This window comes from Uranotaenia lowii, chromosome 1, assembly GCF_029784155.1.
Source record: "Uranotaenia lowii strain MFRU-FL chromosome 1, ASM2978415v1, whole genome shotgun sequence".
Lineage (NCBI taxonomy): Eukaryota > Metazoa > Arthropoda > Insecta > Diptera > Culicidae > Uranotaenia > Uranotaenia lowii.
Genome location: NC_073691.1, coordinates 11,002,749 through 11,115,889, shown reverse-complemented (window position 1 = coordinate 11,115,889; position 113,141 = coordinate 11,002,749). Strand labels below are relative to the sequence as shown.

Genomic DNA, 113,141 nt, shown 5'->3' with positions numbered 1-113,141 from the left:
GTCAAAATTGTCAAAATTGTCAAAATTGTCAAAATTGTCAAAAAATTTTCAAAATTGTCAAAATTGTCAAAATTGTCAAAATTGTCAAAATTGTCAAAATTGTCAAAAAATTTTAAAAATTGTTAAAATTGTCAAAATTGTCAAAATTGTCAAAATTGTCAAAATTGTCAAAATTGTCAAAATTGTCAAAATTGTCAAAATTGTCAAAATTGTCAAAATTGTCAAAATTGTCAAAATTGTCAAAATTGTCAAAATTGTCAAAATAGTCAAAATTGTCAAAATTGTCAAAATTGTCAAAATTGTCAAAATTGTCAAAATTGTCAAAATTGTCAAAATTGTCAAAATTGTCAAAATTGTCAAAATTGTCAAAATTGTCAAAATTGTCAAAATTGTCAAAATTGTCAAAATTGTCAAAATTGTCAAAATTGTCAAAATTGTCAAAATTGTCAAAATTGTCAAAATTGTCAAAATTGTCAAAATTGTCAAAATTGTCAAAATTGTCAAAATTGTCAAAATTGTCAAAATTGTCAAAATTGTCAAAATTGTCAAAATTGTCAAAATTGTCAAAATTGTCAAAATTGTCAAAATTATCAAAATTGTCAAAATTGTCAAAATTGTCAAAATTGTCAAAATTGTCAAAATTGTCAAAATTGTCAAAATTGTCAAAATTGTCAAAATTGTCAAAATTGTCAAAATTGTCAAAATTGTCAAAATTGTCAAAATTGTCAAAATTGTCAAAATTGTCAAAATTGTCAAAATTGACAAAATTGTCAAAATTGACAAAATTGTCAAAATTGTCAAAATTGTCAAAATTGTCAAAATTGTCAAAATTGTCAAAATTGTCAAAATTGTCAAAATTGTCAAAATTGTCAAAATTGTCAAAATTGTCAAAATTGTCAAAATTGTCAAAATTGTCAGAATTGTCAAAATTGTCAAAATTGTCAAAATTGTCAAAATTGTCAAAATTGTCAAAATTGTCAAAATTGTCGAAATTGTCGAAATTGTCAAAATTGTCGAAATTGTCAAAATTGTCAAAATTGTCAAAATTGTCAAAATTGTCAAAATTGTCAAAATTGTCAAAATTGTCAAAATTGTCAAAATTGTCAAAATTGTCAAAATTGTCAAAATTGTCAAAATTGTCAAATTGTCAAAATTGTCAAAATTGTCAAAATTGTCAAAATTGTCAAAATTGTCAAAATTGTCAAAATTGTCAAAATTGTCAAAATTGTCAAAATTGTCAAAATTGTCAAAATTGTCAAAATTGTCAAAATTGTCAAAATTGTCAAAATTGTCAAAATTGTCAAAATTGTCAAAATAGTCAAAATTGTCAAAATTGTCAAAATTGTCAAAATTGTCAAAATTGTCAAAATTGTCAAAATTGTCAAAATTGTCAAAATTGTCAAAATTGTCAAAATTGTCAAAATTGTCAAAATTGTCAAAATTGTCAAAATTGTCAAAATTGTCAAAATTGTCAAATTGTCAAAATTGTCAAATTGTCAAAATTGTCAAAATTGTCAAAATTGTCAAAATTGTCAAAATTGTCAAAATTGTCAAAATTGTCAAAATTGTCAAAATTGTCAAAATTGTCAAAATTGTCAAAATTGTCAAAATTGTCAAAATTGTCAAAATTGTCAAAATTGTCAAAATTGTCAAAATTGCCAAAATTGTCAAAATTGTCAAAATTGTCAAAATTGTCAAAATTGTCAAAATTGTCAAAATTGTCAAAATTGTCAAAATTGTCAAAATTGTCAAAATTGTCAAAATTGTCAAAATTGTCAAAATTGGTCAAAATTGTCAAAATGTCAAAATTGTCAAATTGTCAAAATTGTCAAAATTGTCAAAATTGTCAAAATTGTCAAAATTGTCAAAATTGTCAAAATTGTCAAAATTGTCAAAATTGTCAAAATTGTCAAAATTGTCAAAATTGTCAAAATTGTCAAAATTGTCAAAATTGTCAAAATTGTCAAAATTGTCAAAATTGTCAAAATTGTCAAAATTGTCAAAATTGTCAAAATTGTCAAAATTGTCAAAATTGTCAAAATTGTCAAAATTGTCAAAATTGTCAAAATTGTCAAAATTGTCAAAATTGTCCAAAATTGTCAAAATTGTCAAAATTGTCAAAATTGTCAAAATTGTCAAAATTGTCAAAATTGTCAAAATTGTCAAAATTGTCAAAATTCAAAATTGTCAAAATTGTCAAAATTGTCAAAATTGTCAAAATTGTCAAAATTGTCAAAATTGTCAAAATTGTCAAAATTGTCAAAATTGTCAAAATTGTCAAAATTGTCAAAATTGTCAAAATTGTCAAAATTGTCAAAAATGTCAAAATTGTCAAAATTGTCAAAATTTTCAAAATTGTCAAAATTGTCAAAATTGTCAAAATTGTCAAAATTGTCAAAATTGTCAAAATTGTCAAAATTGTCAAAATTGTCAAAATTGTCAAAATTGTCAAAATTGTCAAAATTGTCAAAATTGTCAAAATTGTCAAAATTGTCAAAATTGTCAAAATTGTCAAAATTGTCAAAATTGTCAAAATTGTCAAAATTGTCAAAATTGTCAAAATTGTCAAAATTGTCAAAATTGTCAAAATTGTCAAAATTGTCAAAATTGTCAAAATTGTCAAAATTGTCAAAATTGTCAAAATTGTCAAAATTGTCAAAATTGTCAAAATTGTCAAAATTGTCAAAATTGTCAAAATTGTCAAAATTGTCCAAAATTGTCAAAATTGTCAAAATTGTCAAAATTGTCAAAATTGTCAAAATTGTCAAAATTGTCAAAATTGTCAAAATTGTCAAAATTGTCAAAATTGTCAAAATTGTCAAAATTGTCAAAATTGTCAAAATTGTCAAAATTGTCAAAATTGTCAAAATTGTCAAAATTGTCAAAATTGTCAAAATTGTCAAAATTGTCAAAATTGTCAAAATTGTCAAAATTGTCAAAATTGTCAAAATTGTCAAAAATTGTCAAAATTGTCAAAATTGTCAAAATTGTCAAAATTGTCAAAATTGTCAAAATTGTCAAAATTGTCAAAATTGTCAAAATTGTCAAAATTGTCAAAATTGTCAAAATTGTCAAAATTGTCAAAATTGTCAAAATTGTCAAAATTGTCAAAATTGTCAAAATTGTCAAAATTGTCAAAATTGTCAAAATTGTCAAAATTGTCAAAATTGTCAAAATTGTCAAAATTGTCAAATTGTCAAAATTGTCAAAATTGTCAAAATTGTCAAAATTGTCAAAATTGACAAAATTGTCAAAATTGACAAAATTGTCAAAATTGTCAAAATTGTCAAAATTGTCAAAATTGTCAAAATTGTCAAAATTGTCAGAATTGTCAAAAATTGTCAAAATTGTCAAAATTGTCAAAATTGTCAAAATTGTCAAAATTGTCAAAATTGTCAAAATTGTCAAAATTGTCAACATTGTCAAAATTGTCAAAATTGTCAAAATTGTCAAAATTGTCAAAATTGTCAAAATTGTCAAAATAGTCAAAAGTGTCAAAATTGTCAAAATTGTCAAAATTGTCAAAATTGTCAAAATTGTCAAAATTGTCAAAAGTGTCAAAATTGTCAAAAATTGTCAAAATTGTCAAAATTGTCAAAATTGTCAAATTTGTCAAATTTGTCAAAATTGTCAAAATTGTCAAAATTGTCAAAATTGTCAAAATTGTCAAAATTGTCAACACTGTCAACACTGTCAAAATTGTCAAAATTATCAAAATTGTCAAAATTGTCTAAATTGTCAAATTGTCAAAATTGTCAAAATTGTCTAAATTGTCAAAATTGTCAAAATTGTCAAAATTGTCAAAATTGTCAAAATTGTCAAAATTGTCAAAATTGTAAAAATTGTCAAAATTGTCAAAAGTGTCAAAATTGTCAAAATTGTCAAAATTGTCAAAATTGTCAAATTGTCAAAATTGTCAAAATTGTCAAAATTGTCAAATTTTTCAAATTTGTCAAAATTGTCCAAATTGTCAAAATTTACAAAATTGTCAAAATCGTGAGAATTTTCAAAATTGTTGAAATTGTTGAAATTGTCAAAATTGTCAAAATTGTCAAAATTGTCAAAATTGTCAAAATTATCAAAATTATCAAAAATCGTAATGCCCTGAATAGTAAAAAAAAAAGTTAATTTATGGGTTTCGTTTTAAAATTTGAAAAAGATTTTAGGCTTGCGCTGAGTCAAGTTTTAAACCAACCATCAGTTATGCGCAAACGACATCGGGATCGTGAAGTTGAGGAAAACAGAAAATTTAAATATGTCACCATGTAAGCTTATGCGTAGCTTGGCTGAGTGAGTAAATAAGGGTGAAGTAAATACAACTTTATCAAGTGCTTTTGCTTTCACGCTATAGTGGGTTTCTGTGTGCTGTTGTTTTTTATTCGTTGCTTTTTGCATACGCAGAGAGCTAACTGTTAGTCGTGTATTTCGTACTTAAGCTAATGTTTACCTTTCATCGAAGATGGTTGTTGATAGTAAGTCAGATTCATAATATCTGTCGATTAGGGGCACAAAGCGTGACCTAATGGATTCGTTTCACCTACTTTACTGCTAGGACAAATTATAATTCAGTTTATGAATATTTTTAAGTTTGTAGTCAAAGTTTCCACAGTATTGCAATTATAAACATAAAAAATCCAAACCTCAAATTAACACTCCTGTAATTCCATAAACATTAATGCACATTTGTAGAATTAGTTAAACATGGTTTAATGAGTTTTTATTAGCCGATGGGTTTTTCTCTTATATTTCCCTTTTACAAAGTTGTCTCTTGGGAAGATTTTTTATTAAGGAGTAAAGTGTGAAATAGAAGAGAATCTCTTCTATGATCTTTTTATTTCAATAATCTTTTCAAAGACTACAGATAATACGATTTTTTTTAAAATTCAACATTGTTGTTGCAATTTACAATCTTATTTGTTTTTAGTTTTATAGTTAATTCTCAAAAGAAAACATAAATGAATGACTTCTATCAACAACGATAACAACATTTGAAACTCTTAGGGTGAATCTAGCCGTTCAGTGCTCGCTTACCCTATCTATATAAGTTCAACTTTTAGCGGCCCACCATGATCTTAGCCTACTTGAAGGCGCTTTTCTTTTCATCAATAGCAGCTTGATGCAAAAAAAAAATATGTCGTGGTACCTACACTGCTATGAACTGGCTCTTTTTAAATTAAATTTTAAATTTTTAGATACTGATAGACCATTCGCTTTAGAATTTTACTCGTTAATGAAATGTTTTGGGCGAAGAAACGAAAAAAAACCCTATAGATTCAGTGCCGTTTGGCTATAGTTTTGACTTAGAACATTTTAATTTATTTTCATATTATTCATAATTCATATTATTCATTCATTTTTATATCTTTACTAGCTGACCCGGTGTGCTTTGCTACACCTTCCAGAAATTACTGAAATTTGTGGTACTTAGCTTTAAACTTTTCATTAATTTGCTCAAAATTTTAAAATTCAATTGCAAAATCATTAAAATGTATTTTTAATTGCATTTTTTTATTTTGAAATGTTCATTAATTTTATTTTGAAGCCGTGTTTTTATCCTTTTTATGACTCTGGATTACTTTGCTTCATAAGTTTATAGCTTATGCCAAAATTTTTTTGTTCTATGTGAATTCTGAATGTGCAAAAGGTTTCAAACTATCATAGAAACCTTTTTTGTCACAAAACAACGTCAAGGGGCACTTATTTTTCCTATTCGTTCTCGAATTATTATACAAATTGTGAGAGTGACCACTACCCCCATTCCTTAATCCCTAATGGAATGAAGAAGGGTCTTATAAATCCTAAAAACACTTCTTGTATACAAATACAATCCTATGTCATATACGGCTCCATTTTCGATAAGTTCTCGAGTTATTCAAAAAATCTGTGACCCTCTCCCTGCTTTATATCTCCCCTTTGGCAAGAGAAGGGTGTCTCAAACCATCGAAGAAACATTTCCCGTTCACAAATATGCTCCCATACAAATTTGATTCCATTTTTTCGATTAGCTATCGAAATATTAAAAATAAACTGTATGAGTGACCCTCTTCCCACTTTTTATCGTTCCACAGAATGGAGGGAAGAGTTGCTAAACCATTGTCGAGTTATCCTATACAATTTTTATCGGAGCCCCTCTTCCTACGTAACCCCTACCTGGAAGGAAGGGATCAAGATTTAACATTCCGTTTATTAAAATACACTCTCATACCCAATTCTGTTCCATTTGCTCGATGGTATGATTGTTCCCTATGTCATATTTCGTTCCATTTGTCAGATAAGTTTGTAGTTTATGTAAACCAATCGTATATGAGCTCTTGTTTTTCCTAACTGTATCCCCAATTGAAGGAGAAAGAAGTCTGAAATCAGCAAATAACCATTGAACGTATCCAAATGCTTTCCTATGCCAAAATTAATTCCATTTGCTCTATTAGTTTTTGAATAATGCGAAAATTTGTATAGGAGCCCCCCTTTCTGCTTCCAAATTTCGTTCCATTTGGTAGGTAATTTCCCGAGTGATGTAAAAAATTGTAAGAAAGCACCCTCCTCCCTTAAGATTTTCCGACTGGAAGAACGGAGGGTTCTCAAAATATCATAGAATCATTTCTGGTAATCAAATACCCTTCAATGCCAAATTTGGTTTAACTTGCTTGATTAGTTTTCCAGTAATTCTGAAAATTGTAAACCCCCTCCCCTCTTTCTATCTCCACACTAAAAGGAGGGAGGGGTACCAAATATTCATAGAACTATTTATCGTTCCCAAATACCTTTCCAAGCCAAATTTGGTTTCATTTGTTCGAATAGTATTCAAGTTATGTAATACAAAATGGGATAAAGACCCCTCCTCTCCTTCCTGAATCTCCACTGGAAGAAGTGAGGGGTCTAAAATAATCATAGAACGATTTCTCGTATTCTACTTCCCTTCCATGCCAAATTTGGTTCCATTTGCTTGATTAGTTCTCCAGATATGTAAAAAATTGTAAGGTAGGCCCCTCCCCCTTATTATCTCCCCACTGGAAGGAGGGAGGGGTACCAAACCATCATAGACACATTCCTCGTACCAAAATACACTCCCATGCCAAATTTGGTTCCATTTGCATGATCAGTTCTCGAGTTATGAAGACTTATCAATTTTATTTATATGACCCCCTCCCCCCTTCCTCGAAGAGGGAGGGGTCCCAAACTATTATAGGAACCTTCCCCGGCCTCTAATACACCCATCTGCCAAGTTTCACGCAAATCGGTTCGGTAGTTTCCAAGTCTATAGGGAACAGACAGACAGACAGACAGACAGAAAGACAGACAGACAGACAGAAATTCATTTTTATATATATAGATTTGCGTAATTTAAAAAAAATCTTTTGTTATCAATCCTATCCGCCAACTAGGGTTTACTATAAACATGAACTACCCTTCTCTAACCTGTATGAACAGCATTTTTATATGTAGAGCCGTAAGTATGAATTTTCTGCACCTGAAAAGTCAATTTCGCTGTTTCAGATCCCTATTTGATTACATTGACTTGACACGATGTGCATTAAGATACCATACTAATGCTCAATAGCAAAACTTTGGATGAGTATCGAATCCAGGTACTAATTTTGGCAGCTTGTTTTGGGCTTGACCATTAGTTGTACCAAATTTGTCTTGACGAATGAATGAATATTAAAATTTATTAAAAAAAAATTAATAGTTTGTGCCTCAAATCAAAATTTGGATTCATGGAAAATCACAACATTTAATCAGATTTAACATACAGATTCATAAATCATAATTTCATTTCAAAACTTTTATTCAGAAACACAACATTTCAATTAAATGTTCATATATGTAGGTGATGAAATTTATAAAACTGAAAAATGAAAGTTGAAATTTTTTGAATAAAACTGTTTCAATAAGTCATCTCTTTCTTTTGAACTACTTATGGAAATCAGTCATCTATTAAAAAACCAAGATTCTGAATCGATTTGCGATTAAAATCCTTAATTCGACTTTAGATGTTTGTATTATTAATTAGTTAAATCTTTGATTTCAGGGAATTCGTCAGTTAAAACTGGAACTTCGATGCAGTTTTGAAAAATTCGAAACTTCTATGTCACTTTTGATCAACTGCTGCGCTTTTTAAATACTTTTGGGACAATTTTATGACCGTTTTCTACAGTTTGAGTTACATTTGAGTTATAAATTTTGACACTTTAGCAACACAATAAAAATTTGTTCCATCTTGTCATTTTTGTGACATTTAAGCATTTAAGGTCTCTTTTTTGTGTCAATCTTGTGTCATTTTTTTGGTCAATTTTGACAATTTTGACAATTTTGACAATTTTGACAATTTTGACAATTTTAACAATTTTGACAATTTTGACAATTTTGACAATTTTGACAATTTTGACAATTTTGACAATTTTGACAATTTTAAAAATTCTGACATTTTGACAATTTTGACAATTTTGACAATTTTGACAATTTTGACAATTTTGACAATTTTGACAATTTTGACAATTTTGACAATTTTGACAATTTTGACAATTTTGACAATTTTGACAATTTTGACAATTTTGACAATTTTGACAATTTTGACAATTTTGACAATTTTGACAATTTTGACAATTTTGACAATTTTGACAATTTTGACAATTTTGACAATTTTAACAATTTTGACAATTTTGACAATTTTGACAATTTTGACAATTTTAACAATTCTGACATTTTGACAATTTTGACAATTTTGACAATTTTGACAATTTTGACAATTTTGACAATTTTGACAATTTTGACAATTTTGACAATTTTGACAATTTTGACAATTTTGATAATTCTGACATTTTGACAATTTTGACAATTTTGACAATTTTGAGAATTTTGACAATGTTGACAATTTTGACAATTTTGACAATTTTGACAATTTTGACAATTTTGACAATTTTGACAATTTTAACAATTCTGACATTTTGACAATTTTGACAATTTTGACAATTTTGACAATTTTGACAATTTTGACAATTTTGACAATTTTGACAATTTTGACAATTTTAACAATTTTGACAATTTTGACAATTTTGACAATTTTGACAATTTTGACAATTTTGACAATTTTGACAATTTTGACAATTTTGACAATTTTGACAATTTTGACAATTTTGACAATTTTGACAATTTTGACAATTTTGACAATTTTGACAATTTTGACAATTTTGACAATTTTGACAATTTTGACAATTTTGACAATTTTGACAATTTTGACAATTTTGACAATTTTGACAATTTTGACAATTTTGACAATTTTGACAATTTTGACAATTTTGACAATTTTGACAATGTTGAAAATTTTTACAATTTTGACAATTTTGAAAATTTTGACAATTTTGACAATTTTGACAATTTTAACAATTTTGGCAATTTTGACAATTTTGACAATTTCGACAATTTTGACAATTTTGACAATTTTGACAATTTTGACAATTTTGACAATTTTGACAATTTTGACAATTTTGACAATTTTGACAATTTTGACAATTTTGACAATTTCGACAATTTTGACAATTTTGACAATTTTGACAATTTTGACAATTTTGACAATTTTGACAATTTTGACAATTTTGACAATTTTGACAATTTTGACAATTTTGACAATTTTGACAATTTTGACAATTTTGACAATTTTGACAATTTTGACAATTTTGACAATTTTGACAATTTTGACAATTTTGACAATTTTGACAATTTTGACTATTTTGACAATTTTGACAATTTTGACAATTTTGACAATTTTGACAATTTTGACAATTTTGACAATTTGGACAATTTTGACAATTTCGACAATTTTGACAATTTTGACAATTTGGACAATTTTGACAATTTCGACAATTTTGACAATTTTGACAATTTTGACAATTTTGACAATTTTGACAATTTTGACAATTTTGACAATTTTGACAATTTTGACAATTTTGACAATTTTGACAATTTTGACAATTTTGACAATTTTGACAATTTTGACAATTTTGACAATTTTGACAATTTTGACAATTTTGACAATTTTGACAATTTTGACAATGTTGAAAATTTTTACAATTTTGACAATTTTGAAAATTTTGACAATTTTGACAATTTTGACAATTTTAACAATTTTGGCAATTTTGACAATTTTGACAATTTCGACAATTTTGACAATTTTGACAATTTTGACAATTTTGACAATTTTGACAATTTTGACAATTTTGACAATTTTGACAATTTTGACAATTTTGACAATTTTGACAATTTTGACAATTTTGACAATTTCGACAATTTTGACAATTTTGACAATTTTGACAATTTTGACAATTTTGACAATTTTGACAATTTTGACAATTTTGACAATTTTGACAATTTTGACAATTTTGACAATTTTGACAATTTTGACAATTTTGACAATTTTGACAATTTTGACAATTTTGACAATTTTGACAATTTTGACAATTTTGACAATTTTGACAATTTTGACAATTTTGACAATTTTGACAATTTTGACAATTTTGACTATTTTGACAATTTTGACAATTTTGACAATTTTGACAATTTTGACAATTTTGACAATTTGGACAATTTTGACAATTTCGACAATTTTGACAATTTTGACAATTTGGACAATTTTGACAATTTCGACAATTTTGACAATTTTGACAATTTTGACAATTTTGACAATTTTGACAATTTTGACAATTTTGACAATTTTGACAATATTGACAATTTTGACAACATTGACAATATTGACAATTTTGACAATTTTGACAATTTTGACAGTTTTGACAAATTTGACAAATTTGACAATTTTGACAATTTTGACAATTTTGACAATTTTGACAATTTTGACAATTTTGACAATTTTGACAATATTGACAATTTTGACAACATTGACAATATTGACAATTTTGACAATTTTGACAATTTTGACAATATTGACAATTTTGACAACATTGACAATATTGACAATTTTGACAATTTTGACAATTTTGACAGTTTTGACAAATTTGACAATTTTGACAAATTTGACAATTTTGACAAATTTGAAAATTTAGACAATTTTGACAATTTTGACAATTTTGACAATTTTGACATTTGCGCTCAAGCTGTCCTCTCAACTTTGAATTATAAGCTGTCGTCTCAACGCGCTTGAAATCTTTTTCGATGCGCTCAAGCTGTCCTCTCAACTCGCCTTTGAATTTCAAGCTATCCTCTGAACTAGCTTAAAATGTTTATCAATATGTTCAGGCTGTCCTCTCAACTCGCCATGGAATTTTATGCTGTCCTCTCAAACACGAAATTATGAACATCATAATCGAACTTTTCATATTTATTAGTTCATTATATTAGCAATTTTAAAGTTTTCCTTTTCAAAACCCTTTAATAAAAAAAATATGGAAAATACTTTGCATATGGCACTATGACTTCCTTTTTTATTCACTTTAATGGAAATAGCTTCTGAAAAGCGTTGCTGCTCCTTGAAACCGCTGATTGAGTGCTTGAAAAAAATTTTCTTTTCAATTCATTTTTTTCTATGCTGTCTCGTACAGGTTAATCAGGTATTTCCTGAGACAGATGATGGATTAAATTTGTTCTATGATTTTCCGGAAGAGAAATCTTTTTTTCTTCAAATTAATATTCGATTTCTGTAGAAAATTAAACTTTTTTGTCAATTTCAAATACAATGAATCTCGAAATCGTTTGACTTCCATTCGTTTTTGGCATCAATCACATTGAGATACTGCGTGGTCATGGAACATGCTGTGTTATTCAAAGGACTATCATATGTAAAAAATTTAGTAAACAATGAAAAATTGTCAAACGAACAACAAGCAAGGAAATTGTTGATAACTTATCAATGACAATTGAAAAATGAAAAAGAGTTTGCACGCTCGTGTCGGACGACGAAGTGTCGAGCCCACAGAAAGTGTACTAATATATGCCGTGACCGAGACTCGATCTCATGACCTCTGGCTTAGAAGACTGAAACGCTATCCTCTAGGCCACGGTCGACCTGCGCACAAATGTTGCTGGTTAGATCCGTTTGTTTAGCGATTTTAGGCTTTATTCTTCTAAGAAATTCTTAGCACATCCTTACTCATCACTTGATTCTAGCCTTCTCTTCAATATTTACAAAAAAAAACGCATTCAACATTTTTTGATTTTATTTCGTTAAACCAAAAATAATAACTTAGAATCTAGTAACGATCTTTCTACTCATAATATTACAATAATCAATATAAATTCACATTTGATAGTTTAAAAAACAAGGTTGTTCGTTTGAGCTGATGAAATGAAACAATAGGGTGAAGATTTTTTTTTCAAACAAAATGCTTATTGTACTTTGAGTGATATTTTCTGGCTGCCACCACCACCTCCCTTCCGAATCTGCAGCTTATCCAGTCCAATATTGGCCAGCTGCATCAAATTGAGGGAACAAAATTCCAGCAAATTCCGCCGGCCACTGACATGGGTAAATGTCCTTCCCGACTCGATAACCTTCAGAATACGTTCCGCTATTTCCTGCTCCGGCAGCGTTAGACTAGGCGTCGGGAGTGCTAGTCCCATTGAAGGGGAGCCAGTGCTGCCATCTTGATTGCTCTTGGCTCGGTGTATTGTTCCATTTATGAAATCGCAAATGATGGTTGAAAATTCTATCACCGGTTTTTGGCTGCTGTTGGATAGATTTTGCGAACTAACAATACTTTGTACGAGATCGTTATACTGATTTGAGCTGTCAGCAAATGCCCGAGCACTGTTTGAGTCCGATTTGATGGCAACAATCCGGCTGAGATTGTTTCGAGGACTTCTTTCCGAGGGTGGTCGAATCATCAGAGGAACGACACCTGTCAGAAGCTGAAAATCAATAGATAAGAGAGAAGATTTGTTAAAAAAAAAATTTATTTATTTTTTTTTTAAGTTGCGGTCATAATTGATGACTCTGTAACCTATATTAAACTGTTTACTTCCGTTTGACCCAGTGCCTTCTTCCTCAAATAACATATTTCTGACATAGTGTCCTCCTAATTAAAAGAACAACTTATAAAGATGCTGACATCAGTACAATGTTATCTCCTTCAACGAATGTCATAAAACCAAATTCATCCTTCGCGCGTAAATGCGCACATCTTACATTCACGAAACCTAAAATGTCAGCTGAAGATCGCTCGATGAAGTCATCCGTCGGATGATCTCGATGCAGATGGATAACCAAATCGAGGCCAGGCGTTCCTAACGTCCGAGCTATTGCTCCATCTGGGCACCCGAACAGGTCGATGACCTGTCGACGATTCGACAGATCACACACGAAAACACCCGACGAGACATTCTTCGCTTCCAGTCGTTCAGTGGAGTTAACGATCGTAATCACCCGACAGAGGCGTGTCTCGGTTAGCCGATCGAGCAAGGCCTTCGAAAGGGGAACCGAGCCTTCGTGGCCTTCCTCTCGGAATCCATCGGTTATGATCTAGAATAAAGAAGGTTGGGTTTATTACAGAAAAGATGAAAAAAGGTTAACATGAAAGCTGAATTCAAGGGAAAAAAATCCAAAGATACCAAAACATTCCGGCGATGCAGAGGCTGGGCGACGTTGGACATTTCTCAGACCTTCTCGGTGACAGTTCGGGTGATAGATTGCTGACGCTCTAAATCTTAACTGTCGTATTCGGCCTCATAAAGGGGAAGAAAAGTTTACCGTTGCTCCAGTTTTCTTTCTGAAATGAAGAAAAAAAAATTGGTTTAAATCAAATTTTGTTCTAATAAATTAAATAAATTTTAAAATTCATTGAATGTTTACTTTCAACACCTCACACTCAAATCTGAGTATTACCAGTAATAACAAACTATATTTAGATTCCAATTAAACCTTAAGACCTCAATCCTCTGAAATAGACTCTGTGGGCGTCCGGAATGGGTCGTAAAAAGTCATCTTCAGAGGACCGTGCTGGGGTCACTGACAGTTCCAGTGTCCCACGAAATAAACACCAATCCTAGGTAGTAGGAGAATCGCAAAAAGTGATGCATTGAGATTCATTGCCTGCTAGGGGCTAGCACGATATGCCCTCTTCAATGGCAGCTTGGCTGGCTCAATTCACTTTATATCTCGCTCAATTCTGTCAGCGGACTTCCTGAAAACAACTATCACAGTTTCTGCCGTTTAATGTCGCTCGAGATTGCCGAAGGTTGAGACCTTCACTGGCTTTTTTTATGTACTGGTCGAAAAGTACAAACCAAATGTAGGTTGAGATCAATTACCGTCATGATCGCGAACGAAATGCATCCCACTTTGTGCCAAAGTTTGTTTTTTAGTGTCCAAAAATTTAAAAAAAAAATAATTTGGATTTATAAAAACCCCAATAAAACCTCAGAAAAAACCTTCGTAGCTCATAAGATTTCTTTTAAGGGACTTTAGATCCAAAATGTATTTTTACCCACTGTGGGTGATGCAGCAGAATGCACTTTTCCGGACGAACTTCTCAAACGATTTGCCGCTAAGAAAGCACTAAAGTGAGCACCCCGGCAATGAATTAAAACTTACTGTAGGTTCCTATTGGGTGTTAGCTGTATAAAAGCTAGCGGAGATTTGCTTCGATAATTTGCTTGTAATAAACCCATTAGGTAGTACGATGAGGTGACCCTAGGGGACAATCGTTATTAACTTAAAAAAGCGCGGGTGTTAAACTCTAAAATAATCCTATGCAATCTCCTTTTCTATGGTTTGGCCGACATGGGTCAAATGTGTACCAACGCTATGAATAATGTAGAGCAACTTAAATCATTACATTTTTACATGCTTTTAACGCTTTGACTTACAGCTGGAAGCATTTTGATAGCTTTTTGGAAACTAACTTTAACATAGTCATTCTTCAATTGAAAATTCACAATTATTGCAAATAAACACGAATTTTTAGCAAAAGATAATTAATTTTTTACCCTTAAATTATCCTTTAAACTAATCCTGCCAGATCACCCGAGTTTATCCGAACTTGCGCGGATATTTGATACCAAATTTGGGAAAAGTGTAAGAATCAGAGATAATCAGTAGGCCACGAGTTTGTTTTGATAATCCGATCAAATACTTTCCAGATGTCAAACATAAACTCGTTAAACTTGCCTCGGTCTTTTGAGATAATTACGGTGTCCTGCAAAAGTCTGGTCCCAGGTCCCGGATTTCATTGAAAAAAGCTCGGATTTTTTCCGGATTTACAGTTCCCCCACAATCATGGGTCACACACAATTATTAGTCAACGATCATTAGAACTGCTGATATCTACTAAATCAAAAGAAATTATATCAAATTATTAGTTTTAGTTAATCGACAATACCATCAAAATGCATTAAAAATATTATTTGTGCGTTTGATAACAGTAAAATTGCTGTTTGAATACTTTTTATCAAAGGTGGACTATAAGCTGTGGAACTATCGCATAAAATTCCAATGTTATAAGGTTGACATCTTCAACCGTTAAGCCCCTTATGCGGGTATTTCAAAGATTCCAACCAAATGAATTGGTCCCATATAAGCACAAAAGAAGAGTTTACATTTTTCAAATAAAACTGAGCGAATGAAATGCGAAAATTCAAAAATATTTAGCAAAATAAAAGTGACCCATAATTGTTACAGAATCCACCAAGTTCCACACAATCATGGGTCACTTTTTCGCAAGCAAAACAAAACATTTCTTGGTTGCTAGCTCAACCCAATGGGCGATGGAAGCGAAAAGTTATTCTTTCTCTCCTTGAGAAAAACCCCTTTAGAACTGTCAAAAGTTGGGTGAAATTATATCTGCATCCCACTTGCACTAATGCAAAACCATCACCCAAATTCGTCAGCGCTTCCATCGCCTATTGCCCCTTGAACGTCTACTAGCGAAGAATGCCCCTGAATGTTTGCCAGAAACTTGTTGATTTTCATGTTGATATTCGGGTGTTGCCATGGACTTCTATGTGACTAATAATTGTGGGCAAGGCAATATGACTAATAATTGTTACAAGCTTCAATTTTGACCCATAATTGTGGCTTTGAAAAACGTTGATTGTTTCAGTAAATTATTTTATTTTTCAACAAAATTGCAAACAAAATCTTGTTTGAAATCAAAGAGGGAATATTTAATGACAGAAATTCATGCAAAGCTTGATGTTTGGTCCACTAACACCCGAATGAACGAACATTTTGTGGTGAAATGATACGTTGAGTGACTAATGATTGTGGGGGGACTGTATTCACTTTATTTGCAAGCGTAAACAAAAAACTCAAATTTATTTATAATAAAGGGTGATACGGTCAAAATTTGGTCAAGAGAAAACGCGTGTAAATCGGTGAAATCGTTTATTTGATAAATAAAATTAAATTTCTTTTTCAAGTTTAATTAGTATGAAATTCAGGAAAAATATTCAGTTAGGCATCCGTTTTTTCAATTCCGAATTGCCGGGCCTTACGCTTAACTCCTGCCATCAGATTTTGTACAGCCACCTTTTCCACCTTCTTCGCCGCAGAAAGCCACTTTGCCTTGAACTGTTGCTCGTCCTTAGCAGTTTTTTTTGGTCTTCTTTAGGTTCCGCTTGACAATAGCCCAGTATTTATCAATTGGGCGGAGCTCTGGCGTGTTGGGAGGGTTCTTGTCCTTGGGAACCACCTGCACGTTGTTGTCGGGGCACCACTCCATGGCTTTTTAACCGTAATGGCAAGATGCCAAATCCGGCCAAAACAGTACGGAACAACCGTGTTTCTTCAGGAAAGGCAGCAGACGTTTATTCAAACACTCTTTCACGTAAATTTCTTGGTTGACAGTCCCGGAAGCCATGAAAATGCTGGTTTTCAAGCCACAGGTACAGATGGCTGATATTTCTTTGCGAACTTTGACAGTTTCATGTGCTTGAAAATATCTGCTACCTTTCCCTTCCTTTTGCCGTATAAAACTCCTGTCCCGGAAGCTGCTTGTAGTCGGCTTTGACGTAGGTTTCGTCGTCCATTACCACGCAGTCAAACTTCGTCAGCATCGTCGTGTACAGCCTCCGGGATCGCGCTTTGGCCGTCGTATTTTGTTTATCATCGCGATTTGGAGTAACTACTACCTTTTTGTGAGTCGATAGTCCGGCTCGTTTTTTGGCTCGATGCACGGTTGTAGACGATACACCCAGCTTATTTGCGGCATCTCGGAGAGAGAGGTTAGGGTTTTACTTGAAACTACCGGCAACTCTCTTTGTCGTCTCAGCGGCTTCCGGTTTTCGATTTCCCCCCGATCCAGACTTCCTGGCTGTCGATAAACGTTCCCCAAACACTTTAATTACATTTGTAACGGTTGATTTGGCAACTTTTAGCGATTTTGCCAGCTTTGCGTGCGAGTAGCTCGGATTTTTGCGAAGCGCGAGCAAAATTTTGATACGCTGCTCTTCTTCCTTGAACGGCATTTTGACAACTGAAGAGTGAATTCCAAAATCAAAATAGGAGCAACACTCTACACACACACCTTCAAAATGAGGAAGGTTCAGGTTTTTTAAATGCAAAATTGAAAGAAATACGTCCAGTTGATATTGACCAAATTTTGACCGTATCACCCTTTAGTATCTCTCACTTTTTTCACTATTCTTTATGTATGCATTTTTCAAAAAAAAATGTTCTAGGAAAAATTTTGTCACCAAAACCCCCATATGAGGCAGTTCTTCCTACGGCCCTGCCGGGTATTAATATAACTTTTCACTTTTCAATTATTATTATTGAGATTTCCGTTGGTTTATAAATTCTAAACCATTTATCTTTCCTATTTTTAAAACAAAATCTTTAAAAAAAACTGTAGTTGCTTAAATTGAACCAATTGACAGTTCTGAGTTTCCTCATTGAATTTCCATCCCAATTTCTGTCTTGACTTGAAATTCATATTGAAACATTTTCAATTGATGTAACCAAAATTTTATCACTGAAGTAAATACCCTGAATTCAGCATATCATTTTCCAAATGATCATTCTTAAATTATAATCAAAACGATCTCATGGTTGAGTTCTTTCTTGAATTACTGAAGTTCAGTTTCATCGTTTTTCTGAATTTTGAGAACTCAGGATTTTTGTTTGAGATACCAAACTCATTTGGAATCCTTATCTGATTTTTTCAATGAGAACTGGATGTGTGTTTGAAACATTTAGGTAATCTCAATTTTGAATTATTTTTCAATCGATCATTTTTTCACTTATAACCCTTTGGCTTTGAGGCATCGAATGAATCTCTCTTTTTTTATTTAATTCATATTTTGTTTCTTAAAACTTGATTTGAAATTATGATTAAGATTTGAGACACTAAACTATGGTTCTGAATGTAACCTGATTTTAAGTTTTGAATTCTTAAACTCTTACAGTGTCGGACAATAGAATAGGATCGCTCTAATGCAAAATATTCAAATCACCTTTAAACTGCCAATTCAAATATAATAATATGCGACACCTAGCGGCAAGCACTTATTGTAGTATGCCAACTTTGTATACTGCACGTTTGTTGCAATCAAAGCAATCCGTTTGTTCTACTCAGCGGTGTCATATATACAGATTTTTCTGTATTATACAGATTTTTCAACCTCAATACAGATAAGATACAGATACAGATTTTTATACAGATTTTTTAACATTAATACAGATTTATACAGATTTTTTAGAAAATTTAATTTAATTGTTGATGAAACGGTTTCCACGGGCTAACTGAGCTAAATCTTTTTAAACCTTTATCTTTCGAACTGCAGTATACCGCAAATGCTTTCAACAGCACATATAATTTATCCTATGTGTTTCTTAGACGAAACTTTTCATAGTTAGTCCTAAATGTGCTAAGGATTTAAAAAATAGATTTACAATTTTTATCGATAACACATGGAAGAAAATTTCAAGCAATATAATAGTAATATAAGCTCTTATTTTAGATATAAATACTAAAATTGGTTGAAAATGCATTCAATAAATTTATGCGCTGGCAAAACTACATGACAAAGATATAAAAAAAATTGTTTCAATTTAGTTATCGACTTTCTCGAGAACCGCGAGTAATTTTGACTTTGGGGGAAAAAGTGATGAAAGTTTCCATTCTGTCATTTTTGTTCCAATTCAACAAAAAATGGAAATTTTGAGCTAAATTTAATGAACAAAATAAATCTTTCATATTTCTTGAGGCACCAGTCAAAACGTTTTGTAGACGTCGGCAAGGTTGGGAAATAAGTTAAAATCCTAAATATCAAATTCTCAAAAACTTTTTTGAATGATGCCAGATTTATTATTTAGATATTATTTAAAATAACTAAATAAATAAATAAATAAATTGATTGATTTGAATTTAGGAACCCAAAATCTTCCAAAATCAATTAAGTATTAAAACATAGGAAACATAAATGCCTTTCCCTTGTGTAACTTTCAATCATAACATGAATTTGAGGATTTTAGAAATAAGGTTGGGAAAATTTAGAAAACAGAAATGAAATTCTGAATTCAGAATAACATTCATAATTATATGGTTAATTATTTAGAATTTTAACTCAAAATCATTGAGCTAAATCTTAAGCATTTTGCCTTCCGATTAAGACAATTAAAAACATAGTTTAAAAGTTTTCTGTTTTAAAATGAAAAAAAAACTCAACAAAATGCTGTTCAAATGTGACAAACTTTTAAAATTTGTCCTAAGGTTGTTAGGTTGCGGCCAACAAAATTGCATGTTTTCATCTGGCGGAAGTTAATTAGCCTTTAATAATAATTTTATATCTAACAAAAAAAAAAACTTAGCAATCTAGATCAGAGATTCGCGTCCCTCGAGACCACAATGTGCGGCCCGCTAATCCTTTGCGAATTGAATTATTTTCGCAATTTTTGCCTGCGGTAGTACGTTAGATATCATAAAATACCAGCCAATAAACCAGAAATAGTTGATACGGCGATGACTTGTTTAAATATGTAATTTACGTGTTCCTGTTTGCATTTATCCCTCAATCATTCATATTGGGGACTTTTTTCCAGAATTGTAACATTCAATGTGTTTTTCAAAGGGTCCTAATTTTTCTTGAGCGTTTTTAAATTCAAAATCTGTAACTAAATGAAAGTCGGCAAACGCAATTTAAAAAAAAACGAAAGAATATTTATGAGCACATAATGATGATTTTCATATTTTTGTCAAAGATAAAGTTGCATGATAAATCAACTCAGCAGAAATTTTTTTTGAAAACGTTATTATTTTATCAAATTGGAAAAAAATGCTAATTTCGTAAGTAATTGAATTAAAACTCAGCATGAAAAGTGCCTGAAAAAAAATTTACATTCATGATAAAACCCTGCATTGTAATTTTGTATTTGATTCAAAAAATCTGTGGAAATGTTCTCTGATGTTATACCAAACGTTGACAAATTCAGTCTTTTCACTTGGTAAATAACAATTCATATTCAAAACGTTAAGATATTTTCTTAAACAGGCCTTCGAAATCTTTTCCCAGTAGCACTAAAGTTTAATTAATAAAATCTATTAAAAAATGCTAAAAAACAATAAAGAATGTAGACTCTCCTAAAATTTGCTTGGGAATCTGTGAAATTTTTGTTATTCCCAGGATTTCAGCAAATTTGGTTGACACGTTATATTAAAAATGTTTTTCGCGAATTTCAGGAAAAAAAATCAGGGCTTCGTAGGGCCAATTTAAACTGTGGTTTTTTTTTTGGAAATACGTACAGAAAACCGAAATTTAGATAAGTGAATTTGAACCACAAAAATAAAAAAATATATACCTCTAGTTTTTAAGTTATTGCTGTGATATAGATACATAGCTCCAGAAGACTTCAAGAAAGTAATGAGTATACAGTAAACGAAAATTACCGAGTTCGGTAATTTTTTTACCGAAATCCTAACATGTGTAAATCGTTAAACTGTTCGGTAATTTTTTCGGTAAAAAATAAACGAACATCGGTAAATGAACAATCGATTTACCGATGTTCGTTTATTTTTTACCGAAAAAATTACCGAGCAGTTTAACGATTTACACATGTTAGGATTTCGGTAAAAAAATTACCGAACTCGGTAATTTTCGTTTACTGTGTAGATACCGCCAGTTAAGATAAAAATGATTATTATATGGAAAGGCGTTAAACGCGTTTGTGCATCGTACGTTTTTAAGGAAAAATGTGATGCAAATGATGTCTACACACTTAGAAAAATCCACGTAGATTTACATGAAACAGCATGGGTAGAAGGGAATCGGGTATTTACCTGTGATAAAACTGTTTACTTCATGTAAACTTCCTTCACATAAGCAGTGTTATCACACTAAAACTCAATGTCTTTTACCCATGCTATTTCATGTAAATTTCAGTTCCGGATACAATATTATTGTTTATAGTAGATTTACTTGTACAGCACCATTTGAGAAATGTCGGTGGGCAATAGTTGTTTTGTTTTGAATGGAGAATACTGATATTTTTAATCAAAATCCTTTATTAAATATGAAATGCACTGATAGATATAACGTAAACACAAAATACACTGTCACGGGTCTTGATTTTGTCGCTCCAGGATCCTTTGTTTTGAAAACCAGCTCAAAATCGATATCGTTTCCGCGATCATGAAATTTCTTTGCATCCATGCTAACTGCTACCATCGAACTCTTCAACATCGAGATGGGAACGGAAACCAACTCCTGGCCAAATTTATTGTCAGCTATGGGACCAATACAGCCGGCAGCAATCGGGGCACCATATAGCCAGAACCAACTACGTCTCGCCGAAATCCGATATCATTTCCACTTCTTTCAGGCGTCAAAGTGATACCTTCTCCGAGCTCGATCGTCCTCGTAAAGTGAAGTTGAGTATCTTAGTTCAATTTTAAAGACGGTCTAAAAGTGAAAAAAATTATTAGGAAACACGATCGTTTTTTTGACAAATTTGTTATCTTACCGGAGTTCAAATATCGTCATTGGTGTGTTGTGATTTGGCGGTCAGTTCTATAGCCAGTAAATCGTTCACAATTTATTGCATCTATGAAATAAAGTTCAATTAAAAATTGATTACTCATAATTCACAATTTTGATTTTTGCGGATTTAAGCGGCAGTATAAAAAAACAAATGCTAAAACTGGAAATTAACTTTCAAAGGCAAAAGCTCGACAGAAAAAAAAATTTCTACGAAATCATACAAAAATATTTTTATTTAAAATATAACATCTTAATTGAGGTTCTCTTTGAATCTTTTTACCATTCTATGCTAAAGATGAGAAATTCGATTGATCTAGATCGACTGCAAAACGCTAATTGATCACTCACCTTCTCGAATAGCATCATTCAATCAAGGTATATATAACATCGTTCTCCCTCTTTTTCAGCTGTTTGTAAAAAATTTGATAGCGATTCCCGTTCGGATCTAAAAATAATAAGCAAAAAGGTTCATAAAGATACCTGTACATAAAGGTTTAAAATTGCTTTTAAGACGTTTTTAGGTATCACATATAATAAATTGCAAATTTTTTGAATCATATGATGAACAATTTTGAATGATAAGTTATTGGTCATCCTTTTCTGAATAAATAAAATTACTCTAATTTTAAAATATAAAATTTGAGGTACCTTGGAGCTCACTTCTAACTAACATACGATCCTTAAACTTCCGAAATTACAGAAGCATTAAACAGCCATACAATTTTTTCCATTTTTTTCAGTAGGTAATGTTGATTAAAACAATTAAATTTAAAAATGTATTGATAGTTACAATGCCAAAAACTTACCTGGTCAATGTTTCAATCAATGCAGCATAATTTTGATTGGTATGCAAATTCACGATCATGATTAATGTGTTGTCTCTATATATTTAAATCCTTTCAATGCAATGACCATGCTTAATGTTGTCGAACCGCGTACAAACCTGATAATAAAAAAAGTGATATTCAGATTTTGATGCCTTTACATTTGTTCTAAGTACGTGGATGCACAGAAAAATACATTATATAGGTATTTATATAAGCTTCAATTCAACATATTATCATCGATCATCATACTTCCAAGAACAATTTTACCTCAATACTTTCAAGAATTTTGTAAATAATTTGCACTTCAAGATCTCAATAATTTGTAGTCTTAAAAACTTACACTTGACAAAGATAAACCACTTCAAATTTGTACATAGATAACCATTTTAAAATATGAGTACAGCTGAGTTCATTAGAAAACTTTGTACAAAAACTGGAAAATACTGAATCTGTTAACTTTATTTACAGAATAATCACTTGCAAAAGGTTTACTTTTTCAAAAGTTCTCAATAATAATTATCTTATGAAAAATTATTAATCTCAAAAGGGTGTAAGTTAAAATATTTTGCTAAATTATAATTTTTTTTAAAAAAAAGACGTCAGTTGAGCAAAAATTTCTAAAATAGTTTCTGTTTTGAATTACGGTATAATACAATACAAAAGTAAAACATGTCTTGCATTTAAAAAAAACAAACAATCAAATCTCAAATCATCCAATATGTACAAAAGCTTTGTTCTATTTTTTTCGGATATTTGTGTAACGCCACATGAACAGTGCAATAAATTATAATCGCTCCCGATGGCATCCCTGAACGAACTTTCTTTAAAAGCCTTTTGGGTTTGTGACATTTTACTTCCTGGTGGGTTTATCATGATTTTGCTTTGCAGTTGATTTTGATACCAGATTCTCAAACGCTATTACCAAAATTAATACATAATTTCCAGATTATCTCCTGTTTTCGCTTTGCTATCGAGATCATCATACCCTCAATTACATCGTATTATTGTGTCATCGGCTGGTATATTTTGTGTAATTTTAGTGTGCTGTTTAGATACTGCTAAATTCAATTCCATTTGTTCCAGAAACTATTTTTTTACCGATAACACCAGCTGGAAAGCTAAGCGGATTTGAAATCTCGACGATGTTCTACAACGACGGTAATGGCATTCCGGTGGCCAATAACATTGCTTCCCAGGGCAGAAGAAGAGAAAGATCTAGAGAACCAAAAAACGTCGTAAAGTGTGTAGTGAACTTACTAACTTACGAATCCCAACGACCGACGCAAGTGTGTAGTGAATAGTACTTAGCTGTATATCATGTTGAAAAAAAACTTGTCTAAGAAGCAAGAATTTTATGTTGAAACTCCTATTGCATGACAAACCTAACATGATATACCGCTTAGTTCTATTCACTACAAAGTGATGATCGAAACAGTACAAAACTCAACTGACTTCAATTTTAATCGTAACCCTAGAATCCAAATATGGTTTAGTCTTCTTTTATTATCTTGAGTTTTTCTCAATAGGAACAAATCGATACTTTATGGGCCAAGCAATTCTACATCAGTGAAAGAAATAACATGTAAAAGCTGGAAATATAAGACAATATTTTTGAAAAATTTCTTTTAAGCTATTTCTCAAGATCGAAATTCTCACTATCACAAAACTTCAATCAGTGGATTGGGTAGATGAATTAAAAAAAAAAAAGTTGTTCTACAATCACAACCTCAGAAATAGATTTTGATCTGAACCATGATTTGGTTTGCTATGATATGATAAGGTACAGAATTGGAAAAAGTTAGATTCTGAAGATATTAAAAACTCTTTATTTTATAAGGGTAAGTGTTCCTCCCATTTCCATTGTTTCTTCTTCTTTGTATGCATTTATATTGCACTTATCACAACTAGTCTAAGTATTATGTAATAATTTTGTTTGTGACTAATCCTAAAAACCAGTTCAACGTTCTACTAGGAGCACTTACCCTTATTTAGGGCTGATAAAAGCAAAACATACGCCAAATTTAAAGCGTAATTTTTCAAAAGGAGTAAATTTTGCACTTATGTTGACCTCTTTTATTGAAATGTGGATATATTTTTAAAAACAGGATTTGATTTGAAGTGATTTTAAATGTGTTTATCCCGTTTTGAGTAAACTGCTTGTTCGCCCTTTTGAAATGCTACGCGAGAATTATCAAAGCGAAACAAAACAACCAAAAGGCCTTATAAATTAAAGGCGTTACTGCCGTTACTATTATGTGACAAAAAGATGGGGTACAGAAAACTTGGAAAATGTTTTTACATGGCATGAAAATTAAAGACCAAATTAGTTATCATAATCAACCATACTACTGTGCATAAACTCATACTTTCATTGATATACATAAAAAAATTGTGTTAAAAGAACCTCTAAATATTGACAGTGTCGTACAGAGGATTTTTTCTTATATCCTTTTGTAATTTTTATCCATAACTTTGATTCCCCTATACACGCAAACGCGTTGGAGTGCTTTAACTGTGAAACTCTTGTTAATTACATGCATAACGCCTGTTAGTTATGTTTATTCAAGTAATAATCATTAAACGATTTGTGTTGATTGTATAGAGAAATCATATATTCGGCTATCCAAGTAACGAGGTAAAGAATTTTTTTTCGTAGTGATCTATTTTTATATGTTTTATTTACCGTGGTGCACAATACTCTTGTTATCATAAAAACTACTGTGATACTAACTTTGCATTACTTTCAAATGAAAAGAAAAGAACACAAGGCGTTTAACGAACACCTACCTTATGGTTGTTGATGTGTTGAGGAACGGAATTTTTCGGATGTTCGGATACTTAGATACTCCGTAGCAAAATAAGCCTGTATCCAAGAGCTATAAGTGTGACGATACTAATTTTGTTCTATCTAAATTCTTTGTGGCAATAAAAATTCCCACTGTTTCTAAATCAGTTCCTGAAAATTGAAAAGAATTGAATGTAGTCATTTGGTAAGTTTTTGTTAAGTTATTGATCTTACTTTTTTATACTGCTTAGATTGGTGCAACTGATATACGCCACATTTTTTGAAAATTCCGTTTTATTGGTTGACTATTTAGCTGGGAAATAACATGATGAATTATTTTTTAACAGTGTGAATAATCGCCAAGATGCAAAAAGTTAAGTCTTCACATACGAGTGATGTACGGTACATCAATTTTTGCGACTGAGTCAAATTACAAATCGCAAAATGTTGACGTTAGAATGCTTTAGTTACAATCACAATTGAATGGGTTTACATTTCATGAAATGTAAAACTTCTTGCCACAAAATGTTCCTAATCAAAATGTCGTCATATGCGGAAGGTCGCTCGTTGTCCACTATCCATTTCTTGAATGACATCGAAGGTATTATTTTTTCAAAACTGCATCTGTGAGAAAACGAGAATGAAGCATTGAAATGAAATCCACCATTTATGTTTTTTACTTCATTTCACCACAAATTAGAAGATGATCTATATGGTAGAGGTAATGTTAATTAAAACACAATTCACTATTTATAGGCTCACATCATATCCGCCTGCGCAAGGTATGTTTGGTAACATGAAGTTTGATACAGATTTTTGCTCAAGACACATAGTTTACAAGATAAATTCATCGACAAAAACTTTTTGCCACTTGCCACAACAACTGATGCAAGAACTTTATGTAGACACGTGAGATTACATGCAATTAATTACGGGTAAATTACATGTCATGACACGATATTTGATTCAGAAGTTATGACAAGTAAATTTCATGAGAAAAAGTTGGTTCACTGAAAATTACGTGTAAATGAATTAACACGAATACCATACGAAATTTACATGAACAAACTTTAGAATTACATGGAAACACCCGATCCCTTTCTACCCATGTTCTTACATGTAATGTTACATCGATTTTCTAAACTGTGAATATTTGTTCGTGTTTTTTACATGTCTTTTCAAGCGATGTTTGTTTTCGATTTCAAAAACGCAAAATTCCGTGCAACGTAACATTACATTTTTTTTTCTGTGTACACAGAAAAAAAAATGTAATGTTACGTTGCACGGAATTTTGCATTTTTGAACTCGAGAATGAAAATTTCTCGCAAAAACATGTAAAAAAACATAAACAAATATTTCCAGTTTCGACAATCCATGTAACCTCACGTGTATGAACATGGGTAGAAAGAAATCGAGTGTTTTCATGTAATTCTTAAGCTTGTTGCATGTAAACCTCCGTTAACATTTTATTTTGTTGTGTATTGTAAATTTCACAGTTAAAAAAATGTAACATTACGTACACGTGAGTTTACTTTTTTTTGTCAGGAATTTATCATATCTTGAAAAATCATGTAAATTTCATGTAGCACAATGGATATATGTGTAAACAAACATACTCACATTCAATAACAAGACATTTTTCATCTATTTTACATGTAAGCTGATTTACATGAAAAATCATTTACACGTCAGCCACAATGCCGCTCATAATTTGACGGTCAGCCATTTTTAGAATCCAAAAGAGTTTGTCACGGCTAAAATAAGTGATTTTAAGTGCAATATAAGTCTTCCATCTTGTTTAAACTTACATGCTATTGAATTTTGATGGAAACTAAATCAATTTTTGATATTGAAGCTGCTGGATCGAACGCATTGAATCTGTGTAAAAAAATATTTGAGAAAATTGTGAAAATTTGCATCAATAGTGAAAAAAACTGTTATTTAAAACAAAAAAAGGTTGAACGTCTATCAAAAATGTAAGTATACTAAAACTTAATTTTTCATTCCCGTAGAATAGTTTGCGTATTTTTTTCCAACAAAACCAATTTAAAAATTCCCGTAGAAATAGAAGCATCTATTAGATTGGATATCCGCAATGCAAGTCCAGATAACCGAAAAGGCGTGTAATTGTTGTATATAGTATGGTAATAAATCATTGTACTATTTAACATTATTTACGTTTAGTAATACTAAAGATTCTTTTTAAATTCCAGTTTTATAACGTTATGAAAAAAGCAATTATTTCGATAGCCATCCATGATGATAGGTACTGGATAACGAACGATATAAACCTGGAATCGTTTTAAAACTTATGGAACAGAAAACTATGTCAGTTCATCAAAAAGTAAGTTATAAATAATGTTCCCTAATATCTATTCATTTATTTTCCGTCCTCCTGGTAACGAGAAACTTTGAGATTAAATCCATTGATGCTTTTGAAAAAAATAGTATTTTGAACTCTTAAGTCTAACATCGCATTAAAATGATTTTGCATGTAAATTATTTCAAACAATTACCTTCGAACACGCTGGGCCACATGCCATTTTTTATGCATCATCTGTTCCGTACAGATTGTATGAAGATTTCCTTTAATATCTTATTGTTTTTTGTTCTAATATATCTCAAGTTCGTTATGGGTAATTGATGATCTGAGATGTAGTTCTGAAACCAAATACATATAGAAATGCCTTTTAACTTCAATTAAATACTTGATATCTATAGGAATAGTCATTTTAAGATATTGATTCTTACCTTTAATACTGCGTTTTGGTAGTTTAATGTGGATATATTTATCTGCCAATTAGAATTGCCTAATAAGTTCATTAAAAAAAAACTAAACCAGAAAATTCCGAATCATTTCTAAATAAACTCTTCTAATCAAAATAAATGGTACATATGAATAGGTAAACCATTCCGCTGCTTTTTTGTGTGGTGGTAAGGAACTCGAAATAAGTTTATTACGGATTACAATAATTTTAACTATTAAAACATTTTATTTGTAAATCATTAATGAGATTCTGCAAGAAATCGTTGTTAAAATCAGCTATTCACAGATTACTCAGATACAATCATTTGAAAATAAATGTTAAAGTCATTAGCCGTTAATATTGATCAGCATTTCTAGGAAACTCCAACTAACACATTTGCAGGTAACAGAATTATATACCTGATAATACCACTGTTTGTGGTTTGTCTATTCTGTCAAAGCTGTACACGCTCTCAATGTCGTTCTCATTTTTACCCATTTTTTACCTATTTTTACTTATATCAGTTTTCAAATGGTCACAAGCAATACTCGCTCAACATTTCAAAAGGGCGAAACTAGCAGTTGACTCGAAACGTTTGAAATTTCACCATATCCAATCAAATACTAATAAAAAACTTTTTTGGAGTTTGGAAATGTCCACGCTTGTCCACGTCGAGTAATATCCATGTGGACATATTTATATTACGAAAATTTATTAAACTTATTAATAATCATGTTTTATTTATTTCTAGGTATCAAGTCGAAGTGATTGCTTGAGAACGAGCTATTTCAATTTTCGTATATTTATATTTTAGCATTAATTTTCTTTAAATGACATGGAAGACTCATTGGAAAATCTACTTTTTTAAGCAAACAATGCTTTAAGAAAATATTTTTCAATCATAGCACAAAGTACATTAAAAAATTCATACGTGGACAAGAACCGTGGATTCAACCAATTGACTACGCATGTCAACGGAGGAAGTGGAAAGGGTGAAAAATCTTTCTTTTCTCTTCAATTGGTATCTAAACGGCCTCAAAGTCCAAAAGCGTACATCCAAAATGACTTTATAGAACGATTTTTTACACCCTTTTGAAATTTAACGCTAAGAATTAATCGCAACTTCATGCCAAACTCTATTTTTTTTTACACTTCTGAGTTTTTCGTGTAGTGAATGTTATGAACGCGTTCCATTTTATTTACCTCTTTTAGATTAAATTTTTCGCGGTCGAAGTAGTAAAACCGGTCGAGATTCTGGAATTCCGTGTGGTTCAAATCAAATTCGTGAAGGTGCATCCTGCTGTCTGGAGCTGCAACAGGACTAAAGCTGTTTAAGCCGCAATTTGTCAGCAGCCACCGTATGAGGTCGATTACTACATCTCAAGACGATGGCCGATGTAGTTGACGATCCGGAAGAGGAACGTCAGCTTAAATTCTACTATCAACCGTTAACCCACGAAGCAGTTTCACGCTATCTCTTAGCCGGAAACGGTACAAGTAATACCTAGAAAAGAGATATTGATCCGATTGACGGGCTTTCCTTCCTAATAGGTGAGCTAAAATGTTATTTTACATTTTCTGATTTCCTTCTATCTATCAACTATCAATAATCAAAATTCGCGCTAGTAACTATCCAGTAGAAGAGTAGATTTTTTTACTTTTACTCCCTTCAATTTGACAGAAAAGCTGAATATTGTATTGAATTTTTCGATGTCGTAATAAATTGTGATAACATCGAATTCTCAATTTTTCGTGTCTTAACAGCGCCCAACGGAGCTTTCAAAGAAAAATCTGGCAACTGTGTGCCGCTTCTGGATTGACAATCATGACGGTCACGAATCCGCAACATGCAGCGTGTCCAACACCAACTACGAGTAGGAAACTTTGTTCAAATTTCTGAACGTTTCGGCAATGTGATGAGGCCCACGGCAAGACTGTTGTTCATTAGATGGGCCTACAAGGAAGAAACCCATCGCCCGCTGTTCCAGGAAGGCGGAGTTAATTGATGCAATTAACGGGGCTTCCACCAACAAGCGGTATGTTTGCAATTGATTAAAACAGCAATCATATTTTGATATTTGTTTTTTTTTGTCATTTTCTAGGCCACCATCAAATTTGTCAACAGAGGTCGAAGCCATCGGAAATCCGGATCCGGATTTCATACAAAACGGGCGCGTCCCACTTCTGGGCCGTGGCTGGTTTATTTTCCAAGACGGCCACGAACGCAACATCAGGCGCAAATTGCAGCTTGTTGCTGTATCGAGGACTGCCTGTGAAACTATCTCCTACACCGTGAACTACCGAACATGAGGTGAAATCCGGACCAAGTTCCTGAAAGCCACTACCATTGGAAAGGTGTCGCCATGGGCACGTTTACCGAATACTAAAGTGGGAACGGCCCGCTTCGAAGTAGCTGAGTGAATATTTGTGTAACTCAATACACTAAACTATCCCGATTCTTCGAATGAAATTTTCCGGAGGATTTGAAAAATTAGCTATAAGATCCGACCGGATCTTTGCTGGCGTTCCTGTTCCGGAGGTGGTTCAACTTGATGAAAGCGATGGTGGATATTATTTATGTGCGTGTATCTGTGAGTGTGATCCGACTCAAATGACTTTTTTGCACAATTTAGTGCATATTTTGGTAAATAAAGCAATTGAATTTAATGTATGCCGGTTTCTTCAGTTACTTTTATAAAAGATCCGATGTCCTTGAAACTTCATCAAATGGAGTTGAAAATGAAAATCTCCCGTAAACAATAATATTGAACGCGCTCAGAAAATTACATGTAACAGCATGGGTAGAAAGACAGCAGGTTTTTAAATGTGAAGAAGCTGCTTATTTCATGGAAGTTTACATGAATCAAGCAGCTTTATCGCTCGTAAATGCCCGATTCCTTTCTACCCATGCCATGACACGTAAATGTACGTGAGTTTTACTAAGTGTGTGTAATGGAAAATGTAAATCTACTGTAAACAGTAATCATGAAGGCGGCCAGAAAATTACATGTAACAACATGGGTAGAAAGGCATCGGGTTTTACTCGGGTTTGAGCTGCTTATTTCATGGATGTTTACATGAAATAAACAGTTATATCGCACGTATATGCCCGATTCCTTTCTACCCATGCTATAACACGTAAATATACGTGGATTTTTCTAAGTGTGTATGTTTGGAAGAACGAATGTTTGCGAAGAAGTTAAAGTTAATTGAAAAACTATATTTTCAAACATTTAAAATAAATGATTTGCAATAAGAAAATCGCTAAAATTTGTAATTATTACGATTTAACTTTTTATTATCTAGAAAATCTTTTTGTTATTATCTATAGAGTTCGATAAATGATTGACGAGTTTTATTTCATATTAGCGCGGCCCGCCGAGAATATTTTGAAATAAAACTGGCCCGTTGGTTCAAAAGGTTTCTCGCCCCTGCTCTAGATAAAGTTCAATTAATGAAATAAATTGTCAATTTGTGAATAATGAATACGTTAAAACTATCAAAACTGATTTCCAAAAAGCATATTAGGCGATAAGCTTACATAGAAAACAATAATATAAGTTTTTGGTCGTTAAAGTTCAAATACAGATAAATACAGATTTTTTCATGAGGCCGATACAGATTTTTTTAAAAACCATCTGACAACCCTGGTTCTACTCGACCAGAAAGCTGTCAGAGGGTGAAAAAAGTCGCGTCATAAAATAAGACCAGCTCATCGGTTCGGCTGTTCCGCCATTTTCAGCGCTCTAGATTTGAAGAAAGGTGTTGTTTTCGGTGTTGTTTGTCCATTTTCGTGTCCTGGTAAGTATTTCCCATAAAATTAATCATGTAAATCATGAAAACAAACAAAAAATAAAGATTTTTTTCAGCGAAAAAGTGATGGGTCGGCCACAGCACTGCACGGAGGTCCAGCGAGCGATCATCCGGAATCTGTACAAGGCTGGCAAAAGCCAACGCGAGATTGCCTACTACTTAGGAAGGTCGAAAACTTTCGTTTTCAACGCGCTTCACAGCACCGGCAAACGGGAACTGACCGGCCGCCCCCGCAAAACGATGCCGAAGGACGATTCGGTAATCAAACGGGCCTCGCAAAAGGACCCTTTCAAAGCGTCCTAGCAGATCAGAGACGAGCTGAACTTATCTATGAGTTCCCGGACGGTTCAGCGATGGTTGGCGGAGAAGGGACTAGGAGGAAAAAGTCCCCGGAAGGTGCCGATGCTGACGCCGAAGCACTTGAAGACGCGGCTGAAGTATGCGAAGGACCACTTCGATTGGGTCGGTCCAGAAAAGGAGAAACTATGCAGAAATGTGCTGTGGTCGGATGAAACCAAAGTGAACCTCATCGGCTCGGACGGAAAGAGTTGGGTCCATCGTCCACTCGGCTGTGCGTATATGCCCCAGTACACAAATAAAACATTCAAACATGGAGGAGGTAGCATCATGGTGTGGGGGTGCTTTTCTTGGTACGGGGTGGGTCCCTTGTACTGGATCGACCGGATTATGGACCAGCATCTTTACGCCCAGATACTTCGGGAAGTAATGCTGCCACACGCCGAGTGGGATGCCCTAAAGTGGCAGTTCCAGCAGGAAAAGGACCCCAAACATACCGCTAAAACGGTTAAAAAGTGGTTCCAGGATAATAAGGTAGACGTTATGGAGTGGCCAGCACAGTCTCCTGATCTCTATCCCATAGAGAACCTATGGGAAATAGTTAAACGTAAGGTGTACACCGAAAAATCAAAAAACAAGCAGCAGCTGTGGGAGAGAATCCAGGCGGTGTGGTACGCTATCCCGGTGAGAACGTGCCAAAAGCTGGTGGAGTCGATGCCGAACCGGGTGCGAGAAGTGATGCGTAATAAGGGTTATACCACCAAGTACTAACCCTGCAAATCGATCACGGTATTAATTTCCTTTTTTTTTTTTTTGCCATGAATTCTAAAGCGGTCCTATTTCATGTCGCGTTATTTTAGTCAGTAAGTATGCTTAAAACGCATTTTTAAATAAAGGACAATTGATTTAACTACGGATGATTTTAATTTCTTCGAAGAATGGAATTTACAATTTGTAAATGGTTTGATGCACTTAAATGGAATTTTTTTTCTCAAAGTTTTGTCACTTTCTGTTTCAGATTAAGCTGTGGTCCTATTCTATTGTCCGACACTGTATATCTGTATCTCTATGGAATTTGAATTAAATTATTTAGTTTATATTTTTAATATTGTATTCTATGTTTCAAATCTTCATGATGCATCCCAACTGTCATTAGGTAAATATTTCTCAATGAGGCACTAACTAGACGATCAATGATGAAATTAAAAACATTTTAAATATCTATCCGGTCATAATTCTAAATCAGAGAATTTTAGTTGGTAATAAAGAGTATTTAAAAAAAATTGCGAATTTAATTTTGCATTTTGCAGCTCAAATCAGACATTTCATTTTCGATAAATTTCTAAACTCTTTCACAATGTTTGCCTGTGATTAACAATTTTTATTTGAAGATATCACAAACCATCTTCTACGCAGACAACATGGCTATTTGAAGACAGTATACTGAACCCAACTCCAGTTCTTTTACACGTTTCAAATGTTTTGTTTTGTATTTTCTGGGACAGTATTTGAAAAAAAATCGAATCAAAGGGGACCCCAGAGAAAAAATGCCCCGCCCCCCCCCAATGGCTTAATCCAGCCCTGGGAGTATCATAAGTTTTCTAATTCCAAAACTATTACCAGTTGAATATTTTGTGGATTCACGTCATTCTTCCACTCATTCAAAAGGCTTTTATTAACGTTACAGAAATTATCAATACTTTGATTATCTCCACCGTTTTTTTTTTATTTCAATATTTCAATTGCAACCCCTCCGCGATCAAGATTGTTGTTGGCATGTAACAATCGTTCTGAATCGATTTTTTAGGGAAAAATATCTCAAAGTTAAAAAGAAGAGATGGAACATCAAACTCGTCTAAAGGCGTATAAGTATGCACGATAATGACTTTTCGTATAAGTTGAATTATCTCATTTATTTAAGAAACAATTTTAACCAGATTTATAATATTGCTTCGAGTAAGTTATAAATGTTTCCAAATTTAAGGCAAAAATGATTGAAGTGTAAAGTGCTGAAAGTCATGTTCCTTAGCCTTTGTGATTTCGCAATTATTAAAATTTGTCAAAAGTTGTTTCTCTACGATAAAGAATTTCGTTCAACAATAGTTGTTTCAAATGTTTTAATTAAGCTTCTGTGAATTTTTCTAGCGTTATTTTTTTAAGGGGGGTGGGGGGGGGGGGTTAAAAAACGGTTCATTTTTCCTAAAGATATGATGAACATATGAAAAGGGTATCATGAAATCAAACTGTCCCCTACAGTTTCACCTGAACTACTCTCTGAACTATAATCCACAACCGAATATTGGCAATATCTAAAGATTTTACAATCTGAAGAATCAAAAATGGTTTAAATCGTCCATTTTTTGACGATGCATGCATTATAAATTGAAGGAATATTACCATATAAAAAGTAAGCCAATTTTGAAAGCCTAATAACTTTTTTATCTTAACTCTAATTGAAATGCAGTTTTCGGAGAAAAAAATTGACGTAATCTAGGCTTTCATGAAAATTGTACTCAAAAGAAATCGACTAAAGAGGATCAAAGATATTGATGAAAAAGTGGATTTTCATGATCCTCCCGAACAAAATGTCTCAAAATCCCATACAAACTTCAGGCTCGTTGAGCGACCCCTTCCCGTGATTTGATCTGGCCCAAATTTGGCAGAAAATCTTTTAGTAAGCCTAGGATAAATTTTAGCCTGCAGTGCATAACTTTTTCAAAAGTAGGGTCATTTGAAACACTCTACTGCTCATGCTTTTACATATTGCAAACCTTCCAAATTCTGTCAGGATCTTTCAGACTGTAAAAAATACCTGTTTTAACGTTTTCAGACTTTCAGATTATTGCTTTGAAGATTGGATTCAGATTTCAAAATTGTTATAAAATTGGTAAAGAATCGTTATTTGTATGGAAAACATTGATTTGCACGAATTTCGTTAAAGTTTGGAAATACTTTCATAATTTCCGTAATACTCATAAAAACTTACTCAGTTCGTTTCTAGCGTTTTACTTGGACAAAATTATAAAATAAGTCTAAGTCTCCCCAGTAACAATTTTAGCTTTATTACGATCAGCGCAACTTCGTTATAACTATGCATTATTCTTTATAAATGCTACACAGCAAAAAATTTTGACTATTACGTGTCACTGAAACTGCAACCTTTAAAATAAATCAACCTGTAATTAACAAAACCTGTTTTAAAATCACAGGTTACCTTGAAAGTTAACGAAGATTCATTTATAATTACAGCAAATGTCCTGTAAAAAAGTTGTACACTGAAAATTAAATGTCACGTAATCTGTTTTTCGACCTGTAAAATTACGGTAAATGTCCTGCTCCTTTTTGTTACAGGACATTTGCGTAATTTTACAGGCAATAATTTTTGCTGTGTAAAGCGCAGCTAGAAATAAAGCTTAATAATTCTAATAAAGCTAAAATTTGGCCATTAGACCATGTTCATAAACGTCATTATGACCATTTTTTCAAGCTTCAATAAAATCAATATTGATCACCAAATCTTCAATAAAGCTTTGTTGAACTTATAGTTTTCGGATCCTCCAGAGGGAAACGTTCTTCCGGATTAGCTGAAAAAATCTGCTACTGCGTCGACGAAACCAAAAACATTGTTTGTTTTGGTTCACCGCATGCTTTGGGCAATTCGCAACTGATGAACAATCAGCCATGGTTTTTTGAAACACGAGGTTCTCCGACTTTCACAGTAAGTAGGCGAGAAGTGAGCGGGACTCTCAATAAGTTTGTTTACAAACATAAGACACATTCCACGCGCTTGTACCGCTCAAAAGTGATTTTTATCCGTTCGCGTATCAAAAAATCTCAAAATTGTCTATAATTTTGATAATTCAAATCACACAAAACCAACGGAAAAAAGAGAACACACATGTTTTAGATGATTTTGAAAATCAGTTTTTTTGTTGAAAAAAGTGGTGTTTTTGACAACTTTTACAAAATCATTAATTTTAATATATGGATGATTTTTTTTTGGAAATATTTTAGTATGTTCAGAAGCCAAAAAACACGGCTTCATTTTGTAGAAAAAAGAATTTGTTAATATCCAATGTAGTTGGTTTGAAAAGCGAACAAAAACAGTCGCAAATGAGTGAATTCACGTCACAAAAAAAGGGAAGTTTTTAATTTTACGAGAAAACTCTGAGTTTTAAAAAAAAAGAGATTTTCTTTGAAAATGATAAGACGATTCTAAAACTCAAAAATTTATAGAAATCGGTTGGAATTTAGCTGAGTTGCAACAGCGCGAATGAGTGAATTCACGTCACAAAATTTGATTTGTTGTTAAATTTTATATGAAAAATGTGCTCTGAAAGCTGTTTTGACCCTCCAGATGGTCGCATTTTTACAAATTGAGCATAATTTAGATGATGTTTTTAATAAGTTCATTATTTTCAAGTAAAAATACAAAAAGATTGAAAAAAAAATATAAATATTTTTTGGTGAATCTTTAAATGAAGACAGTAGTGATTTTAACATATGATCCCTCAATATGTTGCTATTCAAGTGCCAATCAAAATAAGGAAAAAGTTAGGTGCAAATACTGAAAATTTATGATTGTAAAAGTCGGAACAACAAAATATCGTTTTTGAAAGGTACATAAAATTTGAAGGCTCCAAAGAATGATTCAGTATAACCACAGTATAACTTTATATTTCGTGACGTGAATTCAGTCATCTATCCTGTTCTGTTTGAACTGAGTGAATTCACGTCACAACTTCAAATAAGCATAACTTCGTTCGTTGTTGTTCAATCGAGAAGCTACGCACATCAAACTGTGGGTAATTGTTTTCTTTACAACTCATTTGAAGACACCGGTATTCTATTTCCACAGAGAGAACAGAAAATCAAAGATGTATGTACTAAAGTCCGAAATGGTTAATTCTAGCGTGAATTCACGTCACTAAAGTAATTAATCACAACAAAAACAACTTAAATTTTAAAACAGTGGTTTTCAAAGTGGTCCCTGTGAAACATCGGTTTGTATCGACGGGAGAATCACCCAGCGCTAGCGGGAGACACCGACCCGATTGCTATCACTGTTACACACCGAATGCGCGCCGAACGTGAGCGCGCCTAAACGCGAGAGTCTTTGTCAACTGACAGTTATTGGAGGTGTTGCCAAATACCCATTTATATCGACCGTGAGATGCTTTGTTAACTGACAGTCTCCTGCAGTGTTGCTCAATATACATTTGTGTCGGCCGCGGCTGCGTCCGACCCCACATCTCACTTCTTCTCCGAAAAAGATAGGTTTATCGACAAAAATCTTGAATAATGAACAGACCTTTTAATAATAATCTTTTTTTCGATTTCAACGCATCCCACAACAATTAAATATAAGCAAGACCAATATTATCGATGCTTATTGAGCTTACTAAAGCACGCAAGAGCTCTCTGGTGATTTGACAAACCCTGAAAAATTCTTATTACAGGAATTCGATCACTCGACACATAACACAGTGGAGGTAAATTCTCTGAAGCTATGGAACCATGGAACATTTGACCGTTGTATCACGACGCAATAATATTCTAGATTAAACTTTCTAATACAGGTGTTTTGACCACCTCTGAACATATACTTATGGGACAAATTATGTTGCATTTCTTCAAGCGTTAGTCAGTTCACGATAAATCTAAGAAGATCTTAAGCATTTTTAGTATCAGACACAAAATAACCCTTGCCAGTTTGAATAAATTAATTTGCTGACACACACAAATTCAGGCTTCAACATAATACGACCACGAATACGACAACCAAAATCCAGCTTTACCCAGAAACTCGGCTAAATCGATTGGTCTTTCCTTTATTCACTAGAACTTAATATGGGTAGCTTTTAGATGTTGGAGTTCAATTGTTAATAGTCAACCCATCTCAATTTTTCTTAAAAAATATTTTTCTGTCTCTGCCCAACTCCATTATACATATAGCTAAAAGATAAATTCAATAATGATTTATCGTACATCACTACTCAGTAGTTCGTCTCATATGATGCCTCTCTTGGAAATCTATTTTGACCCTCTCTGACTGACCAAAATCTTTAAAATTCAACTTGATCAAATTGGTTAGCGAGCTCCAGTTTACACAATAATACTCTATGGATACATACATAACTATTACGTGGTGGCGCATGATGCCCTACCTGAATCAGCAATGAATTAACTTAGGCCTTTTCAGTACCACCAATGATAATTAGGTATACATTGGACGTCCAGTGAAACTTAGCAACATTACCTTAAACTGCAATTATATAAAAACGTATTGGTCATCTTGACTATATAAAGGCTCTATTGATCAGATCAGTTCAACAAAAGAAGCTACGTTACAAGTAAATTCGATGTGTGCATATTTGTCATCCTAGCTCAACATTGCAAGTCAAATGAGGCTCAAATACAACATCATCTGCTACATCATTATCTGATACAACGTAATCTGATACAGCTCCGCCTGGCACAACAAGCTCAGATGCAACATCCTCTGACACAATAAGCTTAGATAAACAACATATGACTCTATCTGATACAACATCATCTGATGTAACATTAATATTTATAAACAACATTTTTTCATATTACAAAGTTTATTAATTAAAATGCTATTTCTGACACAACCTCATCAAATGTAACGATCTCAGATACAACTTCGTCAGAAACAACGAGTACTGATACCATTCATCGGTTGCAACTTACTCAGGTATAAAATCATCTAATACAAGTTCATGTAACACAACTTCAACAATTATCATTATTTGAAACAGGTTGCTCTCACATAACAAGCTCAGATACGACTTCATCTGATATAATATCAACTGATACAACTTAATCTGATACAACTGTGTATGGTACACGCACAACACAGATACAACTTCATCTGACCCAACAAAATTAAATACAACATCATCTGATACATCGTCATCTGGTACAACAATTTCTGCCACAAGATCATCAGATACCCTGAGATCTTTTACATCATCTATTACCACACGATTCAATAAAACTCCATTAGATAAATCATTGTCTAATACTTCCTCATCAGATACAAAGGTTTTTGTACAACATCATCTGAAACGACTGACATATCTTTATCGAATACAACTACATCTTACAAAAAAATCTTATATACTAAAAACTTTCACACCCAATGTTATAAATATAGATTTTCTTTCACAACTGAGCTATATCATTCTTAGAAGGTGTCTAAGCTCTACCAATCTGATGTCTAAAACTTCAAGGCTCGAAATAAGTTTTCGCAGTCCTAGTTCAACTAACTTTACTTGTCGGACTATCCATTTCAACTTTTCCGAACAAACCGGTCGATAATATTAAATCTTTCACCCCTCAATCTTTTTTGCCATTCCTCCCCAAAACCTGTCTGAAGGTTCTTACTCATATGCGTTGTATTTTTAAATCTTATATGTATCAGCTCAATTAATCGAACCATACTGGTTATCCTAGCTCAACTCTACTGAAAGACTGTTAGCTGTCCCAGCTCAACACAACAACGTATCAACTTTACTTGTTGGCCGTCCCAGCTCAACACAACAACGTATCAACTTAACTTGTTGGCCGTCCCAGCTCAACAGAACAACGTATCAACTTAACTTGTTGGCCGTCCCAGCTCAACAGAACAACGTAACAGCTTTACTTGTTGGCCGTCCCAGCTCAACACAACAACGAATCAACTTTACTTGTTGGCCGTCCCAGCTCAACAGAACAACGTATCAACTTTACTTGTTGGCCGTCCCAGCTCAACACAACAACGTATCATCTTTACTTGTTGGCCGTCCCAGCTCAACAGAACAACGTAACAACTTTACTTGTTGGCCGTCCCAGCTCAACAGAACAACTTTACTTGTTGGCCGTCCCAGCTCAACACAACAACGTATCAACTTTACTTGTTGGCCGTCCCAGCTCAACACAACAACGTAACAGCTTTACTTGTTGGCCGTCCCAGCTCAACACAACAACGAATCAACTTTACTTGTTGGCCGTCCCAGCTCAACACAACAACGTATCAACTTTACTTGTTGGCCGTCCCAGCTCAACAGAACAACGTAACAACTTTACTTGTTGGCCGTCCCAGCTCAACACAACAACGTATCAACTTTACTTGTTGGCCGTCCCAGCTCAACAGAACAACGTTACAGCTTTACTTGTTAGCCGTCCCAGCTCAACAGAACAACGTATCAACTTTACTTGTTGGGCGTCCCAGCTCAACACAACAACGAATCAACTTTACTTGTTGGCCGTCCCAGCTCAACAGAACAACGTATCAACTTTACTTGTTGGCCGTCCCAGCTCAACAGAACAACGTAACAGCTGTACTTGTTGGCCGTCCCAGCTCAACACAACAACGAATCAACTTTACTTGTTGGCCGTCCCAGCTCAACAGAACAACGTATCAACTTAACTTGTTGGCCGTCCCAGCTCAACAGAACAACGTAACAGCTTTACTTGTTGGCCGTCCCAGCTCAACAAAACAACGTATCAACTTTACTTGTTGGGCGTCCCAGCTCAACACAACAACGAATCAACTTTACTTGTTGGCCGTCCCAGCTCAACAGAACAACGTATCAACTTTACTTGTTGGCCGTCCCAGCTCAACAGAACAACGTAACAGCTTTACTTGTTGGCCGTCCCAGCTCAACACAACAACGAATCAACTTTACTTGTTGGCCGTCCCAGCTCAACAGAACAACGTATCAACTTTACTTGTTGGCCGTCCCAGCTCAACACAACAACGTATCATCTTTACTTGTTGGCCGTCCCAGCTCAACAGAACAACGTAACAACTTTACTTGTTGGCCGTCCCAGCTTAACAGAACAACTTTACTTGTTGGCCGTCCCAGCTCAACACAACAACGTATCAACTTTACTTGTTGGCCGTCCCAGCTCAACAGAACAACGTAACAGCTTTACTTGTTGGCCGTCCCAGCTCAACACAACAACGAATCAACTTTTCTTGTTGGCCGTCCCAGCTCAACACAACAACGTATCAACTTTACTTGTTGGCCGTCCCAGCTCAACAGAACAACGTAACAACTTTACTTGTTGGCCGTCCCAGCTCAACAGAACAACGTAACAACTTTACTTGTTGGCCGTCCCAGCTCAACAGAACAACTTTACTTGTTGGCCGTCCCAGCTCAACAGAACAACTTTACTTGTTGGCCGTCCCAGCTCAACACAACAACGTATCAACTTTACTTGTTGGCCGTCCCAGCTCAACAGAACAACGTTACAGCTTTACTTGTTAGCCGTCCCAGCTCAACAGAACAACGTATCAACTTTACTTGTTGGGCGTCCCAGCTCAACAGAACAATATTTTACAATACGCTAGAGTTGGAAACAATGTACGTTAATTTCCTTTACGTATGTTGGCCGTCCCAACTCAGCGTAACATCAACTCTGCGATAGCCATCCCGGCTACAATAGGCCTTTCTTGACGATAGGCGTCTTTCACCAACCCGTCATGCTGTTAATTTGAACCATCGCCAATGCTGACACGTAAATCTGAAATAAATTCAAAATTATAAGTAGTTTTTTTTTCCGAGTTTTTTTTTTTTAATTTCAAGTGTTTAATTGTTTTCATCACCTAGTGCTTTAATAAATTAATCGGAATTTAGCACACGTTTAATCAATGTCACAGCACACTTATTTCTGTTACGAAAACTTTAGCTTCTCCACACAGTGATTGTTGGCCGTCCCAGCTCAACTCAACATCAACACTTGTTATATTATATGTTGGCCGTCCCAGCTCAACTGAACACAATGACTCTCAACTCAACACGAACTGTCAACTTTTTCAACACGTCGTTTAACTGTGCGCATACTGGCCATCCAAACTCTACAAATCGACAACTGTATGATGGACGTCCTGGCTAAACTGGGAGTATTCGACAACTTTTCAATCTGGCAATAGTGTTTGAGCATCCCGACTGTACTAACTAAATATTCATTAGCAGCACCGCTTTTCAAGAGAATTGAAAACTGTAAGCATTGCCCCCAAATCTCAATTATACCAGATGTTTTCATTGACCAATTTTTAGAAAAACGCTTTTTGTTTAATAAGAAATGATATCTGTAGAGAAATGTTCGATATTGTAGTACTGTTAAGTTAAGTCAAACTCCATTGCGTAAGTTGACATTTTCATGAAAAACTTTCAGCTCAATTAATAACCAAAATTCTATTTTTTTAACAATTAAGGGTTCGATTGAAAAGCATGTTTTGATGATTAATTTATGATAAACTTGCTGCTGAAAGAGAGAAATTCAGCACTGTCTCTGCCACTACAACCAATTTCGTTGAAAATGTTTTTTTTAGGAATTGAAAACAATTTACTTTTAAAACCAGAAGGAAATCACAAATACAATCGTCTGATGCGAACGCCACCGCTACCGTACCATGCCCATCACAAGAACAGTGCCTTTGCTCATCAACATTTTACCTTTTCGAAGGGGAATACTTTTTGCATCCGATGCAGGGAGACAGAATAACAATAAAAACTTACCAGTTACTCAGCAAACGACATCTTTTCCGTTCTTTTTATTTCCATTAAAACTTTCTAAGTGGGGATCGATAAATTGGCAAACTGGAAAGAAAATTCTACTCATCTTTTCACCGATCACACAAAGTCAAGTGAAAAAAAAAAATGTGGGCCCCCGGGCTGAGCTCCACAATCGTGTCTAGTTCAAGAAAACGATTGCCATTTTCCCGATAATTTCCTCGCATCATGCACTTTAACACATAACACCACGATCACTGATGCACAACAAACTTACTGCGCTGGGTGATTCTCATAAATGTGATTTTAGAAATTTAAGCCAAGAGGCATTTCTGTCGACGGTCGCCACTGTGAAACATCGGTTTGTATCGACGGGAGAATCACCCAGCGCTAGCGGGAGACACCGACCCGATTGCTATCACTGTTACACACCGAATGCGCGCCGAACGTGAGCGCGCCTAAACGCGAGAGTCTTTGTCAACTGACAGTTATTGGAGGTGTTGCCAAATACCCATTTATATCGACCGTGAGATGCTTTGTTAACTGACAGTCTCCTGCAGTGTTGCTCAATATACATTTGTGTCGGCCGCGGCTGCGTCCGACCCCACAGTCCCTACCGTCCCCTTGGGGGCCTTTAGAGCTTCTAGGGGGGCGGTGTGCTCTACTTTGAAATTTGGGGGGCGGTGGAAGAGCTCAGGGGGGAGGTTGGGTCATTTTCAAATTTACATTTTCACAAATTATGGAACAACTTAGGAATGATATGACAACGAATACGTTCAATGCTCAACAATGAAACGACATTTCAGAGCTCTGAACACCAAGTTATAGCCAGGTTAGAGAGACAATATTTGTAAACTCACAGAGTTGTTAAGCAAGTTTTTGTCTCTGAAAATCGCAATCAAAGGCAGTTTTTTTTAAATTGTGACAGATTTCATATACGATATTGTTGATCTGATCTGGTTTATTTTTTTAAATTTATTTTGGGTAGCACCAAGGGCAAAAATTCGGGACGGCAAAGCTTGAACATCTTAAAAATGTATTGTCTTAAAAATTGCCAAAACAATCTTTTTTTTTTTTTTTATTTCTTAACGTTTATTAGGCCTTAAACTTATAAAAAGTAATTATGTGCCGAGGATCATTTTTTATTAAACGATTTGGAAAGTGGTAAGAAAGGAAATAGGAAGTGGAAGGATATGAGGGGAAGGGGTTATTTGGGTATCTCTGGTGGTCGCACCTGCTGCATGCTCCGTGTCACGATTGATCGAGAAGATGTATTTTTTTTAACCATATCTTCAGCGACAACTTCTCCTGTCGAAGTTGTTGGAAGAGAGGTTGGAAGGGGGGTCCGTTTCCGAGGCGGGTGCATCCAAACTGATGCCATCAGTTTGAAAAGATTGTGGTGTTGCTGGAGTGTGCGTTCTTTTCTGGTTCAAGCTCGTCTGTTGGTTTGGTGCTTCTTTTTGTTGGAGTTGTTGCTGTTGTGTTGTGTTCTGGGTAGTCTGTTGGTTCTGGCTCGTTTTTACTACATGTGCGTAGCTGGTTGAGTTGCTGCTCGTGTGTACTATTCTTCGGGCTTCGTTGATTGGAACGTTTTTATCTGTGCTGAGTTTGAGTGCTGCAGATTCTGCTGTCCAAATGGGGCACTTTCTGTCCAAGGGGGAATGACCTAGTGATTTGCAATTTCCACAAAAGGGTTCGACACGGCAGTTAGCACTTTCGTGAGTTTCAGAACAATTTTTGCAAGCCAACTGATTCTTGCAACGGCTTTTAGGGTGGCCGTACTGCAAGCATTGTCGGCATAACAGAGGCTGCGAATAGTAAATGCGCGTGCGAACTCGAAGCAGACCGAAATTTATAAATTCCGGAATGATGGTGCTGTTGATTGTAAGAATTAGCGTTGATGTACCTATGATTCCTGCTGGGGTTTTTTTGGTTATGCGGCGAACATCGATTATTTTTTGAGGCGCTAGTTCTTCCAACAAAAGTTTGTCATCCATTCCATCAGCTTCTCGACAGATGACCACTAATTTCCGCTGGTTTAAACTAGGATGACGACCTATGACAATCGGTGTACCATCCAGTAGAGTTGATAATGTTGTCAGCTTTCTTCCTTGGTCCTTGTTCCTTATCTTGAGCACGTACCATTTTCGAGATTTTTCGTAAAAGGCGCCCTCAATTTTACCGGCAAAGTTCTCGATGGAACGTCCAATCAAGAACGGGTTTTTTGGAAGTTCTTTAGCTTTACCTTGAAGCGTTAGGTAATATAACCGACCATGCAAATTTTGGGGATCCATCCATTCCGGAATGGTCCGGTTTGGATGGTCACCCGGTGATGGGCTCATCACCGCGCGCTGCACAACACTTTATCGAAAAAAAAAATTCGCTGCCTTTTGATCGATGATCGAGAGTGGAACACGTCCGACACCGACGAAGGCGTGTCGAAGAGGCCTTCATCATCATCACATTGTTTACATCCACATCGTCGAAGGAAGGTAAAACAAGAACAAATAGATTACCCCTCTATTACTCGCTGTCGATATCCCACACTCCTTGGTTCTCTCAAGCGATACTAGTGCCACCTGTTGACCAGCACTTCAGACTCTACATTCCTCGAGTAACTTTTTAAAATGCCTTATGTGTGCGAAAAATGTGCTGAAACCTTTGAGGGCGATTTCGTTTCGTGCGAGGGTTTCTGCTCTATGAAAGTTTGCATGAGGTGTTCTGGTTTATCGTCAAATCTCATTGAGGGAAAAGCTAAAAATTTCCATTTAATCTGGATTTGTACGGGTTGCAAAAACATTCTATCGAATGCCCGTTTTAAGAACGCCATGGTTTCGATTTCTTCGGTCAATGACGATTTTATCGACTCATTTAAAACGTCGTTGAAAAATGAAATTCATGAGAGCATCCTACAGCTTATTCGTAGCGAAATGCGCTCTGGTTTCAAAGATCTTCCGTCATCGACAGATACTCCACGCTCCAACCAACTCACTGTACCTGTTCCTAGCACTAAGCGACGTCGATTTGAAGAAAACCGCAACTCCACACCACTTCGCCCACCTCCACCACGCATTTGCGCTCAGGGTACCAACTCCGATTATGCCGATATATCCTCCCAACGTGCTGATTCAGTTCCTATATTTTCGTTGTATCTTGCTGGAATTCATCCGAGCGTATCCGATGAAAGGGTACTTGAAATGGTTCACAGTCATCTCGGAGACAACAATGTTAAAATAAGGAAACTCGTTCCCAGGGGAAGAGATATCAATACACTCTCTTTCGTGTCTTTTAAAGTCGATATGCACGCTGAGCTGAGAGGTAAAGCTTTAACCACTGAGACGTGGCCTGTTGGAATCCGCTTTAGGGAATTCACCGGAAATGGATCTAGTGAGGTTTTTTGGGCACCGAAACAGCAGTCGCTTCCTCTGAATACCACTGTGCAAACAACTCCATACATAACTCCGAATCAATAACTGCGGCTCTCACGGAGGTTCCGAGCAATGATCCCGTCAATTTTAGTACAAACGTCCCTTCACCGAATGAAACTTCTCGCCGGAAACTTACTTTGTACTACCAAAACGCAGGTGGTATCCGCACTAAAACAACCGCTTTCAACAGCGCGCTTTCTGCTAGCGATTATGATTGTGTCCTCATCACAGAAACATGGTTGAATGATAAATTTCATGACAGCGAACTATCATCTAATTACAACATCTATCGCTGCGATCGTAGTTCTGAGACTAGTTCGGCTCAACGAGGAGGTGGTGTCTTGATTGGCGTGAAGAAGGAACTGAATGCGATTCCGATAACTTTAAACAACTGCGAAAATCTTGAGCAAACAGTTGTGAAAATAAAAACCGGCCCGTGCTCTCTGTTCATTTGCTGTATTTATCTTCGGCCTAACAGCTGCCTAAGGAACTATGAATCGCACTTTGCTGCTGTTCAACAAATTATGAAGTTGATCACCATACGGGACTCTGTCATCGTTGTTGGCGATTACAACCTTCCACACCTACAATGGTCCTTTGATCAAGACGTTAACAGTTACTTGCCGACAAACGCCTCGTCTGAAGCTGAGATTTTAATGACTGAAATGCTTCTTTCTGCCGGTTTGTATCAACAATGCTATATACCTAACGATAATATGCGCATTTTGGATCTCGTCTTCTCGAATATTCCTGATAATCTGGTAATGTTCGAATCTCCCATCGCGATCACTCCTACTGATCGTCATCATAAACCGTTCATCTTATGTATCGAAACTTACCTGGATCTAACGCCGGACGAATACATAGGTGATCTCGATTTCGACTTCAGTAAATGTAATTTTGATCAAGTTGCAGCCGCTTTAGACTCAACAAGCTGGGAACCGATCGGTGATGCGGACAACGTAAACACTGCCGTTAATGCGTTTTATGAAAATGTTTATTCCATTTTAAAACGAATCGTGCCCCTAAAGCGTCCACAGAGATACCAGCCATTCAAACATGAGTGGTGGAACTCTGAGCTTAGACGACTGCGTAATCAGCTACGAAAAGCCCGCAAGCATTACATCAAAAACCGAACCGAAAACCAAAGACATCGTTTGAGAAGCTTAGAACGAGATTTTAAAGCTATGAATGAGCAGCTCTACCGACAGCATATCTTGCGTCTGCAAGAGAACCTGAAACATGACCCCGCATCATTTTGGAAGCACTTTAAAAACAAAAAACGAAGCGCAAAGATTCCTGTCGATGTTAGTTTCAATGACGTTACTTCCCGTAACTTGACGGAATCCACGAACATGTTCGCCGATTTTTTTCAAAGTGTCTTCAGTTCCTCCGACATTGTAGCAGACAGCAACTACCTCGCATCCATACAATCTCACAACGTAAATTTACCTTTACCTTGCCTCACTGAACAGGAAGTATACGAACAATTGTCCGCAGTCGATCCATCTAAAGGTCCCGGTCCTGACAACATTCCTCCGACGGTTTTAAAACATTGCGCAGCATCACTAGCTGCCCCCGTTTGTTGCCTTTTTAATCGCTCACTGAGAGAAAGAATATTTCCTAGCGTCTGGCGGATTGCAGCTATCACCCCAATCTACAAATCTGGAAATGCACACTGCGTCGAAAACTACCGACCAATCTCGATTTTGAATTCGATCTCCAAAGTATTTGAAGTTCTGATACATGGACGACTGTACGCTGTCGCCAGGCCTTTGATTTCCGATTCTCAACATGGTTTCGTGAAAAAAAGGTCAACAGTCTCCAACTTAATGTGTTATGTTAGCTCGTTAACTAATAGTCTGGAGAAAGGTTGTCAAGTTGATTCTATTTACATCGACTTTGCGAAAGCGTTCGACCGTGTACCGCACAAGATATTAATTGCAAAGATGGATCAACTTGGCTTTCCAACCTGGTTGCTCGAGTGGATTACCTCATATCTATCGCACCGCCACGCTTACACGAAAATAAAAAATACATGCTCGAAGATTTTTTCCACACCGTCAGGAGTACCTCAAGGTAGTCACCTGGGACCATTGCTGTTCATCATTTTCGTGAATGACTTGTGTGCCACGCTCCAATCTGATACGCTCCTTTACGCCGACGATCTGAAGCTTTTCAGAAAGGTCGTCAGTGAAATTGACTGCCTCGCTTTGCAAGCTGATATCGCAAGACTTGATAACTGGTGTCATTTTAACGGAATGCTAACAAATGCTAAAAAATGTAAGATTGTTAATTTTTCCCGTGCTCGTCGTGTCATCAGTTTCGAATACCAACTTTCCGGAGAAAGCCTTGAAAATGTGACGTCTATTCTCGACTTAGGTGTAAAAATTGATAACAAACTTACATTTTCCGAGCACATTGCACTTACTGCAGCTAAAGGGTTCGCTACTCTCGGATTTCTGCGTCGAAACACTTACGAATTCGATGATATTTATGCTCTGAAAGCTGTCTACTGCTCTTCAGTACGTAGCATCTTAGAGTATGCTGCCCAGGTGTGGGCTCCCTCTCAGAGCACACAATGCTACCGCCTCGAACGTGTTCAGCGAAGTTTCGTTAGGTACGCTTTACGACGCCTCCCTTGGAATGAACCACTTCAGCTTCCTCCTTATGAGCAAAGATGTGCATTGATAAACTTAACCACACTCGAAAAACGCCGCACCGAACTTCAGCAAACCTTCATCTGCGATGTATTGACCTACCGCGTTGACTCAGCGTACATTCTACAACGGGTCAACATGTATGCATCCACTAGGACACTTCGGCAACGTGAATTTCTCTGGATACCTTACCACCGTACTACTTATGGAAGAAATCATCCGATAGATAAATGTTGTGAACGTTTCAATTTAGTGTACCATCTGTTTGATTTTAACATGAGTAAGCGTAGTTTTAAATTAGCTGTAAGCAGATTCCCTTAGTTTTAAAGATACTAGTCTGTACGGTTATTTTCAACCAAAGACAAATCAATAAAAGGCTAAGAGGGAACTGCCCAAAACAATCTTTCGAATAGAATCTGCGATTTATCGTCACAGGCGTCACAGATTTGATCACAGATTTTTGGAATGAAAAAAATAAAGAATGCTAACAAGCCAAAGGAGCTTTCATTTTTAGTTCTGATTTTTAGTTCAATCGATAAAAAATGAAATTCGTTAATTTTTCATGATTTTCTGTGGGAATTAAGTTGATGAAATCTATGTAGAATTTTTAGACCTCTGAAAACACCGCGAACAAATTTATTCTACAAATGTCAAACATAAAAATTTAGAATTTATTTTACCAAGAAATAATAATATGTATTAAACGTTTTATGCTTTTTTACCAAATTAACAGTAATTTTTTTTTGAATAATAAAAGGCTAATTTAATGGGAAAAGAATTTTATTTACTAAAATTAAGATAGGCGATTTGTTTAGTTATTTTTTTGTTTTCAAGTTTAAGTATTTGTCTTGAAAAAATTGTGATTTGCAGATTTCTGTCTTAGGGCTTGTAGTAATATGATTTTAAATGAACTTTGAGTTTTGTTTTGCTACAATTCATGGTTATGCGTTGGCTTTTCGGTCTTTTCAAGTCAAGTTTAACAATTTTTAAATAAGCTTAATTGAACATTTCAAATTTTACTACACTTAAATTTCATAAGCTTATGGTTATGCGACGATGCCAATAAACATTCTTTCTCGATATTTTTTAAAATTCGCTCAAGGGGGCGTTGAGCTTGAAAATATAGCAAAAGGGGGCGGTGAAGGAAAATAGTTTGAAAATCACTGTTTTAAAATGACCAAATTATATTCATTTTGAAGGAAATTCAATTTGCGACCGTTTGCTACAATTTTTTTCATTTTCAAGTAAATTGGTTGACTTCTAGAATGATAACAGTGCAGAGAAGTCCGGAAAAGCGATTTCACGTCACGGTGGAATGTGTCATAAGATTTTTTGCTCAGCTTTGCGGTGGTTTGTTGGTAAACAAACTCCATGAGTTCCGCAGTTGCATAGCCTAAATAGCCAAAATGGTTGAATCGGGAATTTAATATGCGGTAACACCTCCTATATATACACACCTTGCAATCAGCCAATTCCCTGCTTGCCAAACGAACAGCTGATGTCTCATTGTTTACAAGTTTTTTGGTAACCTATTATTCGCTGAATAACAACATTAAGCATGTTCAGTGACCGCGCAGCATCTAAATGTGTTTAACGCCAAAATCAAATGCAAGTTAAACGATATGTGCAACAATAACGTTTTTTTAGATAGATATAAATTTCTATAGATTTATCAAATTTGAAATTGATAAAAATGTGAAATCGCTACTAAAAATGAATATTTAATTTGATCAAAAACAGAGTTCTACTTCGAAAATCATTGAACAAATCTAATCTTCACAGTTTTTTTTTTTTTTTTTTGTTTCGATTATAGTCGTTTTACCATCTTTATGGCATTCGCGACTTTATCAACGTTACAGTTGGCGGATCGTTATTGAAAAACTTATCCGGTACAACTGTGTTCGATGTTTACTCTTGGGCTCGAACTCGTGGACATCGGCTCAGGAGACAACAGACTTGCCAACTGAGCTATATCACAAGCCCAATCTTCACAGTTGAAAATAAAATCTACTGTGATGTTATGATTTTCAAAACATCAAAGCGGACCAACGTCTCTCTCAGGAAATATCTGATAGAATAGTGATGATGATGGCAGTATAAATGTTTACATCATCCCACGGTTAAGCGAGACTCCTCAAATAAGATTTGTGGTAACAAAACAGTGTTGCCAGAAATTCTGGGTAAAAGTATTATTTTACTCATTCCGAAATGAGTAATTTCCCGAATATGCGAAGTGAAAAGTGACAAATAGCTATTGCTAATGTAATGAGTAGTTGATTAAGGACTTGACGAACAAACCTGATAAAGATAACTCTATTCGGAAGTCGCCATCTTGGATTCATGATGGCGTCGATCAACAAATTTTTACTCCTACTAGTTGGGCCTTTTTACTCAACACTCATATTGTAGTAGATGTGTTCTATTTTAACTCTTGGGCTTGAACTCGCGGACATCGGCTCAGGAAGCAACACACTTGCCAACTGAGCTATATCACAAGCCCAAGAGATATTTATATTTTTTTTTATTTAACTTAAAAGCAGCACACATAACTTATCAAACATTTGTAAAAATTTGAATTCCAATTAAGATATTGCAATCTAACCTGAGCGTGTCCTGTTTCACATCTTGATCGAGAACTGTCACTTAATTTTATTGAGGTTGTTAAAATCAAGCTCTGCGTGCTTCTGAAAGCCATGCAAAAAAAGCTTGAAGCAAACTGCTAAGAAACTGTTTTATTGAAGTTTTAATAGAGCATTCAGAACTCTTTGTAAACAACGTTAACAGAATATTCAGTAAAAGCTTCATTATCGTTTTCAAAACCACCTGAAAGCAAACGGTTGAATTGAGAATCCAAGCATTTCTCATGACTAGAATAAAACAGTTATAAAACGAACTGCACAACAAAAAAAAAACTAAATAAATCTTTCAAATGCTAGTTGGCTTAATCTGGGTTACTTGGATCTATTTCTGGGTTTTATTAAAAAAAATCAAGATTACCGTCCACTTTGTGCTCATACATACATTTACTACAATCTGAATATCTCTGTAACTTAATTCAACTTTCAAGTTCACCTTCACGATGACCATTAGCGTAGGCAAACAAAGATGATCAAATCCTCTGTCAGATTGACAGTAAATTGTCTGATGAATCGAAAAAATGACCGTTAGACCAACTGGGTAACATCAAGGTAGTAGTGTAATCCGCTTAAATGTGCTACCTTCAAGTATTGAAAGTGTACTGAGAAATGTCACCGGTATGTCATTGAATGACAATTGAAGTAATTGTGCAAATGAGATGCGACAAACTTAAATTCATCTGATTTGAACTAACAACCTTGTTAATAAGGTGCATTTTTAGATACTGGATGATTGCCTTGATTTATTCAAAATTGGAAACAAAAAACGAAAAAGATATACATAAAAACAAATTCATTGAATCCGAAAATTAAGCTGCATTTGGTCTCATAAATTGCCAATCGGAATTGGAGACCTGCAAAAAAACTGTCTTCCCTTCCACTCGAGGAGATGCCCTTCAAAATCGAGCTTCCTTTCACGAGGAGGTAAAAAAACAGTCAATGTCAATGGTACTTGACCAATTGCGACGGATTTCATTCCAAGCCCAAAATGGGCTGCTTGAGCCGCTGAAGTGAAAGTATTGCAATTGCAATGCAATTTTTTGGCCCAAGCTTAAAAATAACACCAGCTCGCCTTGGGGTGACTTACTGGTTGTCAAAAAAAAAGTTGAAATTTCATCGCTTTATTCATTACGAGCAAATAATTTATGAGTTAAAACTCATAAATATACAAAATATTGTTTTTTTTCTGAGAATATGTTTTGAAAAACGTAAACACAGCTGACCGACCAAGGGAAATTGCGAAAGATCAGATCCGAACGAAACGACTTCAGGTTTTTAACCTGTAAATTTTTCACTTCCATCTGTACCGTTGAGCCGTCAACACGTACGCCGGAGCATCGTATCGTTGCTGTGTACCTGCAGGAACATTTTACATTATTTATTTTTTCCTTACCTGTATTTCAATCAGCACTTTTCAGTGCTAACATTATTTTCATTTTCTTTTATTCATATTTTCTCTTTTCTTTCCAGCATGGGGAAGTCTTCGGCCGGCTCAAGGGCCGGAAGAAAACGGATTGCTGAACCTAATCCAGGTCCATCTGCCAAAAAAGTTGAAATTTCCAATTCATTCGATGTCCTTCATAACATCGGTGATGAGGAAATATTCATATTTAATTCTGATAAGAGTACTAAGAAACCTTCTTCTTCTTCTTATACTCTTAAAAACGAAAAGATTCCACCAATAACGGTCATGATTCCTGACTTCAATGCCTTTCGAAAAGAAATCGTCACTTCCGTCAAGGATGTGAAGATTTCTTTTCAGATCGGTCGAAGGGGAACTGCTCGTATATTGGCGGAATCTTTTAATGATTTTCAAAAAATTTTAAATTATTTGAATAATAAAAAACACCAATTTTTTACGTACGACACTAGAGGTGATCGTCCTTTTAAAGTTGTACTTCGTGGTCTCACCGGCGATCAGACACCGGATGAGATCACAAATGAATTAAATTCTTTGTTAGGTTTTTCTCCAATTCAAGTAATTCAAATGAGGAAAAGAACCAACACGAATAATACCAGTAGTGTTGGTTTTGCTCCTGAACTTTATTTGATCCATTTTAAAAAGGATCAGGTTAATAATTTGAAAATTTTGGAAAAGGCTCGTCTTATGTTTCATTGTCGAGTAAAATTTGAACCTTTTCGTAAATCCCATACCAATTTTTTACAAAATATTACGCAATGTCGTCGTTGTCAAGCTTTTTGTCATGGCACTAAAAATTGTAGAATGAATGCCAGATGCATGTTTTGCGGCTCATTCGATCATGAAAAATCTAAATGCCTTTTTGGTGGTGATAAGCCAAAAACAGAATTTTTTAAGTGTGCGAATTGCGCAGGTAATCATTCCTCGAATTCTCTAGATTGTCCCGTTAGGGCAAAAATTGTTGCTTCTAGGAAAAACCCCAAAGTTTCCAGAAAAGTTTCTTCTCCTCCTTCCTCTTTTTCGTCTACACACGTCAGACCGGCAAACAACCTGCCTGTTCGCAGTCAGCCTCGGCCTACATTGGAATCACGGCTGGGTAATACCCGAAGTGATTTTAATGTTACCTGGGCTGATTCTGCGCCACAGACTCGTTGCTTATCGTTCTCAGAGGTGGTTGAAAATGGGTTGCCCTCTTCAGGTTTAACTAATAAAAATGGGAAAAAACCAAGTCTCAACGTTCATGCGAAGGCTTGGGAAAATCCCCGAAATTCAAATACTTTTTCTTCTCCTTCCTCTTCTGATTCTAACAATTTTGTTGATTTGGGTGAGATTACTGAGGAAAAATTAAAATTTTTGCATCAAAATTTAATTGAAATGATGCAACTTATGTTGAAAGCAAATTCAATGTTTGAAGCTTTCCAAACTTCTTTTAATTATGCTAACAAAATTATTATGACTTTACGATTCCCTCATGGATCCAAATAGATGTTTAAATATTATGAATAGGAACGCTAGATCTTTGCTGGCTAACCAAGATGAATTCTTTTTATTTTTGAAAACTCAAAACATACATATTGCTGCCATCACTGAAACTTTTTTAAAGCCAGACAATAACTTGAAAAGCAATGCTTTCTTTAAAATTTTACGAAATGATCGACTTGATCGACAAGGTGGGGGTGTAGCTATTGTCATCAATAGTCGTCTCAAATTTAGACTTCTTTCTTCTTTCAATACAAAAGTCTTAGAAACAATTGGAATTGAATTAGAAACTTCTATGGGGAAAATTATAATTGTTGCCGCATATTTGCCTTTTCAATGTAGCGGTGAACAGAAAAATTTTTTGAAGGGAGATTTACAAAAACTCACCAGAAATAAATCTAAATTTTTTATTATTGGTGACTTTAATGCAAAACACCGATCTTGGAATAATATTTCATCAAATTCAAATGGGAATATTTTGTTTAATGACTGCTCTGCAGGTTATTATACTGTTGAATATCCTAATGGGCATACTTGTTTTTCTTCAATTAGAAATCCCTCCACAATTGATTTGGTTCTAACGGATTTAGGCGAGCATTGTAGTCAATTAGTTACTCATGCGGACCTCGATTCAGACCACCTTCCAGTAACATTTTCTTTATCCCAAAGTCCCATTGAAAACCCTTTAAAATCAACTTTTAATTTTGAAAAGGCTAACTGGGAGCGATATATGAATTTAATTGAACGTAATTTAGATGTAAACGTTCCATTGAATTCAAAAGAAGATATTGATTTGGCTGTAGAAAATTTGACAACTTCAATAGTCAATGCTAGAGCCGCTTCAATGCCTAAAGTTAAACATAAATTTAATCAACCTTTAATTGATGATGATCTTCAGTTTTTGATGCGACTGAAAAACATTCGTCGACGCCAATTTCAACGAACTAGGGATCCTTATTTGAAATTAATTTTTTGTGACCTTCAAAAAGAGATCAAACGTCGTTTAAATTTCATTCGTAATGAAAATTTTGCTAAAGCAGTAGAGGACATAAAACCCTACTCAAAGCCATTTTGGAAATTAACTAAAATTCTGAAAAAGCCCCAGAAGCCAATTCCTACTTTGAAAGATGGGGATAAACTTCTTTTAACTAATTCAGAAAAAGCTCAAAAATTAGCCCAACAATTTGAGTCTGCTCATGATTTTAATTTAAACGTTGCAAGTCCAATTGATGCTCAAATTTCCCTTGAATTTGATGATATTCTTTCTAAGCAAATTGTGTTTGAAAGTTCTTGTGAGACAAATATTGATGAACTTAAATTGATTTTCAAAAAATTTAAAAATATGAAAGCCCCGGGGGAAGATGGGATTTTCTATATTCTTATTAAAAAGTTGCCTGAAAGCACTTTACATTTTTTAGTTAAAATCTTCAATAAATGTTTTCACTTGGCTTATTTTCCCAACAAATGGAAAAATGCCAAAGTAACTCCAATTTTGAAACCTGGAAAAAGTGCTTCAGAGCCTTCAAGTTATCGACCAATTAGTTTGCTTCCTTCTTTAAGTAAACTATTTGAGAGAGTTATTTTGAATAGAATGATGATTCACATTAATCAGAATTCTATTTTCCCTGATGAACAATTTGGTTTTCGTCATGGACATTCTACTACACATCAACTTTTGAGTGTAACTAATATGATTAACGCTAGCAAATCTGAGGGTTATTCAACTGGTGTTGCTCTTCTTGATATTGAAAAAGCTTTTGACAGTGTTTGGCACAAAGGTTTAGTAGCTAAATTAGCTCGATTTGATTTTCCTGTATATCTCACCAAAATTATTCAAAATTATTTGACTAGCCGAACTTTGCAAGTAAGCTATCAAAATTCATGCTCTGAAAGGATACCCATTAGAGCTGGTGTCCCTCAGGGTAGTATACTTGGGCCTATTTTATACAATATTTTTACTTCTGATCTTCCTGATGTCCCAGAAGGAAAAGGTAGAAGATTATTTGCTGACGATACTTTGCTTTCAGCCAAAGGTCGAAATTTACGGGTGGTACGCAGTAGATTGCAACAAAATTTAAATTCCTTTTTGAATTACTTGAAAATGTGGAAAATTTCTCCTAACGCTTCCAAAACTCAACTTATTTTATTTCCCCATAAGCCAAGAGCAAATTTTTTGAAACCTAATGAAAATCATTCCATAACTTTTAATGGGGTTTCTTTAGAATGGTCTGATCACGTGAAGTACTTGGGACTCACACTTGATCGAAATCTTTCTTTTAAGAATCACATTGAAGATATTCAATCTAAATGTAATAAATACACTAAATCTCTTTATTCTCTCATCAACAGGAAATCCCGACTTTGCCTGAAAAATAAGATGCTTATTTACAAGCAAGTCTTCCGACCAGCGATAATGTATGCAGTTCCGATTTGGTCTAGCTGCTGCGCGACGAGGAAGAAAGCCATCCAGAGGATTCAGAACAAGGTTCTGAAAATGATTTTGCGGCTTCCACCTTGGCACAGCACCGAAGATCTTCATCGGATTGCAGGCATTGAATCTATCGAAGAGATGGCCAACAAAATCATCTCCAAATTCAGAGGCAAATCGATGCAGTCTTCCATCGCAGAGATTCGCTCTCTCTACAATTAGTTTAATTTTAGGATAGCTTTAGTTTTTAGTTTAAAATATTTTTTTTTTCACTACAGGATGTTCTCCTTTATAAAAATGCTTGATTGTGCTCAGCAAATTTAAGTCGAATAAATAAATTTTAGTGATTATTAAACTATAGGGCTCTGAAAGTTCATTATTGAACTGAACACCTAATTTAATGTATTAATGTAATATAAATGTAATGATGAATTGGTACTAATAAAGATATATTTAAAAAAAATAAAAAAAATAAAAAAAACCTGTAAATTTTTCTAAGAAAAAAAACCGGAGCAATCTAACGCTGATTCACGCGTAATCGCCGAATGCCTGCCCAACATCATTTTATGATCGACCGATCGCAAGAGTACTTAGCACTTAACACTCGTTAAATTAGTCCGGTACATAGAGAAAAAATGAAAAAAATTTGTCGACCAAACTCGACGTTCAAGTACAGTATGTAGCAGGTCCATTACTCTAGGTTGGACCATTTTCGTCATCCACTGCTGTGCAACCTTTTCGGCATCTATGTTGCAAGATGGAGGCCGAATGAGGCAAATTGAGGCGGTTCAGATCAAATTTTTCATACCGAGAAAGCCTAAGGGCGATCACCCATTTGCTGTAACGTCAATCGTTGGTTATGATCAGTTGCGAAATTTCAAAATGTTCCAGTTTGATTTATGTTATCGATTAAGAACCAATGGTTAGGAACAAGAATTACGAAATTTATCATGGAAGAATAAAAAAACGTAATGTTTGATTATATTTTACAGAAAATTTAAGAGTGACTTATGTTTAACTTTTGTTAATTTTTTTTTTTTTAAATGTTGTGTTCTTTGTATCATTTTTTTCATTTTTGTCATTTTTGTCATTTTTGTCATTTTTGTCATTTTTGTCATTTTTGTCATTTTTGTCATTTTTATCATTTTTGTCATTTTTGTCATTTTTGTCATTTTTGTCATTTTTGTCATTTTTGTCATTTTTGTCAGTTTTTTCAGTTTTGTCATTTTTGTCATTTTTGTCATTTTTGTCATTTTTGTCATTTTTGTCATTTTTGTCATTTTTGTCATTTTTGTCATTTTTGTCATTTTTGTCATTTTTGTCATTTTTGTCATTTTTGTCATTTTTGTCATTTTTGTCATTTTTGTCATTTTTGTCATTTTTGTCATTTTTGTCATTTTTGTCATTTTTGTCATTTTTGTCATTTTTGTCATTTTTGTCATTTTTGTCATTTTTGTCATTTTTGTCATTTTTGTCATTTTTGTCATTTTTGTCATTTTTGTCATTTTTGTCATTTTTGTCATTTTTGTCATTTTTGTCATTTTTGTCATTTTTGTCATTTTTGTCATTTTTGTCATTTTTGTCATTATTGTCATTTTTGTCATTTTTGTCATTTTTGTCATTTTTGTCATTTTTGTCATTTTTGTCATTTTTGTCATTTTTGTCATTTTTGTCATTTTTGTCATTTTTGTCATTTTTGTCATTTTTGTCATTTTTGTCTTTTTTGTCATTTTTGTCATTTTGTCATTTTTGTTATTTTTTGTCATTTTTGTCATTTTTGTCATTTTTGTCATTTTTGTCATTTTTGTCATTTTTGTCATTTTTGTCATTTTTGTCATTTTTGTCATTTTTGTCATTTTTGTTATTTTTGTCATTTTTGTCATTTTTGTCATTTTTGTCATTTTTGTCATTTTTGTCATTATTGTCATTTTTGTCATTTTTGTCATTTTTGTCATTTTTGTCATTTTTGTCATTTTTGTCATTTTTGTCATTTTTGTCATTTTTGTCATTTGTGTCATTTTTGTCTTTTCTGTCATTTTTGTCATTTTTGTCATTTTTGTCATTTTTGTCATTTTTATCATTTTTATCATTTTTGTCATTTTTGTCATTTTTGTCATTTTTGTCATTTTTGTCATTTTTGTCATTTTTGTCATTTTTGTCATTTTTGTCATTTTTGTCATTTTTGTCATTTTTGTCATTTTTGTCATTTTTGTCATTTTTGTCATTTTTGTCATTTTTGTCATTTTTGTCATTTTTGTCATTTTTGTCATTTTTGTCATTTTTGTCATTTTTGTCATTTTTGTCATTTTTGTCATTTTTGTCATTTTTGTCATTTTTGTCATTTTTGTCATTTTTGTCATTTTTGTCATTTTTGTCATTTTTGTCATTTTTGTCATTTTTGTCATTTTTGTCATTTTTGTCATTTTTGTCATTTTTGTCATTTTTGTCATTTTTGTCATTTTTGTCATTTTTGTCATTTTTGTCATTTTTGTCATTTTTGTCATTTTTGTCATTTTTGTCATTTTTGTCATTTTTGTCATTTTTGTCATTTTTGTCATTTTTGTCATTTTTGTCATTTTTGTCATTTTTGTCATTTTTGTTATTTTTGTCATTTTTGTCATTTTTGTCATTTTTGTCATTTTTGTCATTTTTGTCATTTTTGTCATTTTTGTCATTTTTGTCATTTTTGTCATTATTGTCATTTTTGTCATTTTTGTCATTTTTGTCATTTTTGTCATTTTTGTCATTTTTGTCATTTTTGTCATTTTTGTCATTTTTGTCATTTTTGTCAATTGTGTCATTTTTGTCTTTTCTGTCATTTTTGTCATTTTTGTCATTTTTGTCATTTTTGTCATTTTTATCATTTTTATCATTTTTGTCATTTTTGTCATTTTTGTCATTTTTGTCATTTTTGTCATTTTTGTCATTTTTGTCATTTTTGTCATTTTTGTCATTTTTGTCATTTTTGTCATTTTTGTCATTTTTGTCATTTTTGTCATTTTTGTCATTTTTGTCATTTTTGTCATTTTTGTCATTTTTGTCATTTTTGTCATTTTTGTCATTTTTGTCATTTTTGTCATTTTTGTCATTTTTGTCATTTTTGTCATTTTTGTCATTTTTGTCATTTTTGTCATTTTTGTCATTTTTGTCATTTTTGTCATTTTTGTCATTTTTGTCATTTTTGTCATTTTTGTCATTTTTGTCATTTTTGTCATTTTTGTCATTTTTGTCATTTTTGTCATTTTTGTCATTTTTGTCATTTTTGTCATTTTTGTCATTTTTGTCATTTTTGTCATTTTTGTCATTTTTGTCATTTTTGTCATTTTTGTCATTTTTGTCATTTTTGTCATTTTTGTCATATCTCATTTCAATCGAGCACGCGTTCCATTGAATTTTTCGGTTTTGATTTCGACCTCGACAGGAAGCGACCCCGAAATTATTACAAATGTTTATCAAAGCTTATCGTAAGATAATGAAATATATCAGTGATGCAGCTACTGATTATTTATCGAGTTAAACCGCGCACAAATGTTGGGATTTCTTCATTAGTTATTTGAATCTTTTACTGAGTGTATCATTGTGGTTTACTTGTCAGTGCTCAAAATAATGAGTAAGGTTTTGGTCAAATTTTCAATTCAGATTCTTTTTTGTTGAATTTCGAAATTTTGTTTGCTTTTTTTAGAATCTATCGTTGTGCTTCTGATCTTTGGACTGATTTCCGTTCAGGGTTCCCTCTGTCCGGGAACTGGCGTCCGAAAAATTCCAGTTGAAGTAAGTCCAATGCTGTACCTGGAATGCATCAACGGAGTGTTCCAGAATATTCGTAACTGCCCGTTAGGTTACGCCTTCGATCCGGCTTCGGAACAATGTCAACCGGAGCAGATCAAACGGCTGATGTTGCCATCCGGAACCTCGATCCAATGTCCGGCGACTGTCGATAGTCGTGTTGAACCTGTCTATCTGACTCATCCTACTGATTGCACAATCTACTATATCTGCTTGAACTTTGTGCCCCAGGAGCAGCGCTGCCCCCCGAATACGGCCTTCAATCCCCAGATCAATTTGTGTGATGTACCGGAAAATGCTAATTGTGCTCATTAGTATGATGATTTGAAACAAAAAAAAATACTAATAAACAACTAGAAATAACGCCATTTTTTTTAACATTTTGTCTGAGTTCCTATTGAACTTATTATCATTTTCCAATTCTGTAACAAGTTTGGCACCCAATACTAAATTATTTACAATAAGTACATTTCTGCTTACTGAATTGAATTGATTCATATTCATATTCATACAACCTTGTCCATTGTGGAATAGACTAATATTTGGACTGATATGGCCAAAGATTTTTCTGAGTGGAATGCAGCAATTTCGAGAAATTGAAGAGAAGACAAACCTAATCTTCTAATGTGCTACACTATTCTTCCTTTTATCGACTACATGAACTTGGCCGGCATCATTATTGGTTCACTTGAGGGCGAGAATTCTCAGAACTAAAGGGTGATACGGTCAAAATTTGGTCAATATCAACTTGAAGTATTTCTTTCAGTTTTGCATTTAAAAATCCTTAACACCCCTCATTTTGAAGGTGTGTGTGTAGAGTGTTGCTCCTATTTTGATTTTGGAATTCACTCTTCAGTTGTCAAAATGCCGTCCAAGGAAAGAAGAGCAGCGTATCAAAATTTTGCTCGCGCATCGCAAAAATCCGAGCTACTCGCACGCAAAGCTGGCAAAATCGCTAAAAGTTGCCAAATCAACCGTTACAAATGTAATTAAAGTGTTTGGGGAACGTTTGTCGACAGCCAGGAAGTCTGGATCGGGGGGAAATCGAAAACCGGAAGCCACTGAGACGACAAAGAGAGTTGTCGGTAGTTTCAAGCTAAACCCTAACCTCTCTCTCCGAGATGCCGCAAATAAGCTGGGTGTATCGTCTACAACCGTGCATCGAGCCAAAAAACGAGCCGGACTATCGACTTACAAGAAAGTAGTGACTCCAAATCGCGATGATAAACAAAATACGACGGCCAAAGCGCGATTCCGGAGGCTGTACACGACGATGCTGACGAAGTTTGACTGCGTGATAATGGACGACGAAACCTACGTCAAAGCCGACTACAAGCAGCTTCCGGGAGAGGAGTTTTATACGGCAAAAGGAAGGGGAAAGGTAGCAGATATTTTCAAGCACATGAAACTGTCAAAGTTCGCGAAGAAATATCTGGTTTGGCAAGCCATCTGTACCTGTGGCTTGAAAAGCAACATTTTCATAGCTTCCGGGACTGTCAACCAAGAAATTTACGTGAAAGAGTGTTTGAATAAACGTCTGCTGCCTTTCCTGAAGAAACACGGTTGTTCCGTACTGTTTTGGCCGGATTTCGCATCTTGCCATTACGGTAAAAAGGCCATGGAGTGGTACGCCGCCAACAACGTGCAGGTGGTTCCCAAGGACAAGAACCCTCCCAACACGCCAGAGCTCCGCCGAATTGAGAAATACTGGGCTATTGTCAAGCGGAACCTAAAGAAGACCAAAAAAAAAACTGCTAAGGACGAGCAGCAGTTCAAGGCAAACTGGCTTTCTGCGGCGAAGAAGGTGGACAAGATGGCTGTACAAAATCTGCGTAAGGCCCGGCAATTCGGATTTGGAAAAGCGGAAGCCTAACTGAATAATTTTCCTGAATTTTATACTAATTAAACTTGAAAAAGAAATTTAATTTGATTTTTTATATAAACGATTTCACCGATTTACACGCGTTTTCCCTTGACCAAATTTTGACCGTATCATCCTTTATAGGGAACATAAAAGTGAAAAAAAATTCTATTCCATAATTGTGTTCAAACTGTTCATTTTAAATCGTGTTTAGACATGATAGGTGTAAATGTTGCTCGTTCCGCGTCGTATCCAAGAATGTTCTTCGCGCATCTCTTTCCGTCGTTTACACGCTTATCCCATATAACCTACTTTGTGTTCGATTGAGACCCAATACACGCATCGTTACATCCCTCCATTTTTTTAGATTCAATCTTATCCAACCCCGATCATTGGCCGTTAGTAATTATTGACCCAGAAGTTGTTTCATTCATCAACCACCATTGAGTGAAACAAGAACTGAATGCAAATAATAAGTCTGTATTGTGGGTAAAGATGAGTAACCAACCTTTCCCCGTGAAAACGGATTCATAGTGTTACTGTCGTATTTAAGTAGTTAACAATGTCCTATGTGTTCATCCACTGTGAAATAATGTGTTCAAACATTTTAGATATTTAGCTTTCAGCTTGGTTACACAAGGTTTCTCTACTTCAATAGATTCCGCCTTTTTTATCTCCACAGAATGTAGCATCTTGCTCATACAGTGTTCCTCCTTCTCTCCTTTCTCTCACTTCTCAACAAGCTGTTGCGGAACTTTGCTCCGACAATGTTGGCTTCTGAAATCAGCGTTTTCAGCATGTATTGTTGTAGATAGAGCAATCTCTAGAGCCCGACAGTCCATCAGTCAAATTGCACCGTTCCTAATTAAAAAAACCCGATTTAATACACTTATCAGTGGATTGGAGGCTTTCTTACAGAGTGTCAATTATCTTTGGAAATAAATGACACAATAATGGATTCCTTATTTCTGAATTATTTATTATTAATCTATAAAAAAGATTATGATTAAAGAAAATCGATAGCAAAAATTACTAAACTCAATATAAAAAAAAGGTGCCCAGTACGTTTTTTGGAGGATAAACGAACTTATATTCAACGAGTTCATTTATAATCCAAATAATTCAAACTGTTAAAGTTTGAGAGCCACATATCTCGACGCTCACTAGTGGTCAAGGGGTTAACCTCCTAAACTCTCATGCTAGATGGCGTGGGATCGATTCTCTGCTGTTTTATGAAATTTTTGTCAAATTTTTGATCGCTTTTGTAATTAATTTAGCGATTGCTGGCTACTGCTGCTGAGCAAATGGCTACCTTTTTTGGAGCCAACGTAAGCATGATATGTTCTATGGAATAGAAAAATTTTAAACAATTTTGTTTTTTTTTTGGTTTTGAAATAAGTCCTACAGGAAAAAAAATGCAATTTTTTGATACTAAATTCATTAAAATCGTGAAACCTAGAATAGGAGTTAATGTGTTAAGAACGTTTTTATGGAACATACAAATTCCCGGACATCATCGTAACTCGTCGAGCTGAGTCGATTGGTACCTATAAAGTGGGGTCTTGGACCCTTAATTAATGATATCCCCAACTGACCGTTCCCTATGCCTTTCTGTAAGAAAGCCAAAACATAAGAAAAAAGTCCTGTTCTATTATATCCAGTTCATTTTTTTAGGATCCGACTAAGGAAATCCCCTCCTCAAACATGATCAAATGCAACAATCATTCATACTTCCTTTCACCTCCTTTGAAAACGCTTCTTTATAGTTACTAATCAACTTTGAACAACTCAGAAGACCTCGTACTCGTTGGTAGTAGAGCAACACAAATATTCCATGTCCCTTCGTACCTTGAATGGTAGTACCCTGTTCGAATTTATACTGGCGAGGCCCAATAACTCTTGAGATTCTAGAATCGTTCATCTGAGTCCTCATAAGTGCTCAGAACTAGCAAACTTGTTCGGTCTTCGATAGTGACTAACGTATTGATGATATGTGCATTTCTATATTAAACCTCACACACACACCAACATAAAGCTATGATGTCATTGTCGATGCTCAACATGGTATTCAAACATGGCTCCTGCATCTGACCTGGTTTGAACCCCTCAGGAGTGAAGTCGTATCGCGGCTTTCAATTAGGTGCCTGTCTATTACAGCTTTAATACCCAATGTGTGCCATTGCTCTATTAAGCTTCCATAACCATTGAAAAAAACCTGAAAACTTAATTAAATCAACTGTTTGGTTTAACTAATCAGACTCTTCTTTATGTTCTTAAAGATATCTTCAGAATTCCATGTCGGCGTTCAAACATTCAACATGTGCTATTTGATCTCATCAATTCCCAGTTTGAAATAATAGCATCGCTGCCAAGCTTATTGGTCAGGTTAGAAAGAGTCACTATATCTCTTACAAAGTATGAACCACGCAAGGTTTTATACCTGTATACAACCAACGTAAAATCACTACTGTTTATAAACATCTATTGCAGCACGTGAATAACTGAATGGTACAATGGTTCAAATTAACAAGATTTGCCCGGATCTAATATACGCTCTAATCGATGGTCCATATTTGGCCCCACTTGGTAGGTCATCATAACACAATGGGTAACAAATTTTAGTCCCTGAACTAAAAAAAAATGCAACATCCCCGGACGTAATCCGAAATAAAACTTCTATTATCAAGAAGTAAATTCCGTTCAATAATTATCTTATTCATGCATGAGCACGCGTTGCTGGAAAAACCAGGGGAAGATAGCAGCGAAGTCGCATCTCATGCAGAGCTTTTATTACTGAATGAAATGGATTCAAATACAACCAGTTCATTATCCAAAAACACTCGTATCCTCCGACCCCCGACCCAATTTCTCTCACGTGAAGAATGGGCCACAGAGGCTATGTCTTTACTCAAGTAAGGGTGCCTATTCGGAATTGCGCATGGCCCCCTTTCAACTCTCTTACTTACTATGCTTCGTAAGTGGGGATGAACCTGTCTTCTAGCAGTCAAGCCTTCTATCCAAGTCCAGTCTTTCAATTTCAATTGTTACATCGAATACAGTTCGTCGTTGGAAAAAGGTATGTATCATTTCCGATATTTTTTCGGCCCAATTCAAAACCATCGTCTATCGACCTCTCTCGAAGCGTTGTCAATCGTCAATCTAATGAATAATCGAAACAAGATAGAGTCAATCGGAAAAGCTGTTTTTTCAACCGTCAAAAAGCACAAAGTCAATATTATTACACATGTATCCAAAGCAAAGTGATTCACTGTACTTACAAAATAACTGGCATGTTGAAAGCATCCAAAAAATATCCTACTCAATAACCTTTATTCTCTCAATTTGCTTTGAATGTCACAAACACGGTAAGTTGCGAATTGCTATGACACATTTTTTACCGTCTGAACATATGTCTGCATACATTGTCAGCATACCAAAGCAATACTACTATGCAATTTGACTACTTGCCAGGAATCACCCAACATGCAGTCAACATGACTTACCTCCACGACGGTTGGCTACTCAATGGCCGACGAAGAGAGACGTTCACTCACACTGACTCAACCGTCATTCCATGAACCCCAAGGCTGAGCTACCACAGACAGATGTTAGTCATACACGCTCAATTATATTGACGCATACCACACATCTTCCCCCTTCTCCCAGGAAAAGTGAAAAAGAAAAGAAATGAAGAAAGTTGAACAATAAAAAAAAAACGTTTATTTTTAACAAGAGATTTCTTGGAATTTAGAAAACTGTTATTTATATAATACTATTTATATCTCTTCTGCATGACGAATGTAATCAGTTAAATAAGTTGGAGTTTTTAAAACTCTCGTTGGGCGCTTGGAACTTTCACCAGTATCTTGCCTGCTGGTACTTGCTTGAGAGTTCTCCCTCCAGGAGTGAACTTTTTTTGTCTGGGAGATATGGCGCTTAATAGTGCGACCTTCTTCATCAGCAAGAAGTAAGCTACCATTCTCCTCCTTCATAACAGTAAAACGTTTTCCATGGAATCTGGAATCTCCTTTTGCTTTTGTTTGACGTTCAAGGATAACCGTATCTCCAGGTTTAACTACACTTTGTTTGGCACCACGTCGCTTATCTTCGAGAATTTTACCTCTCAACTTTACCTCGCGATCATTGTTATCAATCAACAGATCATTGTGGTCGATTCTTCCGCGTTCTAGCAACGGTAAGCCACGTTTTATCTTCCGACCCATCATCACTTCCTCGGGCGAAACATTTATAACTGAATGTACTCCGGCATTATATGCACGAACTGCATTTTGAAGTTCTTCGTTGTAGCTTCCTCCACTTGAAACTGCAATGGACATAGCCTTGTTCACAACCTTCATGAAGCTTTCCGCTAATCCATTTTGTTGAGGAAAAAACGGCGTCGAAAAAATTGTCTTAATACCTCGCTCTGTACAATACTGTACATACTCCTCACCGTTGAATGGAGGCCCGTTGTCTGTTTTAATAGACCCTGGAAACCCTTCTCTTTCAAATACTGCATCCAAGACCTTCCTTGTGTTTTCAAAAGACGTAGATTTTACAGGTTTTGCTATTGCATACCGAGATCTTAAATCGATGATTACTAAAACGGATATCCCCCCAAACTTCAGGTAAGGTCCGTTGAAGTCCATCGCTATGGTCTCCCACACTGCTTTTGGAGCAAACGAACGTTGCATAGGGGTATATCTCTGGGGTTTTCCATTAACGACACAATGCATACAAGTTTTAACCCAACGTTCAGCATCTGTTGAAATTCCGGGCCACCATACAAACTTCCGCAAGATGCTTTTAAGTTTAGCTGTTAATGGATGTCCAGCATGCGCAATTTCAAGGGTTTTCTCCCTCAAATCGGTTGGAACAATCACACATCCATTTTTCAGAAGCATACCTTCTTTGACACACAAGTCATTCGAAACTGCTTTAAATTTCTTCAAATCTTCAGGCCACTCACCAGATTCTAGAGAATCTAAGACCTTTTGCAGAGTACAGTCACGAGCAGTGTGCTCCCTTATTTCAGCTTCAGTTAAAAATTGCATGGCATTCGCTTCTAGATGACCTATTTCCCATGGGCTAGTATCTTCGTTAAAAGCTTCATCCCTTCCTTCATAAAGGCGGGAAGAAGGATCAGCAATATTAAGACAACCACGTATAAATTCCACGTCATAGCTGTAGGGGCTCAACCTAAGCGCCCAGCCATCAGCTCTAGTCAAAGCCCGTTTAGCCGTTTCTCGAGATCGATTGAGGATAAATGTTATACCTTTAGCATCAGTACGCAGGATGAAATGTCTACCTAACAAATAGTAGGCAAAATGTTCGACGGCCCATACAGCGGCCAACGCCTCCCGTTGATTTTGCGCGTACCTTTTTTCCGTTGAAGTTAAAGCCTTTGATGCAAAACTTATTATTCTAGAATTTTTCTTACCGTCCTCTTGAACCAACACTGCTCCTAAGGCATTTGGAGAGGCATCGGTGTACAAAACTGTTTTGTCGTCATCCGAAAAATACCCAAGCGATATTGTGCAGTGTTCAATGCGTTCTTTTACTAGTTCGAATGCTTTTATCTGTTCACATCCCCAGCTCCAAGATTTAGCGGAAATTGTGGCCCACAGGGGGGCGGAAATCTCGGCAAAATTCTTTATATACGGGCTGATGAACGAAGCCAATCCCAAGAAACTCCTCAACTCTGACGTCGAATTTGGACAACGGAATTTCCTAATATCTTTAATTTTCGAATCATCAATGTTGAATCCAGACTCGTCTAGCACATGACCCAAAAAATGTATGCGCGTTTGATCAAATTCACATTTGGATGAATTAAGTGTCAGATTGTTTGCATTCAGTATTCGTAAAACATGGGCAACGGTCTTACGAAGTTCTTCTAATGATTTAGCAAACAGAAGTATGTCATCGATATAAACGATTTTGTTACTCACCTCCTCCAGAATTCGTGACATCTCCCGCTGGAATATTTCGGGAGCACAGTTTACCCCGAACATGAGACGGGTAAACCGGAACATCCCATCTTCAGCAAGAAATGTCGTTAGGTCACGTGATTCATTGCATAATTCGAGGTGATAATAAGCGTTGGACAAGTCAAGTTTCGAAAAATATTTGGCTCCGTATAGCTTTACTTTCATTTCTTCGAGCAAGGGCAACCGATAATATTGCCGCTTTATTGCTCTGTTTGGAGCGCGCATATTAACGACAAGTCGAAAATCTTCCTTTCCTTTCGGTACCGCAGACATTCCACTGATCCAATCTGGTGCTGTTACAACCTTTTCGATGATTCCCATGCTTTCCATTTCTTTTAGGCGAAGTTTTGCAGCTTCGCGATAAGCAGCCGGGACGTTGTAGTAGGCGTTTTTCTCAGGAGGAATCGACTTGTCAACGCAAAACTTTACTTTCACTCCTGGCATCTTAGGAAACAGTTTAGTTTTCTCTGCCTGTCCGCAGTTATAAACGCTGGCCCCCACTTTCAACAACTTCATATCACTGGCAGTGTCCCTACCAAGCAGCGAGCAGCGGCCCTGTCTGACCACAAGAAAATCGGCAGCGACGGCAGGTTTATTTAATCCGATCGCCCGGATCTCGGCTTTGAAGGCAAATTCAATTTCCATTGGCTTATCAGCAGCATAACCACGCAAACCTTTGCTCCGAGGTACTTCTACAGGATGTAGCAACGCAGCTCCTGCTCGGAATTGTACTTCAAGCTTTTGCCAGTCATCACCGCCAATGACGTTCGTATCTGCGCCAGAATCGATCAGAAACTTTATTGGACTCGAGGAGCCAACAGAGCAATCAACTGTCACGTCCGCAAGTGAAAGCGAGTTGATTTGCTGCATATATGTAAGAAGAATAGAACCAAGATAAGAAAATGAAATTTTTTTTGGTAAGTAAATTTATTTCCTTGTTACATTAAAAATAATTAATTTCAATTTTTCTTTACCTGCACTTTTTGGTCATCAACCTTATTTGCTGATTCTGAGAAACTGGGTTGAAAAACATCAGATCCATGCTGGCTGTCCCCCACAATGTTAACTCGTTTTCTACGACATGTTGCAGCAAAATGTCCCAGACGACCACACGACCTACATTCCTGGTCTGTTGCTGGACACCTTTGGCCAACATGGGCCTGCCTATTGCATTTGGAGCACCTTTCAAACCGCTGATATGGAAACCTACCGCTTCTAAACTGTTTCGGTCTAAACCCTTCATTGTGCTCGTTTATGTTGTTACGCTTTCGCATGTTGCCACGGGAAAAACTCCGGGATACAGCCAGGACGGATGTAGGATCGTCATTCGTCGGAGACTCAGGCAGCATTGCTTCGTCCCGCGTCGCAGATTGCACAATGAAGTTTGTATCGTGCCCATATGTTCTCGCCGCCTTGGCAAGCTCGCGATTCCTTAGCCCTTTAAGGAGTTGTGTTCGTACAAACCGATCCTGGTCAGATGGGCTGTAACCACAGAGCCATACTTTCTCCATTAACCTGTACAAAGAATTAAATTATTGATTTTGTTTTATTTATTTTTAGGTACTATGCATTGTCACCTGGAGTGAAAATTGATAGCCGATTCTCCTTTTTCCTGGTGCATAGATGAGAACATGTCATGTTCAGCTGAAGTGTCCGTCAGCGCTTTTAAGTATTCCTCGATATTTTTCACAAAAACTGCGTAGCAATTTGGATCACTCGTAACCGGACGCAATTTGGCCGCTCGGACGATTCCCTGAAGTTCGTCCCCGATGGAAAGATACAGTAGCTGTGATCGTTTAACCGGGTCGCAAGCGTTGGACAACGATGCCGCAATTTCAAAGTTCTCGAAATATTTGGTCCATGTTTCCCACATTTTGTTGGCTGGGACACCGCTTGGGAATGGTTTGATATTGTCCCACCTGATACTCGGTGCACTGTCATTGCAAGGCAAAATGGATGTTGTCAACGGTACAGCGGAACTGCTCCCTTTGTCTGACGTCGGAACTGAATTAGAATCAAGTTCATGGTTACTTGTCTTAGAACCAGCTAACTCGGCGATAGTTCTTTCCAATTCCATCACTTTATGCCGAAGCTCCCGTGCTTCCTGATCAGGATCAACCGTTTTATAGTAATCGGCATACGGGTCATCGTTCTGAGTATCTGGTGTGCCGTAGGACATGTTGTCCTCTTCCGGATGACTAAGACGGACATAACGCCCTGGACTAGAAACTTCCAGTTCATTCATGCTATCCTCTTCACTATCGTATACTGGGGCACGAACGTATTTGCCAGCGATGGACATTGTGCAAGCGAAATAGTAATGATACGTCTAGAATTTAAAATACAAGTCTGAAATTCAAAATAGAGAGTGATTCAATTCTTTAGTACCAATCTTTTTCCGAATTAATTTAGAATATAAGAAGCTAGTGTTATATATCCTGTAACAGTGCCAATATTTCAAACATAGTCGTCTCTTGCTAAATTTCAAACTAATTTCTGTTCATTCATAACCTTAAATATGTTGATATAGATCAAACCAATTCGCCCCAAAATTTAATCTTCACCAATGCTCGTCCCGAGCTAAAACGCAAATTCTAATTCCTAGATCATCTATCAAAATGCTCGCCTTGAGCCTATCCCGATTAAATCAAAATTGCTCGTCCCGAGCTCAGATCATCTTAAGTGCTCGTCCCGAGCTGGAATTCACTCTTGCTCGTCCCGAGCTTTTACACATCAACAGATTAAATCAAACTGCTCGTCCCGAGCTCAGATCATCTTTAGTGCTCGTCCCGAGCTGAAATTCAATTTTGCTCGTCCCGAGCTTTTACTCATAAAAAAAAAATTAACTGCTCGTCCCGAGCTAATATACATTTTTGCTCGTCCCGAGCTTTAGAACATACAAAAAAAATCAAACTGCTCGTCCCGAGCTAAGGTCATGCTAAGAACTCGTCTTGAACTTAAACACAATTTCACTTTTGCTCGTCCCGAGCTTTTGTTCACAAAAAAATAGAAAATGAAAAATAGCTCATCTCGAACTAGTTCACAATTTTTTTCATTTCCGGCCATCTTTGATTCGCAACGATAAAAATATACTCGTTTCTAGTTTTGGAATCGGAATGGTGCCCTACCTGGGCTAGTACTATTTATACTTTGTTTTTTTTTTTGTCTTCTTTGACCGCGCACCGTTTGCCGCAATTTTATGCAAGAATGAGAAGGAAACAAATAAAACGAAAACATTTTTTTTTTTATGGAACGCTAGCGCTCCATAAACACGACTATGCGCAGTATTTTCCAATGGCTGCTCTTCCTATTGTATTCACTTTTTTCGTTCTAAGTAACACACGAATGCTGCTTGTTGAGTGATTCCTGCAAGTCCAAGGTTCCTTTTTCCACTGTGTTGTATCAAAAATGATAAAATCTGCCACGGTCGCCAATATGCAATTTGACTACTTGCCAGGAATCACCCAACATGCAGTCAACATGACTTACCTCCACGACGGTTGGCTACTCAATGGCCGACGAAGAGAGACGTTCACTCACACTGACTCAACCGTCATTCCATGAACCCCAAGGCTGAGCTACCACAGACAGATGTTAGTCATACACGCTCAATTATATTGACGCATACCACACAACTACCTGCACCACAGAACAACGCTTTTGGACGCAGAGCTTATAAGTTCCAATTTCAGCCATCTCTAGCTTCATCTTACAACTTTGCGACTTCTTATAATTTTTGTAACATATGCAAAGCGCCTCTCTCGCACATATAAAACATCATTGCACGAAGCAAATCATTCTAGTATGAAATCAATCATCTTATCTACAAACCATATAATTCCTTACTTAAAATATCATTTTTTTTTTCACAAAGCATCACACCCCTTGCACAAAGCAACTCATCTTTGGACAAAACAAATCATCTTTTGCGCGAAGCATTTCTATTTTTTGTATGAAGCAAATCATCTTTGCACAAAGCACATCATCTTAGCATGAAACATCTCATCTTAGCATGCATTATATTATCTGAGCACGAAGCAAATCACCTTTGCTCAAAGCAACATAATCTTAGCACAAAACATTTCATTCTTTCCATTAGTCGGATCATCTTTGCATAAAGCAAATCAACTTAGTCCGAAGCATCTCATCTTAACACGAAGCATATCATTCTTTGCATTAAGCATCACATTCTTTGCATTAAGCATCTCATTTTTTTCACTAACCAAATCATGTTTGCACAAAGCATCATCATGAAGTACATCATCTTAGCACGAAGCATCTCATCTTAGCACGAAGCATCTCATCTTAGCACGAAGCATATCATTCTTTGCATTAAGCATCACATTCTTTGCATTAAGCATCTCATTTTTTTTCAATAACCAAATCATGTTTGCTCAAAGCATCATCATGAAGTACATCATCTTAGCACGAAGCATCTCATCTTAGCACGAAGCATCTCATCTTAGCACCGAGCAAATCATTTTTGCACAAAGCAAATTATCTCAGCACAAAGCATCTCATTTTAGCACGAAGCATCTCATCTAAGCACGAAGCATCTCATCTAAGCACGAAGCATCTCCTCTAAGCATGGAGCATAATATCTTAGCACAGGACATATCATATTTGCCCAAGGCAAATTATCAAAGCACAAAGCATCTTATCGGAGCACGAAGCATATCATCATAGCACAAAGCAAATCATCTGTAAACCTTCAACGCAACTGCAAAACATCTTAGCACGAAGTAACTCACCTCCTCCACCAAGCGATGATATAATCACACCATTCCTTGCATCATAATTCCTCCCAACAATCAACAAGGAGTGAATGTCTTGAAGACGACGTAAGATATTTGGCCACTACATTCTCAAGCACAACGCAACATCTAATAAATGAACGAACCATGCCCAGCTTTCAGCACCATTTCAACCAAACCGCAGCATTTCATGTTCGAAAAGAAATCTCACCACTATCTATGTCTTGGCACTTCAAACACAGCAGATCCTGCGTAATCCAGTGACCATCTCATCATCCTCAACACAATTTTCATTCCGTAGTCGAAGATATCGTCATCTTCCTTTCCTCTGCGTCTTCCATGCTGCAAAAATGCAGTCCAATGAAAAACATCATTTTGCTGGCTCGTCAGGCTTCAATCCTGTATAGCAAGCATTCATCTCAACTAAACTCGATTCTTGGAACTACCCGTTTGGAACCCGGCAACCGTACACTTACACACATACATTTTCTTTTCAGGTTCTTTTTCGGATCAATTTTTCTCCAATAAGGAACGCCATTTTTCCATTTTTAAATTTAAATAATAGGCAATTAGCCTATTTGCCACACCACAATTTCGTCAGAGATGTCGCAAATTGAATCGAATACTGCAATCATCATTAGTTTTTCTACATAAAACTCCCGGAATATTAATGAATAAATCGGTAGCGGTATTTTTTTCAACTCGTCGCCATTGTAAATGTTGCTCGTTCCGCGTCGTATCCAAGAATGTTCTTCGCGCATCTCTTTCCGTCGTTTACACGCTTATCCCATATAACCTACTTTGTGTTCGATTGAGACCCAATACACGCATCGTTACAATAGGGTACACTATATTATGCTGAATTGAACAAGAAAGTGATTAAAATAAAAAAAAAAAAGATTTTTTAAACACTTCTGCCTCTTTTTATAAAAGTTGCGTAGGGGATGGCTGATTATCCATATCACCCCCCCACAGATACGCGCTTGACCTGACGAACTAGTTTTTATAGTCTACCGCTCCTAGCTGATCGGGCTCATACGCCTAATCACCCGTTAAAAATCGCTTTACTGAAACAAGGATTTGGAATACATCCGGATTGTTGTTCCCATCACGCTATCTGTGGCTTATCCTCCTCTTTATGTGAGTGAGTACCCACGCACAGCAACTACCGACTCCTCAACATCCGATATTTTGCACAGATGCTACATTGTTGCCAGAATGCACATGCAATCGGCTTGAACCTCACGTGTGAACTCTAAGCTCAACTCTAACTATCTGCCTTCCGACAATCTTCCCGCTGCAAATCTTCCGAGCGTTAGATATGATGTTGTTCCTATTTCCACGCAGCAGCAACACAAAAGGCTCGGGCAATTTTCCACCTCATACAGGCAGCACTAATGTTTGTTGGCATGTTGATTTTGCCACACGTAGCCGTTTAACTGGTGCTCATTAATGCCTACCTCCCTCATGCCATCAATCAGACGCTTGATTAGCCAAGAAGCGCCAACTCGAAAAGTTACCAGTCAGCCGTTTAATGACCTATTGTTGCAATTCTTTTATTTTTATTCTGTACGCTTACTTACTTCTAAATGTTAAAGGACTAGGTATGATTAGTAGGTTATGTTCATGCGGTATAGGTCATGAACCTCGAATGGGTGTCACCAGAAAACCACAAACAAAACAACCGGTCCGTAGACCGAGTGGCCATTTCTAATGCCCATGGTAGGTCTGTTCCGACTTTACGTATGAGTGCATGAAAGTTCTGTTATGGTTTCCAAGCAAAAGTTAAGTACAGAACAACCTGATCCGGCTTAGGCTTGAGAAGTCGTCGACCAACAACAAACAACCAGTCGGTGTGCGCGCATTTGTTTTGTTTTTGTTTCGTAAAACATCACATTACTGTTTTGCCAAGTACTTACACCGCACATTGAGTTGATTTACGACGTCTCGATGGAATGGTTGTTAATAATTTTATGTGTTTGTAAACAATCCTTCTAAATAAGACTGTCACAAAAAGTTAATGTCGTTGTCAAGGGGCAATCACAACAAAACGATAAGAAACATTGCTAAGTTGAAATTGTTAATTTAATTAAAAATGTAACAAATATTCCGGCATCACTGTTAGCAACGCTGATAAAAACATGTCATTGGTTGATAAATATGAGTTCTGGATTTCATTCCGGAATTTTAATATCAACTAGAACATTATTCTGAATTTTTTGACAATGATTAGGCCATATTCATTTATATCAAATTCCATCAAACAAGGTGAACAACTTTTTCCAGCCACCACAGGCGGATAATTTTGGAGAATTTTGCAACTTGTTAAATGCATGTAATTTGTTCCTCACCGAGAGGTTTGGTGCGGCCGAAAATTCGATTAACATCATGTGCCGTACGGGTACTTGCGAGATGTTGGCCGTTCGAATCAGCTGATCTTATTAATTGTTACGAAACGTACTGTTCGTAATGATATTTTGGACAACACGAGAATGAGGAGTAAAATTTGAAGAAAAAAGGCGAACATAAGCCACACACAGCAATTCATGAATTGAATCACACAGGTGTATGATCGTTAGCCCGCTGCAAGCTTTGTATGGAAATTTTAAATTAATAGATTTTTACTATTCTCATCACTTTTTTGGTTGTTTTCACTGCCAAAAAAAAGTAATGAAATTTTTAGAAGCGATCAATTCAGTCCTGAATTAGCACAAAATTTTATATGGAAACTAGCTGACCCGGTGTGCTTTGCTACACCTTTCAAAATCAAATGATATTTTCAGAAATTATTCAAATTTTTATTGTTTTATTGGCATTATTTGAAATCAAATTATAACATAATTTATAAGCAACCGCTATAAAATGAGAGCTGCAGCTGGAGTTTCGAATTGCAACACAAAGATAACTTAAAAAAATATTCTAAATCTTGCTCTATAAATTTGTCTTAAAGATCTGATAATTTGAATCTGTCTGAAGGGTCTCAAATTAATCGTACGCAAACAATCTAACTTATAAAATATGGTTGTGTTTTCTTGATATATTCTGGATTTATGCTGAAAAACTGATAAGAGGGCCCCTTCCCTGTCCTTACCTTCACCCCCTGCTGAATGGAGGTCGTGATTTTTAATAATCATAACAATTTTTTTCGTTCCCAATAATCCTCTTATATCAAATATAGTTCCATTGGCTGGTAAGTTTATAACAGCTTTACAACAAAATTTATATGGAGCTTCCTCCTTTCTTCCTCTCTCTACCTACACTGTAAAGCGTAAGGGTCTATAACAATCGTAGAAACATATCTCGTAACCAAGTACCTTTCCATGCCATATTTGTTTCCATTTGTTGGCTTCGTTAGCATAAATTGAGAACTTATGCTAACAAAATTGTATTGGGCTCTCCTCTCTCCTCCTAAGTATGTATCTACTCACTGAAAGGAGGATGGTGTGTCGGATAATCATAGAATCATACCAAAATGATTTTCCATGTTAAGTTTTGTCCATTTCTCGGATTTTGTAAAAAAAAAAGTTAAATGTAAGCCTCCTCTTCCCTTCCTATATTCCCAATTCTATCATCCTATTTCAAGAGAGGAATTGTTTCACATAGAAAAAGTATTTTTCGTACTCAAATACTTTTTGATGCCAAATTTGGTTTCATTTGCTCGATAAATTCTCGAGTTATGCAAAAAAAAATATATGGAAGCTCCCCTTTCCCTCTTTATATCTCTCCACTGAAAAAAGGTGGGGCTTCAATTTATGATAGAAACATTTCTCGTATCTAAATACCCTCACCTCTTTGAAGGAGTGAGGGATACCAAATATTCATAGAAGCATTTCTCGTACCCAAACATCGTTCCATGCCGAATTTGGCTCCGTTTGCTGTTGTAGTTTTTGAGTTATGCTGTAAAAATTGTATGAAACTCCCCTTCCTCTTTCCATTCTCCCCGCTTTAAGCAGGAAGGGGTCTCAAACAATCATTAGAACATGCCACGTTCCCAAATACCCGTCCATGCCAAATTTGGTTCCATTTGCTTAATTAGTTTTTGAGTTGTGTAAAAAATATAAAAGAGGCTCCTCCCCCCTTTATTCCTCCCTACTGGAAAGAGGGATGGGTCTCAAATAATCATAGAAATACTTCTCGTATCCAAATACCCTCCCATGCCAAATTTGGTTCCATTTGCTTTATTAGTTTTTGAGTTATGTAAAAAAATATGAAAGAGGCCCCCTCCCCCTTTCTACTGGAAAGAGGGAGGAGTCCCATATAATCATTGAAATATTTTTCGTATACAAATAGCTTCCCGTGCCAAATTTGGTTCCAATATCTTGATTATTTTTCGAGTTATATGAAAAATTGTAAGGTAGCCCCCCTCCCCCCTTCCTTTTACCCCACTGAGAGGATGGAGGGGCACCTAATATTCATAGAAATATTCCTCGTACCCAAATACCACCCCATGCAAATTTTGATACCATTTGCTTGATGGTTGCTCGAGTTATACAAAAAATTGTCTTTTGTTTGAGAGGCCCCTCCCTCCCTTATTGAGAGAGGGAGGGGTCTCAAACCATAATAGGAACCTTCCCCTGCCTCCAATGCCCCCACCTACCAAGTTTCACGCAAATCGGTTCAGTAGTTTCCGAGTCTATAGGGAACAGACAGACAGACAGACAGACAGACAGACAGACAGACAGACAGACAGAAATTCATTTTTATATATATAGATTTGTACGGGAAAACCTAAATTTTCCATTGAAAAATCACCATACATGTATTGTAACTTTGGATTATGAATATTCCTTGATTCTTGCAGTACATTTAATCAGGACCTGTGACTGCTAATTTGAATGCTGCTTAGCCGTAGGATGAAAATTAAAAATCACAAAAAGCTGCTTTAAATAGGTTACGCTTTTGTGAACGCATCAGCTGGCTGATTCTCAGTAAAGATGTGTCGCAAAGAAAGCTAACCGCTTCTAACGATCTCCCTCATGAATGGATACTTCAAGTCTAGATGTTTCATCCGTCTTACCAGGATACGAAGAATATTGTCCTCCATCCATTGAAAGTAATAGTAACGATACCCAATTCACCCAGGAGGTTTGCTAACCACAAACCTTCCTTCAACGCTTAGCACGGAGCACCGGGTTCAGCTTCGATCGATGACAGACTGACCGTCTGCTGAGGTTTCGTTGACCAGGAAATAAGATTCCCGAAGGGCCGAAGATCACGTAGGCGTAAAGAGTGTGTCACATCAAATTGCATCACGGAAAAAACGCTGTAGAAATTCGCCCAGTAGACCGATCCTTTTGAAAATTTTAGACAGTAAAATAAAAACTAAATATTAAACAACTTTTGGCATTTTTTTTTCATTACTTCGAGCCCAAGCCCGTATGCTCGCACCTTTCTCTTTACCCCGTCCATACACAGTAAACGAAAATTACCGAGTTCGGTAATTTTTTTACCGAAATCCTAACATGTGTAAATCGTTAAACTGTTCGGTAATTTTTTTTTAGGTAAAAAATAAACGAGCATCGGTAAATCGATTCTTCATTTACCGATGTTCGTTTATTTTTTACCGAAAAAACTACCGAACAGTTTAACGATCTACACATCTTAGGATTTCGGAAAAAAAATTACCGAACTCGGTAATTTTTGTTTACTGTTTAAGGTTCTGTACAACGTGAAGTTGTGGTTTTTTTGCACAGAAATCTCCATTTTCTCTTGAAGTCCGCCTCCGATTTGACAACTTTTGGGTTCTTCCGGAGGGCCTGCTTCATAATCGCCCAATATTTTTCTATTGGGCGAAGCTCCGGCGCGTTGGGCAGGTTCATTTCCTTTGGCACACCCCGTTGGCTTCGTACCACTCCAACACGTCCTTTGAATAGACGCACGAAGCAAGATCCGGCCAGAAGATGGTCGAGCCCTTGCGCTGCTTCAATAGTAGTTGTAAGCGCTTCTGTAGGCACTTCTTAAGGTAAACCTGCCCGTTTACCGTGCCGGTCGTCACGAAGCGGGCGCTCCGCTTTCCGCAAGAGCAAAGGCCCTCCCGCTGCTTGGTCCGCTGGACGAATGAACTTTACAAATTCAGCTTTTTGGCGACATCCCGAACTGAACTTCTCGAATCACGTCTAAACTGCTTAACTACGCAGTTGTGATTTTTCCCGGACGGAGCATCCATTTTTGCCGTTCTTCACCTTCCAGTCGATGGTTAGGTTCTCGAAGTATTGTTATAGTACTCTGCTGACCGTGGGTTGGACGATTCACAGCATCTTACCGATGTCCCGATGTGACAACTCCGGATTCTCGAGATGAGTGCGCAGGATTAATTCACGACGCTCTATTTTGTTCGGCGACATTTTTTCAAATTTGCGAAAAATTTACAGTGAAGCATGGCCAACGTGATCTATACACTCTTATCTGATTATAAGCGAAAGGTGAAGATATAATTCCTAAAAAAATTTTTCCGTGATGCAATTGATGTGCAACACCCATTAGCCTGATAAAAATCTTCGATCATCGGAGTCGTTGGAAAAATCCGCATCAGCACACCGATGAGTGGTTCCGATTTCGAGTTTCTGCGGAACACCAAGGCCATATCGGTCATACTTCGAAGGTATCGCAGAATCATCGTCATCTTCGTCATCGCAACTCTCGCAGTCGCTCACGTTTTGCCGCACCATAAGCTGACTAGTACCAGAACCGAAGACAAATCGAATCATTCGCAAATTCTGGTGGCTGATACTTCAACATATAAACGAACAGAGTTTTTGCATATCGCATTGCGCATGACTTCGTTCGGTAGCTTTCGTCCATAATGTCTCATAAATCAAGAAGTGGTTGAAAACGCTTGCGACTAATCGTCGCCGAAACCACCTCCTCCCAAGCATCCGGAACAGCTCCCAACCATCAAAAACGATTTCACGCATACTAAAAGCAGCCCAGTTCCAAATCACGAGATTATTCTTCTCGATTTTTTTATCACTCCGGAAAAGCCGAAGCGTGACTCGTGGCTCTGCGCTGGTGGTCTTCTGTGGTTGGATCAGCTCATGACTGCTGCTGACCACAGAGCACAACCAAAGCACGAAAGTAACCCTCTCGGCCATCAGTTCTATCCAATTAAGGCTACAGCTATATCAGTCGACCATTGCGCTGCCTGGTTGCTGATTCTGGGAATCCTCCCGGCCGTTGAATGTGACAGCATGCTGACCGCTGCGTGATTCGTGATGGAATCAAGAATAACCTTCTTGATCCGCGAACCTACCCGAAATCGACCTTTAGTGGAACCTCCCAGCTAGCCTGGGACATCTCGCTAGCTGGCCGATCTGCGCTGGTCGCTGGTGAAGTATTGAAAGTACCCCTCTCGAACCAACTCTTTGTTCCCAGTACGGACATATCTGGGCCCTTAACCTGTTGAAATGAAAGATTCAACGCAGGCTCAAAGTATGGAATAGAGTTATTATTATTCAGTTTTGTCAGTCTAGTCACTACCCAACTACCCAATTCGTTAGCGGTAACAATTATATCACTTTTTACACTTCCTTTCCACTGTCCTTGCCCAGGATTGTACTCAATTCTGTCTAATATTCTGAGCTAACCTCTCAGAATATCTGGCAACACTGCTGTATTACTACGAACCTAACTTGAGTACTCTTGCTTTACCGTGTGATGATGTAAACATAGGTTGATTCACGAACTGCCTGACCTCATCTGTTTTTGACACTTCGCGATTTCCTGTTTTAATTACTTATTTTCCAATTCTACACGCTGAGGAAGCAAAGCAAACATTTAGGTCCTCATTTAATTCTCCTTCACACGTTTTTAGCGATAGTTCTCAGATCAATTTTGGGATAAAAAAAAATAAAAAAGAAATTAGTTGTCAAGATATTTTAATATCGAATAATGAAAAATCAATCATTTTGTTTGTTAATCCAGCTGAAACAGAAATATTGGAATAAATTAATTTCAACTTATAAGTTAAACCAGCTTACCATTCCATACAATGAGGAGGCAAAAAGAGTTGTTTGGTATTTTTGACTCTTGTACATTTTGAAAATTTTGTATGAAAATTACTATGTTAACTAATTTTAGATATATTCATACAAAAACTGTTTTAAAACAACTTAAAAAGTGGGACATATGGTGTTATTTTCGACCCTACCTTTTATTTCTTTTGAAAGCCGTTTATTGAATGTAATTATTATCAGAACATTTCATGAAACTCAAGAGAAAAATGTGTGAAATGATTGATTAATCATGAAAAAGATTTTTTGAGAAAAATGCAACAACTGTGTTGAATTTATACCCGTTAATGGGTAAAAATTACCCATTTGCATGATATTTTCAGCTATATTTGACTATAACTCTAAAAAGGGTGCTTTAGGGTGCTTGGAAACTCTTTCATTGTATATTCGGGCCTAAAACTAGATCTTGAAGGTAAAAAGAGTATGGGGCAATGCGGGACACAAGGCTTACATCTTTGACAAAGTCGTTTATTTCCTCATTTTCTCATAGATAAATTTGGTGTGTAAAAATTTCGAATTGTTTAAATAAATGCTTTTAATGTAAGCTTTTATTTGATGTAGGTACTTGAAATTCAAGAAAAAATGTTTTCCAAAGTAATATATGTACTTAATTTAATTTTTTTCTCAGTCATACATTTTTTCAATTATTGAAAGTCTGATGTCTGTGGTGCGTTCAGTATCCAAGATAATGAGTTGAAAACACTGGGGTTATCTTCATCAAACATTAAGTTTTTAAGTAATAATAAAAAAGCGATCAGATAAAGTTCGGGTTTTGACTTTTTGCCGCCTCGACCCCCATAGTGCAGAGGTTAAACTATCCGACGTAATTTTTATTCCTCGAAAATATCGTATCAAAAAAATTTAGAATAGTTCAGCCTTCTCTTTCAGTATGTTAACCGGAGAATTCTCCTATATTGGACTCTTCTGTCTCTGCATAGTGTTGTCGTTTAAGTATGTGAATTTGTTTTCAGCTTCCGGTTAAAATAACACAAGAAACTTCCGGACAATCGATTCGGCACATTCGTATTCTTTAGAAGCTTCAACATTTTTGGACATCCGATGGGATTTTTTGTTTCAAGTATATACATAAACATTCAATACACAGTGTGTTGGCCCTGAAAAAAAGTGTTGAAAAAAGGGTTTTAAAAACATGTTGAAACATTTCAATAAACAAACCTTCTTTTCGAACTTTTTATGAATTTTCAACTTTCTGTACATTTCCGGAGACGGAAACAAGAAACTAAAAAATGCGCTAAATTTAGTTCACAAAATACGTTATCGTGAATCGACCCACACCTCGGTAGGCACCCATCAGCAGAGGGACCAGATGTCCAATCAAGATTTCTTCCGATTTTCGAAAGACATTCTTGATTTTTTAAATGGTCCTAATTTGTCCTGATTTTTAAAAACTGGTCTTTCAATGTATTGAATTTTCCTGATTTTCAAAAAAAAATATCTCAATTGTAATTGAATTTATTATTAAATTATCAGAATATCGTACAAATCTGTAATAAAATAGTTTAACTGATAACAATGTTCGGTTCAAATGATATTTAAATGGTGTTATTTTTTTCAAATAAAATGCATGGCAGCTAAGATTTTTATCGCCTCATTGCATAAATTAAGGCGTCTACAGAACCTTTATTTCGCCTTTATGTATCCAATTTAAGCAAAATTTATGGTGCCCTGAAAAATCCTATTTTTTTTCTTCGCAGTGTACTGATTTTTGACAAAACCACCTGGCAACCCTGCCCAGCGTAATGTCACACGCGTGACACGTCAATTGAATTTATTGTTTTTAAATGTCGAAAGACATACCCCTACTAAACAGCTTATAACTTTTTTGCCTAACAAGATACGAAATGAAGGTCTTGTACGAAGATGTGTGGCGAAAAATTTCCTTTAGAGAATTTATAAATTGGCACAAAAACAATTAACCGCGTCGGTTCCACAGAAGAAGCCAAAATGATGTCAATTTTTTAGTACGATATACTCAATTTCCCCATACAAACCTAAAAGTTCAAATTAACTCATGTAAGCGTTATTGAAAATTATGCAAAAAAAAACATGGATAAGTTTCGAAACAAATCTAGGCATTCTAGACCTCAGGGTTTGAGAAATTCAAAAATGACCTCAAATCGACTCAGTCTAATATCACAAGCCTCCAACATTTATTTTGAATTAATGAATTAATAATTTTAAACCAAGCTTATTTGAATTTTCTGGATGAATCAATCAACATCCAATTCATCTTATATTTTACACTGATGCGTGGTGACCCGAATCATGATCATCATCTGTTGTTGTTTTGTGATTTTATGCGGTCAGCCTTCGCTCTTCATCATCGCCACGTGGTTAAGTGAAAAATATTATTTCATTTTCGGCAAATGAATATAGTCTTTTCATACAAGTTTAAAACACTACTCTGAACACCCTCAACAGTTGACCAATAAATTGAAGTTAATACGAGTTAGGAAGCTAATTCAAGTTCATCTGACATTAATAAAAAGATAGGCACATTCAACTGTCTATGCGAATATTCGTCGATTCGAACGAAACATGCCGGATAATTTGCAGCAAATGAACTCCCCCAGGGCAGAGGTGTGAATGGAAGCAATTGCTTAATAATCACTTAGAGTTGAACTAACTACCTAATTGAGAGATTTGTATTCCAGGGTCGTTTTCTACGGGTCGACTCAATGTTAGCAATAGAGCTGATAACCTGTGGATAGAAATGTTAATCTTTCCGGCTTGTTTAATTTATATACCTACTGGCTTCATTAAATTCACAGTAAATTTGGATTGGAAGTGAAGCTACTTTAAAAATGGAGAAAAAGGAACAAAAATTCAAAATTATTGAAAACAAAAAGATAAAACAGTTAAAATGGGAAAAAAATCAGCAAAAAAAATGTCATAAATGATAAAACTGTCAAAACAAACGAAAAGATCGAAAAAAGACAAAAATGGAAAATGGTAAAAGAAAAAAAAGAGTATATAATAAAATACACAAAAATGAAACAAATTATAATGTGACATCGATGTTCATTGTCTTTTTTAAACATTTTTACCATTTCATAAAAATCAGATAGTCACTACTTTAGACGTTATGAAGTTTTAAGGAATAGAAAAAAAAATTTGACACATCTTCATGATTTATGCATATTTTGAAAATGGCAACTTCAAAGACAATCCGTTTTGTTATGTACATGGAACGATCAAATCGCTGATCACCATCATGATTTTCTTCGTGCTACTCAGCTCCAGTAATTTATCGAAGGGGGGCTTATTACACTCCAACAAACCTCCCCATAATAGACTTGAAATCAATCTGTTATAAGTGATCGGAAAAACGTTACGTACACAGGTAAGTAGGTACCTAATGAATTAAACTTGAACTTGGATTTGAATGACTTCAAAGAGAGTGGGAGAGTCTGGGTGACCGTAAGCCACAAATATAGCCGCCCATTGAGGGGAATCAAGAAATAACAGTAGCCCCCCTTTTTGGAAGGGCTGTCGTCGATGCTAATAAGCTACCGCTTAATCAGCTACTGCTACTGGCAAATCGAATACTTACGGCTCCAATCGGCTACACGATACCTGACACAGATTTGCGGGAAGTTCGTTTGTTGCCTTTTTTTTAAGCTGCGGGGGAGGAATCGATCATTGTAGTACTTAGGAATTTGCAGCTGTCTTCGAACAGATAACACAGTAAAAGACGCTGAGCGTGGCACAATTTTGCTGCTTCTTGAACACATTTTTTCTTCTGAGAATATTCATCTTCACGCAAGATCTGGTGTGATGCGCTGGCAGAATGTGGATTTCTGCCAGTCAAGCCGCAATCATTATTCGCATGAACTCTGAGCAGAGTCTAGACAGGTGCAAAAACTTGTGATGCGTGATAATGTACATGCAAAGTAAATCGTCGTCACTTTTTTTGTTTGTTTCAACTCAATCGCAGAAAGACAAATTTGTTGGTTAATTAGCCATTTGCCTGTAATTTAGGTGGTGACACGCGAGAGGACGATAATTTTAATGAAAGCTTCTAAATAACCGGAAATATTAAGGGGCTACCAGCAGCAGAGTTTAAAAGGCATGGACGAGGACTATAATTTTCCATTTAACGCATGGCATTACAGAAGTAGCAGATAGTAGAGATTTTTTATTTGAATATATGTAGTACTGGCTTCGAACAGGTACACTTACAAATTAGACTCTACTCCATGGCCGTAAGAATTGGGGGGGGGGGGGTAATATTTGGAATTTTATATCCAATTTTGGATTCATGATTTTCGGTTCAAATCATATGCTTTTCAATATTATGATAATAATTTGTATGTATGTATGTAGGAAATCCACCATGGGTGCACGGATTCACCGCAGTTTCGCCAACGCATGCGCTAATCTGCATCCTTTAGATTATAAGTTGGGCAAATCTTCAATGTAAATCACCGCATACCCGACACCATGGCTTCGTATGAACTGTTATGATGTGAATGTAAGATGTGTGAATGTATGTGTTATATGGATGAGCAAGTCAATCACTTACGCAACTGTTTTTAAATTAATAACATGTTTAGTGTTAATGATCTACGACAGGTATTACGCATACGTTTAGATACCTGCCCAGTTGGCAAGTGATTGGTTGCTCTAATATTATCATATAAAATTAAATAGACGAAAATTCAATTATGCAATCTTACCTTTTTATGAAACACTAATCTTACCTTTAACCTTACCTTACCTGTATACAGCATACATCTTACTGCAGATTTAATCTCAAACTTCAATTTGATGAAAAGTACCCATTTAGTACCAGTTTTCATATATTACTCCGTTTATATACAATTTTATTCCCGTTCTTATTCTATGTTAACTAAACATTTCATAAAAGTTATTGAAAAAAACCTTTCCTCACTTTTAAATTCACAAAAGTTTAGCTCTTTGAATTCGAATACATATGACGGATTCCAAACGATCGAAGTCCAACATTTTAATGTTTAAGATCAGTCTAATTCTAATTTTGCCTAAAGCCAAAATTTATTGAAGTTCAAAGTGTCAATATTTGAAATTTTGTAAATTTCATTCAAAATAGCAATTGCAAACTTCTGGAGTGGTTAACAAATCTAAATTTCAAAGTCATATTTATGTTTTAAAAGTTCGAAATTTTAAATTTTTAATCCCTAAAAACTTACATAAATTTTTCACGTTTGCTTTTTCACAAATGAGGTCCTTGGAGCCAAAGGAGTATAAGTGCATAAAAGCATATTTCGAGAAAATACACTTTAAAGTTTTGTTTTTGCCCATTTTCCATACATTTTTCGTTAATTTGTATTTTTCTTTCGAACGTAGAAGTATGGAAATAAAATTCAAAAAATCTGGAAAAATCATCAAATATAGTTTTAAATATGAAGAATCGTTTGGCATCATTAACTCAAAATCGACCCTTTTGTCACTTATACCCCTTTGGTTCTGAGGGCTTCAAATTCCTATTTTTCATTAGCATTTCGAAATGCATGAAATTTCCTAGATTCCACAAACTAAGTTTTCAAATCGTCATATCTTCTTAAAAAATTACCTCTTCCAAATTTAAAAGAAATCAACGATCAAAAAGAATACACTTCCTCTATCCTACCTCTATATTTTCAAATTCATTACTATTCACATTCAGTCCTTATTTATTAATAATTATTACGAATCATTTCAATTTATCTTTTAATTCTACAGTCCTTTCGTCACGATTCACAGAATTAGATTAGTTCAACTTAGTTCTACCCTACAAACTCATGTCCATTTTCTAAAAGCTTCATTTCCTGTTAGGCAAAATTCTTCACCAGAGCAATGCATCACAGAAACACAGATTTCCTACCAGCGCATTCAGCTCTTCTCTTCCTGTATTATTTGCCTTTTTTGTTTTCTTTCAACTAATTGAGGTTCATCACCTTCTTCAGTTAATATTTTCATACCACCACGAATCAATCGATGCAAGCGCTGATTCATTTTTAAAACGCGACGCCAAAATTCACCCCACACTAGCTGTTGTCAAGGCAACCTGATCACCCACGCCAATAAAATGTGTCGGCTGGATGAAATTCGATTATACTTCATTTTGTTTATATTTTTTGTTATTAAAGAAGCACACCAATCTAATCTTTTCAGTAAAAACCACTTTTTCTTTCAAACTTTCACCATTGAACCACTGTTTTTTGCGAAGCTGAAGCATTCTCCATATATCACAAAGCACACCGAATTCACGACGCAACAAACGCACAAAACCAAACTTATTCGGATAACTTTTATGAAAAACTCCATTAAACTGATCAACCTCGGCAGGACAATCTTCACTCCGACCCTCCCGAAACTTCACTGACCCCAACTGAATGAAAACCCCACTGGACCGACCAGAACGAGTGAAAAAAAACCAGCCCACACAAGTGGCTACACCACGAGAGAGCCAGACAGAATCTCAAACACGTCCGCCTGCCACGAATATCGAACCCGAACTCTGTCAATATTATGGTAATAATATGTTTTACAATATTGAAAAGCTTATTATTTTAATGATTATATTAATTTTAAAGCTGTCGATAACACAAAGCCCTTAGCTTACATTTTTTAACATCTATTTGGTAGAAGAACCCAAAGCTTTGACCTTTCCACCTATCAATACATTCATTTCTGTCGTAATTACTCTCTTATTAGAATTAGAATTTCCCGATATGCCGTAAACATAAATAAGACCTTATCAGTGCGGCGATCAAAATAAGATAACGATAATAATTTTCCGAAAATGTCTGAAAGAAAATAAGAAACCATCCTGAGTTTTTGTTTCATATTCGGATTCACAGATCGGATCATTCAAATCAGATTCACAGATCGGATAAGAATCAATAATTAAAATTATAAATTCAGATTGAAACCTTAAACATCAGAATTCAATTTAAAGATTCACGAAATATAATTCACTCCTTGGCTCATATTTAAAATTCTGATCTGGAATTAAGATTCAGAATTTTATTTTTTTGTAAATTTAGAAATCTTATTGGAACCCAGAAAAAGATTCAAAATTCAAAAATTGAATTTATATTCAGTTTCATCTCGTACATGAGTTGTACGATGAAAATATCAAGATGACTATTCCGTTGAGGAATTCAAGTGGCAAGAGATCGCAGAATTATATATTTTTTTTCAAATTGAATTTCAAAATTTAGGTTTTTTAAGTTTTTTCAAAAGCCAAATTGCAAACTAAAATCTTGAATTTGAATCAAGAATTAGATTTTTGTAAAAAATTTCAATCTCTTTCTTTTACTTTTGAAAATTTGATTCATTTCCATTGATGTTTAAAATTTTTGAATTTGCTCAAAAATAAATCCAGCTTATTCGATTTGAGCATAGAATAACTTCTAACTCAAACCAAATCCACCAGATTCTTAAAAAATAGAAAACATATTCTAGTTTCCTATTCTCGTCCCTTTCCCATCAAAGACAAATAAGGATGAAAAAAAGTTGAAGAGGTAGAAATTAAGCTACGACCGCTAAACGTAGAATTACGCAAATTTTGCTGGTCAATGTATAGCTTGTATAGAATTGAATAGAATAACTTATGGTGTTTTTACGTAATGATCAACATGTGACAGTGTCAAAATGGCAATATCTGACTATGACCAATTTCAACTATTTAACAGAATTTATCCATGTGACATCATCTGAGCATGCATTATAATCAGTCCATGTGACAAAATCAAACCATGCAACAAAATCGGCCATGTGACATAATCTGACCATACGACATAATCCGGTCATGCAACATAATCGACCATACAGCATAATCGATCATGTGACAAAATCTAACCATGCTACATAATCGGCAATGTAACATAATCTGACTATGCCTCACAATCCGACCATGTGACATAACCGACAATGTGACATAATCTGACTATGTAACATGTTAAATAATCGGACCATGCAACATAATCTGACCATGGGAAATAATCCGATTATGCAACATAATTAGACCAATTTACAAAATCCGACCATGCAACATAATCGAACATGTGACATAATCGGACCATGCAACATAATCGGACCATGCAACATAATCGGACCATGCAACATAATCGACCATGCAAATAATCGACCATGTGACATAATCGAACCATGTGACATAATCCGACCATGACCGTGCAACACGATCGACCATGCAACATAATCAACCATGCAATATAATAGGACCATGTTACTTAATCCGATCATGCAACATAATTCGACCATGTGACATTATCTGACAACTCGACATGCGGATCCTACCACTGGGGCCCATTGACACTGAAGTCCTCCGCCACTGGACGCCTCCGCCGCTGGCTCTCTACGCTGCTGACCGTCTACGCTGCTGGCCTTCATCGCTGCTCGCTGGTCCATGCTGCTCCACAGTTGCCAAATCGATATCTGAGTCGGATTACCACTGGTGGGGTCCAAACCCAGATCGAAGCGCAGCAACGTCTGTTCAGTTCCGACGAGCCCTTTCATTTATACCTTTAGTAGGGAGGGAAAACCAAAATCCATCAAGAGGCGGGGCTTCCGTGTTTTCTTTTTTTTCTCTTTTTTTATTTTGACGTCATAATCCTTTAGATGTGATGTCCGTTAAAGAGGCGTTTTCCGTGACGCGAGATTCGTTCGCAAATTCCAATTTCTCCCCCTACAGTGTTGCCGTAAGACGTAATTCTACGTCAAAAATTCCCACCAAACAGCAGACGGCCAATGCAGTGCGTTTTTTTTTTTTGGTAATCGGCAGTGGCAGAAAGACTATGATAATAAACCTTCATTTGCTAACCGACTCAGATGGTGCACTGGGTAAGATATTCTGTGTTTTTAGAAGAAAAAAAATCTGACTTTCTGTGATTTTACCCAAAAATTCTGTAATGGTTTTCTGTGATGCTATTTCCTTTAATTTCATTGAAAATTCATGATAGATTGTGTCTTCTTTACATTTTAGTTTAAGAAAAACCAATTAACATCACCAATCTTATCATACTTTTCAAATTCAAAGTAGGAATTCTTTATTTTATATTGGTCAAAAAAATTATAATTTAGGAAAGCCATTCAAAATTCAAAAACTCTGTAAAATCTATGAATATTTCAAAATTCTGTGCTCCGTAACACAGATTTTGTAATAAAAATTTGCTCAGTGATCTGTGAAATTACAGAATTTTCTGTGATTTCGGCAACCTTGACAGAGATTCGCTTAATACCATCTGGATACTTGCAACCTCTTCTATGGGTGTAGCTGAACATTTTTGCCACTCTTTTCTTCGAAATAATACATATTCTTCAATAAATATCTTTTTTTTCCCACGGTAGATTTCCTTGAACCCATTCTTGAACCTTATTCTTGTCTCGTCAAGATCTTTCGAACTGTATATCACTAATCCATGTACCCCAGTCCAAGTCAGCTTTACACTGATTTTATTCAAACGCAGCTTATTTGTTTCATAACCTTTTTCTCCACAGTAGATTTTTTGGCCCATAGATTTTTTCTCGTCTAGTCAATATTTTTCAAACCGTGTATCGTCCGTGTGAACGAAAAAATCAAGTTTCATACATTTTTTGCCCAGCCTCCTTTGTGTTTTTCTTATCATTTTTAAAATTTATATAGGTAAGCGATAAGCGTTTTGAATAAGAGATCGATTAGACCCAGACAATGATTTCTTTTCTAAAACGAACTAAAATTCTTCAAGATGCCTTTTAAAATTCAATCGGGCAACGTGCCGGCATAATTAAAAAAATGTAAAGTGTGATGCAGCTTTTATGCCATAGTTGTTGCATAAAACGCATCAACAAACGCAAGCAATCGTCCGTCGGTAGAACCGGTGCATGACGACTGCCAAGTGCATCGCGTATCGTATTGGATGGGATCAGCTGTGTACCACAAGCGGAATTCTCGGGTTTGTTGGGCGGGTCTTTTCCTCACCCTCGACTCGTAACTACAGACGGTTGTTGCGATTAACGTGCATCATGGTAACATTAAAAAGTCAAATTGATGCACCAACCTTTATATTTACCAGTAGATACATACTTTATGATCGAGCAAACTTAAGCCGGCAACCCGTCAAGGGCCAAGAAAGCCCTTGATAAGTTTTTAATTGCTGACTCGATTTCCGAAAGGGCGCCTACCAACTTTTCCAAGTCAGTCTCTATTTGTTCGCAACCCAAAAGGCTGTTAATCCGAGCGTAACTGTTAGATAGTTCAAGTCAAGTAACGTACATACATATGTAGCTGTAAAGGTTTTTTTTTCTCTTTTACTTTGGACAAGTCCTCAGCCAGCTGGTGGTTTAACTTTAACATTCTTGTTGTCCGCACTACCAGCTAGTTACGCCTAAGCGCTATCAAAAAGGCCGCACCAAGGGTTAGGGTTATTAGACCTATCGAAGGAGAGCACGTTGCAATTACCAACCAACTAGTGTCCATACTGAGCTATCTAAAGCACGTGGCGTCTTGGTAGCTAGCTTATACATCGCTTAAGAAGGTGCTCGATCCGGTTTAAGTGTGGGAAAAACTGTCAAGAAACCATCCTAGTCAGTTGACCGCCCATCATCGGTAATGGATATGTTTGATGTTGGTTGTTATTTATAAAACAACTTGGTTATAGAAAACATTCTTGGATAAATAATACACTATTTGCTACGCATTTCGCACAGACTAGTGCAGTACCAAACGGACATAAATTAGTGGTGTTGAATGACAAAGTGAACACGAAGTTTACGTTTCTGGGTATTGTGTATTGAATATTATGAATTACAATTCACAGGTCTTCACTCAAACAGGGGAGTTATTGGAAAACCATTAGACATGTTTCAAAAAAGTTAAAAGGTTAAAGATTATTATGTAGATATAATATAAAACCATGCGAAGAAATTATTAGGTTCAGTGTGTCATTTATTTTTCTATTTTGAATTTAACGGAAATTGTTAATAGACACAACACAACCCGTGATAAGAAACCAGAACATAGACAACAAAAAATATTTCTAAAATTTCAAAATTTTGAAAAAAAACATAAAGTATTTTAAATTTTCCATTACAGTTTGAAATATTCGAGTTTGGTATCTTATTTCAGAAAAATGTAGGCTGGATACAACCCACCAAACATTTTTAAAGTTATATTTTTATGCTGTTTTTGTAAACGTTCTACATACATTATAGAATGATCGTATGAAAGTTGTAAAAACAGCATTTACCTACTAAAGAGGCGGCAATAAAGATACATAAATTTCATTTTTTCTTAAGTGACGAAAACTACACCAATCAGCCATTTCCCTGCTTGTCAAACGAACAGCTGATTTCTCATTGTTTACAAATTTTGGCAACCTCTGGTCCGCTGAATAACAACAACACTAAGCATGTTCAGTGACCGCGCAGTATCTAAATGTGTTTCACGCCAAAATTAAATGCAAGTTAAACTATATGTGCTACAATAACGGTTTTTTCAGGAAGATATGAGTTTCTGTACAAACTAAGATTGCATTTATTCCGTTCGGGACCATAACCCCCGGAACTACAGGGAACCAGTTCGAATGACACTTGAAATGTCAAAAATCAACAGGCTTTCCTGGGGCTTTCGGGATTTCGTAACACTTCATCTCTCCTAAAATTCGGACGAAATTTTTTTCGAATACTCAGGAACTCGAGCACATTCAGGACAACTATCACCTGCAAGAGGTAACTGTCGTATGTTTGTTTTGAAAAATTGATCCGCAGAATAAATTTTCCCGCGCGTTATGTAGCCGGTCACCTGAAGCAGCAAAAGTTTCTGGAACTCTCGCAGCTGTCTGTTCCGAAGCAGTGTCCGGGAAAGTTCTGAAGTCAAACCGAATCCGCAGTCGTTTAATCGCTGTTTTGTGGCTCTCGGTGTGATGAACCGGCAGCAGAAAAACATATTGGAAATACCGATGCAATCAGCCGCTAGTTTTTTCAAATAGATTTTTGATCGAGTAAAATAATTACATTTTTCCGTTCTTTGTTTTCAGATACCAGAAAAATTGGAACAACACCGAAGGATCCACTGGCGGATTATAAAATACCCGATCAACCGATCTCGATATGGACATTGAGATGATTAGTACAGTGAAATCTATAATGGTATCTGAAGATGTAATGAAAAGTAAATAAATGTTTCGAAAAAAGAGTATTTTTGTAATTTTCTCTACATCGGTAACAATTTCTGAATTCTATGAAAATTTCTTATTGAGTTGATTCGAACGTAGAGGAATACTTAAAACATCCTGCAAATCACAGGAAAACCCAGTTTCGACTCTAGGTGTTTTACTGAGTTGATTTCCTGTCCTGAAATCGTCCTGTAATTTCAGCTGTGGAAAATGCAGCAAAAAATCGTCCCGACAACAGAAGAAAAGAAAAGATTGAGTGTGTAGATTCATCGCATTTGAAATTGATAACAAAAATGTGAAATTTCTACTGAAAACGAATATTTAATTTGAACAAAAATAAATGTCTATTTCGAAAAATCATTGAACAAATCTAATCTTAACAGTTCAACATAAAATCAACTGTGATGTTATGATTTTCCAAAACAGAAAACATCAACAAAGCGGACCAACGTCTGTCTCAGGAAATACAGTAGTTTTTCGATTTTATCAATACTCGCCAAATTCACGCTCGAATTTATCACGGTTGTAGTTTCGATTTTATCACGCTTTTTTAGAAATCATTCAGAAACCATTCTCAGGACCTTATTTTTCGTTCAAAAGCGTAGGGCGTCTTTGTTCATGACATTTTATATGGTTATATATGTTTATATATGTTATGATATATAGGTATTCATTAATATGAAAATGTCATTAAACTGCTTACTTTAGCTGTATAGTGTTTAAAATCGTCATTTGGGTTTTAGAAACACTTGTTATAATCAACATAAGTATTTTAACGTCATGCTAATGCTAGCATTGTTATGTGTGCTTGGTTAGCCGCTCTAAAAAAGAATTTTTTTTTTTTGGTTATGCGAATCATATGAAGATGTGAGTGAATTAGGCGTTTTTGAAAAGTGATAAGTTTCTCTGAAATCTTTGTTTAATTTGTTTATTTGAAAGGGTGGCGTGCGCAATCCTGATTGTACAGCCTTAAGTATTATCTCAATGGATAATTTTGGAAATCAAAATGAAATTCTTCTAGCTTTGCCTTAAAATATGTAAAAAGAACTAAGATTTCTGTTTTTCTTTACATGAAAAACAAAGAATTATCTGCCCATAAAGCAAATTTCGAGAAACACACTTTAAAAGCCTAAGTTCATAATTTTCGAAATATTTTTCGAAATCGTAAACTTAAAAGTTAATTAAAGGTGTGAAGGTTAAAATACTAAAATTTTAAATTTGCAGATGTTATTTTTTTTGTTGCATTTTTCTCCGAACTCTTTTTCAAAATCGACATGAGAGATAACGACTGTTAAATTTCCATAAAAAACTAAATAATTAACTTTAATTATACGTAGACTTTCAAATTAATTTTCAACCTGGTTTTATTTCTAGATAAAAATCTTAAAATTGCTATATAGAAGAATAATTTGAACTGAAAACGATCCTTTGTGTTAGGTAATCTTTGATAATAACATCTTATGATCAAAATTTATTGATACAATACGTTTCCACTACTGAAAACATGATAAATAATTGATCAAAGACAATAAAAATACCTTTTTCCACTTTAATTTTTAGTTTCGCCAAATTCACGGTTTCGCCATATTCACGGTAATTTTTTTTTTTTTTTTGACCGTGATAAAATCGAAAAACTACTGTAACTGATTGGGCGTTATCCGACATCTTATTCGTACTTATCGGATCGTTGCCAGCGACAATATTTTCCAGTTCTCTCATTTGTCAATATTACTCAATTTCCATCTGAGATTCAGCCGTCGGGATGCATTGCTGGTGGCAAAGAGAACATGACGATGATTTTCTCAGTTTAAGCAGTCGCGGGGGTAAAATTATTTCCAAATTTACGAAAATAGTGGATTTTTTATCATATCCGATTCAAACTAACTTCAGACAACATTTTATACGATCTTTTCACTATGCAGATGGAATCACGATTCGCAACACCATTGAAAACGACTTAAGTTATCATTTCTGTTACGATTTCATGTTTGCTGGGAAAATTAGAGTTTCAGCAATCAGGATTAAAAAATCCGCTTTTGAGAAACACGATATCTAGGTTCAAAGAACTCCGCTGTAAAATTAAATCAAAAAAGGATGTACAAGATCTTGAAATAGAAATTTGTTGTAAACACTCGATGCCTAGCTTGTATTTCCATAATTACAAGAAGAAATTAGTAATATTTTCTATAGTTTTTTTTTCAATTAAACTCGTTTGGTAAGTAATAATAATAATATTTACTCACAACCCTTTAACATAAATGTCATTCAGGTCAGCGGAGCCCGTTTCGAAAGGTCAATTTGAAAATTTGAAATTTGAAAAAAAATTAAGATTCCGTTATTTAAAAAGATGTCAAACCTCCCAGCAAACATGAAATCGTATTAGAAATGATGATCCAAATCGAATATTGAGAAATTTTCCATAACGATCGTTAACACGTGGTTATTGAGTGATTTTCTAACACTCATTTACGACAAGCTTTGACCAAAAAAGTTGAATCGGATAGCAGTTGAGTCAACTCGTAAATATGCCTCCAAAAAGTTGAGAATAAGCTAATTCGACATAAACGATTTGAGTGAAATGATTTACGATGAATGGGCGGTCCATCAATTGACACTCTATTCGGTCTCTCCCTTTCTTCCTTTGATCGGTTCGTAGAATGTAAATCCCACCTATGCACCTATCAAAAATATTTTACGCTTGGTACACATTGTGGTCAGTAGAATACAAAACTTTTGGACCAAACAATTTTTTTTTCTTGGAAATAGCTTGCTTGTTTTACATTTTGATATAAATCTGGCTCATTTTTCATTTTTTACGTGTAGTTTTAAACTTAAACAAAATTTAAAAAATATAAAATATATAAATTATATGAAAATTTTTGGACCCAGAATGTTTTTAAAATCAAATCTTTTGAAAGTGGACTTTTATCAAAGATCGCGCTTGCGGAACCTCTAAACATGATTTTTTTTAGTCGGCCCCATATAAAATTTTGTTCTGCACATCCTAATCTACCATTTGGAGGGTGAGCCCCCAGATTCCCAGAAGTTATGCAATTTTGGGACACCCTAATGAGGATGCATCCGTCGTACTTCGTTAGAACCTTGTTGTATAACTTCCGGGCCCGTCCTTTGGCTTCTACATTCTTCTTCAATGACCGGTTTGGTTGCTTACTTTCCCGATAAGATCGTATTCCTTCACGCAGACAAATTCTTCTGACGGTGCACCGGTCGGCACTGAATTTCTTGGCGATGTCATACTCCGACTGCCCTGGGTTTACCTTGATCGTTTTCAACGCCTTCAAATGCAGTTTCCGATACTTACACAGTAAACGAAAATTACCGTTTTTTACCGAAATCCTAACATGTGTAAATCGTTAAACTGTTCGGTAATTTTATCGGTAAAAAATAAACGAACATCGGTAAATCGATTCTTCATTTACCGATGTTCGTTTATTTTTTACCGAAAAAAATACCGAACAGTTTAACGATTTACACATGTTAGGATTTCGGTAAAAAAAATTACCGAACTCGGTAATTTTCGTTTACTGTGTAGGTCCACTATAATGCTTGGTGTGAACCTACCGATCGATAGTATACATCTCACGGAAACGTTTGAGAACTCTGCACACGGTCGATTTGATCATCTTTACAGATTATGCGATTTTTGAACACGTCGGGTTTTTGACGTGAGTGTCCAAAATTAATTTTCTATCACGTGTAACTTTTTTGGAACAAAACAAATAGTAATGAAATTTTCAGCACTGATAGAGGAAACATTTCCGAACAAAAGACTGTCAAAACATTCCAGATCCGACAATTAGGAGCGCTATGGTATAATAAATCCATGCTTTACATTTTCAATAACCATCGTAAGAAGGTTGGTATTGAGTGATTTTCTTTCATTCATTTACGACCAGCTTTGCCCAAAAAAAATTGAATCGGATAGCAGTTTAGTCAAATTACTTAAAATCGAATATTTTGCTTTGTGTGGGGAAATCGAATCTTTGAAATCTTGTCATTGTAGATATATCGCCTCAACTTCTATTGTGAGTTTTTGTTCTATTTAAGAGTCATGGCTGTATTAATCTGTGGTGATAGGTTGCCGCCGGTGCTTTGATCCAATTTTCACAATTTCCGGTCAACTTGCAATTGATTGCATTAAAATATTCTCAGTCTCAATAAGTAGGTTTTTACACAAACTAAAAAATATAATACGAGCGAACAAACCGAAAGAAAATGTCGTTAAGACTTCCAGGTAGATTTTGCATTGAATTAAAAGAAATGCATTTTTTAATCAAGGTTCTAGCGTTCCCCGAATCTAAATCTAATATCTTTGATTCAAAACATTTTTCTAACGAAACGAAAGAAAATTATTTCAAGTTAATGTAAAAAAAAATCGAATTAATATACAGTACTTTAGATCGAGAGCAAAATATTCGTGCCCAAATAAATTGACTAATTATTTGATTTTGATTAAATTTATTTTTGAAACATTCAATTATGGCTGACACAATATTATGGGAAAATTTTGCCGGAAGATTGTTGGTAAGTTTGTTTTAAATAAATCTGAAATGAATGAATTAATTGATTAACCATTCAGGAACGAATTTGCTATAATGATAGCTTGCCAAATCTGCCCAAAACATTAAGGAATGGTCGTGGGATCGAATGAACGGTAAAATTCGTTTTTGAATACACTTGGTATAGTTCCGACGTCGTTGTCTTATTTGTAATGAAAACTTTCGTTTTTTTTGCCACGGCTGTAAATGCCCTGCCAAATCATAAATTTTCGAGAAAATTTGTCGGCAAAAACAAAATTTCGCTGGAAGATCCCCCCAAGCCGTTGCCAAGTGAATTTTTTGATCTGGGATTTGCCCGAAGTCAGCCTTGACATAGGTTTTATCGTCCATCAGAAAACACCCGTCGAACTTGACCAGCACCTGGTCATATAGCTTCCGAGCACGGGTTTTGACCACACTTTTCTGTTTTATGGTCCGATTTGGCTGTTTGCTAGCTCGATACGACTGGATTCCTTCCTGGTTTCGAATTCGCCTCATGATACTATAGGCAGCACCGAATTTTCTGGCCAAATCACGGTCCGACAGATTGTAATTCCTCTTAATCGTCTTCAAAATTTTACCACGCAATTACCGGTCGACAGTTCCATTCCAACGATTGGCTTGAGGTTTCCGAATCGTCGTCAATGTTTCCTTATACCGTTTGATAACGCGCCATACGGTGTTTCTGGGCAATTTCAGCAGGAAAATGTTTTTGAATCTATGTAATTTTTATGAGTCCCAAATTTAAAGGAAATAAATAACCTTTTGTTTTTTTACGGCACTTTCCTTTAAAACTAATTTTTATTTTTCTGCGTGTACATGTGCATTCTCTGTGCAACACAATTGTAACAACATTTCACTTATCGATTGATGCACAAAGCTCAGAACACAACTCTTTATACAAACAAAAGTTCATTGATATCTCCCCAATAGGAACTAAACTTATTTAATTGAAAACATGAAAATCACGACGGCCAGAAAATAACATTCGCACACATTTTTATATCACTAACGATTGGTTCCTCTCTCGAACATCCGCCCAGCACATCAAAACACCAGATTTAAAAATGAAGAGCATCTTTTTCACTTCTCTGCATGTAATTTAGATGCATTTCAATCTATCGAAACAAAAATCCCAAAACATTTGAAATTTACCAAAATTTCTATTTGTGAAAAAAAAACAAACCAGAAAACGCGACGTCACGTCGCGTCGTAAAACCACGTGTGTTCTCGAGCACGGCTTGCCACGACCTTTTCTAAAATATTTTATTTCTGTTATTTTGAAAGATTTTCGATACATATGTCGAGGCAGGGCGAAGTTTATCTACAAAAATATATCATATTTGATTGAATTTTCATCAGAACTCTCTAAAAAAAATAATGACGAATTGAAATAATTTTTCTTATTTAATATTCCTGAATTCTATGAGCTTGAGCTTGCTATAAACTACGGTCCACAAACATTGCACAAAAGAGTGTGTCGTTTTGCAACTTGTTTCAAATTTGAAAAAAAAAACCCTGTGGTCTTAAAAGTTTGCTTTTTGGTCAAAACGAACGACAGAATTTCTGCAGATTTTTAAAATGAGATTTAGATACCCGCGGTTGATTTGATTTTGCATAAAAAAAAAACAAGATAATTTGTTCGAAAAATGTCCCTTTTTTTTGTTTTTCTTGAATAAAAATGTCGAATACTTATTTTTTCGAGCACTAAATAACTGATTTACAATACAGCCTTTCCTTCAAAACAGTTTAAAAAAAAAATCTTCGACTTTAAATAACTTTAAAATAAATTATTTTATCTGAATATTTCCAGAAAATCATCTCTAAGTCACGTTGCAAGGTTTCCAAAACTATAAATTTTATAAAAAACGGTAGAAAAACAAGAAAGTTTTAACGTCAAAATTGATTGGGGTCATTTGACCCCGGGCGATATGAATAGGTACTTATGTATGTAATATACAAAGTATCGATATGTTTCGTGTTAATCTGATCTTCCGTTCGTATTCAAATTACAACTTGAAAACTAATTTATAAACTTGTCAGGCTACTTTTGACAATGTTCAAAGAAAAAAAAGTCAACATATTTCAGAGACAAACTAGTGCAATTGGAAAATTTACCTTCAAAATCAATCAAATGGATTGCAAAACTATGAAGTAATTGAAGTTCGATAAGTTTCTAATACAGTGCATGCCAACGCACAACTCCGGCAAAAACTGAAAGGTTAGAACTTCAATTCGACGACCAGTGAGTAACACTCGGTTTAAAGTTTTTTTGCATAATAAAACGCCAAAAACAATTCACACTTCATGCTAACGGAACGGTCACTTAATCGATTGGCATCACCCAAAAGTGAGGAAACGCAAGCCTTTGGAATTTTCGTTTTCAAATCCAATCGTGACTGCATTTTATTTTGACATGCAATTTCACTGTTGTGAAATAATCGGTGCCAACGTAGAATCGATCAATAATGTAGTTTAGTCATTTAGTAATTTTAAATTCAACATAAAATATTCAGAATTGAGGGGGTTTGAAATCAAATATCAATTTACAATTTAAGAGTTTTGCTTCCAGAATCATAAATTTTAATTTCATTATTGATTTCACAAAAAAAGATTTTCAAATAAATTTCAACAAAAATCTTCTTACCTTAAGACAAAATGCAATCCAAAACAACGGCATCCAATATTTTCAAAAGCCTGACGTAGGGATCATAATCTGGGTGCTCAGGCTACTTTGTTTTCTTCTCCTCAGCACGAGATGATGATAATCTGAACCAATTTTCCATACAGTGTCATCTTGATGCACTTTTAAGATTCAAATTTACACAAATCATCAATTTTTCCACCCTTATCAATAAGCAACTTTAATTAAGTTTTTTTCACTACTGAATGTCACTTTGGCATAACTTTCAAGATACCGAAACAACCGACAGGACGATCCAAACCGATCAGCGAGCGTAACCGATCCGTGAAAACGTTCCGAACGGCCAAGCTTTCAAACTTGGAATGAAACGACCCAACTTATTCAGTATTCACTGAAGCTGCTCTGCGTAACTATAATCTTCAAGTACCACCCACCACCCTGAAGTAACTCAACAGTAAGTTCATCGCGTAGTATTTTTTTTTTAAATAGAAGCAAAAAAAAAAGCACCGATATGCTGAGTGACCGCAAAGCTCGATTTGTTTTTGTTCATTCGGCACGCGCCGGCCTCGGGCGGGAAAATCATGCATAAGCCGAACAAAAACCGAATGAGCACGTGGTTCTCACCATTTTGTTTTGTTTTGATCGTGGAAACTCAATTCGTTTTCGGAGCTTTCAGGTGGGAAATAGTTGTGTACAGCTTTGTGTGCAAGCCAAATCTTGTGAACAATCTTAGTTTTCTGTCATTGAGCTGAAGCCCTCTTCAGTTTTTCCAACTGAACAAACATTCAAGCTTGGGATTTATCGCTTTAACATGATAGGTACCAACATGGATAATGATTTGCGGTTCGTTAAGCTCGAACGTATAATTAACACTTCGATTCAAATCAGATTTAGCTGGTATAAATTTAATCTTATTGATTTACTTCATTTGTCATAATCAGATCTAGGTATTAGACAGTGTAGAATTTTTCAACATCAGTTTTAGATGTTTGATCTTGAGTATTTTATTCTGGATTTAGGACATGAATTTTGGATTCAATTTTGAAGTTACAATTTACTATTTTGAAAGTCACATCCCAAGCAACCAAAAGTTCGAATATTACTTAAGGAACGAACTAACAAGTTTATATATAGCTGTACAAAAGTTCTGTGGAACTTTTTTGCTGTTCAAAATGTTTTTTCGAGGTCCATGGAACTTCATTCTTTATCAAGTTCAGCCAATACTCAAAAAAGGCTTTAAAGTACTGTTTTGGTTTCTGTTTCTACTTTTTAGGAACTTTAAAATTTGTAATGAAGAAAATCAATCTACTTGTTACGTACTTCTCATTTTTTTTAAATCAAGTAGCTATCAAAGGGTTACAAGTCTTTTTGTACAGCTCAATAGTTCGTAAAAAATCTCTGTTGTACTATTTTGTAAACTTGAAAGTTTTTAATTAGTTCCAACGGGCGTTCAAAAGCAACTTCTCATTATAGAAACTTTGAAGTAGATTTAAAGGCATAAATCTACATTTTTCGAACTTAAACACGTGTTTGCATAAATAAACACAATGTGAAGTACACATTTAGTTCCGGAAGAACTTTGTAAAAACATGAAAGTGGGAATTACGTAGAAATTAAGAACCTGAAAGTCATTTTAAAGAAAATCATCACATCGAGTAAAATCGTTGCCTACTCATGATGTTCATATAGGGCAACAAGTATGGATCTCGACTTTCAAGCGGGTGAGCTCGGGTTCGAGGCTTGGTAAGAACATGTTTTTAAATGTAATGTGAGTTAGTAACAAATATGGTAGATTAATATGAATCAAATTAGCGGACTTGAGAAGGCAATTGAAGGAGCGAAAGAGTAATTTTTTATTCTGCTTATAAAGTGGATTTTGAAGCTGGTTAGAAGTTGTTTGGCATTTTATGCGAACTTTTTGTCAACTTTAAAGTTCGTTTAACTACTTAAAAATTGAGCTGAAAAGAAGTTGTAATAGCATACTCGATTAAGCTGATCAAACCTGATAGAGGAATGTTATCCGAACTTTAGGTTGCTTGGGATTTCAGATATTGGGTTTTGAATTTTGGATGATGGATTTTAATTTCGGGTTTAAGTTTTCGAATTTTGAAATTTTTATTTAGGAAACTAGGTTCTGGATTTTAGGTTAGGTTTTTTGATAATATATTTATTTTTTGGATTTAATGAATCCAATTTCAGATTTTAAATTTTAGATTTTAGATTTCAAATTCTCAGTTTAAAATCTGAAAATTCTGATTTGAGATTTAATTTTAATCATCTTTCATTTAGTCAATTTTAAAATTTGCAAAATCGAATAAATGATTGAATTTGATAATAATTACATACATATTTATATGGCAAAATCATAGAAAATATTAAATTCAACATTATTGTCGAAATTGACCAAATCCACATAAAAAAAAAAACAAAAAATAATCAAAACTGTTCAAAATTCACAAAACTGTCAAAATTATCCCATTGTTTTTAATTTGTCAGCATTCAACACTGTTAAAGGTTACAAAATAGGCATAATTTGTCAATATTGAAAATTGGAAAATTGAGAAAATCGACATAACAATAAAATTAACAAAATTTGTTGAAATTGTCATAACACTCGAAATTGCTGAAGGCTCAAAAACAGTCTTAACAAGAAATATTCTCCATTTTGTAAAAAATGAAAAATTGAGAAAATCATCCAAATTTTATGAATTTACAAAATGAACTAAATTGAATATATTGTTGAAATTGACAGATATGAGATAAGACAAATTATCAAAACTACCAAATATTCAAAATTATCAAAATTTTCAGACTGAACCTACTTTCAAATTGTCAATTTTGACTAACTTTCCTAAAGCGTCAAATTTGCCAATACTGTTAAGAATAACAAAATTGTTGAAAATGACAATTTTGACGAAATGATCGAAATTGACAATATTATCAATTTCTTAAGTAAAATAAATTTCAAATTGCAGGAATGTCTAGATTTAAAAAAAATAGTCAAATCTGGCCAAATTAACAAAGTTGCAAAAATTAAAAATCGAAAAACGATTAATCTGTTACAATTGACAAATTTATCAAAATTTAGAAAATAGAAAAATTTGTTATTCATAAAATTGGTTCAATCGATAAATTTACAAAATTGATAAAATGAAAAAAAAGAGAGAAAAAATCACAAACCAGTGAAAAAACCAAATAACTGACCAAATTCACATAATTGATAAATTTCAGTATATTTATAAAATTAATAAATACTTCAAAATTTAAAAAAAAAATAAATTGAAAAACTGTAAAAATTTGCAAAATTGTACATTGGACAAAATTGATGGAAGTTAAATAATTAGCAAATTAACCAAATCGATAAAATTGGCAATATTATGAAAATGAGTAAAGTAATAAAATTACATAACTTACAAAATTGATCAAATTTCAAAACAAACAAAATTAACAAAATTGACAATATCCAAGAAACCAATGAATAATTGACAAAATTGATCAAAGTGCACAATTGTCAAATCAAACTTAATTGATAATATTGACGAAATTGTCAAGATAAATCATATTTTTTTAATTAAAAAAATATAAATAATCGATAAAATTGACAGTTTGTATTTTAATTGATAAAATTGACTGAATTGGTAAAATTGACAAACTTAACATAATCGACAATCTTAAAAAAAAAAAGTTGTAAAATTAAATTATGACTATATTGGTACATTTTTTTTAATTATCAAAACTGTGAAAACTGATAAAATTTGTAAGAAATGAAAAAATTGTCGAAATTTTCATAAATGTCAACATTGTTCAAATTGATAAAATTGAAGAAAATTTAAAAATTTTCAAAATCGGTCAAATGGTCAAATTTTTTAAAAAAATCTCAAAAACGACAAACTTGTTAAAATTCACAAAAGTGACAAATTGGCAATGTGACAAACTAAATGTGTAAAATAGAAAAAAAATCAACATCATTGGGAAAAATTACAAAATTTTCGGATACAAAAAACTTCTTAAAAAGTCCCAAATTTACGAATCTGTCCCTATTTATACAATTGTCAAAATTAGGTTTAATTCAAAGTGTGCGTGTGTATATATAGGAGTTGTATGTAACCCTATGTGAAATTTACGATTTAGCCATTCTGATTTTGCAACTGTGGAACTCACGGAATTTTTTATACCAAAAAACTACTGAACAGCTGAGCAAATAAAGGGTGATACGGTCAAAATTTGGTCTAGGGAAAAAGCGTGTAAATCGGTGAAATCGTTTATTTAAAAAATGAAATCAAATTTCTTTTTCTAGTTTAATTAGTATTAAATTAAGGAAAAATATTCAGTTAGTCTTCCGTTTTCCCAAATCCGAATTGCCGGGCCTTACGCTTAACCCCTGCCATCAGATTTTGTACAGCCACCTTGTCCACCTTCTTCACCGCAGAAAGCCATTTTGCCTTGAACTGCTGCTCGTCCTAAGCAGTTTTCGCTTGACAATAGCGTTGGGAGGGTTCTTGTCCTTGGAAACCACCTGCACGTTGTTGGCAGCGTACCACTCCATGGCCTTTTTACCGTAATGGCAAAATGCCAAATCCGGCCAAAACAGTACGGATCAACCGTGTTTCTTCAGGAAAGGCAGCAGACGTTTATTCAAACACTCTTTCACGTAAATTTCTTGGTTGACAGTCCCGGAAGCTATGAAAATGCAGCTTTTCAAGCGACAGGTACAGATGGCTTGCCAAACCAGATATTTCTTCGCGAACTTTGACAGTTTCATGTGCTTGAAAATATCTGCTACGTTTCCCCTTCCTTTAGCCGTATAAAACTCCTGTCCCGGAAGCTGCTTGTAGTCGGCTTTGACGTAGGTTTCGTCGTCCATTACAGCCTCCGAGATCGCGCTTTGGCCGTCGTATTTTATTTATCATCGCGATTTGGAGTCACTACCTTCTTGTAAGTCGATAGTCCGGCTCGTTTTTTGGCTCGATGCACGGTTGTAGACGATACACCCAGCTTATTTGCGGCATCTCGGAGAGAGAGACACCAACAGCCTCGCGCTACCAACCTTTCTCATAGATAACAATTGAGAAACTGATTGATAAGATTCAATAACACAAATCAATTTCGTTAACCGGTGTTTTTTTTTTCTTCCTTTTGCTAGTTGTTTTGATTATAGGTTTATTTCACACCCATAAAAACGAACCTTTCCTTCCTTCCATCAATCGGTTGACATTTCGATGTATTGGTTCAATCAATCGGTCTCTTCTTATCAGAAACTTCACCTTATCTGAGATAGGGGGTTTGTTGATTATGTCCTACCTATTTTCGATAGGTTGTCAAAGGTGTTGTGTCGTATAGACAGAAGGAAATCAAACCAAATTTGCGCATGGAGTGGTAAAGTGAAAAGTGCCAGTTTGCCTGTCGAAGACCGTCGAGAATGATGGGAAATGTGTAAAAAATCGTCTTAAAACGGTTCGGGTTTTTTGTTATTAAGTTCACTAATTTAACAGAAAGGTTCCTTGATAGTTTACTCGGGAATTGGACCGTCAACAATGAGGATGGATGCAAATAAGATCGAGGAACAAAATACCGGCTTGATTGAATCGCCTGGGGTAAGTCACCTGAAATCGTTTTCTGTTATAGAAAAATTGAAAATTGAATAGTAAATCATTCGGGGAAATTTCTGAATTTTTCGCTATCAATTTAAAGTATCAACCTTAATGATAACAAACGAAAAGATTCCCATGAGTCAACTCCTAAAATAAACAACCAGTGGGCACTACACACGAGTTTACTGATGCCTCTTTGAAATTATCAAGGCTTGTTGAGATTATCTTAATCCTCTTGATATGGGAAGGTGATGTCATCAAATGAACGTTACTCCAAAATTGATTTCAAAAAAATCTTCATAAATATGTATGAAAATTTCACTTAAAGTATTGATGATTTAATATCCCTAGTTAAAATTTCCCACACTCTGACTTTAATTAACGCTTTAAACACTTGAAAAAGTCACAATTTCTAACCCCATTACATAGTGCACCACAATTAGCCAATATCGTCACCGCCGTTCATTCATTCATGGAATCAAATCGTGTTCTAAAATGGGTCCATTAATCGTCCATCTAAATGGGAGTCGAATGGGAACAGAAAACATGAATGAACCAAAACAACAGACCCACATTGTTTGCTATCATCATAGGGACGACCGACGACGGCTATCTTTAAATTAACCGAAACTTCTAAATGGCAACATTGAATATTCCTCTGAGCCGCGATGAATGCAGCAGAACTTGAAAAGGGCACAACCAAAAAAAGCGTAACAATTCATAATAGAACTTGTAATATGTGAAAACACTTCGAAAAGAAAATTCTTCAAATATGAGTGAGCGTCCTAATTTCTCTCTATGGCATCTTTAATGGATGATGCACGCAGTTGATGATGCGCTTGTTGGTCGGTTTAATTTATTAACCCACTCAGCGCTCATCCGACCGAGATGCGTTTGCGTTTGAGTAGAATTCCCAGAATATCTCTACAAACGATGGATGACTTGGCTTGGACAAAACTTCTGATTCTGTAGAATCAGGATTATGTATACCTACATCGTATGAATACGAGAAATGTAAATTCTTACACAGAATCTACACAGAATCACCTTCGTTGTTAATGGAATGAATGGATGGAGAAAATATTCCTCAAAGTTGTTCACATTCAGTATTTCATATGTGACCTGAAAATAACTGGTATTTAAACATGGTGAATATTCAATATAACACTTTTAACCATCAAGAATCGGGCAACATACAATCTCCGATTTCTCCGTGCTGAAATAACGTACAAAATAGGTAAAAAAAAGTTTTTTGGTGGTTTGATGAATTTTTGAATATTTGGTTTTCTACGTGGTTGTGCAGAATTATTTCTCCTCTCTCGCATTCCATCTTGGATAACTTTTCAACGCGTGAACCAATCCTGATGAATTTTTCATCACTAGTTTAACAAATCTTCCAGATCAAAACGCTTAATTTCTCGTCACAACAACTAGAGGCGCTGCAGTAAATAAAAAAAACGACCCCATACTAAGTGGTACAAACCTTAAAAATCAAGATTTTCTTTTATATCTGAATTTATCACCTAAAACCAAAAATAAGAAAAAAAAAAAACGGATAATTTGATAAAAAAGGAAGGGAAAAAATAAGGTGTACCGAGTTTACCTTTTTTTATGGAAATTGGGTTTATAAATTTCAAAATAGTTTATTGAATAACTTCAAGAAACAAAAAGAATGACTTAGGCAAATTAATCAGTTAAAGATATTTTTTTGCATTTTTCCCTGGGGTCTAATTTAACTGATATAGAGCTTTAAATAAATAAAATTGCACATTTTTTTTGTAAATTCAATATGGGATGAATAAACCCAAGAGGCTTAAAATCCCAAATAAAACAACAACACATACAAACAAACAGTAAAACTCAATAACAAAAAGTTTACAATAATTGCTGGCATTACTGAAAGAAGTATCAAAGTTTAAGATATTAAATTAATTTATATGAGAACTTTGTTGATTACTATAAAATGAACATGAGCCAAACTAAGCGAAATCTTCGAGAAAGTTGATAATTGATCTAAGCCCCAAAATTGAAAACTTTGGTGTCAGAATAAGTGCCGAAATATTTACTTTTTATGAATTTTTCCCTCTTTTATTATTTTTTATCTACGGAAAGGAAAAACATGCTTATTTTGATTTACCCTTCCGAAATTAGTAAGACACAGCTTTGAAGCCAGGGCTGGAAAAAAATCGTTCAAATGTTAAAAAATCAAAAAATGAAAATTTAAAAAATTGAAATTAAAAAATAAATATTAAAAAATTCTAAATCAAAACTAAAAATATTTAAAAAAAATGTCAAATTGATCTGATCTAATTACCGACCAGTGCAGTGAGTAGGTGACAAATTTTGTTACTTTAGAATAATTATTTTTAAATCTTTTAAAGTCTTTAAGGGCAAGTTTACCCGTTTTGAGAAAAAGTGGTTGAAATTTTGAAAGCTGTAGCACTGATAGGATTTTTTCTATCGAGAAAAATAGACCAAAAGGCCGTCCACCGGAGTGATAGAAAACTATGGCATAAAATGCATAAAATCATTTATTTTTTTGTTTTGAATTGATCGTTTGAAAAATGAAATCAAATTTAATTTATTTCACCATTGACATGTAAATAATTATATGAATACGAAAGTTTTAGCATTATGTATGTACACGCAGAAAAATGTATCGTAGAAGCAGTCAAATTTTGGCTCAAAATAATAAAACTTTTAGTTGGGAAATTGCGCAAATATATTTTTGGTAACACTTTTCAATTTTTTGTTTTTAAACTACACGTTCATTGGAATAAACAAGGTTTTCGTTTAAAAATAAACCAAATTATTATTTCAAGTAATATAAAATGAATGTGTAAAAATAAAAAAAATTGTAATTATTTTCAATCGATTTTTTTGATAAAAAAAAAACTAAAAAATATGAACTGAAAGACAAAATAAAATAAAAGGTTTTTTTTTATCTTTTTTCTGCGTGAATTGTATTGAATTGATTAAATTTCTGATCTGAACGTTCAAACTTAAAAATTTTATAAAAAAATTAACAATGATGACTAAAATACACTGAGGTTTTTTTTACGCGGTTTTTTTACACGGTTTTTTTACGCGGATTTTCGAATTAACGCGGTTTTTCAGAGAAAATATTCTAAGACTTTTTCAAAGGAAAACACTTAGAATCTTTTTGTAGTTGGGAAAATCTTAGCTCTGAGACTAAGAACGTGATACATGAGATCTGTGACCTGAGACCTGAGACTTGAGACCTGAGACCTGAGACATGAGACCTGAGATTTGAGACCTGAAATATGAGACTCGAGATCTGAGACACGAGACCTGAGATTTGAGACCTGAAATATGAGACTCGAGATCTGAGACACGAGACATGAGACCTGAGACCTGAGACATGAGACCTTAGATTTGAGACCAGAAATATGAGACTCGAGATCTGAGACATGAGACCTGAGACATGAGACATGAGACATGAGACATGAGACATGAGACATGAGCTATGAGACATGAGACATGAGACATGAGACATGAGACATGAGACATGAGACATGAGACCTGAGACATGAGACATGAGACCTGAGACCTGAAACCTGAAACATGAGACATGAGACCTGAGACATGAGACCTGAGACATGAGACCTGAGACCTGAGACCTGAGACATGAGACATGAGACCTGAGACATGGAACATGAGACCTGAGACATGAGACGATCTGAATTCCACACTGTCAAATAAGCCTCACTATATTCTTCTATTCTATTAATCTAATTGATTTTGTTTTTTATCTTAAAAATAAAGTATCATTGTACGCAAATTTTTAAATAATCATGGTTCTTACGCGTTTTTTTAGTAACGTGCTTTTTTGCGCTAATTTTATTTAATTAAAATGGATTTTTTACGTGGATTTTCGAATTAACGAGGTTTTTTTTACGCGGATTTTAGAATTTACGCGGATTTTCGAATTAACGCGGTTTTTTTTACGCGGATTTTCGAATTAACGCGTTTTTTTACGCAGTTTTTTTTTACGCGGGACGAAATACCGCGTAAAAAAAAACCTCAGCGTATCTTGATATCAAACCCAAAGTTCAGCCTTTACTCTAATCACGAGTTCTCAATATTTCAACGTCATTGGCATAAGATGTGATCGCCAGCGAGGATGATTCGATTTGAGTCCGCCGGCATTAACCTCCCAGCGCAACCACATTGCGTATAACTGAAGGAAACAAAATAAAAACGTTTTCATGGTCCCGTAATCCGGGGTAATATTGATCACTTTTTTCAATATATTTCGATTATTTTTTTTGTTAAGGAGAATGTGGCATGTTTTATATTTTTAAAACCAGTACTCGACTCCTATGAACGTAATACATGGTTGCAGAAATTTATAGGACTACTTTAAATTTGATTTAAAAATCGTTTTCGTCTTTGTTCAGAATTTGATGCTTTGGGGTGACATTGATCAGTCTCTATTCTGACGGTTATAACGAGTTTTCTTGATCATAAAGGATACAAAACATCTTCATAATATTTACATGTACTAGTTTATCAGTTTAACCTTGGGCTTTAACGTTTTATTTAAAAAAAAAATTATAATCGAAAAAATAACTATGGTGCTGCCTACATTTAGGGGCAAAAATTAAAATAATTGCTAAATAGTTTGAGCTTCAAAATAAAAATGAAATTTTACCTTCAAACATTCCCCTAGGCCCTCCCTCTATTTCCATTTTCATTTATTCTTCAAAGTTAATGATTTGATAGGGTTCCTATCCATTTGTCCAATACGTGCTTACTCTTGGAAAATGTCCTTATTTTTTAAATATCAAAAATTTATCATTGAATGACTATAAAAATAGCACTATAACTGTTCATATACAAAGGATAGAAGTTGTTCTTCCACATTCAACAACTTGTTTGCTTCTGAATGCTTTTTGGTATCATCAGGAGAGCTGTTTGTTTGCGAGCCTTGGAGAAAATAGATATTTTAAGATTTTAAAATTAGATTTTTACTAACAGAAAAAAATTTCAAATACAAGCCAAATTTTGCCGATTTGATACTCAATTAATAGGCTTTCAAACGTAGAAAACAGTTTTCAAAAATTCAAACTATAGAATGAGTTATTGATGATAATGTGGAAAAGATCATTGTTGGTCAAAGTTACCCCGTTTTACGGTATGTAAAATAAAAGTGAAAAATAAAGAAAAAATTTTAATTATTTTCCATCGATTTTTTTTATTAAAAAAAACTGAAAAATATTAACTGAAAAGACAAAATAAAATAACAAAACGTTTTGTTTAACTGACCCCCTATCTTTTTTCTGCGTGAATTATATTGAATTTATTGAATTTCTTATCTGAACGTTCAAACTTTAAAATTTTCAAAAAAATCTGAACATTGATGACTAAAATATCTAGATATCATACCTAAAGTTCAGCCTTTATTCCAATCATGAATTTTCAATATTTCAACGTCATTGGCATAAGATTTGCACGCCAGCGGCGATGATTCGATTTGAGTCCGTCGGTATTAACCTCCTAAAACAAAACGTTTTCATGTTCCTCCCTTAGGGGGGAGGCGGGTTATATGCGCATATTAAGGAAAACACTCATTTTCTCCCATATTCCGATAGATAGTAGCCTGAAAACTATATGCACATGAGCTGACATCTGTTTTCTATACGTAAGAGCAATTTTTCTGTTAAAATCTCTTTTTGTGAAAATAATTTTATAATAAAAGAAGTCAAAATAGCCGATTTCCGAAACCGGCGGGCTAAATGCGCATATTTATGTTTTAAGCTATATTTCATTTACACTCGCAATATTTTGAAATTATTTAATTGAAAATGGTAGAAACGGATGTTAGGCATACGTCAAGGCTGAAATTTTGGTGAAATTTTTTACATCACTAGTTCTTTTGCATGAAACATAGTTAAGTATGCCATATGGCCATATTTCATGGTAATATTTTGTTCATATTGTATTTTTATCGGATCAGTATGAAGTTCTTCTTTTTTCGCTGTAAGATCGTGATTTGAGCGTAGATTTAATGTTTAAATGATAGAAAGTAAATAATTTATAAGAATAATCTATTTTTCTTGATATAGGCATTTAACCTGCCTTGATATGGGCATTCAGAACCTGTCTCGTATTCCAATATCTTATCATCTACAACTTTGCCAAAAGCTTCAATTTGTTGAATTTCCGATTTCCAGATGAATAAGAAAGAAAAACCATTAAAATTTTTGTTCACAGAATCTGTACGCACGATAATTAAAATTCAATATATTATATCAAAACTGACAAAAATCTTGTGTGAACTTTTAAATTTTTTCGACTTTATATAACAATTTAATTTTTTCATGCCATGTGTTAAAAGCGTACTACCCTCAAACTGCACTGATTAGATATGATGAATCTCTAGCCATATCGTCAATCGGCTGTATGCGCATATTACCTAACATGCGCATTTAGGAACACTTCCCCCTACCCATCACAGGATAAAAGAGGATCAATCATCTATACTCGAATGAATTGATCCGCTCGGTCAATGCTGTGTGAAAAAATAACATTTTCGGACAGTGTGCATTTTTTGGTAATCGGCGAGGCAAAAAGAATCTGACAATTAACCCTCGTTCTCCTTCTGCCTAAGGCCTAGTACGATATGCGATTAAGCTGTCGGATGGGCGAAATGAAGGTAGAAAATTAATGAGAGTTGAATTCTCACCTAAGACGAATTTTTATATTTACCTATTTCTAGGACGAACTATCCTTAAAGATAAAAATCCCATTAAATGTTTTTCTTGTTTCGCTTGAATGTTTGTATGTAGTGATCGTGCA

General features: G+C 34.9%; 3 protein-coding genes across 5 annotated transcripts; 1 reads left to right on the top strand and 2 right to left on the bottom strand.

Moving 5' to 3' along the window:
- Positions 1-12,203: 12,203 nt before the first annotated feature.
- On the bottom strand, positions 12,204-101,075 carry LOC129739096 (uncharacterized). 3 transcript variants are annotated; one of them, XM_055730495.1, is made up of 4 exons: positions 100,732-101,075; positions 13,555-13,712; positions 13,133-13,465; positions 12,204-12,855 (listed from the first exon to the last, which is right to left on the bottom strand). In XM_055730495.1, exons 2-4 carry the CDS (start codon positions 13,594-13,596, stop codon positions 12,334-12,336), a joined length of 897 nt encoding a protein of 298 aa, XP_055586470.1. In that variant the 5' UTR covers positions 13,597-13,712; positions 100,732-101,075; the 3' UTR covers positions 12,204-12,333. The 3 variants fall into 3 exon arrangements, with proteins under 3 accessions (XP_055586470.1, XP_055586472.1, XP_055586471.1); XM_055730497.1 differs by lacking the exon at positions 100,732-101,075 and adding an exon at positions 13,796-14,087; XM_055730496.1 differs by lacking the exon at positions 100,732-101,075 and adding an exon at positions 13,829-14,087.
- On the bottom strand, positions 44,206-45,255 carry LOC129757812 (uncharacterized). The gene has a single exon (XM_055755123.1). The coding sequence runs from the start codon at positions 45,253-45,255 to the stop codon at positions 44,206-44,208; it is 1,050 nt and encodes a 349-aa protein (XP_055611098.1).
- Positions 60,460-61,113, top strand: LOC129739097 (peritrophin-1-like). The gene is made up of 2 exons (XM_055730498.1): positions 60,460-60,574; positions 60,647-61,113. The coding sequence occupies exons 1-2, from the start codon at positions 60,571-60,573 to the stop codon at positions 61,063-61,065; spliced, it is 423 nt and encodes a 140-aa protein (XP_055586473.1). The 5' UTR covers positions 60,460-60,570; the 3' UTR covers positions 61,066-61,113.
- Positions 101,076-113,141: the final 12,066 nt, after the last annotated feature.

Bases quoted from the DNA above. Each gene is read 5' to 3' on its own strand.
- LOC129739096 (XM_055730495.1), bottom strand. From the start codon at position 13,596: ATGTCCAACGTCGCCCAGCCTCTGCATCGCCGGAATGTTTTG. The intron at 13,466-13,554 runs GTATCTTTGGAT...TCTTTATTCTAG, and splicing joins TGCATCGCCGGAATGTTTTG to ATCATAACCGATGGATTCCG. The intron at 12,856-13,132 runs GTAAGATGTGCG...ATTGATTTTCAG, and splicing joins ACATTTTAGGTTTCGTGAAT to CTTCTGACAGGTGTCGTTCC.
- LOC129757812 (XM_055755123.1), bottom strand. From the start codon at position 45,255: ATGAGCCCATCACCGGGTGACCATCCAAACCGGACCATTCCGGAATGG.